Consider the following 123,193-nt stretch of genomic DNA (forward strand, 5'->3'; position numbering starts at 1 on the left):
TTGAGAACACTCTTTTCTCAAAGAGAAATACAAATTTGCAAACTTGCAAGAAAAACCTCACAAGGCAAATATGTTTGCACAATTCTAGAACAAAGAAAGAACACTCAAGAATAAATACAATTGAGCACAATAAGTGTTCTTGAAAGTAAAATGAATATTGAATGAAAAATAGGTTTGAAATGCTCAAACTTGAGGTTTGATGCTTTCTCTTTGATTCTCTCTTGATTCTAATTGCTTGGTGTTTCTTGTTGTTGATCAATGGCTTCTAAACTTGTTTAAATACTCCTTGAATCAATTCTGAACGTTGGTGATAATTAGTGAAGTTAATAGAGCCGTTATTGTGTGAAAACAATTAATTTTCTGGGTGGAAGCGTCTCATGCATCGATGCATGACCATTATGCATCGGTGCATTAGTGTAAAATTTCAAATTTTTTGACCGTTGGACTCCTAGTGCATAGGTGCACTAAGAGTGCATCGATGCATGAAGTGCATTCGATGTTTGAAAAATAGTCTGGTGCATCGATGCATGGATTGTGCATCGATGCATCAAATGCATTCGATGTTTTAATTAAATCAGAGTGCATCGATGCATGGAGAGTGCATCGGTGCATGGAATGCATTCAATGTTTCAATTTATTCATTGATGCATCGATGCATGGTATTGATGCATCGGTGCATGCCTTTGAAAAATTGATTTAATGCTTGATTTTGGTTTAAAATACTTTGAAAAATTGTTTCAAAAATAGTTTAAGTACAAATCACAATTTTACACATTTAGTAAGGATTAAAATTGATCTTCAAAGACTTGGAGTAATAATTTGATATTCGATAAATTGAATCGAATATAAATTGTAAAATCATTTGTAAAAATCTTAAAATTCATTTAACTTAATTTTTTATATCGAAATATCAAAAATGTTTTTAACAATCTCCCCCTTTTTGATATAACAAAACACTTGGGAAATTTTAAGATTTAGAAAATTATTTTTGAAATCAGCTTTTGAAAAATTACTCCCCCTTACTATGATACACATCTTCTCCCCCTTTTTGTTAAATCAAAAATACTCTATAAAACGTTTTAAACAAGAATGTTTTGAAAAACTTAAGCCAATTGATTTATTAATTATAAGCTGCTAAGATCACAATCAAAAGAGAGGTTAGCCATTAGTTTCATAAATCAATATTCATATAACATGCAATGGATAATTGGCCATATATGTCTAATGATGCAAATATAAGAAAATTTAACCAAACCAAATATATATATTAAGTTCAAGCATCCATAAATATAAAATAAGTCCAGTCAAAGTATCAAAAACAAAGAAACCAAAAATATCAAAATCAATCCAAGTTTTAATTTTAAGAAAGCATGACAAGAAATACAAATCTACTCCATCGGAGGATCGGGAGGAGAAGGATAATGAGCTCGAACTTCAAGAGTCATATCATCCATACGATCACGCATCTCCCTCTGAAACTCAGTAATCTGAGACTCCATGGAAGCAAATCGTAGATCAAATGCCTCTAAGAAAGATCGAAAATAAGGTGGTGTTTGATTTTCTTGCCGAGCGGGTTCCGGTGCATTAGCTGGATCGTCAATATCTTGAAATATCCCTTGAAGCTCGGGATCAACATTCGCAGCCGGAGGAGGAGGAGCACGAGAAGAACTAGCTCCCGGAGTTTGTTTATTTGGTCGGAAGACCCAAAAACCGATGCGTTCATCTTGAACCCAATCCGCTTGCTTTAAAGAAGTGAGATTGATTTGATTTTGGAGAGGAATGAGAGTGTCGAGAGAAACGTCTAGACCAAATTTGATAAACATGTTACTAAGTAGACATCCCTAGGCTAATGTTTCAACATGTTTAGAAGGAACAATGTTTACGATGTCTACTAGTTGACTAAAAATGACTTGTGGAAGATTTATTTTGATTTTATTTTTAATACAATATATCCACCATAAATCCCTAGCACGTAGAGTGGAGTACCTACCAGCAGAAGAATGAAACCACCAAGAAATAATAAAATGAAGGAAACGGTCGTGATGGGTTCGAAGGGTACTGACACTAGCATTAGGAGTATAGGGATAAGCCACAGATTCTTTTTCGTCAAACACACCATCATCATCTAACCCGAAATGAGAAGCAATAGTTGCGGAATCAACAACAATGTATTGTCCTAGAAGATAGGATCTAATTCCGATGGTTCCACATTGGGTTTGATTTTGAATACAGACCGCATTGGAATAGAAAATGCGGACTAATTAGTGGAAAACGATAGGTTGAAGAAAAAAAAGTTTATCAAACTTCCATTGTTTAAGAATTGGGAGGTATTCGAAATTGATGTCAACCATAGCTTGAAGCGAAGGAATACGCTCTTCACGAATTATATAAGTTTGGAAAGAATTTCTGTACCTAGAGTACAATTCGTCTCTACGACGCTCAGGCATGTTAAAACAAGAACCTAATAGACTAGTGGGTGGTGGAGGAACGGGATTTGGCGGTTGGTTTGAACGAGAACGACTAGACGAAGTTCTAGGACGTTTCGGATTAGACATGATTAAAGGAAACAGAATAAGGAATATTACCTGCAATTTGAAAACATATGTATGCACAATCAATCCCAAAACTCAATTGAGTCCTCAATATTTCGAGGTTCTCTAAATCAATTCTAATGGGCATGTTTTGAAAACTATTAAAAAATTGATAATCATAATAATATAGTTTTCATGAAAACAAAAACAATTAAATCAAAAATCTTACTATATATATATATTTTTTTTTTTGAAAAATTGTTTGTTTTGGAAGAAATTGGCAGTAAAATCTTGCTTATAATCAACAAACAATCAATGCCCGATATAATGTACATCCTAGAACTAATTAAAACTAGTTCTAAAATCATAAATTTGTAAAATAGAGGTTTTTAGAAAAATACCTTGAAAATTCGGATTGAGAGAGATGAGGAGTTGTTTTGCACGATTTAATGATTGAAGCAGGTTTGGGAGTTGAAAAGCTTGAAAATTCCGTCGAAAAATCGTTGATTTTGAGCAAGAATGGAGATTTAAGAGAGAGAGAGAGATGAACGGCTTTGAGAGAGGGGTTTTTAGGTTTTGAGAAAATGAAGAAAATGAGGCATTTTAACCCAAAACTCGACGGATGCATCGATGCATGGTCTTGTGCATCGATGCACATTCAAGGCATGCATCGGTGCATCATGCAGATGCATCGATGCACATTCAAAGGGATGCATCGATGAATTGTTAAGTGCATCGGTGCATTAAGCACAAAAATGTCAAAAATCCATTTTAAACACTTAAAATGCTAAATTATTTAGCTCTAGTGGTTTTGGCAACTCATATATTGAAAATTAACCATGTTCAATCAAACAAGTTAATCTCTTAAAAGTATTTGAACATAAAATTAATTTTCACCAAATAACATAAACTCCCCCTAACTAATAGCAATGAATGCAATCAAAAATTACTTTTATAAGCATTTTTCATTTATTCTTAAAAGTGCTAAAAATTATTTTAAACACTATGTGAAGATAGGTTGGTTAAACCTAATTCTCTCCTAATTGTCCAAAATCTTTCTTTTTCTAAAGGTTTTGTAAAGATATCTGCTAATTGGTGCAAAGTATCAACAAATTCTAGAACTACATCTTCCTTAGTGACATGGTCTCTAATGAAGTGATGTCTTATTTCAATGTGCTTAGTTCTAGAGTGTTGGATGGGATTTTTAGTGAGACAAATAGCACTAGTATTGTCACACTTGATAGGAATAGTACCAACTTCAATTCCATAATCAAAAAGTTGTTGTTTCATCCATAAAACTTGTGCACAACAACTACCAGCTGAAATGTATCCGGCTTCAGTAGTAGATAATGCAACACAATTTTGTTTCTTTGAAAACCAAGAAATCAGCATATTTCCAAGGAATTGGCAAGTACCGGAGGTGCTTTTCCTATCTAATTTGGATCCTCCATAATCCGCATCAGAAAAAGCATGCAAGCTAAAGCTAGAGTCTCTAGGATACCAAAGTCCTAAACTAGGAGTGTCTTTAAGGTATCTAAAGATTCTCTTAACAGCTAGTAAATGTGATTCCTTACGGCATGATTGAAATCTAGCACATAAGCAAACACTAAACATAATGTCTGGTCTACTTGCAGTTAGATAAAGTAGAGATCCAATCATTGACCTATATAATTTAACATCTACACATTTACCTCCTTCATCTAAGTCAAGCTTTGTTGAATAGCTCATTGGAGTGTCATGAGGTTTCCCATTTTCCAGTCCAAACTTCTTGAGCATATCTTTGACGTACTTAGCTTGATTGATGAAGATGCCATCTTTTCTTTGCTTGATTTGGAGTCCCAAGAAAAATGAGAGCTCCCCCATCATGCTCATCTCAAACTCACTTTGCATTAGCTTAGAAAATTCTTGGCAAAGAACATCATTAGTAGAACCAAATATTATATCATCAACATAAATTTGAACTGCTAATAAATCTTTACCTTTATGCTTCAAAAAACAATGTAGTGTCAACCTTCCCTTTTGAAAAACCTTTTTCAATTAAAAAATTTGACAATCTTTCATACCAAGCTCTAGGAGCTTGCTTTAAACCATAAAGAGCTTTTGTCAATTTTAAAACATGATCCGGAAAATTTGAATCTTCAAAACCTGGAGATTGTTCCACATACACTTCTTCTTTTATAAAACCATTTAAAAATGCACTTTTAACATCCATTTGATATAATTTAAATTCATTGAAACATGCAAATGCTAATAACATTCTAATTGCTTCCATCCTAGCTACGGGAGCGTATGTTTCATCATAGTCTATGCCCTCTTCTTGAGTATACCCTTGAGCAACAAGTCTAGCCTTGTTTCTCACTATATTACCACTCTCATCAAGCTTATTCCTAAATACCCATCTAGTACCTACAGTAGATTTATTACTAGGCCTTTCAACTAATGTACATACTTTACTTCTCTCAAATTGATTTAACTCTTCTTGCATAGCCATAATCCAATGTTCATCATTTAATGCTTCTTTAATATTCTTAGGCTCTATGCATGAGATAAATGCAACATAATTACAAATATTTCTAAGAGAAGATCGAGTTGTTACCCCTTTTGATGGATCACCTATAATTTCACCATCCTTGACATAGTTGTACTCTCTTGGATAAGATACTTCCCTTTCTTCAATGGTTGGATTCTCAAGAGGATCATGAGTTTCCTCATTTTTCGTTTCTTCCTTTGATGAACGTCATTTGTATTTATAACACCTACATCATCATTCACACAAGAATCCTTCCTCGGAAGGGGATTATCATCGAAAACAACATGTATAGACTCTTCTACAACTAAAGTTCTTTTATTAAATACACGATAGGCTTTAGAATTTAAGGAATAACCCAAAAAAATTCCTTCATCACTTTTAGCATCAAATTTGCCAAGGTTTTCTTTACCGTTGTTTAAAACAAAACATTTACATCCAAAAGGATGAAAATAACTAATGTTAAGATTTTTATTTTTAAAATTTTCATATGGAGTTTTCTTTAAAATTGGCCTAATCATTACTCAATTTACAACATAACAAGCAGTATTTGTGGCTTCCGCCCAAAAATATTTTGGCAAATTATTTTCACAAAGCATGGCTCTAGCCATTTCTTCTAAAGTTCGATTTTTCCTCTCAACAACTCCATTTTGTTGAGGGGTTCTAGGTGCTGAAAAATTATGGCTAATACCGTTAGAGTTACAAAATTCAGTAAATCCAAGATTTTCAAATTCAGTTCCATGATCACTCCTAACACTAGTTATAGGGTAACCTTTTTCTTTTTGGATTACTTTTGAAAACGTGATGAATTGTTCTAATGCTTCATCTTTAGTATTTAAAAATAGAACCCAAGTATATCTTGAATAGTCATCTACCAAGACAAATGCATATTGTTTTCCACCCAAGCTAGTAGTTCTAGTTGGCCCAAAAAGATCTAAATGGATCAATTGTAAAACTCTACTAGTTGATACATCATTAATGGATTTAAAAGAAACTCGCTTTTGTTTTCCTTTAGCACAAGCATCACAGATTTTATCATTATCAAATTTAAGCTTAGGCAACCCTCTTACTAGGTCTCCTTGAATTAACCGTTGCAAAACACTCATACTAGCATGTCCTAGTCTCCTATGCCATAACCAACTATCATGTTCATCCTTAGCAACTAGGCATAAATTAGTCATATCAAAAGAATCTAAATGCACCATGTATATGTTTCCTATTCTATGACCAACAAGCATAATCCGATTAGATGCAATGTCAATGACTTTACAACCATTAATTTCAAATAAGACGTTGAATCCTTTATCGCATAATTGACTAATACTCAATAGATTATGCTTTAATCCATTCACATATAAAACATTTTTAATTTGTATGGAAGAGGTATTACCTATTGTACCAATACCTTCAATGTGACCTTTTGAATTGTCTCCAAAAGTCACTTCTCCTCCATTTTTGGCGTTATACTCAATGAACCGGCTTTTGTCTCCAGTCATGTGTCTTGAGCATCCACTATCAAGGTACCATGAATTTGAATTTGTTTCCCGTGCCTTGTAGCAATGCTCCTTTCCCTACAAACATAGATTAATTTTTGATTTTTGGTACCCAAATTCTTTTGGGTCCATATTCATTAGTTTCCAAAATCCTAGTCCCCTTAGGTATCCATTTGTGTAGGATATTTTTATCTTTAGTAGTAATGAGTTCTTTAGGAACCCACATACTTCTAACGATTTTTCCATTAGAGGTTCTTTGGGGACCTCTATGATTGAAGTTTCTAAAACTTTTTCTAACAAAGTTGGATTTTGAATTTCCACCTTTTTCAAAATGTTTTGTTCCAACTTTATCAAAAGAAGTTTTAAGATCATCAATTTTCTTTTGATGATCATCATTGATCTTTGAAAGTAAATTTTGCAAATCTAAATTTTTCTTTCCAAACTCTTCTAGTTTTATTTACAAATCTTTGATTTTACTTTCAAAATCGTTGTTGGTTTTGGATATGAGTTTGTTTTCATTTTTCAATTTTGAAACATCATTTTTATATTTTAAAAATAATTTCTCATAATCCGAAGCCAACCCATTATATTCCTCTAATAACTCATCATAGGATAAATCATCAAAATCAGATGAGTTAGAGGTTACCTTAAAATCTTCCCCAAATGCCATCAAGCACAAGTTAGCTACTTCTTGTTCCTCTTCATCGGAACTTTCTTCATCGCTCCATATAACCACATGAGCCTTGTGCTTATTCTTTGATTGACCCTTTTTCTTCAATTGTGGGCAATCATATTTGACATGCCATGGCTTTTTGCATTCGTAGCAAATGATTGGGTCATTCTCTTTCGGTTCATTTTTTAGGCCTTCATTTCGTTTGAATTTTCTTCCTCGATAAGGTCTCATCATTTTTCTGAACCGTTTGGCAAACAATGCCATTTCCTCGTCATCGTCATCGTTATTCGAATCACTCTCATCTTTTGTGGATTTGAGAGCAACTCCAATGTTTTTCTTTTTCTCCTTCTCCTTTGGTGTCTCGTCAATCTTGTCGAGGTCCACCTCATCTTCGAGCATCATTTCATGAGTGAGGAGTGACCCAATTAGCTCTTCAAGAGTTAAGGACGTTAAGTCCTTAGACTCGATGATTGCTGTCTTCTTTGATTGCCACGATTTTGGGAGGGAGTAGACTAACTTCCTCACAAGCTTTTTATTTGAAATGATCTCTCCATATGATTTGAGACCATTGACAATCGTTGAAAATCTATCCGTCATAGCTTTGATATCTTCATTTGGTTTCATCCTGAAATTTTCATAGCTATGCGTTAGAATACTAATTTTAGATTTCTTTACCTCATCGGTACCTTCATGAGTGACTTGAAGTTTGTCACATATTTCTTTGGCGGTTGTACACGATGAAACTCTTCCGTATTCATCTGGTCCAAGAGCACAAAAAATGATATGGATGGCTTTGGAGTTGAGCTGAAACATTCTTGTCTCTCCTTCACTCCACAACCTTGGATGAGTGAGAGGTTTGATGTATCCTTCTTCTACAGCATTCCATGCTCTCATGTCACTTGCTTGAATGAAGTACATCATTCTATTCTTCCAATAGGCATAGTTAGCTCCATTGAAGAAATGAGGCTTGTTGACGGGCATCGAGTCGAGACCGGAGTCGAAGTTTGAAGCGAAGGCCATTGATGACTTTGATTATCGATATAACTCTTCCCGAATCGACTCAAGAGGCGATTAAACCTTCAAATGAGTTAGTCTCTGATACCAATTGTTGAGTTAATCGATTGACTGAATCGGCCAAGAGGGGGGTGAATTGGTAATAAAAATTTTGGTGGAAGCTTTTGCAGAAAATTAAAAGAAATTGAACAGCGATTTAGAGTGGTTCGACTTTATCAACCAAAGTCTACGTCCACTACCTTAGCTATCCACACTAAGGATTTTCCAAGAAATTCACTAATTTGTTCTTTTTTTGAGGCCAAAGAGATAACCTTACAACTCCCTCAAGAATATACCCCAATTCTTGAGAACACTCTTTTCTCAAAGAGAAATACAAATTTGCAAACTTATAAGAAAAACCTCACAAGGCAAATATGTTTGCACAATTCTAGAACAAAGAAAGAACACTCAAGAATAAATACAATTGAGCACAATAAGTGTTCTTGAAAGCAAAATAAATATTGAATGAAAAATAGGCTTGAAATGCTCAAACTTGAGGTTTGATGCTTTCTCTTTGATTCTCTCTTGATTCTAATTGCTTGGTGTTTCTTGTTGTTGATCAATGGCTTCTAAACTTGTTTAAATACTCCTTGAATCAATTTTGAACGTTGGTGATAATTAGTGGAGTTAATAGAGCCGTTATTGTGTGAAAACAATTAATTTTCTGGGTGGGAGCGTCTCATGCATCGATGCATGACCATTATGCATCGGTGCATTAGTGTAAAATTTCAAATTTTTTGACCGTTGGACTCCTAGTGCATCGGTGCACTAAGAGTGCATCGATGCATGAAGTGCATTCGATGTTTGAAAAATAGCCTGGTGCATCGATGCATGGATTGTGCATCGATGCATCAAATGCATTCGATGTTTTAATTAAATCAGAGTGCACCGATGCATGGAGAGTGCATCGGTGCATGGAATGCATTCGATGTTTCAATTTATTCATTGATGCATCGATGCATGGTATTGACGCATCGGTGCATGCCTTTGAAAAATTGATTTAAGGCTTGATTTTGGTTTAAAATACTTTGAAAAATTGTTTCAAAAATAGTTTAAGTACAAATCACAATTTTACACTTTTAGTAAGGACTAAAATTGATCTTCAAAGACTTGGAGTAATAATTTGATATTCGATAAATTGAATCGAATATAAATTGTAAAATCATTTGTAAAAATCTTAAAATTCATTTAACTTAATTTGTTATATCGAAATATCAAAAATGTTTTTAACAAAAACGATAATAAAAAAAATTAAGGATTTAAAATCATGTGGGTTTAAAGATTGTACAATCGCGACTTTTTTTATATAAGTGCCACTAATATACAGTGTAAATACTGTGTTTACCTTACAAACGCTACTAAAGGTACATGATTATTGCATCGTTAAACCGTAAATGTTGCTAATATTTTTATTTTAAAATATCAATATAAACAGTTTATTTTTAAAAATGATATATGTTGGGATTTACGGAAGCTCGAATCGACAATCGAAACGGTTTGCAAAGAGGTGTCGGAATGGTTTTTGTGTTTAGGGGGTAAGGAGATTAAAAGATAGATAATTGCACATCGATTTATAGTGGTTCGACTTTCTCAACCAAGTCTACATCCACTACCTTAGCTCCTCACTAAGGATTTTCCAACAAATCCACTAATTTGTTCTTTCTTTTTAAGGACAAAAAGATAATATTTATAACTCTCTAGTTTTTCAATGGCTAAACTAGAACATTTCCCTAACTTTTACACGGGCTTAGCTAGAACATTTTCCCTTTACAAAAGGATAAAAGAAGTAAACAAATAAACCTCTCTAAGGTAGGTGTTTACAAGAATTAAGCTCACAAGAACAAATATTTACAAGAGAAAGGAAAATAAGAATAAAAAGTTATTCTCTTGTGTTTGATTGCTAGAATAGTTGTTCTCTTACTTCTTCAAGTTTCCTCAACTTGTATTTATAGCTTAGAATGAGTTTGAAGTCGTATATAGCCGTTGGGGATGTTTTGGAACCGTTGGAGATTCATTTTCTGCAAAATAAAACTGCCCATAACAGGGTGTATCAGTACACTGTCAAGGTATATCGGTACCTCTTTATAAAATTTGAATTTTATGATCGTTGGGCTAAAAATACTGTAGCAGTGTATCGATACACTGTAGCAGTATCGATACACATTTTACATTCGATGTTTTTTTGGGCATCGGGTACTGTTCACTCAGTATTGGTACTATTTATACAGTATCTGTACTATTCATACATCACAGTACTATTCATAAAAACATTTTTGTGCTCAATTCCAAATTAAATGGACTTTGAATTATTTTTGTAAACTTTGAAAACTTTGAATAAATTCAATTCAAGTCCAAAAACATTTTGCCATAAATTGTTATATCAAAACATAGTTCAACAATCTCTCATTTTTTGATATAACAAAACATTTGAAAAATTATTTTTGGCAAAACTCCCACTTAATAAAATGTTTAATGAAAAATATATCAATTGTTAACAAAATGATATCAATTCTTAAAAAGATATCAATTGTTACCAATTGTTGGAAAATATATGAAAATATTAAGCTACCCCTTTTTCATTAAGAAATTGAATTTTTCAAACCAAACTTCTCCTCCTTTTTGTTATATAAAAAATAATTCAATCTTAGAAGTTCAAAATAACTTTAGAGAGTAAGTGGTAAATTTGACATTTAAAAATCATTTAAAAAAATCAAAAGCTCTCCCTCAATAAATGTATTCCAAACAAAATTTAGCTTTAAAAACTTGACACTTAAACAAAATTGAATTTCAACAAAGAATAACAAACATATTAGTAGCACATGAAATTCAATATATCCAAGTCTAAAATACTTTATGCAATACCAATAGTTGAAATTAAGTACATATGCATAAAGTTTTATAAAAATGTTATGCATTTGAAATTTTTTTTATATCAATTGTTAGAGAGTTATCATTTTCATTTAAGCCACATGCATAAACATCTAAATTTAAGTCAAAAATTTAAAATTTATAAAATCAAAGTATTTGAAAAGTTGATATCAATTGTTAGAGAGATATCATTTGCATTTAAAACCAATTTTGACCAAAATTTATTATGATGAACAAAAATTATGAAAAATCATTAAAATTTTAAAATGTTCATCATACCAATTGTTTTCAACATACATGAGATTAAAAAAAACAATACATAATTATTTAAAATCAAAACTCATGCATGCTTAAACTAAAATAGCAATCAAATAACCAAAATCGAAAGCATTAAGCTTAGAGGTTACCCATTCTTTTTTTTATGTGTGGCTAGAGTATCTTGAATATCATCACCATTGCTCTCACACACCTACAAGAGACATTTAAGTAGATTTTGGTATCCAAATTGCTTTGGATCCTTGAACATCAGTTTCAATGCCCTTTGTTCCCTTAGGAATCATACTTGTCTAATTTTAAAACGTTTTCCTTTCTTCAAAGGACAAGTATGTCCCTTGTGACAATGAAAATGACAATGTGAGCATTTTGTCATTTCTAAATATAATAAGTTGTTTTTAGAAATTAATTATTTTTCTTTTGTTGAGCTTTCAAGCTTAACTTCTAACTCAAAATTTTTCTTTTCTAAATCATTTATTTTGATTTTTAAAAGCTCTAAATCATTTTTCAAAATTTCATTTTGATTTTCAAAATCAACTCTTGCTTTCAAAATCGATTTTTTTTTCAATTTTGAGTTTTGAAATTAATTTCGTATATTTGGAATTCATGGTCTCAAATCCCAAATACAACTTATTATAAGCATCTTGTAACTCATCAAAAGTACATGAATTAAATTTATTTGAGTTAGAAGATACCTTGAATTCTTAATGAGTAGCCATGAGGCATAGGTTGACTACTTCATCTTCATCACTCCAAGCTGTCACATATGCCTTCTTCTTGGAAGATCCATTCTTTCTTAGAAGGGAACAATCATACTTGACATGCCCCCATTCTTTGACGATTAAAGCACACCGGGGGACTCTTCTTCTTGGTTGATTCATGCTTCACTACCTTGGAAGTCATGAATCTCTTTAACTCTTTTAAGAACTTGACCATCTCATCTTTTTGTTCATCATCGTCTTCATCCACCTCATCACTTAAATCTTGATAGCTTTCATTGGTGGATTTGAAGGCAATGCCTATCTTCTTATTCTTTTTCTTTTTTTTCTTGTCTTTATTTTATTCCTCTTCCTTCATCATCATCTCATGAGTGAGAAGAGAACCAATCAATTCATCGAGAGTGAGAGACTTTAGGTCTCTAGCTTCGATAATAGACGTCTTCTTCGATTGCCATGAACTTAGAACAGAGTAGATCATCTTCCTTACAAGCTTCTCATTAGGGATTACTTCTCCAAATGCCCTGAGACCGTTGACAATCACAGAAAATCTATCCGTCATAGCTTTGATGTCTTCATCGGGTTTCATCTTGAAGTTCTCGTAGCTATGGTTGAGAATACTTTTCTTTGATTCTCTCACTTCATTGGTTTCTTCATGAGTGACTTGGAGCTTATGCCAAATCTCTTTGACACTAGAACAAGATGAGATTATTCCATATTCATTTAGACCTAAAGCACACAAGAGAATATGTATAGCCTTAGAATTAAGCTGAAACTTTTTTTGCTATTCTTTGCTCCAATCGTCGTACTTGCTGGGTGGAGAGGAGTAACCGTTCATGATTGAGTTCCAAGCTCCTAGATCATAGGCTTGAATAAAGTACATCATCTTATTCTTCCAATGTGCATAATTTGCTCCATTGAAGAAGGGTGGTTTGTTGACCGGTTGTGAATCCATAATAGGAGAATCTTCAATGTAGTAAGCACCGGAGGTTGAAGCCATTTCTTTGTCGATTGCATCGGGAATCGATAGAGCTTCTTCTAGGATCGTCTCAAGGTGGTTAAACCTTCTAATGAGTTAGGCTTTGATACCAATTGTTGGGATTTATAGAAGCTTGAATCGACAACCGAAACAGTTTGTAAAGAGGTGTCGAAACGGTTTTTGTGTTTAGGGAGTAAGGAGATTGAAAGATAGAGAATTGCACGACGATTTATAGTGGTTCGACTTTCTCAACCAAGTCTACATCCACTACCTTATCTCCTCACCAAGGATTTTCCAACAAATTCACTAATTTGTTTTCTTTTTAAGGACAAAGAGATAACCTTTACAACTCCCTAGTTTTCAATGGCTAAACTAGAACATTTCCCTAGCTTTTACAAGGGCTTAGCTAGAACCTTTCCCCTTTACAAAAGGATAAAAGAAGTAAACAAATAAACCTCTCTAAGGTAAGTGTTTACATGAATTAAGCTCACAAGAACAAATATTTACAAGAGAAAGGAAAATAAGAATAAAAAGCTCTTCTCTTGTGTTTGATTGCTTGGATAGTTGTTCTCTTACTTCTTCAAGTTTCCTCGGCTTGTATTTATAGCTTGGAATGAGTTTGAAGTCGTATATAGCCGTTCGGGATGTTTTGGAACCGTTGGGGATTCATTTTCTGCAAAATAAAACTGCCCATAACATGGTGTATTGATACACTATCAAGGTGTATCGGTACACTATCAAGGTGTATCGGTACCCCTTCATAAAATTTAAATTTTATGATCGTTGGGCTAAAAATACTGTAGCGGTGTATCGATATACTGTAGCAGTATCAATACACATTTTACATTCGATTTTTTTGGTATCAAGTACTGTTCATTACTGTTCACACAGTATTGGTACTCTTTATACAGTACCTGCACTATTCATACAATGCAGTACTATTCATAAAAACATTTTTATGCTCAATTCCAAATTAAATGGACTTTGAATTATTTTTGTAAACTTTAAAAACTTTGAATAAATTCAATTCAAGTCTAAAAACATTTTATCATAAATTGTTATATCAAAACATAGTTCAACAATATATATATATATATATATCAATTCTTGACTGAAATTAGGTATTTTAACTTTTTTATGCGTGATCTATTCTAAAATTTTAATTTTATTTATGTGTAAAATATAAACTTGATTTATGAACGTTCAATTGTACATAACTTAAAATGATCGATATTTTTAATTTTTAACAATTATTTTAAAGAATTAACATTTTCTAACCATAAAAAATGTCTTCGACCGATTCTTTAACCTAAAATATCAATATCAGATTTGGAATCAAAGGTAAATTAAGATTGTTTCCTAAATTATTAATATTACTAAAAAAAAGAGGGCAAAAATCTGCTGCCATTTTGTTTCACGTAATTTGATGTGATAATTTGAGATCATTCTCAAATAAATTCCAATCAGAGAATGGCGGCGCAACCCCTCGCAACGTGCGCAACTCTGCCACATGTAAAATTATTGCACTTAAAATGCTTCGAGTATCCATACCTCTTATCCCAAAGTGTCTAAAATTCTTTGCATAAAATCTATAATTTCACCTAAAGTCACCTTCAAGGAGAAGCCATTACAGTGGGAAGCATAGGATTCTCCAAACACAACACTTTAATGTTCCAAAACTATGATTCAAATGGTATGAGTAAAGACAAAATGTGCCATATGCTAATCTTTTAGCCCTACTTTGCTATATTCTGCCCTACTTAATGCTTGTTTCTTACTAAAAAAGATGCTTCTTCTATTCCTATCTGGGTTTATTCCATCAATAATTATACAATTATTTTGTTTTTATATTCCTTTAAGATATGTATTAAAAGATATAAAAAAATTAAAAAAAAAAACAGGAACAAAGACTATTAAATTAGCAGCTCAAAGTTAAGAGTGGTTGAAATTAATGGTCAGAGCATAAGGTTGTGGACCATTGCTGCTGGCTAATATTACAGTAGATGTCGATATCAGTTGGTAGTGGTTAAGAGTATTAAAGTCTGGGGACTGTGATGTTCTACACCAAACGTGCATGGGAATCTCTACTCCTTGGGCCGCAAATTCCCATTCGAAGTTGGCAAAAAGGTATAGCATAGCATACGGGTATATATACATACAAGTTTTGAATCCAAATATAACAAGCAAAATTTTAAGACAAACCTTTCGACGTTTATGAGTTTCATTCCCATCAATATATTTTTTAAGATTCAAACTTAGATTCTATCGTGTTAGAAAACAGATTGCTACAAAACATTAGTGTTGACGAAGAAAAATAATTCAAACGAAATAGGATTAAACCATAATTATGTAGTGGAAAAATCACTGTCACAGAAATTAATTCTTTCAAATTGATATAGTCGTTGAAATGAATGTTATCCTAAGAATATAACTCTTCAATATTTGTGCAGCCGAATATCGACGTTGATACTGCTTTTCACGAGAAGATAAAAATTAAGGTTGAAAATATTTTCCTCTTATCATAATTTGGCATTCAAAAAATAATAGTCTAAAAACAAAATAAGAACTTTTGTAAGGAATAAGAAAGGTGCAATTAAGGCACCGGAAATTAGGTGTAAAATTGTTGAAAATTGGTGATGGTAAAACTATGCAATTAGTCATTGAACTTTAGGGTATTTATAATATTAGTCCTTAAGTTTTAACTATAAATACCCTAGCTCATTTAGCTTCAAAATCATCCCAAAGCATTCTAGCTTTCTTCCAATACTAGAGAGAATTTAGAGAGTTTCTTGAGAGTTGTTTTCTTCTTTTTATCAAGAGAGAATTATCATTGTTTTCTCCTTGGTAGATCGAGAGAGGTTGTAATTCATATTTTCTCATAGTGAAATTCTTCTACCGTTGCCCGTGGTTTTTATTCTATATTATTTAGGGGTTTTTCACGTAAATTTTGTCTCATCTTTATCTTCATTTTTATTTTCTCAAATTATCAGTTGCGATTTTGCTCTATCCGATAGCCGTCTTCAGCAACAATTGGTATCAGAGCTAGATTTGAGTGTGTAATATCTACTTATTGTCTTTGTGGTTACCACCAAAAGGTAGATCCTCCAATATAAGAAAGTAAGAAGGTATTACCCATTCTTTGAAGGTTCCAGAGAACTATTCACGATAGTGAAATAGTGGGAGCTATTCGCAAAAGAAGCTATGTCAACGAAATTTGATATTAAAAAATTCAATGGGAGAAATTTCTCATTGTGGAAATTGAAGATGAAGGCTATCCTGAGGAAAGACGGTTGTCTAGCAGCTATCAGTGAAAGGTCGATGGATTTCATAGATGACAACAAATGGATCGAAATGGACGGGAATGCTATGGAAAACTTTCATCTAGCATTAGCAGATGAAGTATTGTCAAGCATCGAGGAGAAGAAGACAACTAAGGAGATATGGGATCATCTCACCAAATTGTACGAGGCCACATTGTTGCACAATAAAATTTTCCTTAAGAGGAAATTGTACACTCTCCGGTTGTCGGAATCTACTTCAGTGACGGAGCACTTAAACACGCTGAACACTTTATTTTCTCAGCTTACATCTTTAAGATGTACAATAGGAGAACAATAACGTGCTGAACTTCTACTTCAAAGTTTACCTGATTCGTATGATCAACTCATCATCAACTTGACAAATAGTAATGTCACTAGTCTAGTCTTCGATGACGTTGCAGCTGTTGTTTTACAAGAAGAAAATCGGCGCAAGAACAAGGAAGACAAACAAGTAAATCTGCAACAAGCAGAAGCGTTGACAACGATGAGAGGGAGATCAACGGAACGTGGCCAAAGCAGCAGTCACAAACATGGTAGATCTAAGTCGAGAAGTAAGAAGAATTTAAAGTGTTACTACTGTGGAAAGAAGGGTCACTTGAAGAAGGATTGTTGGAGTCTAAATAAAAACTCCAATCCACAAGGCAATACCGCAAACACTTCAGATGATGGAGATACTCTATGTTGTGAAGCGTAAACCACCGTGGAAGAAAGAAAACGATTTGCAGATATATGGCTCATTGATTCGAGAGCAATATATCACATGACCTCAAGAAGAGAATGGTTCCATCATTATGAACCTGTCTCAGGAGGATCTGTGTATAGTTGCAATGATTATGCCTTAGAGATCACTGGCATGGGAACCATCAAATTGAAGATGTATGATGGAACAATTAAAGTTGTTCGAGATGTGCGGCATGTGAAAGGTCTGAAGAAAAATTTATTATCCTATGGATTGTTAGATAATAATGCAAGTAAGATTGAAACACGGAAAGGAATCATGAAGGTGTTTCGTGGAGCGCTTGTGGTGCTGAAAGGCGAAAAGATAGCAGCAAACTTGTACATGCTGAAGGGAGAGACTTTGCTAGAAGCAGAAGCTTCTGTTGCCTCATGTAGTTCAGATTCAACAATGTTATGGCATCATAAACTTGGACATATGTCAGAACAAGGAATGAAAGTCCTTGTGGAGCAGAAGTTACTTCCAGGCTTAACAAATGTATCACTTACTTTGTGTGAGCATTGCATAACAAGTAAGCAGCACCGGTTGAAATTCAACACATCAAATTCTAGAGGCAAAAGTGTTCTAGAATTGGTTTACTCTGACGTATGGCAAGCACCAGTTACATCCCTAGGCGGAGCAAAATACTTTGTCTCATTTATTAATGACTACTCTAGGAGATGTTGGGTGTACCCTATTAAAAAGAAGTCGGATGTGTTTTCAACTTTCAAAAACTTCAAAGCGCGATTGAAACTTGATTCTGGAAATAAGATCAAGTGTTTCAGAACAGATAATGGAGGAGAATACATAAGCGAAGAATTTGATGACTTTTACAGGAAAGAAGGCATCAAAAGACAGTTCATAGTGGCGAACACTCCTCAAAAAAATGGAGTGGCAGAGCGGATGAATAGAACCTTGTTAGAAAGAACAAGAGCAATGTTGAGGGATGCAGGCCTAGAAAAATCATTTTGGGCAGACGCAATCAATACCGCATGTTATTTGGTGAATCGAGCTCCATCAACTGCAATAGAACTAAAGACACCAATAGAAATGTGGACTGGTAAACCAGTTGATTATTCAAACCTCCATGTATTTGGAAGTATTGTGTACGTGATGTACAACTCCCAAGAAATCTCAAAGCTGGATCCAAAATCTAGGAAATGCAAATTCTTGGGGTATGCTGATGGAGTCAAGGGGTATCGCTTGTGGGATCCCACAGCCCACAAAGTGATCATCAGCAGGGATGTTATATTTTTATAAGATAATCTACAAAGAAAAGAATATGATGATAGTGCTGAAAAGTCAGAAACTACTCAGATACATGTGGAAAAGGAGGTTGAACAAGGAGATTCTTCTGAAGCAGAACCAGCTCATGATGAACAAGAACTAGGGAGTTCTGAAGCTCCAACAACTCGTCAATCAGATCGTGTGAGAAGACGTCCCAATTGGCACTCAGATTATGTTATAGAAGGTAATATTGCATACTGCCTCTTAACAGAGGACGGTGAGCCATCAACATACCAGGAGGCAATACACAACTCAGGTGCTTCTCTGTGGATGATGGCGATGCAAGAAGAAATCGAAGCCCTTCATAAAAATAATACATGGGACCTTGTGCCACTACCACAAGGAAGAAAGCCAATTGGTAATAAATGGGTCTTCAAAATCAAGCGAAATGGTGACGATCAAGTTGAGAGGTATCGTCCAAGACTGGTGGTCAAAGGATATGCTCAAAAAGAAGGTATTGATTTCAATGAAATATTTTCTCCTGTGGTTCGACTAACAACAGTTCGAGTAGTTTTGGCAATGTGTGCTACATTGAACTTATATCTAGAGAAGTTAGATGTTAAAACAGCTTTTCTTCATGGAAATCTTGAAGAAGAGATTTACATGCTCCAGCCTGAAGGTTTTGAAGAAAAAGAAAAGAAGAACTTGGTTTGCAGTTTGAACAAATCTGTGTATGGTCTAAAGCAGGCGCCGAGGTATTGGTATAAGAGATTTGATTCCTTCATTATGTCCCTTAGATACAACAGACTTAATGCAGACCCTTGTGTTTATTTCAAGAGGTCTAGTGATAACGATTTTGTTATATTACTGTTGTATGTGGATGACATGTTGGTTGCAGGACCCAACAAAGATCATATTAAAGGATTAAAGGCACAACTGGCTAGGGAATTTGAAATGAAGGACATGGGATCAGCAAACAAGATTCTAGGGATGCAAATTCACCGAGACAGAAGTAATAGGAAGATTTGGCTTTCACAAAAGAATTACTTAAAGAAGATCTTGTCACAATTCAGCATGCAAGATTGTAAGCCAATTTCTACCCCTCTTCCTATTAACTTCGAATTATCCTCCAGTATGAGTCCTAGCAGTGAAGAAGAGAGGATGTAGATGTCTCGAGTACCGTATGCATCGGCAGTGGGAAGTTTAATGTTCGCCATGATATGCACATGACCAGACATTGCACAAGCAGTGGGAGTGGTTAGTCGGTACATGGCGAATCCAGGCAAAGAGCATTGGAATATTGTAAAGAGAATCCTAAGATACATCAAAGGGACCTCAAATGTTGCATTATGTTACGGAGGATCAAATTTACTTATCAATGGGTATGTTGATTCTGACTATGCAGGGGATTTGGATAAAAGCAAATCTACTACAGGATATGTGTTCAAAGTTGCTGGTGGAGCTGTAAGCTGGGTTTCAAAATTACAGTCAGTTGTGGCTACGTCCACAACAGAGGCAGAATATGTAGCAGCTACACAAGCCAGTAAAGAAGCAATTTGGTTGAAGATGCTATTGGAGGAGCTTGGGCACAATCAAGAGTATGTCTCTCTGTTTTGTGACAATCAAAGCGCCTTGCATTTAGCAAGGAATCCAACATTTCATTCAAGGACAAAGCACATACGAGTTCAATACCATTTCATTCGTGAAAATGTGGAAGAAGGGACAGTAGATATGCAGAAGATCCATACCAAAGACAACATATCAGATTTCATGACTAAGGCGATCAATACCGATAAATTTACTTGGTGTCGATCCTCTTGTGGCCTGTCAGAGACGTAAGCAACATAAAGGTACAAGGTAGAAAGAATGGTGTGAAGATATGATTGTTCCAATCAAATCTTCAAGTGGGAGATTGTTGAGAAGTCAAGCCAAGCAACTTGGCCACTTTCGGTGCATTAAATGAAAGGTGCAATTAAGGCACTGGAAATTAGGTGTAAAATTGTTGAAAATTGGTGATGGTAAAACTATGCAATTAGTCATTAAACTTTAGGGTATTTACAAGATTAGTCCTTAAGTTTCAACTATAAATATCCTAGCTCATTTAGCTTCAAAATCATCCCAAAGCATTCTAGCTTTCTTCCAATACTAGAGAGAATTTAGAGAGTTTCTTGAGAGTTGTTTTCTCCTTTTTATCAAGAGAGAATTATCATTGTTTTCTCCTTGGTAGATCGAGAGAGGTTGTAATTCCTATTTTCTCATAGTGAAATTCTTCTATCGTTACCCGTGGTTTTTACCCTATATTATTTAGGGGTTTTCCACGTAAATTTTGTTTCTTCTTTATCTTCATTTTTATTTTCTCAAATTATCAGTTGCGATTTTGCTCTATCCGATAGCCGTCTTCCGCAACATAAGAATGTTTGAGTTTTCTCTCCTATATGCTTTATTGATCCTTTATGATAAATTCAGGAAAAAAAATTGGGAAGAGTTACTATGATTTCTACTTTAATATTTGAGTACATAAATATTAAAGAGTTGTGTTAATTTCAGGTGAAAACATTCATTTTAGCAATTTAACTAATAAGGATAGATTTACTTCTGAAACGATAACTCTTCTACGATACAATTATATGTTAACTTTTCTATGATACAACTATAATTTATAATTCTTTTACGATATAACTATATGTTAACTCTTCTATGATATAACTATAATTTAATCTATTGTGTATAGCTAGAAATATATGTTAAACATAGTATATAACGAATGGTACGTGACTCAAACCTTTAGAGCCGTATGTATGCCTTCCAAGTTCCATAACTCAATGGATTACCAAAAGTATTATGCTTTGTTCTTCTCGTACGTAAGGCATGAAGTCCTTTTAAGTAGTTAAGCAGTGCATGAAAATACGCACACTCAAAGCAAACGTATCAAAAACCAGCTGTTCCTCCCTCTCTTTCAGAAAGTAACACAGAATCACCCATCTATAAAAGAATACTAACCGGCAACAGCAAGTGAAACAAAAACAAAATTGAAAAACCAACAAAAATTCTTGCCTTAACCCACCCTCCCTTTATCTCCTTCTTTTCTTCTCATATAAACCATATATACAGACAAACTCTGCAATCTCCTTTCACTTGTTTTCCTCTTCTTCTTCTTCTTCTTCTTTTTTCTCTCGTCCATGTTCTAGGGAAACATATTATTACATAAATAAAACCATGGGCGCCGGTTATAATTGCTGTTTGTCGTTTAAAGCCTTGTTTGGGGCACTTGTAGTTTTGGGGTTCATCTTAGTTGGGACCCTACAAAGTGAAGGGAACGAAACAACGACAAAGACCACGACTTTGAAGATTGCCGATGAGGATGATGAGTCATGGCCGTGGAAGGGAAAGGCGATGGAAGAGCAAGTGAAGGGCTTAGGCAAAGGAAAGTTATCGAGTTTGGTGCACCCACGGATGGATCTCAACTACATGAGCAAAAGAAGAGTTCCTAAAGGACCAGATCCTATTCATAACAGGTATGCTTCTACCATATATTTAGCTATCTAGGCAACATATATTTATCAATTTATTTTTAGGATAAATTATCCATTTTTTTCGGCTTTTTTTGTTTTCATTATTGATTGATTATGAAAAAGGTACGATATGATATTTTTGTTTATCATTTGTCTTATTTTGTCCATGGATCATTAACTCCTATTAGTTTTGACTTGACATGTTAATAAAAATTATTAAATTTCATTTGATTTCTGAATTTTAAGTATGATACTAATTTTACCTTAAATTTAAAAAAAATTATCTTAACCCTTAAACTTTAGATAAAATAATATTGAGGTTAAATTAGTATTTTATCTAAAATTTAGAGGTTAAATTAATATTTTATCTAAAGTTTAAGGTCAAATTGATATTATGCTTGAATTTCAAGAGTCAAATTAAATTTTAACTATTTTTCTTAATGTGTCATATTAGCAAACTAATAGGAGTTAACGACTTAGAGATCAAATTAAGATAAAATGAAAACAAAAGTGATCAGAACATAACTTTTTCAAAACCGGTGTAGGCATGCCGAAAAACAATAAGGATCACAATTGTAGTTTAGCCTTTACTTTTACCATGCTTTGCTTCCATTAGTTTGCTATACTAGCCTTCAATACACCTCTTTTTTTTTTTTGAACGTGTGCACTTACAAAGCGAAGCAAATTGCAGCTAATTAATCTATTTTCTTTTCTCTTTGTTCCCGTTTTAAACAGGCGAGCTGGCAACTCGAAACGACCGCCGAGACAAGGTTAGGCATCAAAGTATGGACGCCGGAAACTTCGAATCAGCCGAAGTGCTAAAAGACGATGACCACGTACAAAACCAGCATATCCGCCATATATTGTGCATGTAATGTTTCGGAGGTGGGACTATATATATATTTGAAATATTTTGATTATTCCTTTAAGCTCCAGCAGAGAAAGATAGCTACCCTTTTTGTATGTTGAAAGACAAAAAAGAAAAAAAAATTATTAATTAGTTGGTAATTAAATATTAACACTTAAATTAATAAGTAAATACATAGAAAAGAAACAGGTAGGATTACGGAACAATATTTGGTGGAATTTGGTAGTGCAGACATATGTTCTTTGGTTTTGAGTTTATTAACTTTCTCTTTTTATAACTATAAGGACTAAGGAGGTTTATTAGGGAGATATTTTTTTTGATTCAATTTATTTCATTTATAATATTAATATTCAAATCTTAGATGTTAATTGACAGATTTATATAAGTTTTATTTGGTTGAATGAAAGTGGAATGGTTGTTAGGGTCGTAAATGAGATTAGATAGATCGTGAGCTAGTTGAGACCAATTCGGTGAACGTTCAATAAATACTCAACTTGAATGGACACAATTCGAGCTCGAGGCCGACTCGAGTTCTTAACGAGACGAAACGAGCTACTTAATACTTGACTAGAAAAGCTTGCGAGCTACTCGAAAAAATTATATTATTAAAATTATAATTTTTAAAAAATAAATTATTAATAATATTAATATTTATGTGTTTGTTTGTTTTTAAATGTAGTAGAAGGTTTTCATGTACGTTCAAGTTCGAGTTTGAGCTTCAACCGAGTTAAATTCAATATTTTTTTTATTTCGAGCTTTGGATGGTTTTTTCAAGCTTCAATGAGGACAAAGAAAATGAAAGAGACGGTCATTTTTTAATCTCATGTAAAAACAAACTATTTTTCTTTTATGAATTGAGGTGATTATAAATGATAGTAATTCTCAATTATTTAATAATGACCGTTAAAATACACTGTGTAATCGCTGGTGAAAAACAAATTATTCTGATTTAGAAGGAAAATATGAGAGATATAAGATAGTTTAAAATATATATTTTTCACAAGTTTGCTTTTTTTTTTTCCTCTTATTTTTTCAACTCTACCAGTCATGATTGGAAAGAAAATTGTATTTTCTTAAAAAATTTCCACCCTTTGGATTTTGTTTATTCTACTATACAAAGTCTTACTGTCTCATTCCCTTAAGGCTCTCAAGTTTTGAATTGATTTGTTTACAACACAATTTTTATAATATTATTTATATTGAATCTATTAATAGATTAATTCAAATTAAACCTTTTGATTTTTGGCTCATTGAAACTTGTGGGCTTGCATGGGATTCTTATATCCTGTGACAGTCAAATGCAAAAAGAAATGGATAAAAAGAAAATGGAATTAATAAAAATACAAATAATTATTGTATTCTCCAAAAAAGAATCAAAAGAGGGTTGTACTCCACCTATATTTAGCTCTTTATTTCATTATTCGGTCTATACTGTTCGTCGTTTAGGTTGAGAAGAGGCAAAAGCAAACAAGTGGTCTAAAGTAAGAGGAATTCAAATTTGAGTACTGGGAAAAGCAAAAGGAGTGCAAGCTTATGAACAGAGAGTTCTCATAATTGGGTTTATTTCTTTTATTTAACAACTATTAAACGGACGATTTAACTGAATAAATCAATAATCTAATCAATTCTATCATCAACAACATTGCTTATGGATGGATCGGATACCTTTGGGCTTAAAATCTCTTGTACTCTCGACAAAGGGTAGAATTATTGCTATACATGCATGCACTGGATAATGTATATTGATAATTGCACATCCATGGAAAAAAATTGCATATTTATATTCTTTTTTTTTAGATTAGAGTACTAAAATTTTGGACCCTATCTTCTAATTTATAGATCCACCATTGGGAATATGGCTTCAATTGTAGAGATAGGGGAGAATATGGATCAAAGTTTTCTCCAGTTTGACCCAGCACATCGGCAAGGTGATAAAAGCCCCTAATGCGTTGTTGTCTTTGTACATTTTTCACTAAGAGGATTTATTTACTTGACTCAATTAAAAAAATTAAAATTTTCAATTTAATTTGAAGTTAAAAACTCAATTCGACCTGATTATTAATAATTTTAGAAACTCAATTCGGAAAATTAAAATTCGAGTTATAGAACTGGATTCGAATATTTCGAAATTTGTTATAATTAATAAATTGATTTTCAAGTTCGTGTTAAGTTTTCGCTTTACATGATATATTTGTATCTCATACAAAAAATATAAAGAAATATGTATGTATATTGTATATGATTGATATAAAATCGTTTAAATTAAAATCAATTAATATCCTAATATCAACGTATAAAATAATATTTATCAATTTAATTAATTAAAAAAATTGACTCTGATGAATACTTCCTCTTATTATTAGAAAAACCATGCTATATTTTCTCCTGTAATTTTGTTCCTTTCAAGATTAAAAAGAAAGAAGAAATCAACGAAAGCAGGTTCCCCCTCCGGCGCCTTTTGTATGACTCCCCTGAACTGACAGGTAAAGATCGAAATAAAATTTACACATGTTAAACTGTTCATTTTTTAATATATATATTGATAGTTATTTAAATAGTGAACTATTATTCGAATGATTAAGTATTATAATAAAGAGATAAATGTGGTATGGGAGTGGGGTATGGAGCACGTGGTTTTGTATTCCATGGGGCAGGGGCAGTGTTGCAAAAATCAGAAACAGAGAGACCGTATAATGAAAGATTAATTGACGTATTACCGAATAGCTAAACCCCACATGCCTTGCCTGCTTTGGTCCCAATTCTCACATCCAGAAAGGAAGATCACCATCGGCCCACTTTAGTTATTATCATCACCAGAACGCTGTGTTGCCTGCATATTTCATGCAATTTTAAGGGGCTAAATGCAAAATGCACTTAACGATATATTATATGTTTGAAAAGAGAAATTAAATTTTTAAAAAAATGAATACACATTAAGAAGAATAATCATAAATTTTGAATAATGACTATAAAACGTACATGAAAAACATTATAAGAAGATAATCATAAATCCTGAATAAAGACTTCATAACGAACATAAAAATTATACTCCACTAAACAAAAATAATAACTGCTGAATCCATTCGATTATTCTATCTAGAGAAAATAACCTCAGTGACCAAAAATCTTAGATAATATACGATTTTGACCAATTTTTTTTGGATTTGCGAAAATGACCAACAAAATCGCAATGCAATCTCTAATTCGCATTGCGATCTTCACTATCGCAAATTCGCGTTGCATTTCGCGTTGCGATAGTTGAAAATCGCGTTGCGATTTTTCATTTCGCGTTGTTCATTTCGCGTTGCGATAGTTGAAAATCGCGTTGCGCTTTTCCATTTCGCGTTGCGATTTTCAATTTCGCGTTGCGATAGTCTACAGTTGTCGTTGCGATTTTCCAAATTCGTTGCGATAGTCTACAGTTGTCGTTGCGATAGTCTACAGTTGTCGTTGCGATTTTCCAAATTCGTTGTGATAGTTAAAAAAAAAAATTTGTTTCTTAAGAATTTTCTCTAAAAAGATAGTATCCGCGCGGACGTGTCGAAGACACGTATTACCACGACCACGACCCCGACCCGAGACGAGACGGACGGCGATTTTCAATTATCGCAACGCGAAATGCAACGCGAATTTACGATAGTGGAGATCGCAATGCGAATTAGAGACTGAAGTTATTTTCTCTTCTATCTAATGAGTTGGTCAACTAACACTTGGGACTTGGGAGTCAAACTTTGCCTAAAATGGACATAAGTCATCGTTACTCCATAGCATGAAATTGATATTGCAAAATTTATTTTATTGTAATTTAAAGCTTGACGACATGATGTATTCATTTTTTAATTCACTGGTTTTGTTTACATTGGCCATTGTATTGGCCTACCGTGATGACTGACGTTACGTTGACCGAAATCTTTTAAAACTTCCTTCCAACAACAAAAAAATGCAAATTTCCTTGTCTTTCTTAAAAAAACAATAAAACGTATCAAATGTTTATTCAACATATAAAACTAGTTGGAATCTAAAAGGACAAAGAAACATGACCATAAATATCAAAGGATCAACTTGGAAGCAAATATTATAAAGATGTTTAAGGAAATTAGTTTATCAAATGCACTCTATTTGCAACCTTTCGCTTCCAAATATGTTCCAAGGAAATTAGTTTAGCATTTTCCACAAAATGGAGCAGCTCGCAGGGATAACAAGGAACAATTTTCAACTGCATTTAAGCTAATGATCACTGCAGTGCAAGATGATGCTTTAAGTGATATACAGAATTATCCAACAAATTAGCATTAAAACAAGGAATCCTGGTCATGTGGAAATCATACCCATTGCAGCAAATGCCTTAAAACAGAAGATACCATACACAAATGCAGATATGTTCATTGCCTGCATTTAACTCTCACCGCAGTATGCCCCAAACAGGGTTACTCCAAATTATCATGATCTTGTTGTTTCCCGAAGATCAATGGGAATTCGTCGTAGTGTTCGACGGCACCATGTTTCTCAACCATGCTCTTCAGCGACTCGTAAACCTAGTACATAGAAGGTCTGTCCTTTGGCCTAGGAACCACACAAGTACAAGCAATTCTCAGGAACTGCATCATTTCATCATCGTGACCCTTTCCGACCAATGCTTTATCGACGGCATCCTTGCTTCGACCAGTGCTGAATAACTGATTGACCCAATCCACCAAATTCCCCTTAAACCCTACCTCTGCATTGCTAACTCCGATCGGTTTATGGCTTGTAACCAACTCCAACAACACTACCCCGAAACTATAAACATCACCTTTCAAAGAAGCAACCATGGTACTTGAATACTCGGGAGCTACATAACCAAACTCCCCTAAATCCCCATTCATAAATGAACTGTCATTCGAGTCACGAGACCCCATCAATCGTGCCAAACCGAATTCGGCTATTCGAGCATCGAAATCATCATCCAGAAGCACAACATTGGAACTAAAGTACTGATGAACATACGGCGGTTGGCATCCATGGTGAAGCCATGCTAAGCCTCTAGCAACACCAACACCAATCCTTAGCCTATTTGACCAATCCAAAAACTCAAACTTCCAATTCCCTATACCAAGAAGACTCCCTCCATGCAACTGAGAATACAATGTCCCATTGGGCATATGCTTATAAACCAAAAACCTCTATTCTTCCACAACACAATACACTAAAAGAGGAACCAAATTTGGGTGCCTAAGTTGTCCCAACCTATTCATTTCCGACCTAAACTGTTTCTCAGTAAGTTTACAAGCACTTAACCTCTTAATCGCCAACGCAGATCCGTCCGGCAGCACTGCCTTGTAGGAAACTCCTGTTCGGGTCGAAACAATCGCATTATCAGCATCGAAATTGTTCGTTGCCACCATTAAATCCGCCAATTTGATCTTGTTTATTGGCTTTTGAAATAAGGATACTTGAATAAGCTTATGGGATTTCAGCAGCTCAATCCAACTACTATCATCTTTGCCCTCAACGCCGTGACTCTTCTTTCTTTTTTGGCCCGCGCCAGCTCGGAGAAAGAACCACCACCAAATGGCGAAACCGATGATCAACGAAACTGCCGCGCCGGTGATACCGGCTATTATGATAATCCCCAGGTTTTTACCATTCAATCCACCGCATTCCGATAACGGTTTCCCACAAAGTCCATGGTTACCGTCAAAATCATCTTCCCCGAATCTGGCCAGATCAGATGGAATCGAGCCAGACAAGACGTTACCGGCAACGGAAAATCGTTTAAGCCGGTCCAACCGAGCGAGTTCGTAAGGGATCGAACCAGACAACTTGTTATCGGCTCAAACGACGTCGTTTAGGAACTTACAGTCGACGATCTGAGGAGGTATGGAACCGGAGAGAAGGTTACCGGAAAGATCCAGACGTACGAGGTAGGGAAGCCAAGAGCATATATCGTTAGGAATGGGACCGGAGAGAGAGTTGTTAGAAAGATCCAGAATCTGGAGGCTCTGGCAGTACTTCAAAGAGTCCGTCAGCTGACCCGACAGCTTCATCGAAGGCAGGTGGAGGCTGATGATTCGGCTTTCCTTCTCGTTCCAGCAGGAAACGCCGGTTAGCTGGCAAACGGAGGTCGACGAGCGGTTGCTGAAGCTCCACGTGGAGAGTGGGGAGCCGGCGTCTATGAGGGCGCTTTTAAGCCCTTCGAGACAAGCGATGTCATCTTCGATGGCGAAAGAGAAGAAGGAATTGAATATTGTCTTTCCGTTATCTCTAAAATTTTTGTTCGCCTTAATTTTAGATTTTGAATTCTATCATATATTTATTATTTTTTTGATAAAAATATAAATATTTTTAAGTTTTTTAAAAATTGTATGTAAAATTTCAGATGATGGCATCACACAATTTCAAAGTACCACGTAATCATGATTAGAAATATTCAAAATGAAATTGAAATATTTATTGAAATTTAAGTTTCAAGATTAATATGAACAAAAGTTCATGAACCAAATTTAAAAAGTATCAAATTAAAAGACAAAATGAAGTTTTATTCCATTTGAAAACTAATTAAACTCAGGGGCGTTTGGATCATGGATTTCAATATTACTAGTGGGAATATTTATTTTCCTCCTTGTGATACTCACGTTTGGATGGGCAAGATTCCCACTAGGGGAGTAATAAAATATTACCAACAGTAAATTTTTTTCAAATTTTAACGGGAATGTTAATCTCATTGTGGGCTTAGGTATTTTTTGTTTTTCTTAAACCTGGACTAAAATGTCATTGAAACAAAAGATTTATTTCAAAAATACCCTTACTTTTATTTCAAAAGCTATAGTATATTATCATAACTTTATTTCTAAAATATTCCCAACCGAGAATTTTATTTATTTATTTATTATCATAACTTTTTAAATATTAATTAAGATTAAAAGAATATATAATATATTTACTCTTTTAATCTACAAATTTATCTTTTAAATTTTGTAAAAATTTATATAAATTTTATAAATTTAAATTTAATAAAAATATATAAATTGAAAATAATACAATAATATATTTTCTATGAATTTTTATATAAATATTTTTATTTGAATATTTGGAATTCAACTTGTTAAAAAAATATCATAAGGAAAATTTAGTGAAATATGTATTCTAATAATTTTTTTATTCCTTTAACCGAACATTGTAATCATATATTTCTGTCAAACAAACCAAACACAATAATGTAACATTCACAATAATGTGTAAGGTAATGTAATATTTCGTTAATCTTATTCGTGGAGGTAATGTTACATTTCATAAACCAAACGCACCCACAAATTCAATGATATTTGCTTATTAAGTCATTATAACGCAATGATTTGATGATTGGATGGTCAAAGAGAAATGATATGAGGCTATTTTGTCATTTTTAAGGTCCATCCGGAGCTTATCCTTTTGATGTGATCAAAAGTCTCACCCCTCTCCTTATTCTTACCACAATTTTATAATATAAATTATATTATTGATTGTCTAATTATTTAATCTTTTTATTTTTATTATTATTTTTTTAATTTTATCAATCAAATCATTTAATTATTTAATTTTATCAATTAAGTCACTAATCATTAATAGTTGACAGAAATATTGACGTGGCAGTTAAAAAATTGATATAATTATACATATAATCCTTAATATTTATGTGTCTCTTAATTTATTCATAATTTAAATTTAATTTATTAAATTAATCATTCAATTATGTTCTGAAATGTATTAACACATGGTTTAGACACGTGTCAATATGTGATTGGAGAATATTTTTTATTAATTTTAAGTTATTTAATTAAATAATTTTTTATCCAATCAGTATGTGACACTTGTCACCACTCACCAAAGGTCTACAATATGTAAAACTTACAACAATTTATATTTATCCTTTAAAAGCTTGTTAGTGATAAAAGAAAGTAGATGTAAAAAGAAATTAGAAATACATTATATATATATATATATATATATATATATATATATATATAAATTGTAATTAATGGAAGATTTACAATAAAATAAATTTAATATTTTTATATATTAAAATTAAATTTAATATATTTTTATAGTTTTATATTTTAATATCACTTAGGCGATGATACATGTAAATCTTAAAATATAAAAATAGAGAAAATAACTTCAGTGGTCGAAAATGCCTTATAATATAACCAACTTTTTTTGGATTTGCGAAAATGACCAACAAATTCGCAATGCGATCTCGAATTCGCAACGCGAACTCCAATTTCGCAACTCAGTTTTGAAATTCGCAACGCGAATATGTAAATCGCAACACATAAGTCAAACTCGCAACACAGAAGTCAAATTCGCAAAGCGCATTTATTTTCGCAACGGGAATTTTATTTTCGAAATCGAAACACAATATTAATTTCGTAACACAAATGTAAACAGTATAATCACAACTCATAACCTAAAACCCTAAATCACAACTCAGTCCCATCTCCCACTCTCTACGGCGATATCCGTCCCCATCTCCGGCGACATTCGTTCCCATATCCGACGACCCCCTCTATCTCCATCTCTCAGAGCCACCCTCACAACCATTCACGACCACAAATGGAAAATCAACCACCGATGGTTAGTTTTTTTAATTATTTTTCTTTTGAAAATTTTGTATTATTATTAGATTTTTCATATTTAAATTGATGATAAATTTACTGGTAATTTCAATATATAGATTTAACCATTTCACTTAGATTGCTTAGTAAATTCATTCTGTTGTTGCCAATACTTCTAAACTGTTTAATCTTTAACCCTGTGAAGTTAGTATTTGTCTTTTGGTTGAAGTAATGCAATTCATTCAAGTTTCAATTTGCAGAAGAAGAGTAGTTTTTGAAACTTAAATTCGCAACATGAAAATGAAATTCGCAACACGAAAATCGCAACGCGATTTTAGTGTCGCGTTGCGATTTTCATTTTCGTGTTGCGAATTTAAGTTTCAAAAACTACTCTTATTCTGTAAATTGAAACTTGAATGAATTGCATTACTTCAACCAAAAAACAAAGACAAATACTAACTTCACAGTGTTGCGAATTTAAGTTTCAAGAATAAACTACTACTCTTTATGTTGTCCTTGAACCTGCACTAAACCTACATGTTGTCCTTTTAAATGTGATATAAGTGCTTACTTCTAGAATGTTATCTGATGCATTTTGTGAACTATGATAGAATAATGACTTAGGTGAATATCGTGATAGTTTGAAACATATTTGGCTATATTTTCCCTGTTTAATATCATGTCCGTTTATAGTGTATAATTTGTAGTTTTTGGTATATCTAACTTGGTATGTTTATTGTTTTTGTTAGGAATTTTTTTCAGCTTCATTGACTTTAAGGAATAAATTAAGCCTAGCCACTACAATTGTGTCGACACTTACACCTGTACAAAGAAATTTGTTTGAGAAAACTTTTTCGGGCCATGGCTGAAAGTACAACATCTAGGTGGAGATGCTATGTTGTCCCATTTGTTTCTTCAGACCATGACTAACGATCTACCCGAGAGGATACAACGTGGTGATGAAGAGATATGGTTTCATTTTCCACCGACGTATACTTGTTTTGGGCAGGAGGAGTTTTGCTTAATCACTGGTCTACGTTTCGGACGACACGATGAAGTAGGTCGGTACACTAGTCATATCGCCTGCCCATCATGGTTATTTCATGTTTTTCCTGAGCTGGAAAAGGCGAAGCCCAGTTTACACGCCGACGATTGTAAAAGATTACTTCTTAAAGATGGTTTTACTCGGATGGATGACCTTGATGTTGTCTGAGTATGCCTTTTATTACTTTTGAATGCCAACTTTTTAGGCAAAGAGGGCAGACAACCTATTTCTGAGAATTTAATATTATTGGTAGAGGACCTAGATGCATGAAACGTGTTTCTGTGGGGTTTATATCTATGGAAAGCTACCTGGAAAAAGTTATCAACTGCCTTTGAGGACCATCGTAGTTTGCGTGGCCATGGTTCCAAATACACTTTGGTAGGCTTTATTTGGGCCTTTAAGGTAAGAATTTCTATATAATGTTTCCAAAATTATAATTAATTATTTAACAATTACTAAAATTAATGTTTGTGTATTATATTGTTTGTAGATTTGGATATTTGAGGCTTTTCCCAACATGCAGATATATGCCATCAAAAAATCAAATGATATTCCTAGGGTTATTACTTGGAGGAGGATCCGGCTGTTGGATTGGGAAGATTTAATACCATATACGATGATGAATGATGTAAGTTAACACAAATACTACCATATATAAACAAGTTATTACTAGTAGACGTTTGACTTTATTTGAGATTTTATATTGTTAGGAGGCAAACTATCCATTACAGAGGCTGAGCTTGCCACTGATTGGTGGCAAGCTAGTAAGAATTTTTTTTGATGGGACGGATGATGAGCACCCCCACTTCGAGAGCCATCACCTGATCGAGCCGATTCTACAACTAGATACCCAGAGCCATCACCTGATCGAGTCGATTATACACCTCCACAACGAGAGCCATCACCTATTCCATCACATCATCGAGCCTCTTCTCCACCATCACCTCATGATAGGCGATCAGCAAAGATGCCACGACATTTATCTCCCTGTTCTCCACCTCCACGGGATGAGTTAGGGGAGTTACGTGATGAGGTCAGTGCTTTGCGTAATGAGGTCGGTGCTTTGCATGATGAGGTCGGTACTTTACGTGACGACAATGGTGCATGGCGTGATGAGGTACAATCTTTACGTGGTGAGGTAGATGTTTTACGCGATGATAATGGTGCTTTACGTGGTGAGGTATCTACTTTACGTGATGAGGTAGCCGCTCTACGTGAGATTATTTCATCGTTGCAGAATGAGGTTCATACTCTACGCAATGAGATAATTTAGTTTAATATTATACTAAAAATGCAAATAACCTTTTTTCGGCATTATTTATTTACTGATTTATGTATTAATTTATTTTTAACGACCCGATAAGGTATATGCTTTATGTCGGGTTTTTCTTACACAACGAGGTTTATGCATCAGACATCGTACACGTGCCATTACATCTCATTTTACCCCAATAGTTCCAAGACTCTGTAAGAAGAAGCCCGATTCACCTGTCATCGTTCAAGAGGCCCCTCCTATCGTTCAAGAGGCCTCTCTCATCGTTCAAGAGGTCCATTTCATCGTTCAAAAGGCCCCTCCCACCGTTCAAGAGCCCGATTCACATGGAATACTATGTCGACTTATTGATAAACCCCCTCACGTGCCTAGTATGATGGATCATAGTTGGCTTTCATATCAGTTACCGGCCAATACCATTCTTCAGCAGGAGAGGAGAACACTATCGGACACAATTATAGATAATACCCTTTGGGCTAAGACCGCAGTTGATTTTTATCTACATGAGCAGAGCCAGGGGTGCTACGCTGATATATGCAAAATCGACGATAATAAGCATTTGTTTCTTGATCGGTCTTGGTGGGGTGTTTTATTAGGGGTTGAAGAGAATGGCTATCTCGAATGGGGGGTAAGTCTTATATTCTTTTTATATTGCATTTTGATTTTTTTTTAAATTTATTAAATTCACTAATATATGTATTTTTTATAAAACCACATTTTTATGCATGGGTGTCACATCTTCTAATTATAAGGAAATTGAAGAAAATAAAAAAGACGCGATGGACTATTATGCCTTTGTCTTTTCACGTAGCTCACTTGAAGGATCATAGAGAAGCTTCATATGCGTTGCGTAATGGAAAACCTATCATTTATCCTACGTGGTGGGAGGTCGATAAGGTTAGTATTTATTTTTGAATATTTTAAAGGTGTTTATAAATTTTATTTGATGTGTGCAATTGAATTATTATTTATGATTGCAGGTGTTTATCCTTGTTATGGAACGTCGTCATTGGATTCTCGTCGAGCTTCAGCTCCCATCCATGAAGACGATAGTATATGACAGCATGTTAAATTACATACCATTGTCTGATTTGAAAGATATTATTTGTAAGGGATGGAGCGCTGATTTGGCTAAATACTTGGATGCGATTGATTATTGGACTAATTCAGGAAACAAGAAGCCAAATAAGTTAAAAGTTACAATGATAAGAGACGAGACAGTGCCACAACAAACGACGGGTGCCAGAGGGGATTGTGGTCCTCTTGTATGCATGTGCTTGGAACGTATGACGACAGGAGGTAAACAGTTTCTACCTCCCACAGATAGAGATAGAGGTGCAGTAGGGTAGTGGTTCGGTATTTTATGGCTAGAGCGATATATTCGAGACGTTAACTACATGCATCCACATGCTGAAAGTGTGCGTAAACAACCATTTATTATTGGTAAGTTTGAGCAAGTGTTGTTAACATATATACTCTTTGTTGGTTTGAAAATGTTTGGTTAAGTACTTAGAATTCAATAATTTGTTGTTTGTTGGTTTTAGATGTGTAGAAAATCTCATGGCCATAACGTTTCTGTAGGTTAATCCTGAAGTAAGCTGCGTGAACAAATTGATGTATTTGGATGTAAGCTCCCTATTGTTAGGAGCATTTGGATATACTGTCTGGGGATGTCAAGTGTAAATAAGAATTGTTTTTTTTTGTTTAATTGTTTTGTTGTTTAATTTGAATCTGCATTATGTTGAAGGCAAAAAAGACCTGTTGAAGGTACACTTTCGCAACGCGAAAGTCAAATTCTCGTTGTGATTTTCGCGTTGCGAATTTGACTTTCGCAACAATCGCAACGTGAATTTGACTTTCGCGTTGCGAATTCAAGGAAAACACCTTCAAAAAGATAACAAACAACAATCTGATAAGTGATAACAACTGAACAGATTATAGCAATGTTCAAACTCAAGTTACTAATGCATGTCTAACTGAAAATGTATTCATTCACACATAAAATACACATAATACAACGTTTGCATTTAAAAATCACCTAAGTTAATAAGTCCCAAAAGGTGAAGCCGGTTGTGATTGGGATTTTGATTTTGATTGCGATTTTGATTTCCTTTTGCTTGGCACCATATGAGCTTTGGCTTTTGATGAGGATCCATATTTTGGTAGAGGAAAAGATGATTGTGATGGCACTGGTGATCCACAGGTCAACCTTGTATTACCACTTTCCTTGCACCGACTACATGTTGATATCCTCTTCTCTTCACCCTTAGGCGATATACGATAATGATTTTTTGGTCGACCAGGTAGCCTGTTGTCCATGACTGGTGGCAAAACTGTTTGTAAGTCATCTGGTATGTCCCACTCAGAAGGATATGGAATAGGGTAGATAATCTCGGCATAAGTTTGTTGATATACTTCTGTAGTGTAGCAATCCATAGCATATGTGCTTGAATAATCTTGGTTTAGATGAAGAGCAACTTTTATAACATGGCCACACAGATAACCAGATGTTTTCCATTTCATACAACTACACGTCTTTGCATTTAGATCGACAAGCCTATTTAAGTTATTATTCAATACTTCAAACAAAGTGTTTGAACATAGTTTAACTCTCCATGACGTTGACTTCACAACACGTTTTGTTATCTTTTTTTCAGTCCATGGTGTAACACGACGTTCCAATGTTCCTGTAAATTTAAATAAATAATACTTAGTAAAATATATTAAATATGATAAGTTACGAATTTAAAGAAATAATACTTGTATGGTTTCTTTTCTTGTAGTACCACAGTTGAATAGAAACTCGAAAAAACTCCATTAACATAGTAATGGGTAATTTTCGGGAATGAAGACTTAGAGCGTTGATTGATTCTACACTATTAGACGTCATGAAACCATATCTTACTCCAAGTTGATGTACTCTTGATCATCTTTCAAACCCGACATCTTCTAGTGTTTGAGCACATTGAGGCAAAACACGTCTTAAACAATTTATATGCTTATTAAAATCCACTTCCCGATAAGCTTTTACAGCCTTCTAGTATGTCCATTTGTGATTTTTTATACCAGCATACCTTGATTTTAGATTTCTGTACAAATGAACACCACAAAGTCCATGAAAAGCATATGGGAAACACCTTCTAACAGCGTTGTCAATTGAGTTTGCCCTATCGGATATGATTTTCAGATTACTAATAGGACCTATGCAATCCCTAAGATACCCCATAAACCATGTCCATAAATCAGAGGTTTCAGATTTGCCAACCCCGTAAGCTATTGGCAGTATCCCATTGTTAGCATCCATGGCTACTGCTAATAAGTTTACTCTAAGGTATCGACCTTCCAAATGTGCTCCGTCAACTATAATAACTAGGCACATGCAAGTAATATAAACGAACGAATTTACAAAATAATATACACAAAAAATATAATAATTTAAATGTGGAATACATGTAACTAACAAAAATGAGTCAACAAAATTATATTGATTTACTAACCGCAGCACCAATGGCGATAAACATCAACTCAAAGCGTCCATCTCTATCTGTTTTGATATGAGTTACCCACCCAGGATTTTTCAGCTTTAAATTGTGACAATAAGCCGGCAGTTGGGAAAACGATGCTTCTGACGACCCCCACAACAATTCCAACGCATAACATTTGGCTCTCCAAGATTGAGAATATGAGATACTAATCTTGAACCGAGCATTCATGTCAGTCATAATTTCATGTCCCCGATATACCCTGCCATTCAAAAACATTAACTCAGCCAGAAAACCACCCAACACCTTTTTGTTTGTCTGTCTATGGTGAGGAAAAACTTGAGTTTTTGAACATGTATGTTTATCAATAAAAGTCCTAACTTGAAACATTTCGCAATCTTTTATCCTCTTTGCAATCATACGCCACATACAGTTTTTATCAATCATGCACTTTGTTTCGAAACAATCTTTGCTTGATTTGTTAACTTTTAGTTGATAGCCATCTTCCACATATTTCGTATACAAAGCAATCCTCAAGTCTTCCTTTGTATCAAAACAATCATCTTTCTTGATACGAATAACTTTTGTGTAACAATCAATTGCTATCTTTACCAACTCTTCTTCCGGTATCTAAAGTAATTCTGGCATATTACAGTTATACTCCTGTGGCATTTTCTTCTTTTTCTTTTCTTCGGGGACTTCTTCTTCTTCTTTTTATTCTTCAGGGTTATATAAATTACAGAATGGATGTTCAACATGTTCATTCACAGTCGTAACTTCCTCTTCATTATCATCAACAACATCTTCCTCGGCAGCTGCTGTTTCATCATCAAAATTCGATTATTGACCAATATCAAAATCATTACACGCGGGGTCTGTTTCTTCTTCTGAAACATCATCAAAATCCGAGTATTGACCAAGATCAAAGTTCGGGTATTGACCAAGATCAAATTTCGAATACTGACTAGTACTCACAATTTTTTTCTGTTAGCTCATCAACGTCTAACTGGTCAATACGAAAACCGAAATTTGGTGCTGAAAGTTGATTGGGATTTGGATTAGGGAAAGGTTGTGGGTTTTGAGATTGTGTTTGATATTGTTTTTGGTATTGGAAATGTGGTGAAACAAAATTTTCTTGGTGATGAAATTGTGGTGGAACCATTAAATTTTGAGGTTGATAACAACGTTGTACATTGTGAGCACCATAAACTGGGGTTGAAGAACTTAGTTGATTACTACCCGCTACTAACCCAACTTCACTACTTCTAGGTTCAACAACATACAATGTAACATCATCTTCTTGCGAAACACTAATGTAAGCAATGAATCGTTCAACATCTTCATTGTCGGTTAACAAATAAACTTTATTTTTTCTCTGATAAAATAACCTAAATCCACTTAGGGGCTCTAAATTCAATTTCTTTGCAACACGTAACATTAGAGTTTCATAAGTTAACTTTTTTAAAGACAGTTTTAGTTGAAGATTCATGGGTAAAGGCATATATTGTAAAACACCATGAACATTCTCCCATGACCCTCCAAAACACAAATCTATCCAAACATGATCAACATTAGATGATTTCATTCTACAAATTGTAAATTAATTTACTAAACAAACGAGCTATAAACTAGATATCATCAATAACTTAGAGAAAAACATACCTTTATTAAGTTGATAGTTGATAATTTGGGAGAGAAATCATTGAAAAATTATATAGAAATAAAATTATGTAAAAAAATAGAGATAGGGAAGGATGTCATTGGATATAGGAATGGATGTCGCCGGAGAGAGTGATAGATGAAGATGGAATGAGTTGCGATTTAGGTTATGAGTTGTTGCTGCTGCATAGTTTATACACCCAAAACATTTGTGTTGTGAAAATAAAAGTTGTTGCGAAATTAAAATTTGTGTTGCGAATTCGAAAATCGAGTTGCGAAAACAAAATTCGTGTTGCGATTTAGAAAATCTTGTTGCGAAAAGGAAACTTGTGTTGCGAAAAAGAAATTCGCGTTGCGAATTCAGAAATCGAGTTGCGAATTTGAAATTCCTTGTTGCGAATTTGGAAATCGCGTTGCGAATTTGGAAAATCTCGTTGTGAATTTGGAAAATCGCGTTGCGAATTTGGAAAATCTCGTTGCGAGAAAGAAATTTACGTTGCGAATTTGGAAACTGTGTTGCGAAATTAGAGTTCGCGTTGCGAATTTGTTGGTCATTTTCGCAAATCCAAAAAATGTTGGTTAAAATCTATATTATAAGGCATTTTCGGTCATTGAAGTTATTTTCTCATAAAAATATTATTGTAAATCTTATATCTAATATTTTTATGTTTATTTTTATATTTTTTTATATTTTAAAATTAAATATTTTAATATTATTAAATTAAATATTTTAATATTATTAAATTTAATATTTTTATATTTCAAAGCCAATTAGGTGATGATTCGTATAAATTTTAAATATAAATTATTATTATAAATCTTAAATTTAATATAACAAGAAATATTTCATTTATTTTTAAAATATAAAAATATTAATTTTTGGTTTAAAATATAAAAATCTTATATCGAATTTGGAATTCGCAACACAGTTGAATTCGCAACTCGAATTTGACATTTTCGCAACACGAATTTCTTTTTCGCAACACGAATTTCTTTTTCGCAACTCGATTTTTAAATTCGCAACACGAGTTTCTAATTCGCAACATGAAATTTAATTTCGCAACCCGAAATTTATGGAATTCACAACTCGTTTTCTTGGCCCCAAGTAATCCATGTTTTGGAAAACAAAAGAATTATGGAGAGAAAGGAGAACACTTGGAAATTTGTGGGTTTAAGCCATCGAAATAACATCTTCGAAGATTCCGGCTTTTTAGTGGGAAGAGACTCGATCAGCAAAGAGATGGAAGAAATACCCAGATGTTGAAGCGGCATCGTTTCCATGGTTTGCTCGATCAAAGCTGAAAAACATGGTTTTTGTATGGGAAGAAAGACTATCTTTTTTAAATTCGCAACACGATTTTCTAATTCACAACACGAAATTTAATTTCGCAACATAAAATTTGTGAAATTCGTAACTCGTTTTCTTGGCCCCAAGCAATCCATGTTCTGGAAAACAAAAGAATTCTGGAGAGAAATGAGAACACTTGGAAATTTGTGGGTTTAAGCCATCGAAAGTACATCTTCGAAGATTTCGATTTTCTGGCTTTTTAGTGGGAAGAGACATGATCAGCAAAGAGATGGAAGAAAGATCCAGTTGTTGAAGAGCCGGCGTTTCCATTGTTTTCTCGATCAAAGCTGAAAAACATGGTTTTTCGATGGGAAGAAAGACAATGTTTTTTAAATTCGCAACACGAGTTTCTAATTCGTAATGCGAAATTTAATTTCGCAACAAGAAATTTGTGGAATTCGCAAATCGTTTTCTTGGCCCCAAGCAATCCATGTTCTGGAAAACAAAAGAATTCTGGAGAGAAATGAGAACACATGGAAATTTGTGGGTTTACGTCATCGAAAGTACATCTTCGAAGATTTCAATTTTCTGGCTTTTTAGTGGGAAGAGACTCGATTAGCAAAGAGATAGAAGAAAGACCCAGATGTTAAAGCGGCGGCGTTTCCATGGTTTGCTTCGATCAAAGCTGAAAAAACGTGGTTTTTTGATGCGGCGTGTGCGGTGGCGGCGTTGTTGGTCGGGAGGAGAGTAAGGGGTCGGAAGAAATGAAAGAGAGTGTTTGGGGTTTTGAAAGAGTTGGAAGAAAGCTATGAGACCATGTTCGGGAGATTAAGTTAAGCAGTGGATGTTATGGCGGTGTTGCGAAAATGTAAAATTCGATTTGCGAATTCGATTTCTATGTTGCGAATTTCAAATTCGAGTTACGAATTCGAAAACTGTGTTGCGAAATTGGTTTCGTTTTGTGACTTCAAAATTGAGTTGTGAATTCGTTAGTTATTTTTGCAAATCGAAAAATATTTGATTAAAATCGTATATGATAAGGTATTTTAGGTCACTCAAGTTATTTTCTCATTGTATTTTCATTCCTATTGATTGAATAGATAAATTATTTATTTAAATAAATTAAAATTAATAAAAATATATTCTAAACAAATATTGACACGTGTTGTTATTTAAACCCTCGCACACCTGGTGTACCTCCTTTAGTCACGCAACACTTTAACCTATGTTTTGATCCATCAGTGCACTGTGTCAGCACCAATAAGGTGTACGCTAACTCTTTCTATCAGAAAACTTCGTTAAATGAGAGAGCTTTTGCGGTACGGTGCCTAAAAAATGACTAAAAAATGGCATGATCGGTTAAAATTTAGACCGGTTATGTTATATAATTTAACCGAAAATATTATCAAGTACAATAACATATTAGGTAGCGCTTATATAATAAAATAGGAATTTAACCGGAAATATTATCAAGTACAATAACATATTAGGTAGCACTTATATAATGTAATAGGTAGCGCTTATATTGACATATTTTCTAACTAAACCGATATATTTATACCGGTAAGATTACAAATTTACCTATTACATTATAATTATCGGTTTCGATGTTTTTCGGATCGATACAATTTTAAATGTATCGACACTTTATGCATGCACCTTGTTGGGCATTCTTTCAGGAAAAAAGTATCGACACAAACTTAAAAAGTGTCGATACATTATTTACACCTATTTTCTCATAAAGTCGGTATATTTCTATCGGGTACATTGTAAATTTACCTATCACATTGTAATTATCAATTTCGATGTTTATGGGATCGATACTTTTAATAAATGTATCGACACTTTATGCGTGCACCCCGTTTGGCATTCATTATGGACAAAAGGTATCGAGACAAATTTAAATAGTGTCGATACTTTATGCTGACATATTTTCTTATAAAACCGGTATATTTATACCAGTTACATTGTAAATTTACCTATTACATTATAATTATCAGTTTCGATGTTATTGGGATCGATACTTTTAATAAATGTATCGACACTTTATATTCTGGACAATAAGTATCGACACAAATTCAAAAAGTGTCGATACATTATGTTGACTTGTTTTATAATTAACTGGTATATTTATATCGGTTACATTGTTAATTTACCTATTACATTATAATTATTGGTTTCGATGTTTTTGGGGTCGATACTTTTAGAAAATGTATCGACACCTATTTAGCTAGTTATTGTACATACCTAAATATGTCATGCGAATTTAATGTTGTACCCACCCTTTAACTACCACTACCACTACCACATCCTATTGAAAGCACGACTGAAACATGTTCAATGAACCTTTGCTTACATCTCCATCAACTCTAGGACCATTGAAATTGCATAACAAAATTTTTGCCATGGATCATACTGATGCAGACAATGTTAAGCCAACCGAGAAATGTCATGAAGTACATAATGTTGATGAATCTGACAGATTGGTTGGTCAGCTCTTCTCTTCACGTGATAAAGCTTGGTACTTTTGCAAGGGATTCGCACGGGAACATGGGTTTAGTCCACGTAAAGGAACAACATGACTTGATGTGGAAGGTAATATGAAGACACAAGAATTTTGTTGTTCCAAAATTTACAGCAGCATTCTCAAAATGCATGGCTTCCTGGTGGACAACCGAGGAATTTGATATTCAATGGCGTTTGGTTGTTTCAGAATTCAACGTCGAAAAGCATCCATGGGTGATTGAGAAGAGAAATATACGACACTTATGGGCACAAGCATATCTAACCGGTCATTTCTTTGCCAATATTCACTCAACACAAAGGTGTGAGTCTATGAATTCTTCACTAGCGATTGCACTGAAACACAAGAAGACATATTTAGATGTTGTTCGTGCAATTGAAGATGGAATTAGTAGAATGTGTATGAACGAGTTGAAAGCGGATTACTTAAGTTCCCATACGAAGCCCTTCCAGATCACAAAACTGGTCGACCTTGAAAGCCATGCTGTTGAGATTTTTACACGGGAATCTTTTCATACGTTCCAAGATGAACTTCAACGGGAGACATTATACCGGATTCAGGAAGAGATTCAGTCCTTATCAGATGAATTTCAACATTATATGTTGACAAAGTACAAAGAATAAATAGGACATTTGAAATTAGTTTTGATTCTCGTACGAAAACCATAAATTGCTCCTGCAGAAAATTTGAGACCGTTGGACTTCCGTGTCGCCATCAACTTCACATTTGAAGCACTTGGATTACACATATTTGCCCAGGACTTTGATTCAAAATAGGTGGACTAAGGATGTGAAAGCTTCTACACCCAGTTTTGTTGACTTGAATGTGCCTCCAGAAGTGATGCAAATGGCAAGGTTCGCTGCTCTACGTTCAACGTCAAGTAGGTTTTGCTACATTGCATCAAAGACATACGTGTCTTTCAAAACCACAAGAGATTAGATGAAAAGACTAACAGAATAATTTGAAAACTCATTTGGTTTGAATGATTCAGTCAACCAGAGCAGTGTAGTAAACAACGTTCGCGACCCTCAACGAAAACAAAGCAAGCGAAAAACAAAGTCGAAAAGAAAATTAGGCGATGTGGATACTGTAACGGTGAGGGACATAACAAACTAATATGTCTTCAAGTCAAGCTCAGCTTGAATACAAGCACACATCCTACATCAACTGATTTTTTTGAAGACGAAATGGAATGGTCATTCAATCCCGCACGTGATGACAACGATCTCTATATATCGTAGATATCAACATGACTCATACTGTGTATAAGAAACATGTACAACAACTTATTGCTAAATTTTCTTATCTTATACATAATTACATATAATTATTGAAGAATTGTTGTATTCAGTTGTTGAAGAATTGTTCTTAATTTTATATAAGGATAGTTGTTATGATATACGTTCACGTTTCAGGACCAATTAGTTAGATGCATGCAGTAGCCTATATCCTCGAGGCAGAGCACAAGAAATCTGGAACTTAAAGATTTACCAAGAGTGGTAGCTTTTTCTCTGCATGAAGACAGAACCTAGAATCAACTTTGCAATGATGCACATCATGATGAAGAGAAACTGCTGAATAATAGGATTTACACACAACTCCAAGCATTTTCAACGCTAAGCCCAACTTCTCACATGGAAAATTATGCAATAGAGATGTCAGGATTTCCCATAAAATGATTGACATGTCTGTTGCATAATTTTTCATGTGAGTAGTTGGTTTTAGGGTTTAAAATACTTGCAGTTATGTGCAAATCCTATTATTCAGCAGGTTCTCTTCAGCATGATAGGCATGATTGCAAAGTTGATTCTAGGTTCGGGCTTCATGCAGAGCAAAAGCTACCGCTCTTGGTAAATCTTTAAGTGCCAGATTTCTTATGCTCTGCCTCGAGGATATAGGCTACTTCATGCATCTAACTAATTGGTCCCGAAACGTGAACGTATATAATAACAACTATCATTATATAAAATTAAGAACAATTCTTACTGGTCGCTTTCGATTTTCTTTAATATTGATACGATGGGGCTCCATTTGAAGGTCATCATCTTCACGAACAAAGATTGAACTTTCAACCGATAATAATTCAAAAACAACAAACTTTAAAACCTAACCCCTCTTTCTGAAGACTGATATTCTAAAAAATTAGGGTTTCGACAACATACCTATCGAACACGTGAAGGGAAAAAAGTGTCCAATATGGAAATCAATACCCTAGCATTCGATAAATTTACATGAATAATTGATTGTAACCGTTATGAACGTTGGTATTCATCGGAGTGGAAGAGAAGAGAAGTGTTGAAATATGTTTCGATATAACAAATTTAAAGGCAAAATGTTTTTGGACTTGAATTGAATTTATTCAAAGTTTTTAAAAAGTTTCAAAACTAATTCAAGTTCATTAAAATCATATTTGAGCAAGAAAAACCAGATTGCCCAGAGGGAACAGATTCCCCCCAGGGGGTATCGATTCCTCGGGAACAGATTCCCCCCAGGGGTATCGATTCCCCTGGTACAGATTCCCCTCTGCATGGTTTGGCTCCGAGAAATAACAGATTACTCGGAGGGAACCGATTCCCCCTTGAGGGTATCGATTCCCTTACTGTTCATCAGCCCAACGATCATAATATTTGAATATTATGAAGGGGTATCGATTCCCTATGAAGGGGTACCGATTCCCCCCATTCTGGACAGCCTATTTTTGCAGAAAAATCATTCCCAAATGGCTCCAAAACATCCCCAACGGCTAGATATGACTTCAAACACATTCCAAGCTATAAATACAAGCTAAGGACACTTGAAGAAGTAAGAGAACAACTATCCAAGCAATCAAACACAAGAGAAGAGTTTTTCATTCTTATTTCATCTTTCTCTTGTAAATATTTTGTTCTTGTGAGCTCAATCTTGTAAACACCTACCTTAGAGAGGTTTTCTTGTTTACTTATTTTATCCTTTTGTAAATGGGAAATGTTCTAGCTTATCCCGTGTAAAAGCTAGGGAAAGGTTCTAGTTTAGCCCAAAAAAACTAGGGAGTTGTAAGGTTATCTCTTTGTACTCAAAAGAAAGAACAAATTAGTGAATTTGTTGGAAAATACTTGGTGATGAGCTAAGGTAGTGGATGTAGACTTTGGTTTAGAAAGTCGAACCACTCTAAATCGCTGTGCAATTTTCTATCTTTCAATCTCTTTACTCCCTAAACACAAAACCATTTCGACCCCTCTTTGCAAACTGTTCCGGTTATCGATTCGAGCTTCCAAAAATCCTAACAATTTGTATCAGAGCCTAACTCGTTAAGAAGGTTTAACCACCTTGAGACGATCCTAAAAGAAGCTCTACCAATTCCCGACGCAACCGACAAAGAAATGACTTTTTCCTCCGGTGCTTATTATCTTGAATAATATCCTATTATGAATTCACAACCGGTCAACAAGCCACCCTTCTTCAATAGAGCAAATTATGCACATTGGAAGAATAAGATGATGTACTTCATTCAATCATACAATCTAGGACCTTGGTAATCAATCATGGACGGTTACTCCTCTCCACCCGGTAAGTACAACGATTGGAGTAGAGAAGAGCAGAAAAATTTTCAGCTTAATTCTAAGGCTATAGATATTCTATTTTGTGCTTTAGGCCCAAATGAATATGGAAGAGTCTCATCTTGTTCCAGTGCCAAAGAGATTTGGGATAAGCTCCAAGTCACTCATGAAGGAACCGACGAAGTGAGGGAATCAAAGAAAAGTCTTCTCAACCATAGCTACGAGAACTTCAAGATGAAACCCGATGAAGACATCAAAGCTATGACGGATAGATTTTCTGTGATTGTCAACGGTCTCAAGGGATATGGAGAAGTAATCCCTAATGAGAAGCTTGTGAGAAAGATGATCTACTCTATTCCAAAGGAGTGGCAATCGAAGAAGACGATCATTATAGAAGCAATAAACTTAAAGTCTCTCACTCTCGACGAGCTAATTGGTTCCCTTCTCACTCATGAGATGATGGTGAAGGAAGATGAAGAAAGGGAAGAGAAGAAAAACAAGAAGAAGAAGAAGGAGGTAGGCATTGCCTTCAAATCCATCAATGAAAGCTACAAGATTCAAGTGATGAGGTGGATGGAGACGATGATGAACAAGAAGAAGAGATGGTCAAGCTCTTGAAGGAACTCAAGATATTCATGATTTCCAAGGAAGTGAAACATGAATCAACCAAGAAGAAGAGTCCCCCGATATGTTTCAATTATCAAAGAAAGAGGCATGTCAAGTATGAATGTCCTCTTCTAAAGAAAAAGAGGAATAAGGCATTTGTTGCATCTTGGAGTGATGAAGATGATTCCAATGATGAAGATGAAGTAGTCAACCTATGCCTCATGACCACTCAAGAAGAATTCAAGGTATCTTCAAACTCAAATGAATTTAATTCATTTACTTTTGATGAGTTACAAGATGCTTATAATAGGTTGTATTTGGGATTTGAGACCATGAATTCCAAATATACGAAATTAATTTCAAAACTCAAAATTAAATATAATTTGATTTTGAAAGCAAAAGTTGATTTTGAAAATCAAAATGAAATTTTGAAAAATAATTTAGAGCTTTAAAAAATCAAAATAAATGATTTAGAAAAAGAAAATTTTGAGTTAGGAGTTAAGCTTGAAGGCTTAACAAAAGAAAATGAATTAATTTCTAAAAATAACCTATTATGTTTAGAAATGGTAAAATCCTCACATTGTCATTTTTATGGTTATTTGGAACATATTTGTCCTTTAAAGAAAGGAAAACATTTTAAAATTAGACAAGTATGGGTTCCTAAGGGAACAAGGGGCATTGAAACTAACGTCCAAGGATCCAAAGCAATTTGGATACCAAAATCGAAATGAATGTCTCTTGTAGGTGTGTGAGAGCAATGGTGATGAAGATGATGATATTCAAGATACTCTAGCCACACATGAAAAAGGAATGGGTAACCTCTAAGCTTAATGCTTTTAATTTTGGTTATTTGGTTGCTCATTTAATTTTAAGCATGCATGAGTTTTGATTTTAAATAATTATGAATTATTTTTAATCTCATGTATGTTAAAAGGAAATTATGATGAACATTTTAATGTCTTAATAATTTTTCAGAATTTTTAGTTCATCATAATGAATTTCTCTAACAATTGATATCAAAATTTTCAAAATGCATAACATTTTTGGGAACTTTATGCAAATGCACTTAATTTTAAACAATTGGTATTAATATCAAATTTCAACAATTGGTATTGCATAAAGTATTTTAGACTTGGATATATTGAATTTCATATGCTACTAACATGTTTGTTATTCTTTGTTGAAATTCAATTTTGTTTAAGTGTCAAGTTCTTAAAGCTAAATTTTATTTGGAATGAATTTATTGAGGGGGAGTTTTTGATTTTTCAAATAAATTTTTAAATGTCAAATTTACCACTTACTCTCCAATGTTATTTTAGAACTTTAAAAGATTGAATTATTTTTGATATAACAAAAAGGGGGAGAAGTTTGGTTGTTTTAAAAAATTCAATTTCTTAATGAAAAAGGGGGATATTAACATTTTCATATATTTTTCAACAATTGATATCTTTTTCATTAAACATTTTATTAAGGAGGAGTTTTTCCAAAAACAATTTTTCAAATGTTTTGTTATATCAAAAAGGGGGAGATTGTTGAAATATGTTTCGATATAAAAAATTTAAAGGCAAAATATTTTTGGACTTGAATTGAATTTATTCAAAGGTTTCAAAAATAATTCAAGTTCATTAAAATCATATTTGAGCAAGAAAAACCAGATTGCCCAGAGGGAACAGATTCCCCCCAGGGGGTATCGATTCCCCGGGAACAGATTCCCCTCAGGGGTATCGATTCCCCGGGTACAGATTCCGCCTGCATGGTTTGGCTCCGAGAAATAACAGATTACTCGGAGGGAACCGATTCCCCCTTGAGGGTATCGATTCCCTTACTGTTCATCAGCCCAACGGTCATAATATTTGAATATTATGAAGGGGTATCGATTCCCTATGAAGGGGTACCGATTCCCCCCATTCTGGGCAGCCCATTTTTACAGAAAAATCATTCCCAAACGGCTCCAAAACATCCCCAACGGCTAGATATGACTTCAAACACATTCCAAGCTATAAATACAAGCTAAGGACACTTGAAGAAGTAAGAGAACAAATATCCAAGCAATCAAACACAAGAGAAGAGTTTTTCATTCTTAGTTCATCTTTCTCTTGTAAATATTTTGTTCTTGTGAGCTCAATCTTGTAAACATCTACCTTAGAGAGGTTTTCTTGTTTACTTATTTTATCCTTTTGTAAATGGGAAAGGTTCTAGCTTATCCCGTGTAAAAGCTAGGGAAAGGTTCTAGTTTAGCCCGAAAAAACTAGGGAGTTGTAAGGTTATCTCTTTGTCCTCAAAAGAAAGAACAAATTAGTGAATTTGTTGGAAAATCCTTGGTGAGGAGCTAAGGTAGTGGATGTAGACTTTGGTTGAGAAAGTCGAACCACTCTAAATCGCAGTGCAATTTTCTATCTTTCAATCTCCTTACTCCCTAAACAAAAAACCGTTCCGACCCCTCTTTGTAAACCGTTCCGATTGTCGATTCGAGCTTCCGAAAATCCTAACAAGAAGCTTTAGGGTTTGTCGATTTAGGGATTATATAGCGTTCCATATAAATAATGAAGGAAAAGACGTGTAATTTAAAAACGTATCGACACAAATTTAAAAGTGTCGATACAATATGTTAACATATTTTCTCATAAAACCGGTATATTTATACCAGTTACATTGTAAATTTACATATTACATTATAATTTTCGATTTCGATGTTTTTTGGATCGATATTTTTTATAAATGTATCGACACTTTATGCGTGCACCCCGTTTTGCATTCATTCTGAACAAAATGTATCGACACAAATATAAAAAGTGTCGATATATTATGTTCACCTATTTTCTCATAAAATCGATATACTTACACTGGTTACATTGTAAATTTACCTATTACATTATAATTATCGGTTTCGATATTTTTGAGATCGATACTTTTAAAAAATGTATCGACACTTTATGTGTGCACCCCGTTTGGCATTCATTATGGACAAAATGTATCGACACAAATTTAAACAGTGTCGATACATTATGTATACCTATTTTCTCATAAAATCAGTATATTTATATCGGCTACATTGTATATTTACCTATTACATTATAATTTTCGGTTTCGATGTTTTTTGGATCGATACAATTTTAAATGTATCGACACTTTTATGCATGAAACTCATTGAGCTAAGGCTCGGACAAAAAGTATCGACACAAATTTAAAAGGTTTCGATACTTTATACTGACCTATTTTCTCATAAAATCGGTATATTTATACCGATCACATTGTAAATTTACCTATTACATTATAATTTTCGGTTTCGATGTTTTTTGGATCGATACTTTTTATAAATGTATCGACACTTTATGGGAAACTTTAAGTTTGGAAACTTTGTGTTGATACATGTTTGAGTTACCGATATTTCTATGTAGGAATAATCAATGATAACATGCATATTAGCTAAGTTAATAAGTTTTGAAAAAGGTAAGTTGTTACCTTATAAATGAAATTTGAAACACTCCCGATGCTTCCATTGAGTAAGTTGTTGTTTGGATGGAACAAAGGCTCGGGCTAATATTTATAGTGGAGTCGAAATTTATATTGAAATTTAAACTCAAATTGAAATTTAAATTCAAACTCCAATTACATATGAAATGAATTTGAAATGCAGTGTTAAATTGAACATGGAAATTGCATAATTGATTCATATTGTTCAAGTAACATGCGCTATGAACCATCAAGCGGGTAAAAGAAAATATTGATTGAGTTCAAAGCTGAGTTGTAAGTTGATGGGGTTGTCACGCTTGTCACATGGTGGGAATAAAGTACTCACATGGAAGAGATAAATATATTGTTTTGTTATGCACAACCCATCCCATCCGAATGAAAATATACACACAATATAATCAAACCAAAACATACATACACAAGAAATTTATATATAACAATGTTTAAATAATGTACCCACAACGAAATTAATCCGATGGAAAAGGGTTATTTCTAACGAAGTCCGGAACATTAGGCACCTTCAACAAATTTTCCAAATACTCTCGTATGTTACCTCCTTTTTCTGATGACATATATAAATAATTTTAATTATCAAACTAATGAGGTGCAATTTTACTAACAATAAACTAAATTCGTATAAGCAAGAATAAATTTGTGTCATACCTAGAGCATTGTCGCCCCAATGGGAAGCAGCGTCAAATGAATGTGGACATATGTAATTGTATTTCTATATAAACACATAAATTGTTAATTAATCAATGTATGAACACCTGTTTAACTGGAAAAACATATTGCATAAATGTAACTTACCGGATTATAAATCATTTTTTCCGGTGAATCATCGACCAACAGTGTATTTAGGTCGTTAAAATAAGGAAACACGTTCCAAACATCATTAAGATCTTTACAGTAGGTAACATTATCGTATGTTTTGCAATTTTATTGATCCTGTTCACAAACAGTCGAACATAAATATGTAGGAATCATAGACAAATAAAAGTCAGCAAACTGTAATGACATTCATCTTACCCAAGTGAATAGAAAATGGCCAGACAATAAAGGTAGTTTCTCAAGTACATAGTCGATGTTATGCCTGAGATTGTAATCAAGTTTGAATGTTAACATTTAATTGTATATTAACGATTTTGGCTTTAGTAATTCAATTGCTCAACAGTTCTAACCTCATCTTGGAAGAGCAAATAGCAACAACAAAATTGTCTACACAAAAATGCATAAATTTATATAATATTGTTATGAGGACAACATCTACAACATGAAGAAAATGAGATTAAAATTCTACGCTTATATGTTAAAATAATGGATACAAAAGAACAGAATTAAAACCTTTTGGTTGTCTTGGGAAGTAGGCAAGGACACCATTGACATAAAAAATTACAAGTTTTCTTGCAGACGGCGTTGCAGACATGATATACTTGTTTGGATCATCATAATCATCATCTTCATCACCATATTCATCTTCATTGACCTCTTGGTTGTCCACATCTATTAAAAGAAAATAAAATACATTCCAGAACGTGTAAATGTTTAGAAACATAAATAATTAATTACCTAACTCGTTTGATGTCGTTGACGTAATTCATCACGCAACATTGAGACTTCATCGCGCAATGATGAAATATTGGCTTGTATTCCACTCACAAGGGAATCAATATGCTCCCGAAAATTGACCATGTATTCCATCACCATCTTAATTGTGACATCTTCTCCAACTAGAGCTTCTGGAGCTTCTTCCATCATTGTGTCTCCAATTGGTTGGTCGTCTTTATGGCCAATAGGGTCCATTTCCTCCCTCTCTTGATCTAATCCGACATCCTTAACACGCTTCCAACTGACTTTTTCAACAAAATCATATCCCGTTTTTTAAATAAATAACATGTCAATCTTGCGGGTTAATCGAACAGGGGCGTCATGCGAAAAATCAACTTCTTTCTTATTCAACAGATGTGTGATGACACATCCATATAGTAGTGAAGTTGAAATTGTTGCTCCCTTTGTGACCATATATACAATTGTATTAAATATCAGTTTAGCAATGTTTGGAGCCGTTTTGGATTTATACTTTGCTATCCACCAAAAATCGCTGTCTCGAAGTGTTGAATGTTTTCCCCCAGTAGGCCGGATATACCAAGTTAGCATTTTATGAAACACTCTCGACTCTACATCTAGGTGAATTGGGCTATTTCTAGCAACCTATTGTATTGTAGTATCTAAATCATTTTCATCTGAATCCCCTTTATTCTCGACACCTAGACCCTCCGCAATAGTATCCGGAGATATATATATATCCTTCCCCATGACATGGGTATTAATTCCTATTATATTAGTCTTATTAGGCTCGTGCTATAAGGAAGCATTGTTATAGAATACTTTAACTAGGTTGGGGTAATATTTTGGTTCTACACTAAGGAATTCAAGCCAACGCCAAGATGTAAATGTGGATTTAAAACTAAATGCATATTTATCATCGAACAAGAAACCCAGGTCAATGACACGTTCGGGATGAATTTTCCTTACTTTAAAACTCATCTGCCATCTTTATTTCTCCGTATTGGATCTAAAGTTCAGAGTTTCGAACGACCTAATTTCCTCAGAAAAAGCGATTGTTTGAGAATGAGGTTGTGGTTGAGAAGAGCTTTGAGAAAGACCACGCTTCTGACGCTGACATTTGGAGCCATTTTGGGTGTGGATGCTGTTACATTGGAACACAAACACATTCAGGAAAAAAAACTTCAATCTATAAATCAATCAAACCCATAAAATATCGATAAATTTACCTGAATATCTTATCGTCACTGTTATGAGAACGTTGGTATTCGTCAGAGATTAAGAGTTTTCTTTTGCCTTTAGGTTTGGGGTTTTTCGATTTGGAGTTTGTATTGATTATAATCTATAAATAATGAAGGGGGAAAACACGCGAATTTTAAAATGGTATCAACACAAATTTAACAATTGTCGATACTTTATGTTGACTTATTTTCTCATAAAACCGGTATATTTATGCCTATTATATTGGAAATTTACCTATTACATTTTAATTATCGGTTTCGATATTTTTGGGATCGACACTTTTTAAAAATGTATCGATACTTAATGGGTGCACCATTTTGGCATTCCTTCTGGACAAAAAGTATCGACACAAATTCCAAAAGTGTCAATACATTTTCTAGACCTATTCTCGCATAAAACCGGTATATTTTTACCGGTTATATTGAAAAATTACCTATTACATTATAATCATCAGTTTCGAAGTTTCTGGAATCGATACTTTTTTATAAATGTATCGACACTTTATGCTTGCACCATTTTTTTTGCATTCATTCTGGACAAAATGTATCGACACAAAATTAAAAAGTGTCGATACATTATGTAGACCTATTCTCACATAAAATCGATATATTTATACCGGTTACATTACAAAATTACCTATTACATTATAATTATGGGTTTCAATGTCTCTGGGATCGTCACTTTTTAAAAATGTATCGACACTTTAGGTGTTCACCATTTTGGGAATTCATTATGGACAAAAAGTATCGACACCAATTTCAAATGTGTCGATACATTATGTAGACCTATTCTCACATAAAATCGGTATATTTATACTGGTTACATTACAAAATTACCTATTACATTATAGTAATGGGTTTCGATATCTTTGGGATCGACACTTTTAAAAAATGTATCGACACTTTATGGGTGCACCCTTTTGGGCATTCCTTCTGGACAAACAGTATCGACACAAATTCCAGAAGTGTCGATACATTATGTAGACCTATTCTCTCATAAAACCGGTATAGTTATACCAGTTACATTGTAAATTTACCTATTACATTATAATTATGGGTTTCAATGTTTTTGGGATCGATACTTTTTATAAATGTATCGACACTTTATGCGTTCACCATTTTTGGCATTCATTCTGGACAAAAAGTATCGACACCAATTTCAAAAGTGTCAATACATTATGTAGATTTTGTAAATAAAAAGAATAACAAAGATATTAATCCTAATGATTCATACATACCAATCTATTAGCATTATTCACTCTCTGTTTAGCTGCTTCAATGTAAACAAACTATCATATATATTATTGCAACACGATCTACCATATCCAACACCAACATATGCCAATGTGAATTATGGTAGTTTATTGTGATCATGATCTGCAACAAATTTCACACCCAATTTGACAAAATTCAACATTCTATATCCGAAAACATCATTTACAATTCATATGGTGTCTTACCTTCTCACAGTCGGTGAATTTCACATAGGTACCCAATATGGGACCCCAAAAGAAAGCAATATCCTCAACTCTTACTTTGTTGTTGGCATCCAACGCTTGTTACTGCAATTACGCGACAATCATTATTAATTTACCGTCTATAACACTATTTTTCAACATTTATTAATTTAACTCACCGCTAAGTGGTATGGAAGGTAGCCAATCCCCCGGAGTGACTTTTTCGAATCGTAGCACACTGTCCAGTCGAGCAAATCAATAACCTAACAAAAATTAATTACACAATCAAAACATATTCAATAGGTTTTAACTTTTGTACTTTCTACTTACCACACCGCCAACCCATTTCGTAGGCTTCAACGTTGCAACGTCGGATACACTAGCGAATTGATTTCCCATTGAGATTACAGAATATATGTATGAATCATTAGGATTAATATCTTTGTCATGAAATATTTAAATATCACTCACAAAGCAATATATTTCACTTACCTCGATTCTAACCCACTATTCCATAAATAATCACAAATTGAAGCTTCGAGGTCATCAATTCCGCTTGGAATATCCGCTTTTTCAACCTAAAATTTTGCATACAAATTTTTGTCACAACAACATGATAAAGATCAAATTAAGGTTTCTTTTATTCAACTTACCTTCTTCTTCTTCTTCTGGGGTGCAGGATATTCCGAATCCAAATCTGCATCTATAACACTCTCCGGTGTATATATCACATCGACATCCTTCCACCTCATTTCCTCCATCTTTTCTTCTTCATCCCTCTTTTCTTCTTCCTCTATCTTTTATTCTTCATATTATTCAGTTCATCGTATTTTTGCTCTACATAGCTCTTCATCTCTTTTATTTCACCCTTCAATTTTTTCCCTTCATCCAAGTATTCATCAACCACCCCCCTTCACCCCCGTAAGTTCACTCCTCAATTCCACAAGCTATTTCACCACTCCATCAATTTTTTACCCGTCACAATCTTAAGTTCACCCCTCAACACCTCAACTTCTTTCACCACTCCATCTATTTTTCCTTCCACTTCCCCCTTATGCCTCTCAAGTGTCTCTTCGACTCTCTCAAGTTTCTCTTCGACTCTTGATTGTCTTTGCATGATATCAAATCAGATTTTTTTGATATCAGCCAATTCAGACATCAAAATATCAAATTTACTCTGTTTTCCCACACCGTCATCCCCCTCACCATCATCCCCCAATACAAATATCTCTTCTTTCTTCTCCTCTGCCTCCTCTACCTCCTTGCCAATAACCTTCAAAATTAAATTGTAATATTAAGACATTGATTATATTCTTAATATTGTTTAATTACATTTATTACTCTTTCTTGCTTCATCGGTCTATCCAACTTTAACTTCGCCATCACTCTAACCACCTCTTCTTTCCTCCATGCACGGATGCGTTCCACTCCAGTTCTTTCATAAGTCGGCACTGCCTCACAGCCCGACCAAAAATCGAACAGTGCAACCTGCATTTATAATAAAATTTATAATTTTATATAATAATTATACTATCATTTTATATATAAAAATGTTCTTCAACTCATTTACCTCTAAGATTGCTATGCACCCTTTGAGGTATCTTTGGCTTCCCTTTTTAAAGGTGATTATTGATTCAATCAATCTCGAATGGATATATTCAGCCAAATTGAATTCACCTTTCAAGTCTTCATCGCAAATGAGCTTCATATAGTCCTTGTTCGTTGACGTATCACCCATTGGACAAATAAAGATCCCGATAAGGTACAATAGAACTCGGGTCTTTAGCTCACCCCCCCTAAGATCCACTTTTGATTTCCTCTTCTAGTTCAGCATATGTCATCTTCTGCTTCAAACCATATTTGGAGGCAAGTGCTTTCCAGTTCTTACTCTTAGAGACTTCTACAATACTTTTGCCTTTATTTCCTACCCCCAAGACGGTTGCAGCACATGGGATCCCCAGAGAAAATGAAAAATCATTATATTTAGCAATACATTGTTCGACATCAAATTGCTACATCAAGGATCGACACAATTCCCTCCGAATAGGTCGATCCCTTACTCATACCAATGATTCAAACCCCATTACTCCCAGCACATTCAACCGACCCTTCTCCTTAAGGTGTTTAATTAATGAATTCACCCTTTTAATGTTGCACCTTGTCGACACTTCCTACATTTTTTAATAATATATAATGTTATAGTTCTTATATATTTTGTATCAACGTATTTACAAGTTTAATGAATACCTTCTTTTCATGTGCTTTCCTCCATTCTTTGTATTCTTCACTATCCATCTTTGACTGTGCGATGTAAGGTTCCTTATCAGTATCACTCATCGAATTCCATTTCTCCAACACATTATTTCTCACCTAATATTAAGCATAAACGTTTCTTAATCAATATATTAACGCTAAATAATACTCAATATCAATTTCAATTTACATACCAAACCGATGTGTTCGCCACCTTCCTTCATCTTTTGGCATTCGGTCATACTGTCAACATTTAAAATTTGTAATCAATTTAAAGTTCTTAAATACTTTAATCCAATTACCTTTTCAACAATAATAACAAAAAGACATTGATATTTACTAGAAGTACATATATCCACCATTTGGTTGCTTTCGAATCTCGGCCTCAATTTCAACGTGATCTTCACCACCAACAATTCCAATATCCTTTGACTTTATTTTTCCTTCATATATCAGTTTACGCAAATCAAATCAAATACTGGTTACATACACTTTATTCAATATACAAAAATCGATAATTGTTCTTGTAGTAAAACGGTTTCCTTCAAAAGAATTTGAATGGCCACTACAACAAGTGTCGACACATTTATACAACCTACAATATCATTTTCTACCTATAATATTATAAACAGGTATTCATATTTATTTTCTTCCTATAATATTATATAATCGGTCCCAGATCATTCTTGGCTTCGATTTGAAATCCCCAAACTAAACCCAAAAACCCTAATCCCTATTTCCTTCAAACGAATGGGAACACTCAATACTCCAAGTATCGGCACATTTATACAACCTATAATATCATTTTCTACCTATAATATTTAATAAAAGTATCGATATTTATATTTTACCTAGAATATCACTTTCTACCTGTAATCGGTCCCAAATGCTTCTTTACTCCAAAACCCTAAACAACACATAAAAACTCTATTTTCGATTACTGTAATAATAAAAAACTAGGTTTTCGACAACATACTTTTCGATTCGACTGCAGCAACAAACAAACAAACTTCGCTTTAGAAACGCCTTCTGAAATACAGTAACAATTACGCTTCGACTTCAAAAACTCGTCCATTCTATCTATTTTTAAGAAGATATTTAACTATGCCCTTCATATTTTCACCAAATATATTATTTATATTTAATCGATACAACTACCAAAGTGTCGATACTTTTATGTCAGGTGTCGATACTTTCGATAGTATAATTACCTATTTCTTTGAAAGTATCAATAATTTATTACGCGTACTTATTAAAGTATCGACACTTTCAATATATTCGGTGCCTCTTTACCGGTTTTGTCATTTCGAGACCGGTTTTGTCATATTTTTACCTGTTATATCGTTATGGATCAATACATTTTTATAAAGTATCGACACTTTATAGGCGCTAAAACTGATTCTCTTTTAAATTCACAAAGTGTCGATACTTATATTAAAGTATCGACACTTTCAATATATTCGGTCGCTCTATACCGGTTTTGTCCTTTAGAGACCGATTTTGTCATATTTTTACATGTTATATCGTTGTGGATCAATATATTGTTATGAAGTATCGACACTTTATAGGCGCTAAAACTGATTCTCTTTTAAATTCACAAAGTGTTGATACTTATATTAAAGTATCGACACTTTCAATATATTCAGTCGCTCTATACCGGTTTTGTCCTTTAGAGACTGATTTTGTTATATTTTTACATGTTATATCATTGTGGATCGATACATTGTTATAAAGTATCGACACTTTATAGGCGCTAAAAATATTTCTCTTTTAAATTCACAAAGTGCGATACTTATATTAAAGTATCGACACTTTCAATATATCTGGTAGCACTTTATAGGTTTTGTCTTTTCAAGACCGGTTTTGTCATATTTTTACTTGTTATATTGATGTGGATCGATACATTTTTATAAAGTATCGACATAAACAGACAAGTTAAGTTTGTAGTTGCCAAATTTTTTAATATTTCTTCATGATTTAGACCTACTACATTATTATTACTCAACATTTCCGGTAGCGCTAAACCGAATTTATTAAATATCTTTTAATGTATCTGATAACGCCGTCTATTAGCCGTATATTAGCCCGCCTTTCCTGAGACAAACCTGTTAAACGAGAATGCATCCCCTTCGATTTAAATATAAATTAAAAATTACGTGGTATTTTGGAATAAATTAACGTGAATAATCGAAATCTGAATCAATTTAAATCGAGAAGAGAATGGGATAAAAAGATAAGAGAAAATAGATGCTCAAACTAAAGAGAGAAAATGGAAGAAAACAAAGTGAAAAGAAATGAAGAAATAAATAATGAATGGGAATGTGAAAAAATTATAATGAATCAAAACAACAATGTTTAGATCTAGGTTTAATTTTATTAAAGATTCAAAATAATGTCGTTTTAATGTAAGTTGACATGTCATAACGTCATTAATTATTTAATGATAAGAGTGGTAAAAATCAATTTTCAAAGATCAATAAGTAAGTTTAAATTTTTTAAAATTTAATGAGTAAAATAAGAAAGATAAGTTGATTAGTGATTTATGTAATTCACTTAAAATTAAATCAATTTAATGATCAATAAGTAAGTTTAAATTTTTTTAAAATTTAATGAGTAAAATAAGAAAGATAAATTGATTAGTGATTTATGTAATTCACCTAAAATAAAATCGCATCAAATATAAACCACTAAAAAACGAAAACAATGAAGATAGAAAGGTTAAAAAGTGTAGCCGGTGACTTGTGACCATCCATTTCTAAGAGCACCACCCACAAAATCAAAGACAAGGACATCCCACTTGCTTTAGATTACAGACCCACCATCTCCTCTAATTAATCGCCTGCACAAATACCATACAATACAACCAAATTTCACCTAATAATCTCAAAATATCTTCTTAATCTACAATTAATAATGCAATCATACATCAAATCTTCTCCCACCCTTTATACAGTTTTAGATTATTTAATTGTATGTTATAATATTTTTTAGAAAATTACGTATTTAGTCAAACATCTATTCCTACGATATCATTTTAATCATTCAGTTATTTTTTTCAAGTCATTCTTAAAGTTGCATTTTAATAGTTTACTATTAAAAATAAATAAATCGGTTGAAAGAATGTAACTTTAATAATGATTTTAAAAATAATAATAATAAAAACGGAATCACGAAAATAGGTACATAATTTATTCTATATTATTTTAGTTTTTTCAAGCGACGCTGATGATGCCGCCATTGATATCACCACTCGACATGGCCTGAAAAGTAGACGAATGAACTCCTGCCGCTGCTTCCTCTTTATCGTCGGACGGCGTTGAAAGTTTCAGCGTTAGTAAAGGGTCATCTTGGGTTTTGTGGTTTAAATTAAGATCAGCCATTTTCAGCGTTTGACTCACTGGCAGCGGCGGCAACGAAACCTTTTCTTGGCCGATTATTTCATCTTCTTCCGATACGGTCTTATTCATAAACTACAATTTCCAGCACAAAAGAAAAACAGAATGTAATTAGAGATAGTAATAATTAGATCAAAGAAAGAGAAAATGTATATTTATTCGTACTGAATGAGTTGTTATATCAAAGAGACTGGATCTACGGCGTCTCCGATTCTGGTTATTTTGCCGGAGAAAGTGCTTCTGAGCATGGCTTGCCACCTGCGTCGGCGTACGTGTCTTCACGAAGTGTCGGGAAATCCCTCTCCAATCTCCTTTACCTACTTTCTTCAACCCCACTAAGAACAATCTATGCTCCTCCTCCGTCCATGGAACACCTATATATATAATTAAATTTAACAGCGAAAGACAAAACCAGTCAAAAAGATGTGTTGTAATAAAACTATACCTCTCTTGCGTTGGCGGCTTCTTCCAGATGCGTGAACTACGTCGTCGGAAGCATAGCCGTCGGCATCGACGGCATTGGAATAATCCGGAGGCTGCTGCTCCTCATTGTCAAACTGGGAAAGATTGTTCATGCTAACACTTTTTCTGAACGACCCTTCTGTCACTCGAACACCGAATAACATGATGCTTTTACTGCCGCCGGCGACCTTTCCGCATGTTCCCGAGTTGTGGCCGTCGTTTCCATTCTCAGAACAGCTACGAGACATCCTTCTTTTCTGTTCTTTCTATGATCCCTGAATCTGATTGGACCCTTTACTTCGGTTTCAAGTGAAATGGGAGCAGGAAAATAAATATAAGCGAAACGAGTGTTAACTGTTAAATCAAGAAAGGGAGAAGTAAACGGCCTATAATCCATTAATCCCTAAAAAGAAGACAAATGTGAAATATAGAGGGTCTAACTTTGTTTTCGATCCTCCTATTATGTTGAAGCTTAAGATTTAACCATTTTAATTTGATATAATATAATTAGTGGAGGATCCAAAAATATATTTTTTGAATGAACACATGTTATGATATAAAAATTCTTAGGGTAAATTACGTATTTAGTACCTAAACTATCAATTTTGGTCTATTTTAGTACACCTAAACTTACATTTTTTCAAAATTTGTTAAATTTTGAACGAGAGTACTAAACGAAAGAAACTAAAGTTTTTAACGGTGGGTACTAAAATGAAACAAAAATTAAACTTTAGGTATGATTTTGAAAAAAATCAAAGTTTAGGTACTAAAAAGGATCAAATCTGATAGTTTAGATTAAACGTGCAATTTACCCAATTTTTTAATAGAGTGAACATAAATAAAATTTCAAGCGAAAATTATCAGTAAAATATGTAACTAATAAAAAAATCTAAATTTAAGAATAAACATGTGTCCATTCTCAAAAAGCTATGGTTTTGCCGTGAGTGAAAAATTATATAACTCTCTACGAATATCGATGAACACCATTAGCAAGGAGCATTAATAATTTAATTTATAAAAATTTAGAATTCTAAAGTGCTCGACTTATAATTATAAATTAGTTAAAAATTAAAAGTAAATTATTTAAAATAAAGGATGAATTATACCAGTGACCACCTAAATATTGCCCATTTTCATTTTGATCACCATTTTTGAAATTTTGTCAATCAGATCACTCGACTATTTAAATGCATTCTATTAAGCCATTTATCATTAACATTTAACGAAGAAGCTGATGTGGCAGTTAAAATATTTAGTATAATTACACATTTGGTCACTGTTACTTATATATTTTATCAATTCAGTCGTAATTTAAATAAATTAAAATAAACTTAACCCTTAAATCAAATGATCTCATGTGTCACCGGTGCCAAATGTAATGACATGTGTCACCATCTGATTGGATGATTAAATTTATTTTTAATTTAATATTTGGTATAATTTATTTTAATTTATGTAATAAATTAAGATAAGAATAAAATATATTTTTTAAGTTAAGATAAAGACTAAAATATATTTTTAAGTTAAAATAAGAATAAAATATATTTTTAGGTTAATACAAAAATAAAACATATTTAATAAGTTAATATCAAAATTAAATATATTTTTAATGTTAAGATGTAAAATTAATTTAATATGTGAATTTAAGTTAAGATTTATAAAATATTAAGAATTTAAGTTTACTCTAATATACATTATAAATAATATATGTAGTCAGATTTGAATCAATTAAATACTTTGGCTCAATGTTTGAGCCTTACTTTTTTAACAGAGGAATTCCATGTTCAATTCCCCTTAGTATCATTTAAGCGCCAAAAATTTTCTTTCCTTTAGTGGGTGTTGATTGGTGATAAAAATATATTTAATTAAAAGTAAATTAAAATACATTTAATCATTTAATTGGATGGTGACACTTGGCACCACTGACACATGACACCATTTGATTTGAGTGTTAAATTTATTTTAATTTATTAAATTAGGACCAAATTGATATAATATATAAGTAACAATGACCAAATGTGTAATTATACCAAATATTTTAACTATCACATCAACTTCTCCATTAAATATTAATGACAAGTGGTTTAAATGAATACATTTGAATAGTTGACTGACCTAATTGATAAATTTCCAAAAATGGTGATCAAAATGAAAGGGGCAATAGTTAAGTGGTCACTAGTATAGTTTACTCTTTATTTTAAATAATTTACCTTTAATTTTTTAACTAATTTATAATTAAGCGTTGAGTACTTTAGAATTTTATTTTTTTATAAATTAAATTTAATGGTGTTTATCGTTAGTGATTCTCATCGAGCATGGAAGACTCATTCCCAGATATAATACTCTATTTTTTTAATAATCTAAGGTGATTACTAGGTAAGGTCTTTTAGAATTTTCTTAACTAATTGACATTGCACACACACACCTTACAAAAAAAATTATTCGACCTAAAATCTCTAAAAACAACATTCTATTTTATTATTGATTCCAATTGATATGATGATATAATAATCTATTTTTAAAATTTCATCGGTACATTAAACTAGATAACATTATACTTAGTTTCATTAAAGTGACAAATATAATATTTTATGTAACATCCCAAACTACGGGTTAGTGACTAAATTATAAAATTTTAGAATTTTGGGATAAAAGTAGAATAATTGAATAGTTTAATTATTTATGTGGAGATATTTTCTTAAAGTTGTTAATAATTATCAAAGAAATTAGAGGGTAAAAGGGTCATTTGACAAGAAAATATATTTTTCCCTTGATAAGAATGAATTATATGGGGGTGGGGGAAGAGTTATCTAGAAACTCTCCACTTCTTCTTCATCTTCTTCCCTTCCCCAACGTGAAGTCCCAAGCCAAGGTGAGTTTCTTTGTTAGTTAATTATTTGTTAAATTTAAGGTTGGGTTTTGATCATTAGATGATAACTAAGCTTAAGGAAAACTTAAGTTGTCTTAAAATCAAAAGATACAGAAGTTATGAAAGATTAAAGAAAATGGGTTTCAAAGTGAATTTCTGAAAAAGAGTTAATAAATCAACTTTGAGATTGAAGTTTATTTGTCATAGGTGTGAATAAGAAGTTATAAGTCTTAGAATTAAGTTTGGATAACATGAAAAATTGGGTATGATTATTAATTCTAAGAATCATATTGAAATATGGAAGATTATAAGGTGTTGGAATGATAGGAATTTGGTTAAAGTTGTTATAGATGAATTTAGTAGCATAATAAGAATTGTATACATGAAAAATTGGGTGAAGTGTTGATGATTTTCGGATGCAATAACTCAAAATGAATAAGCCGTGCCCACGCCTTAACTAAAGACCTCTTCTGCGAAAGCTCAAAATGAATAAGCCGTGCTCACGCCTTATGAGAAAACTTCTTCTGGTCTTATCATATTAGAATGTAATTAGTGCATCGATACACCCCCTTAAAATGAAAACATCGAATGTAAATCATGTACCGATGCATGGGTAGTGCATCGATGCACATGTTAAAGGATGCATCGATACACCCCCTTAAAATGAAAACATCGAATGTAAATCATGTACCGATGCATGGGTAGTGCATCGATGCACCTGTTAAAGGATGCATCGATACATTGTGCAATGTACTGATGCACTTCAATGGGAAATAGAAGTAAAACTTTCTTTTCAGTCTGATAAGTGATAGATTAGAGTATATCAATTAGTATACTGATATGTATCAATGTATTACTATGTAGATATAGAACGTAATCTTGTTTCAGAACAATCAAAGAATTAGGATCGAATCAAAGAAAGGCTAAGGTGAGTGCAATTTAATTTGTACTTATAAAACGAACATTGGCTTGCGATGAGCTAGTGACAGAGTTACTATGGTAAGAAGTAACTCTTAAAATGTTATTGTATGTGACATGAGTTACATAATTCTATGTGTATGTAATATGTTTAACATGTTGTTCTATGTGTTGTGTGATATACATATATGTGCTTACATAAGAACATGAGAAATAAAATAAGCTATGTGATAAGGATATAGAGAATGAAATAAATGACATGAAAATGTATGTATGCTTGATTATATGAATTTGATATATGTGATGTATTTGAAGCATATGATAACATGAGATGAAAATAATTTACATGTCATATGAACACAAGAGAAGTGTTATAAGCTAAGTGACATATGATTATGAAATCATATGAAAAGTGACATGAAAGTAAACTACGTGATTATATGCACATGTGAATGTGAATCATATGGAAATGTTTTACGTGTAAGTGAATTATGTGTTTATGTGAATATATGAAATGATATAAAGAATAATGCCCATGTTATGTGTCATGAGATCTAGAGGTATAGTTGGCATGCCAAGAGTAGAGGGTCTACGCAGTCCTTTGGGATAAATTCTATGTGGTCCTTCGGGACGTATATGTATTCTTTGGAGCATGTATGAGGTCTTTTGAGACACTTACTTGATCCTTGGTATATGTATATGATTCTTAAGAAATTTATATGTGGTCCTTATGGACAATCTTATATGGCACTACGGTGCAATTCTACGTGGCACTTCGGTGCATTTCTACGCGGTCCTTCGGGATAATTTCTATGTGGCACTTCGGTGCAATTTATACGAGCTGTGGTGACAGCATTTGTGCACAACCTCAGTGTACTCACATAACTTCAGTTCTCACCAGTGTACCATGGGCTAATAAAGAGACACTAATAAATACAATATATAAGATGCATATGCTTGTGGTGATATGAAAGGTATTGCATGGATTATAGGATGCTATGTGTGTTTCTTTGTGAAATATATGTGTTCTATGATATGTATAGAAATGTTCAACACATGCTTATATGATCACAAGGAATTAGTAACAATAATATGAGTATTGAAAGGCATGTTAATGATATATGTTTTTATATGAATGATAGTATTTGCATATGTATACCTTTTGTTTATATGAAATGATATATGGTTATAGTTTATGTTTAATATGCCTCACTAAGTCAACGACTTAGCGTGTGATTGTTTCACGCGTAGGTTCCGAGAAGAGGAAGATTGGTAAAAGTTATGCGAGACAGGTCAATTTCTCCTTTCCAAAGATCAGATCAGAAAATAAATGTATAGTATGTCTTTTGTAACAATGATAGTGGTTGGCATGTAAATAAAGGTTTAAATCCGATATGTTTTAATCGGTTTTGTAAAATCATATGATTGAATTTTATAATGTTTTAAATGTATATATATATATATATGTAAATGGTAAATGTATAGAGATGGACATTTTAAATTTTATGAATTTATACGTATTTTACGAAAGTTACTGTAGCAGTACCGTAGCAGGGTATCGGTTCCCTGTAGCAGGGGAATCGGTTCCCCTCTTTGAATCTGGAAAATTTTAACATTCGGGTACTATAGCAGGTACTGTTCATACGGTACTGTTTATACGTATTTTACTGTTCATAAATACGTTTTTGATTGGAAATTTTATACGAAACACAATTTAATAGAATATTGTGGTATTTTCCTAAAATGAGTTCAAATATTTTTGATATTTTGTAAGAAAAAGGTTTTGAAAAGTCAATGAGACATCTCAGACTCGTATTCGGCTCGAATACGGGTTGGGTGTTACATTTTAAGGCTAAAGTATACAAATGATTCTTTAACTATAAGACGTTACTTTATTGAGTCATCTAATTATTAAAAATTATAAAATAATCATCTAACTATAAATCACTAATTTATTGAGTCTCCCGGCTATTAAAAGTTACAAAATGACATCAAGTTATTCATATATTTTGAACTCGTCCTTTTCTGTTAAAAAATTAACAACTCTCTATGATGAACCTTAATATGCTAACTGAGATATGTTAAAATCTTATCCGAGAATCTCAAACGAGCATGAGATCAAATTTTATCATATCCTAATTAGCTATTTAATGTCCAACTTAGACAACTATCAATTTTTTAATAGAAAATAATAATTTTAGACTATATGAATAATCAAATGACTAGTTTGTAACTATAATTTATGAGCTATTTTATAACTTTTATTAGTTAGTGACTCAAAAAAATAATATCCTCACTTAAGGATGGACACTCGACCATATTTAAATATTATACTTTACATAGTTATCACTCAATTTAGATTTAGAGAAGTTTCATCTCATTTAATTTTGATTCGATCTTTGGGATAAGAATCCTAACCTACACTCACACACACACACATATATATAATAAAAAATTATTATGATTATAATTATATAAAGAATAATTATTGAGTCGGAATAAAAAAAATCAATCTAAACCTAAATCCAACTCAACCTTATTCTTAAAAAAATCAATCCAAATTCCAGGCCCAATACAGCATGCTTGGAATGGGAGGATATGTTGGACATTTTGATTTTTAAATTGTTTTTTCATTTGGTGAATGGTTTTTGGATCTTTCAATTCAAACCCTATTTCTCTGTTAGTTTGGTCCTTCCGTGAGTAAACGAGTTTTTCTTTAATCTTACCAACCCGCGTTAAGAAACTGTTTGTTATCGAGTCTTATTACATAAAAGAAGATTCAATTGGGATAATAATTTAATTTTGATTTCACGGCCTAAGATCGAATATTTATATGCAGCACACACGAACCGGTATCAAGAAAGAAAGATAAAACGAGATGCACGAAGACTAGAGAGGACCTAAGCCAATCAGTGGTGGTGAGGAGGCAAGGATTCTGTTGACACACCATGTGTTCTTAAACCATTGTTATTACAGTTAATTTACTGATGGAATTAAAAGGAAAACCTACAACCCCGTGTGTATACGCCAAAATGCTGGCACCACGATTTCAATGATTTCATCTTCAATCTCGATTTCTCAAAGGCGCTTGTCTGCTTCTTCAAACTCGAGTTAAGCTGAATATCTGAAAAAACAAAACAGGGAAATACAAAGATCAAAAACACTTCTATTTTCATCTTGCAGACAGTCATGAAGTGTATAACAAATTCAAAGAGCAATCCCATTACCTGTTGCCACATCGAACCGGTGAAGTCCCATCGGTAGCACTAGAGTTGTCAACCCGGAACCTCTCTGCGTTTTGAATGCAATTCTTTGATGTTCTATTTGAGAACCCTGAATTCTCTCGTGTCACAGCCAACATCGGCCACCGAGTTCATAACAACTCCACTCCTACCTTGAACCTGATATCTTTGGCTAAATGATGGATTATAGGTTTCGCAGCCGGAATCCTTATCAGGTGTGTTATGTATTGCGTTTAGCGAAAGCCTGTGCCCCCGATGAAGATAACCTTGAAGTAGAAAATCGACCTTCGGTTTTCCTCCAGAACTTGGGACTCAAAAATTCTGCATCAGGCAGCTTGCAACATGTGTTATCCGGAGAATCCGTGTTTGGAATTCTACCACTTGAAATAGCCAAATCATATGATATTTCATCCAGAGCCATTTCCAGGCCATTTACTCGTGTCTCTAGAGAATTGATCCCACTTTGGGAGCTCCCAATGAATTTCTACAATCAAAAGAACAGCAATAAGAAATTATATGAAGGCATTACCCTTTGAAAGAGGAAGACTATGCAAAGTAAACTACCTGGAGGAGGTTTAATAGATTGGATTGTTGGTCTTCAATCTGAGCAAGTTGTTCACGGATCAAAGACAGATCCTCCATGTCTTTGAGATTCTCGTCAACATCTAAGTTCTCCTCATTATCATGAAAAGGAATCACCCGAGACTCCGATCTCAAACCACCAAAATTCTGTACTTTTTCATCGTTGACCTTGACAAAGGGTACACACTTTTTGGTATTGTCATCATAGGAAAGCAGAGATTTCGACTCGGAGATTTCAATTTTCAAATTAGATGATTTTGAGCAGTCCGGCTTACCAAAAATCGACGAGTTACTGTTCCCGTTGTTACTTTTCAGTGGAGTCTCTTTCTTCGCATTGGAAGCATGAGATGGAGGGGACTTGCTCGTGGGGACTACTTTCTTTGATTGGGGAGTTCTAAAACAATCATCATTGATATTTTTTGCAACTGAAGGAAAGCATCCAACGCTACCATTATCTGTTCCCACGATTAAAGCACACAATCATAAATGATAAAAGCTACTAGTTTATAGCAGTGGTAATCAAACCATAAATGTTCTACAGCAGCACGATAATAGCAACCCTTAAACTTTCCAAGTTTTAAAGTGAAACTTGTTGAAGAAATTGATCACTCAGATTGAAGTATCAAACTATTAAGGGTATAGATAATGATGGTTAATTTCCAAATATCAGGTAATTAATGACTTGTAGCTACAAAATTTATCAAAACCATGAGTAATATTCTTCTATTTTTTTCACTTAACAGGAAAGGATATATTATTAAATGACTTCGTAGTAAGGATACAAACGGATGCACCTTATCAAATCTCTTGTTCTCAAGAGTGTCGTAACTGGTTTTTGTCCGGGCACGAATTTTTTAGTTGGCGGGAAAAGTGATGTTAATAAATGGTTTTTTTTTAAATAATTTGGGAGTCGCCATCAGCCTTTTGGGTTAGGTAGGTCGAATACCTAAAAATTATCTTTTAAAAGAGTTTTAAGAAAACATCAGTTAAAAGATGAACTGATCTGCGTTTATAACCAAAAATTCGTTATTTTTAATAATAAAAAAGGGATTCGTGGTCGGTTACGTTTAGGGAAGGATTAGCACCCCTACAACGCCAAAAATTGATACTTTTTAATTATAAATTGCCTCTAATAATAGAATTTAAGAATTCAAATATTTAATTTATAATTTTGTTATCTCAAATTTATTACTATAATTTTTAAGAAAATCTAGTAATTTATATATATTTATAAGTAAAATATTTATTTATTTAGAAATATCAGAAAATGACTTCTAGGTGCCTTAAGACAGTTCTTTTCTTCGATATTAAATATTAACAATATAATAATTTAAATAAAATAAAATTATAATTTTTTATAATATTTAATTTTAAAATACCATAATAGGACATCCAGTTGTATTAAGACTCCCCTTTTCTTTGATATTGAAAAAAATAAATAAATATTAAAATATGATAAAAAAATAATTTATGTAAGATCAAATTAAGATTTAAAATAAATTATTATTTATTATATATATATATATTTATATGACTATATAAAAATAATATTTAAATATATAAACAAGTAAAATTAAAACATAAATAAACAATAATAAAAATAAAATTAGAACTATATATTTAAAAGCAGTAAAACTTTATAATAAATGAAAATATTTAAAATTAGTGACTAAATTATAATCTAATAAAATTAAACCTAATTCATGATTAATTATTTAAAATTACAGGGATTAAACATGATATTCTCCTTATTTATTAATTTGCTGACTAAAATAAAATTATATAAAATTCATATATCAAATTAAAATAAATTGAAATATGTTGTTCGGGGTTTAAAATATCAATTATTAAAATTAAAGGACTAAATATGATATTTATCCTAAATATATTATTTTAATATAAAGGACTAAAATAAATAAAATTAAAATTAAAGAACCGAATTAAAAGGATTATAAATTGATTTAGTGACCAAAATGTAAGGATTACAAATTAGGATGGCTGTGGAAAGGGTTTAACTTTTAGTTAATTACAGACAGACCCCTCCCCAAAACGACGTCGTTTGGGGAGGGCTATTTAAACCCCTAACCGGCTGGCCCGAAGGGCCAGCTCTCATTTCTCTCATTTTCTTCCTCTCTCTAAACTGAGAGAGTTTAAACTCTCTCTAGCTTCCCTCATCGGAAGGAAGCCGGCTACCGAGCGGCAGCCGTCTGCCGCCGTAATCCCCACCGCCGGCCACCGTTTCTGGTGGTCGGAAAACACCAAAATTTCCCAAACCTAAATCCAAGTACCCTAAACCCGATTTTACCCTTCTTTTATCCTAAAAAGTTATGGATTTTCCTAGATCTAAGGAAAATACCTTCGGTATTTTTGGTTCTCAGGCGTCGTTTGGGGTTTTCCGGTAAGGTAAACTATTCCTTCTCTCTTCTCGGTTTGATTGCTGGTTGTTGTGAGTTGGTCTCTATTTTTTTGTATCTTTGCTCTCTGTTTGGTTGCTCTGTGGCTGTTGGTTGCCTCCGTTTTTCTTTGCAGGTTCGGTGGTGGCTTTATAGCCATCACCGGCGCTTGTCCCGGACCGGGTAAAAGAGTAGAGTTCGGTGAGTCACCGAACTTCCAGTGGTGACTCACCGTTGAGGGCAATGTGTGCGGCTATGGCTTGGCCTTCTGGATCCTTCGGTTGGCGTCGTGGCAGCGTGGTAGCAGAGGTTGGCGAACAGCGGCCGCGTGGTCCCTAGGGTATCATTACCCTAGGGTTTGTTCTGGATGAGTGTGGGCCGTTGGATCTCTCAGATTCAATGGCTGTGATGCTGAGGCGGCTAGGGTTAGATGATATAAACCCTAAATTGGGTTTAGGGTTTTCTAATAGGTTTGGGCCAGTTTGGGTCATCAGGACCCATTTGTAATTGGGCTCCGACTTATGTAATTTGGGCATGTAATATAATAAAATTAATAATAAATAATAATAATAATAATAATAAATAATAAAAAACCAAATGTAAAAAAATTAGTGTCTTCAACTGCCCCTCTTTGCTCATTCTTGTGTTAACAAGAATAGAGCAAAGACAAAAAGACAATAAGTTTTTTTCATTTGACTTTATTTGAAAATGTTGAACAAGTTTTTCTTTGGGATTAGTTCTTCTTATTATGAACTTTTCCACTGGGGATGACAATTTATTTCCTTCTGTGATGTAATCTAGCAAAAAGTTGAACAAATTCTTCTCATTATGAACTTTTTCTTTTTCTTCAGATGAGTTCTTCTCATTATGAACTCCTTCTGGAAATGCTGGTTTTGAAAAGAGGGGTTGTTAATTTGGCTTCATATGTGATGAATTAAGGCAAGGTTGAACAAATTCTTCTCATTATGAATTTCTTCTTTCTTCTTCAGATGAGTTCTTCTCATTATGAACTCTCTTTGGAAAAGTTAATCCATCAAGTGATGAATTCAAGCAAAAGGTTAAACAAGTTCTTCTCATTATGAACTTCTTCTTCCTTCTTCAGATGAGTTCTTCTCATTATGAACACTTCTGGAAATGTTGATCCATCAAGTGATGGATTTGAGCAAAAGGTTGAACAAGCTCTTCTCATTATGAACTTCTTCTTCCTTCTTCAGATGAGTTCTTCTCATTATGAACTCTCTCTGGAAAATGCTGATTCATCGAATGATGAATTCAAGCGAAAGGTTGAATAAGTTCTTCTCATTATGAACTTCTTCTTCCTTCTTCAAATGAGTTCTTCTCATTATGAACTTTCTCTGGAAAAGTGTATGCTAATATATCTCCTTCTGTGATAAAGTCATGAAAAAGGTTGAACAAATTCTTCTCATTATGAACTTCTTCTTCCTCTTCAGATGAGTTCTTCTCATTATGAACTTTCTCTGGAAATGCTGATCCATCAAGTGATGGATTTGAGCAAAAGGTTGAACAAGCTCTTCTCATTATGAACTTCTTCTTCCTTCTTCAGATAAGCTCTTCTCATTATGAACTTTCTCTGGAAATTTTGATCCATCAAGTGATGGATTTGAGCAAAAGGTTGAACAAGCTCTTCTCATTATGAACTTCTTCTTCCTTCTTCAGATGAGTTCTTCTCATTATGAACTCGACCTGGCAATTTTGATCCATCGAATGATGAATTTGAGCAAAAAGTTGAACAAATTCTTCTCATTATGAACTTCTTCTTACTCCTTCAGATGAGTTCTTCTCATTATGAACTCTTCCAGAAATGTTGATCCATTGAATGATGGATTTGAACTTTGCTAAAATCTTGGAAATTTCTGTCAAATATTCAACATGGATAAAATGAATGAAAATGCTCCTATTTTGCAAATGTCTAAATATGATGCATGAATGTTGATGCAATCTTCATTTGAATTCAAAAAGGTGAACTCGGTTTTCCTCCACTTCATCATTTATTGCCAGGGTCACCTCTGGATATTAGTGTAGCAACTTATGCTATCAAGCTTGCATTTCTGAAGAACCATCTGATCAACTTGTATCTTTATGTCTTTTTTGCTTCATAAAAGTCTCAGAAGAAATGTTTCATTTGTGGAACTCTTGTCGTAGTCAGAACTATGACCTTGATTCCCCATTTTGTCTTGGATAAAACCAACTTTCTTTGCTTGGAGTTGTGCAGAAATCCGATAAAGCTTTCATCTTTGAAAAGAGAATCTGTCATCTTTAAAAAGGGAATCTATCATCTTTGAAGAGTGTAGATGTAGATATGCCTGACTCAGCAGGGATTAATTAGGAGAGTAGAGTTTGTTCTGATTTGACTCTTGAAACACATCACAAGGAAGATTTATTACAATTCCTTTCATGTCTCCACATCTAATCCAATCTCGAATATGGCAACTTGGACCATATAATGTCGAGATGCTTAACAACAACCTGTCGTTCAATCATAGTTGGCTCCACTAGTTTCTTGTTGTTAAAATTTCTGCTTACCTTCTGTGGAAAGAAATCTTCATTATATCTTACTTCTAATCTTGGGGTTGAAGAAGACAGATTTCCTCTTGGATCAATAAATGGAAACCATATGAACGTAATATTGGTTCAGCATCAGAATAGCAGGTTTGTAAAACATTTGACAACGCATTCATCCTTTCTTGTGGCTTCTGCTCAGATGTTCGTAAAACATTTGACAACACATTCATCCTTTCCTGTGGTTTCTGTTCAGATGTTCGTAAAACATTTAACAACACATTCATCCTTTCCTGTGGCTTCTGCCAAGATTTCTCAATCATTGAAGCTCTTTGCCTAGTGTTCAAAGCTTTTGAATGATGTCACAAGACCATTTGAAAACAAAACTCAGTGGGGATTCAAGTGTAATGTTGGTATGACCAAAAAGTTGGTCAAATTCACAAAATGTGATGGTGTCGAATTGAATAGGAGATACCAACAAATCTTGATATCATCTCTAGAAAAGGCAAATGTGATACTGATCATGCTTTCTTTCATAATGAGCATTGTAGAAAGTAGAAACACTTCAGCTATAGGATCCATGTACAGAAAGATATCCATAGAATTCTTGCTTATGGGGATGGGACGTACATGATAAAACCAAAATAGATGGAAACTCAGTTCATCTTGGCTAGCAATGATGATCCCAATAACAACGGGAATAACAGTAATATAAGTGAGAGTCGAGTCTCCCTTTCCAATGTCATCAAGTAAGCAAAAACTGATGTGAAAAAAAGCTTCATAATCTCAACATTATGGTTGAAACTAACTGCCAGGAATCTCAAAGAAATATTTCCAATCATCACCGACACACAGAATGCAAAATTCAAAGCTGAGATCTTGAGGAACTGAACCCTGGATCGAGTAGTCTACCTGGGGACCATCTTTATTCATGCAACCGTGATGTAGCTTAACAAAGAACACGATGTCATGTGAAACACGGTTAAGAAGATTGGGTATTTGAAAACATACTTGCTGAGTAGATATTTGTTCAACAACATGATCATAATGTAACTGCCTGATGAACGAAGCAATTATGTATAGTCAACTTCACTGTCATTGTTTCACCATTTTCATTCTTCGTACCTTTATGTCTCATTGAAAATATTTGTTCAAGGCAATGATCTTTAACACATAATGATGTGAGCCTTCAGCATGCCCCAACATTTGCTGATATGAATATTCAAAATGTTATTCCAATTTCTGATTAAAATGGGCTTTCAACATGCCCCAACATTTGTTGACGTGAATATTCAAAACGCGTCAATATTCCTGATTATGATTGAAATGGGTTTTCAGCATACCCCAACATTTTCTTCTTGTTGATATGAGCTTTTAAAATGCCCAAATATTCTTATTGCTTGAGCCTTCAAAATGCCCCAATATTCTATTTCTGGTTGAAATGGGCCCTCAAGATGTCCCTCTAGATCTGTATGAATTGGTCTTTCGATATGCCTCAATTTTCTATTTCTGGTTTAAATGGGTCCTCAAGATGTCCCTCTAGATATGTCTGATTCACTCTCAATGTCTGTTTGACTGAAATGTCATGATCCCCACGAGGTCCAATTTTGACAATGAACTGTTGTAGGTACTTGTAGCTTTATTCGTGCCCCAAATTTGTTTATCTTGAATACTCTCATTCTGGTGTTACTAAACAGTAGTATTGTCAAGTAAATGGAGGAAATCTCTTCATGTTGTCACAAACTTAAGAAGTACTCAATCATTCTGACAGAAACGTCTGAGATATGTGTCTTCTGAATGAGGTGACCATTTTTTGTATCTGGAGGGATTTAGTCGGACAGAGCAGTAAAAATAGCTTGGTAATCCGTTCCAGGCAGACAGAGTGGCTTATCATCTTTCAGTGAAAGCCATCTCTGACATATACTTTTATGTGGGAGAGAAACCAATTTCTGCAAACAGTAATCTGATACAATATCAAGACTACATATACAGTGGTACAGACTCATCAAAAATCCACACCCATGCAACATGTTGATTCTGATAACAACTCATCTGATTATGAAGAGATCTTTCAAGCTGATTTCACAGATATTGATAGTTCTATATGATACCGAGGAAATCCTGAATTCTGATATTGATGAGGAGAATAAACTGTTATACTTGACAAAAATAGGATATTCAGAGGCTGAGGCTTCAATAGCCATGGAGAGATGTGTTCTAGATTCATCAATTGTAGAGTTGACAGATTTTATATGTGCTGCTCAAATGGCTAAGGCTGCTGACACACTTCTTTCAGTAGAAGATAGGAAGCAATTATGCAATGACCCCAATTACAAACAAAGACGAAACTCTGGCTATGATTTTTGGAAAAGGAAGAAACAGAGGAAGCTTGAAAAGAAGCTTCTTAATGAAGACGATCACGCAATTCATCTTCCTAATCCAATGATTGGTTTTGGGGTTCTTACTAAACCAGATCAGATAACTCAAAGAACACTTCAAGAAGATGCTATTAGGCCTCCTTATTTCTACTACGAGAACGTGACACTTACTCCAGTTAATGTTTGGACCGAAATGTCACGATACTTATATGATGTAGAGCCAGAATTTATAGATTCGAAGTATTTTTGGGCTACTGCACGGCAAAAAGGCTATATTCATAATCTGCCAATCGAGAACAAATTTCCAATTATTCTGCTTACTCCACACACCATACATGATATTTTTCCATCGACAAAGAAATGGTGCCTTCCTGGGATCCAAGAACAAAGTTGAACTATTTACAAACATGTATAGGAAGTGCCAAATTGACAGAAAAGATCTGTAAGGCTCTTGAAACTTATGACGATGAGCCACCTTCGAGTGTCCAGAAGTATGTTCTTGATGAGTACTGAAAATGGAATATGGTATGGGTTGGAAGGAATAAAGTTACTCCACTTGAACCTGATGAGGTGGAAATGCTTCTAGGTTTCCCTAAAAACTATACATGAGGAGCTACTAGAGACAAGTTCCCCAGTGAAATCAATGTCCTGTCTCTTTTCTCTGGAATCAGTGATGCAGAGATTGCCTTCTATTGTCTTGGCATATCTTTGAGATATGCAAGAACTGAATGGTAATCGGTTGGAGCAATTGATGAGAAGATTTGGCAGATTTGACCTTGTTGTTGGTGGCATCCTGTGTAACAACCTTTCCGGAAGAAATAAACATCATCAAGATGAACTAGAAGATTTTTGTTGTTGCATTTTCTTGCAATGATTGCTACATCGAATATCTCTTATGCTGTTCCAAAATACGCACTACCATATCCCACTCTTCACGAACCATGGAAAGGTTTGGCTGATAGTAAAACTGGTTATCTCAACATCCTGTAACCAATGTTGCCCAATATGAAAGGCATACAAGTAGAATATGTTCCAATGTTTTATTCTGTGCCATAAGTCCTCAAATTCAAATTCAGCAATCTTCTGAAGGACATAATGGATATCATCTTGACAAAGAAAATGATCGGCATAGAAGAAGTAGCAATGATGTATCAAGACTTGAGCCAGCATCGCGGTATAACCAGAGTGCAGGTAGTGACTTGTTCATGGCTCTATGATGTAATCTTTTAGAGAACATGAATTGATGGTTGGGCAAAATAATTTATCTAGTGATGCTTATCGCCCTCAGCATGAGATAAATGATAATCTTTCCTGATGGATTGCTAATGATGTCATAGGAGAGTGTCACAAGTTCAATTCTCCAGACTTTCTGGACTCTCAGACCACTTACCTTCAAAAATGTAAAGTGCTTCATTATTCTGGCCTCGTTCATTCTTTTTCTACAACAGAGGTAGAATAAGCAATGATTACTTCAAGGACTTTCCTCATTTGAGACTATTATGTTTGAAAAATATTTTTTCTCTTCTTTTTTTTATTGAAGAATGAAAGAATTTTGTAAAGTATTGTCCTTTACAGGTTCACAATAGAATGAAAACATAAGACATGAAATTAATAAATATTAAATAAATCAACTACTTTTTTAACTCATTCAAAAATCATAGTCCTATGGCAAGTGTCAAAACTATTGACTGATTTAAGGTGTAGGTGGATTCTGGTAAAGTAGGTTCTTTTAAGTTGGTTCAGTATGTCGCTTCGGACTTCCACTAACTTGAAGAAATGGTTGTTATGCTCATCTTGTAGAGATACTTCTTGATTCCAGAATCTCAGGAACGTTTTTTGGGATGTGCGGTGCTTCATTTAAGAGCTTAAAATCATCTCTTATGTCGTTTGTTGCACCATTCAATATTCGAGCCGCCTTTTAGGTTTTCAACTCGAATCCTCCTTTGGTTTCAAGATGTTATTTAAAAATTTACATCTTAAACCCCCTTTATCATTTTTCATATCATGCATTAAAGATTTTAAAAACCAATTTTTGCAAATAAGAATCAATCTTGAGAGGCGAAATGAAATTTGAATATATTCTCTTTAGATTGGATGCCTTCAATCTTGTTTTGCTTGACTTGGATATGCTTTGCTGGGGATTTTTCTATCATCTGGATCCCTCTAGACTGCCAAATTTTGGATTCATTTCCATTTTCTCATATCTTCATCATTTCTTGCTCTTCTTGTTGAATATGAATCTTCAAATTAATTGTACTCGATCCATTTTGCAACTTGAGGCTCCATGAGTCACCCATCTTGGTTCAATTTTTTCCTTTTTTTTTCCCTTTTTTCCTTTTTTCTCATTTTTCTTTTTTTCAACTTTTTTCTTTTTTCCTTTTTTCTCATTTTTCTTTTTTCATCTTTTTTCTTTTTTCTTTCTTTGCTGGATAAGTATAAGACTTCAATTGCTTTGAACACCTCTTTTTCCTTTTTGTCCTTTTTTCTTCTTCAAGTATACTATTTCTTGACAGAATCTGAGTTTATTTGGTTTCTCAGAACTTTCCCTTCCGTTTTTGCCAAGATCGACGCTTCTCGGGAAAAGGCCTTTTTTACAACATAGGTCTTTTCTCAATTAGACCTTCATTTCCTACAGAAATCTTTATGTATAGGCAATATTAGATCACACTCTTAGAAATCTCTTGGATGTACTTTCTGTTCGTGACCTTTCATCATCCATTTCTGATACATCTGCCCATGGCAAATAGCTTTCAATTGGTTCTCATCAATAAGGTTGATCAAATCGAAATTGAATACATTCAGTCTTCTCCAATTTTTCCTCCTTTAGGATACAAAATAATGGGATCTCAACTTCAATTGATAATACTGCTTCCATCCCATAGACTAAACAATAAGGTGTTGCCCCAGTAAATGTTCGCACAGTAATTCAATATGCATATAAGGCAAAAGGTAGCTTCTCGTGCCAATCTTTGTAAGCTTCAGTGGTCTTTGTAATGATCCTCTTAAGGTTCTTATTTGCTACTGCAAATGCCCCATTCATCTTTGGGTGATATGACACTGAGTTGGCGTGCTTGATCTGTGCGCGAAGTTTAGTCATCTCATACATATAAGTCCTTGTAAAAAGAGATATCTCCAGGGGGATGAATATTCAAGATTAATTTTACTTACATGAAAAATGTAATTAATGCATGATATATTTATTTCAATTAATCACTTTTTCCTTCTTCTTTGATTATGCCCTAATCACTCGAAATCATCTTAAATAAGTTTATCCATGATGCCTTATCTCGTCTCTTCTTGTAGTAAGATTCCCGGATAATTGAAAGTTTGGTTCTTTTAAGGTTTTTTTGGTTTATGATGGTTTTGTGTTTGGAATGAAAAATGTATGACTTATGAAGTCATGTATATGGTGGAATGTAGTGTCACCAATCAATTCTACCCGAGAAGATAAACATCTAGAGTGAGTGTCTCAAAAACAGGTAGAGACATTTCTTCAGAGTCTCAGATAATTGTAATGTTAGAATTTGGTTTTAGTAAGGATCAAGTAATTGGCATTTGATGGAAGGTATAGTTTTATCACTTGCCAAAGATAATAATTCTTGAAAAATTAAAAGAATATTTAATCTACTTGATACTCAATAATCTCAAGATTAAAATTTGATTCCTTGATCATAACCATAAAAGCAACACAAGTTTATTTATTGCACAAAAAGTGGAGAAAGGAACAAAAAACAAGTTCAAACAAGATGCTAAAAGTAGAAAAGTACTACAGTGGTAGATAACAACTTCTATTTGTTTATTCAGCCTACCCTATCATTCCAGTAATGTTGGGTATGTAATTGGCCCCCATTTCTTGATCATTTCTTGTGTCAAAACCCCTTTGTCAACAAGCATCTCAATTTCTTTTAACAATGGCCTACAATTACCTGTAGAATGCCTCTTTACCCCCAAGTGGAAATTACAAACACTATCTTGATCATAACTATGAGCAGAAGGGTTTGATGTCACTTTAGTTGGTCTTGGTGTGATGTATTGACCTTTAACCAAATGAGGATACAAGTCTAAAATGGAAGTTTGGAACACTTCCAAAGTTTTTCTTGATCGCATGACTTTCTTTGGTCGATCCGAACAGTTACTCGCTCTTTTTCTTTTGCAATTGCGAGGACTCTAGATGCGACACTCATTCACATGATCAGCTTTTGCTTTTTGATCCGTCGGGATCCTGGATGTGACTTTTGAGTTTTCTTCATTGATTACATTCTCAATTAAATCTCCACTTGTCACAAAATTCTCAAATTCCTTCGTCGGGTTTGCCTGTATTAACTCGAAGAAAGGCACTGGAAGGGAATCACGAAACATATGTGATATCTCTTCTTCTAACATGGGAGGTTGAACTTGTGCTGCCACTCCTCTCCATCTTAAGGCATATTCTTGAAATCTTTCATTGGTTTTCTTCTTTACTCTTCGAAGATCCAAACGTGTTGGAGCTAAGCCTTTAACATACCGATATTGTTCAAAAAATGCATCAGCTAAATCAACCCATCTCTTAATTTGTTCTTGTGTCAACTGATTATACCAGACTACTGCTGGGCCAACAAGGCTATCATGGAAAGAGTGAATTAACAGATCATTAGAACTTAAATATCCTTCCATTTTTCTGCAAAACATTCTTAGGTGGATTAGAGGACAACTGGTGCCATCATATTTTTCAAAATTTGGCATTTTGAAATCATGGGGAATAACCAAGTGTGGAACCAAGCTGAGTTCTCTTGCTTCTAGTTCTTTGTGGGAAGTATCAATACATTTCATATTTCTGATTGCTTCATCCATCCTCTTGAATCTTTCCTCATATTGTGAATAATGAACAAGGCTATTCTTTGGGTTCAATTGGGATGCCCCAGAGGGTTTTACCATTTTTGACTCTTCAATATGACATCATGGTTGCTCTTTATCAATTATCTCTTCTTTATCAGATGCCATACACTGAATAATTTGATTTGATCCATCTGGTACTGAATCTGATGTTTCTTTCCTTATATCCTGAGGTAACCCTGTCAATTGTTCTTGCCATTGATCTTGTAGTCCCTCATAAGATTGCTCCATTGTTTTCATGATGATGGTAAAGTAATATGAATGAATGATCTTGGTTTTACTGTTACAAAACCTTTCATAGATTATTAACATGTTTTTATAATTAATGTATACAACAATACTAAAAAATGTAATATAAATGCGAAAATGAATAAATGCAAAAATAAGAATGAAAACTGTGTAATGCAAAGATGTAAAAAGTAAGAATACAAAATGGAAATGCACAGATACAAAATGTAAATGCATGTATGAAAAGGTGTTACTCAAGAGTGATCATCTTAGAACAGATTTCATTGAACACAAAAGTTTTGGTACATCAAACAAAACTTTTACATGTAAGGGATAGCTTTTACTCCTAACTTCTCTATTTCCCTTAAAAGCCAAACTAACGTCCACTCATACTCAAGTGTGGAGTTATCAATCTGCCTTAACTCTCTCGTGAAACCAGCTAAGTCCACCAGCTTATGAGCCACATTGTTTGCTTGAGCAGCGGCTTCCTTCATGATATTGTCTTTTTCCTTCATCTTTTGCATTAACTCTCGAAGTTGTAAACAATATTGTTCATTTTTTTTGTGAGAGAATCTTTATGTTCAAGAAGTTCTCGTACAAGATCTCCATAATCATCTACACATTTCTTCAATGTTTTGTTCTTGGCCATAGTGGCTTTTAATTCAGTATCGATCTCAAGTTGATGAATCTGATATGAAACTTCCATGTTGGTCATAGCACTATTCAACATTTGATTTTCGACTTGACATCTTTTCAATTCACTAACAGACGTATTGCATATTTCTTCTGCAACTCGTGAATTATGATAAAACTTCTTGGCTCGTCCTTCATGTATATTGCAATTCGTTTTCAGTTTAGTGACCCCTGTTATCCACTCTTTAGGGGTGTTTCTTATGCCAGTATTTTGAAAGGCTTGGCTGGCCTTATAGAAATCTTCATGTATGGTTTCCATTTTGGTGCTCAATTTATCGTTTTCAATCTTCAAATGACGTATTTGAGCTTCAAACCTCAACAAATCTTCTTCTCTCATGGAGCCCCTACTGATACTCTTACCTTTGAAGACTTTTGGTATTAATCTAGCAGAACCTTCGGTTACCAAACTAGGTCGATCATTTACCATAAATTGTAAGGTTCCATGATCCAAAAGACTTTGGACTCGACGTTTGAAGGCAAGACAATTCTCGATGGTATGTCCTTGAGCTCCAGCATGATATTCACAATGAACGTTGATGTCATACCAATTTGGATACGGAGGTTGGAATGGTTTTATGTAATATGGAGCTACTTCTCGTGCTTCAAGTAACTTTTCATACAACTCTTTATATGATATAAGTATAGCATCAACATGAGAACCGCCTTTTATCTTAGATTGAACCTGATTTTTAGACGTCGGGAGCAGACTAAACTTTGACGATTTCAAATTGCATGATTTCTTCTCATCTCTAGAAGCTTTTACAGTGGTCATCATTTCTTCGGTATCTCTAGAAGATTTGTGAATACGAATGATGATTGTTTGTAATTTCTCAAACTGGTTAAGATCAGAAGTCCCTTGTGTATCTGACATTGCAGAGTTAGGTTCATTGAGCTCTCTCTCTTTCTGTGCAGGGGTTTCTTTTTCTTTGTCCAAAACAGATATTCTATCCATCATCTTGGTCATCTGCTTTCTTATTTCTCGTATCTCCTCTTGCTCCTTAATGGGCATACGATCTTTGGGTGCATAGCTTGCCTATATCTTCGGGGTTTTCTTAGGATGTATTTTCTTGGCCGCATCATATTTTGTTTGATCATAAAACTTTTTGTCCATTTACGATTTCTTTCCAATATGATGAACAGTCTTTCCAGTAAACACCTTTTGGTTATGCCATGATCATGCAATGCAAACAAAAGAAATCAATATGAACAGATTAGAGCAATGTAACATGCATGAAAAAAAAAGAAAAAATAGAATAGTTAGTACCAACTAATGGAAAAAAATCTATCTATCAAGGTATAAATCTTAACCTCATGCTTTCTAGTTCCATGCTTTGTTTGGAAAAATTAACCTAACCGCATGATTTCTAGTTCGCATGCATTTATTAAGGAAAAAGAAGAGGAAATAAAATAAATTAAAAGCTAGAGCTTATTTCTCCTTTGTGTATACCTACTGACAAAATTTCGGCATGGTTTCAGATCGGGAGAGTTTCTAGGGTTTATTATATGCAAGTTTTCAGTTTTAGGAGTAAAGGTACTCGAGCTGTCCTTGTTGATGCCCCCTTGGGCTATCAAACCCTCAATCCTAATCCATTACAGACTTTAGTGGATCGAGTTCAATTTGAGGGGACACATTTCTCTATGCCTGACACGGAGAATAAATTCTCACGAAGACATAGAGTATATGAACCCTGAAAGTTACTTGCTAGGTCTGACACGGAGAATAAATTCTCACGAAGACGTCGCTTTCACTCCCACTTAAAAGGGACAAGCTTAATTAGAAAGCTTATGTTATGCAATGCAAGTGTTGTGTGTGAGGAGAAATGTTCAAACCTCTAACAGACAAATAAAATAATTAATACCTGAATAAAATAAATAAACAAATATTAATAAAATAATATAAAAATAATAAGTAATAAAAATTTTGAAAGAAAAGAATTAAAAATTAAATAAATGAATTTTTAATTTCTAATTAATAGAGACAATTTATAATTAATTTTAAAGTTTGACGGTCCCCAGCGAAGTCGCCAAGCTGTCGTAACTGGTTTTTGTCCGGACACGAATTTTTTACTTGGCGGGAAAAGTGATGTTAATAAATGGTTTTTTTTTTAAATAATTTGGGAGTCGCCATCGGCCTTTTGGGTTAGGTAGGTCGAATACCTAAAAATTATCTTTTAAAAGAGTTTTAAGAAAACATCAGTTAAAAGATGAACTGATCTGCGTTTATTACCAAAAATTCGTTCTTTTTAATAATAAAAAAGGGATTCGTGGTCGGTTACGTTTAGGGAAGGATTAGCACCCCTACAACACCCAAAATTGGTACTTTTTAATTATAAATTGCCTCTAATAATAGAATTTAAGAATTCAAATATTTAATTTATAATTCTGTTATCTCAAATTTATTACTATAATTTTTAAGAAAATCTAGTAATTTATATATATTTATAAGTAAAATATTTATTTATTTAGAAATATTAGAAAAGGACTTCTAGGTGCCTTAAGACAGTTCTTTTCTTCGATATTAAATATTAACAATATAATAATTTAAATAAAATTAAATTATAATTTTTTATAATATTTAATTTTAAAATACCAGAATAGGACATCCAGTTGTATTAAGACTGTCCTTTTCTTTGATATTGAAAAAAATAAATAAATATTAAAATATGATAAAAAATAATTTATGTAAGATCAAATTAAGATTTAAAATAAATTATTATTTATTATATATATATTTATATGACTATATAAAAATATAATTTAAATATATAAACAAGTAAAATTAAAACATAAATAAACAATAATAAAAATAAAATTAGAACTATATATTTAAAAGCAGTAAAACTTTATAATAAATGAAAATATTTAAAATTAGTGACTAAATTATAATCTAATAAAATTAAACCTAATTCGTGATTAATTATTTAAAATTGCAGGGATTAAATATGTTATTCTCCTTATTTATTAATTTGGTGACTAAAATAAAATTATATAAAATTCATATATCAAATTAAAATAAATTGAAATATGCTGTTCGGGGTTTAAAATATCAATTATTAAAATTAAAGGATTAAATATGATATTTATCCTAAATATATTATTTTAATATAAAGGACTAAAATAAATAAAATTAAAATTAAAGAATCGAATTAAAAGGATTATAAATTGATTTAGTGACCAAAATGTAAGGATTACAAATTAGGATGGTTACGGAAAGGGTTTAACTTTTAGTTAATTACAGACAGACCCCTCCCCAAAATGGCGTCGTTTGGGGAGGGCTATTTAAACCCTAACCGGCTGGCCCGAAGGGCCAGCTCTCATTTCTCTCATTTTCTTCCTCTATCTAAACTGAGAGAGTTTAAACTCTCTCTCGCTTCTCTCTAGCTTCCCTCATCGGAGAGAAGCCGGCTACCGAGCGGCAGCCATCTTCCGCCGTAATCCCCACCGCCGGCCACCATTTCCGATGGTCGGAAAACACCAAAATTTCCCAAACCCTAGATCCAAGTACCCTAAACCCGATTTCACCCTTCTTTTATCCTAAAAAGTTATGGATTTTCCTAGATCTAAGGAAAATACCTTCGGTATTTTTGGTTCTCAGGCGCCGTTTGGGGTTCTCCGGTAAGGTAAACTCTTCCTTCTCTCTTCTCCGTTTGATTGCTGGTTGTTGTGAGTTGGTCTCTATTTTTTTGTATCTTTGCTCTCTGTTTGGTTGCTCTGTGGCTGTTGGTTGCTTCCGTTTTTCTTTGCAGGTTCGGTGGTGGCTTTATAGCCATCACCGGCGCTTGTCTCGGACCGGGTAAAAGAGTAGAGTTCGGTGAGTCACCGAACTTCCAGTGGTGACTCACCGTTGAGGGCAATGTGTGCGGCTATGGCTTGGCCTTCTGGATCCTTCGGTTGGCGTCATGGCAGCGTGGTAGCAGAGGTTGGCGAACGGCGGCCGCGTGGTCCCTAGGGTATCATTACCCTAGGGTTTGTTCTGGATGAGTGTGGGCCGTTGGATCTCTCAGATCCAACGGCTGTGATGCTGAGGCGGCTAGGGTTAGATGATACAAATCCTAAATTGAGTTTAGGGTTTCCTGATGGGTTTGGGCCAGTTTGGGTCATCAGGACCCATTTGTAATTGGGCTCCGGCTTATGTAATTTGGGCCTGTAATATAATAAAATTAATAATAATAAATAATAATAATAATAATAATAATAAATAATAATAATAATAAACCAAATGTAAAAAAACTAGTGTCTTCAAAGAGCATTCACAATCGCCGCTTTAAACTCCGCTGCTAGCTCTTTCTCCGCGATAGCCACTGTCCCTAACGCCTCGGCCGCCACCTTTCTCGTTCCCCAATCTTCGTTACTCAAAGACTCAACCGCGCAAGGCACTAGTCAATCCAAGACACCTTTACTTCCGGCACCGCCAACGCTGGCAACGCTTTCAATAACTCCGAACACGGCCGCTTTCGCTTTGAAACTTTCGCTCCTCAATAACCTCCCCAACTTTGGCAAAGCCTTCTTAAGCTGCTCCGTCTCGGGATCCGGCGCCGCCGACAAACTCATCGCCGCTCCGATCTGCGAGTTAACGTCTTGCTCCACCACGAGCATTTCGATCAAAGGCTTCGACAGAACTGAAAATGGAGGCTTCGTGATGTGAGACGACATAGCGGTCGTCGCCTCGACGCAAGCGGATCGGACGGCGAAGTCGGGGTCGCGGAGGCGGCGGGCGAGGGTGGAAATCATCTTAGAAAGGTGAGGAGATAGGATGTTGCCGTGCGAGTGAGACATCAAAGTCAAAAGTATCACGCATTGCCTCCGAACCGGAGACTTGGCCGAAGAGTCGGTGTTGTGAAGGCAGTTAAGGAACGGAGAGATGGAATCGGTGGTGAGGTTTCGAGCGATGGACTCGAGCTCGGCCGAAGCGAGTGCGAGAGTGTCGCGGTCGGCGAGCTTGTTGAGGCAAGTGAAAACGCGTTGTTTGAGATCGCGCTGTTGCGGTTGAGGACTCGGCGGTGACCGGTTCTTGAAAGACATTGTTGCTTATGGCTAAGTATTGATTTTTGCGAAGCCCTTGTATACTGCATTCGAGAAATTGAGAAAGTGGGTGTGTGAAATTGGCGGTAAAAAATGGTGGTTTTAGGAATTTGCGGCATGAGAGGAAGGGTTTCACTTGTATATAATTGTGCTGATGCCAATATTAAACGTACCTACATATTGAACCTATAAGACCGGACCAGACCGATCAAACTGCTTCTTTAACCATTATATAAACTATTTCCTTTGAATTGGAAAGTGGCTTTAAATTAATGAGTCGAGAATAGTTTTATAATATATGAGAAGTTATACAGGATACCCTTAATATATTATTAAAAAAATTATGTTATCGATTTTATTATTATTTAATAGTTAAATCGGTAAAAAATTACTTAAAATATTATTATTTCTACCTAAAAATCAATATTTTTTAATATTTTCGACAAAATATCTAAAAATAACAAAATCAGTAAAAAAAAATAATAAAACCGATTGTGTCTAATACTAATAAAATCAATAAAAATAATAATATTTTCAATAATATTTTTTTAACTATTTATTAAGATTACCGCACGTGATATTTTTCATAATATATATATATGAATTGTGATATATCTCTTAAAATAAGTGATAGAATGTTAGACGAGTGGGTACTTTTGTCAGTCCATCAGTCACCATATTATATTCTCGTAATATTAAAAAAAATGTAAATTAGGCTTGATTCTAAATGACATAAATGGCTTTTACGAGTGGAAGAGGATTGAAGTCTACGTTTGAATCATAGACTAATTTTCTAGTTTCTTCGCAATCTGGTTGCACTAGGAAATATTCAGAACCGTAGGTTCATATCACTTGAATACCAACATAAAATCTTCTCAACTTAAAGAGGCGTGACGATGCTGAAAGCTTTTCGAAATCCAACCATCGTCGTAGAGCGAAACGCATCTCTCATATAAACTATTAATTAATTTATTATTAGAGTGTTTTTAAGTAAAAAAGGAAAAAGTCTCATGAAAAATAAATATAATTGTAACTAATTATTTTTTTATTAAACTAAGGTGATTACAAGTGGTAGTATCTATTTTAAAGATTTAAAATTATTTCATAATAAAATGTTTAATTATTTTACAGTTGTTGGTACTCGAACATGTGACATCTGAAAATAACAATCACCATTTAATCACTAAGATTACTTGTTTCATGTCATGGTAAATAGTTGTTAAAATAAGAGGAAGGTAAAATTAGTTTAGTATTAGATGTAAATTTGAATGCGAGGCGGTGGCCGCCTCCACCATCTTCTTCTTTGATGTTTTCACGCTCTCCTTTTGATCGCTCCTCATCTGATTTCTTAAGCCAACTTAGTGTTGTCGATTCCTCCTTTGTTCTTTTCAAGTTTTAATCGGCACTGCTCTGGTGTTTTGGGGATTAGGTTTCGTTTTGGCTTTTGTCGCCAAATTTGCTACTCGTTTAGCTGGGAGTTCTCTTCTAGTTTGGTGAGGTTGTTCCTTTCTCTTCCAGCTAAGTCTTCTCCTGTATATTATTGTTTGATGTTTCGTGCTTGAGATCTGGCTTGCTTCTGACATTAGTTTTCATAGTTTTTGAATTTCTGAGTAGGCTACAAATCTATTTTCGGGAGTCTGGTCGTGATGGATATATTTGTTTGCAAGTTGTTTGTGTTAATGCCATAGTGTATGAGTGAGAGTGCTTAGGCCTTTTTCGGTTCCTGCTTCGGTGTTAGTGGCTTTCTCCTTTATTAGGTAAGGTTCTTGGCAGTTTGAGGGTCATTATGGTGAGTTTCTGTGTGTGTTTTCTATAGAAGTGTAGGCGAGTAGCATCTAGGGTTGGATTCTCATATTCTTTAGTTTGCTTATCCAGATTTATTTGAGGTTGGTACGTGTTTATCAGGGGTTAAGGAGGTTTAAGGCTTAGGTATTGAGGATGTTTTGTGGTGTTTAGTGGAGCTGGAGCAGTTTAGTTCCAAGTGTTTTTCCATAGGTTTAATAGGTTTATTTTTGTGTTAGTCTGGTTTTTGTGGCTGAAGTGTTATCGGTTGCCAAGCAATTTTCTGGTGGAGCTCTTCATCTCACCGTGTTCTGGTTGGTTGGTGGTGGTGTCTAGTGGCCTGTACCTGAGTGGATGGTTCAGCCTTGTGCTTTGGTGTTGTTTCAGCGAATCAGCATTGTAGGTTAGTTTGATCCGAGTGTTTTGCTGGCTCAGTTCTTCGAATGTAAGCTCACCGATCTCTAGTCGGATGAGTCTTGTTTCAAGGTTTTTTAGAGTGGTTTGTTAGGTTGAACTTCGGTGGAGAGATTGATGTCTGGTTTTTCATTGATATTTCATTGTTAGTGTGGTACGTTCGATTCTTCATCGTTTTCAGGTTCTTGTGGGGTTCTGCTTTTTAAAGCCTTGAAGTTACAAGTTTGATTCCGTTTTGTTGTCGCCAGATTGCCTCTGGTAGTGCAGCGGGCTTCGGTGGTCCCTGCCATTTGCTCGGTTATCATTTAGTATGGCTCTTGGGCTGGGACGGTGATGGTTGCTTTCTTTGCTGCAGGAGGATTCTCTTGCTTTTGCTGTCTTCGAGGTAGCTTTTCTGAAGTTTGTTTCAGGGAAGCACTGAGTTGAGGTGTGATGCTTGGTTCTCTAACATTTTGCAGGTATTTAGGTAGTGTGGTGATAGTTTATTAGTGTGCCCATATTGTTTTAGTTTGGGCCACTATTCAGTGGGTGGATGTTAGCATCAATTTAGTTGGTTTATTTTGTAGTGTCCATATTGTTCTTCGAGGAAGTGTGGAAGGATTTTCAGCAAGTGTGTGTCTCTTTCCTAGTGACGTGCCTTCAGTCAAGTTCAGGGTGTTGTTGTTGGTCTGTTCCAGTGTTTGGTTCATTCCTCTGGTTTTGCTGTATGCATATTTCGTAGTGTGACCTATTTTCTTATTGTTGGTTGTCTGTGTTAGCTTTTTTATGTGTTGGTTTGGTGATTGTGGTAAAGTGTGGGTATGTTCTGAATGATGTTACTATTCTATGTATTTGTTCTCTACCACCTAATGTACACTATTTTTTCTCCATATAGGATTAGAGAGGTTTTTTTAATGAGGGCATTGAGGTGGTGTACTTTGTTACTTTCTTTAATACAAAGTACTCTATTTAAAAAAAAAGATGTAAATTTGAATTGATTTGATTCAAAATATAAACAAGAAATAGATCCTTAATTTTTGAAGTCAAAGATCACAGGGGCATAATAGAGATGTAAAGAGTAGCTGCCACTGCCAGCTTTATATACGTATTAAACGACGCATATCATTATCGATCTCAATTATTCGTAGACTTAGCCTAATAAAATCAACTACACTTGGACCGTTAGTATCATCAATCAGATGAGAAATAAATTTCAACAGCTTTAGCTCTAGCTTTTGTAGTTAAAAAAAAGGAATAATCTCACAATAATATTAATGCTACTATTATTTCAATAACAATATGGCATTTTATGAATCACAATACACTTTCGCTTTTTTTAATGTAATTCGATAATTAATAGATTAATAGTAAAAATAGAAGAGAATAAATAAGGATGAGTTTGATTCGAGGTAACATGAATATTCCAACTATAATCATTTTGACTTATTAATCATTCCAAATTATTTAAACCCATACAGTACTAATTTTTCCTTTGATTAAATTAAAACCCCATTGTTTATGATAATTATTGTATATAAATAATTACTTAAGTTATCCAAATTGAAATTCCAATAGAGAACACCCACGTGACTAAATGTATATAGACATGAGCATGTGTTAGGATCTAGGGTTAACAATTAAAAGTAAATCTAGGCTTAGGGCTTAGGAGGATACAAACTATAGCTTAGCCGAGAATATAATGTAGAGCATGTGAGGGGGCAAAGAATGATGGGGACAATAAGGTGCGTTTAGTTCGCTGGAATGTTTTTGAGGGAATTGAAATTTGTGAAAGAATTGGAATCTGTAGGAATTGAAATCTGAATCTGAAACTGTTTGGTTGGCAGGAAATTGAATTAGAATCAATTTCATATTCTGTTTGGTTCGCAGACATGTTAGATGAATTTGATTTCAATAATGTAAAATGATAGAATTGTCCTTCTTATTTTTTTTTGCTTAATTTTAGTTTGTTTTATAACTTGCATGTAGTAATATATTATAAAAATATTAAAAATATTAAATTTTCATTTTATTGATTGATTATTCATTTCAATAAATTATAAAAATCATACTAATAAACATCATAAGTTAAAATCATCACAATTAGAGATGATCATGGGTCGGGTCGGGTCGGGTTTTTGGTCCACCCGACCCTACCCAAGAACAAGGGAACCTCCACCTGAGACCCGACCCGACCCGAATATATGAATTAGAAACCCGACCCGACCTGAAATAATAAAAAATTATTTTTATTCAATAAAAATAGTGACTTAATTGAAAAAAATATATATAGAGGGGTATTATTGTAATTATTTCTAAATATATAAGGTAAAATATATATAGAGGGGTATTATTGTAATTATTTCTAAAATTATATATTTTTTCGGGTCGGGTATTTTTCACCCTAAACCCGAACCCGACCTGAATATCACACTTAAAAAAACCCGACCCGACCCGAATATCAAACTTAAAAAAACCAGACCCGACCCGAATATCAAACTTAAAAAAACCAAACCCGACCCGACCCAATTTGTTTTAAAAAAAATCAGACCCGATCTCGATTTTTTTTAAAAAAAATACGACCCGAATACCAAAAGATTAATGAGAGTAGTATGGTCAAATTTCACATTTACTCCTCCAAAGGATTTCAATTTCATCATGTTATGGATGAAATTTACTTTCTCTCCCTTGATGGAATTGGATTCCAATTTCCCCTTTAAAAATTTGAACCAAACATGGGAAAGTGGTGGAATTGAATTCCAATTCTACCTAATTCCAAGGGATTCCAGGGAACCAAACGCAACCTAAGGGTGTGTTTGGTTGGGGGAATGTGAGATTCCCATGGGAATGGAATGTGAGATTCCCATGGGAATAGAATCCACATTCCCCGTTTGGTTGGCTGGGAATGTCATTCCCGGTAATCTTACATTACCAATAGTAGATTTTTGGGGTATATTACCGGGAATGTCATTACCTCCCTTTCCTTAGGTATTGTTGGATTACCGGCTTTTTGGACTAAAATACCCTTAATTTTTTTTTCTTTCAAAAATATCATTCTTCTGTCATTGAATAATAAAAATTCTACGAAGGTTAAATTACAAATTTATCCTTAAATTATTTTAGATTTACAAAAAAAAATCTATAATTAAAATTTTATATGAAGTTCATAGATTAAAATAAAATCTTACCCTTTCATTAAACCTTTTTATATTTTCAATTTTGTAAAGAAGTTATATAAATTTTATGAATTTAAATTTTTTAAAGAAAATTTATAAATATTTTTCAACTTGTTAAAAAAACAAATATATAATAAGGACAATTTGGTCAAATATACATTCCAATAATTTTTTATTCCTTTAACCAAAAACGGTAATCTTACATTCCTGCTAAGCCAACCAAACACAAAATACAACATTCCCAGTAATCATATTCTCTGGTAATCTTACATTCCCACTGGTAATCTTACATTCCGTGAACCAAACACACCCTAAGAGTTTAAAGTTCTGAATTCAACAGTAATCACGTGTCTCTTACTCTCTTAGTACTGTGTGGATGGGCAGAATCACAATTCACAAATATATTTAACCTACTTTACATAAATAATAATATGATACAATTTTAGGGATTAAAATATTATGGGTAAAGTTTATAAATGGTCTATTGACTATATGATATTGTTTTATTAAGTCTCATGATTATTAAAAATTACAAAATGGACCGTTGATTATACGAAATTGCTTTGTTGAGTCCATTGACTATTAAAAGTTACAAGAGGATCACCTAACTAATCAATATATTTAAAACTCGTCCTTTTTCGTTAAAATATTAACGACAATCTAATATTATGTTAACTTGCTGACTGAGATATAATAAAATATGATCATATGAGTCTCAAATAACTATCATATCTCAGTAAAGGGATTGTAATTTCACTCGCATCTGACGAGTTACGACCTGATCGGGTCTAATTTTTTAAAAAAGAATTTTGGATTTTTTTAATTAAATACTTAATTCATACATGATCGGGTCTATCATATTTATACACTAAAAAATTGGGTCGGTCAGAGTCGGGTGGAAGATATATATTTTTCGAGTCAGGCCGGATGTAGGATATAAAATTTTCAAGTCGGGTTCAGGTGGAGGATGCATATTTTCAGGCCGGGTTTATAAAAAACTTGACCCAGTACCATTCCTATCTCACTCAGCTTGTTAACATCTAACTCAGATGATCGTTAATTTTTTAACGAAAAATGATGAATTTGAAACATAATGAATAGTCGAGTGACCATTTAGTAACTTTTAATAGTCGAGTGACTCAATAAAGTAAATCCCTATAGTCGATGGATCATTTTGCAACTTTTAATAGTCAAATGACTCAATAAATCAGTATCCTATAGTTGGAGGATCATTTGTACACTTTACCCAAATAAAAATGGCTGTCCATTTTTCCTATATGTATGGGGTAAGGGGGAGGTAAGATAGTAGGCTACCCCTAACACCAGGTTGAGAGCAGCTTCCGTAAGAGACCTCCGAATTATGAAATGCTCTCCGTGGGACTCGATCCCACGACCTCAAGGTTAAGAACCTTGTGCTCTACTCAATAAATCAGTATCCTATAGTTGGAGGATCATTTGTACACTTTACCCAAATATTACCCAAATATTATTTAATCCTTAATTGTTCGTTAAAAACGGGTGAGAAACAGAGACACGTGTATGTAATGGGGTAAGAGGGAGGTAAGGTAGTAGGCTGCCACCAACGTCAGGTTGAGAGCAACTTCCGTGGAAGACTTCCGACAATCAGAACTATGAATTGCTCACCGTGGGACTCGATCCCACGATCACAATGTTAAGAGCCTTGCGCTCTACCAACTGAGCTGGACTGGCAATTGAGGTGGTGGTGAGATAGATAATCATAATGTTTATGGTAAGTTTTAAACACCCCCCACTAATTTTGGGATTTGAAACAAAGCTCAAAAGAACCCCGCTAAGTTTGGTTGTCGTCGACGCCCTATCAAAGTCGAGGGCTTGCTTCGTCTTTCAAATTCAGCTTTGCCGATTACATTTAACTTGTAAAATATTCGAAATTCATTTTACATTTTAAGAATCATGCAGAGTATTGATGTAATTTTAAATTAATCTAAATATTAATGTTATTAAATATCACATATCAAAATTCGATTGCTTGTTAAAATTGGGATGAAACTTTTTGCTCCTCTCAAAAACTTTTGAATTTAATAATTTTAAGTTTTATAATTTCTTTAATTTTGTGAATTCAATTATTTTTGGATCCTTTTAATTTTTAAAAGTAGGTGAATTAAATTATAGCCCTACTTTTTTATACAATTGTTTTTTTACGTGAATTAAACGTTAACCTACTGTTTTTTTTTTCTTCAATTTAAATACTTCTTAGACATTAAAAATTGAATAAATTAAATCTTAACTTTTTCTTTTGCAATTTTAAATTGATGGATTCACAGTTATATTCCTACCGTCATTTTATTCCTATTCCTATTTGCCCCTTGAATTTTTATCATGATATCGTCTCTAGTTAGGGGTAATGAATAAGATTTTATTTATATTTGTTTTTTATTTTTTAAAATATTTGTCTAATTTGTGTTCATTTAATATTTTAATAGTGTGTTTTTTGTTTATTTTTAGGAGTGTTTGTGTACGATTCATTTAGTATTAATGAATATATTTAGTTAACGTTCGCGAACATATTAATTTATATATTCATAAATGTTTCCTAAACAAACAAACAAACAATTATATGAACATGCTTGTTCAGCAATCAATAACATGTTCATTTTGTATGTTAAAAAATTACGCAACTATTCTTTAAGTTCTTTATACTTCACAATTTAAATTCTAAAATGTGTAATGTGTTTAATTAAATATCTACTTTCATGAATATTCGAAATGTAAAAAAAGAAAAGAAGAAAGGAGAATCGAATAAACGAGCATATAAATGAGTGGATAAACGAGTTTTTTTGTTGATATAAATTAATCGAACACACATCTATTCGTATTCATTTGTTATTAAACGAACATGATCATTTTTGTCCATGCTCATTTGTTTATTTTAATAAATAAACATAAACAAACTTTATATAAATGATTTACACACGGTTAATTGAACACTATGTTTATTTATACCCTTATTTCTAGTTAAAATGTCACATTAGCATGGACGGAGCCAGGATCAAATATCAAGAGTGTAAGATAGTTTTATATCAAAAGAATAATAATCTATTAAGTATTGAAATCAAAAAATTAGGAGGGACGTACCTTGTTTAACTAATATTTAAACTAAAAAGAACCTAAAAGGTTATTATACCAAAAACTTTGGAAGGGCAACAACCCCTCCCAATCACCATGTAGATCTGTCCCTGGATATTAGTATCATATACTTGTTTGAAAATTCTTTTCAGATTCAAGTATCAATATGATCCAAAATAAAGTTTAGATATTATTTTGGAAAAAGAGGAAAAAACTAAGTACTGATTTGTATGAAAAATCATATATTTTATACCCAGAGTTGAAGTGAAGAGAATAGAAAAGTGGTGGTAAGAGGTGGTGATCCACACCAATGTACGATAAATGTGATTATATGTTTGTTTAAGCATTGGATGAGAAAGCAGACAACTTGGAGAATAAGCATTAATAAATTATATCAATCGCTTAGCCCCTAATTTTAAGGGAAATGTTAAGAATAATGTCGACTTAGATCCATTCCATGTGACTTTTTCTTTTAATTTAATTATAATTTTGAGCATGTACTAATTTAGTTTAGTGATTAAAACAATTGTTGTTATTCTTAGAGGTAATGGGTTTGAGCACTAGTGACTACAACAGAGTGATTGAGCGTTCATTAATAAATGATTGAGAATATTTAAAACATATACTAATTCTAATCACCTTAACTTAAAAAAATAATTATAGTTTTTATAAAAAAAAATCAGTTTGGCACTTCTTGGCCCTATGCTGTCACTAGAATTATTAATTTACAAGCTTCATAATTTTGAATGACAGAAAAATAGTTAAATACTATAAAAATAAATTTAATATATAGATATATTAAAATCATTTAATATAAATTAATGTTTAACATATTAATTAATAAAAATATTTATTTAATCAAATTAATTTTTATATATTAATAATAAAATAATTTGATTAAATCTCTAAATAATGAAAAAATATGTGAAATAAATTAAATAATTAAGTTGAATTATTTTAATTTTATTATTTAATTTTATATTTAAATTAAATAATTATATATATACACATGTACAACAACAACAATAACAAAACCCTATTCCCATATGCAATGGGGTAAGGGGGAGATAGGGTAGTAGGCTGCCCCCAACGCCAGGTTGAGAGCAACTTCCGTGGAAGACCTCCGGCAGTCAAAAAATTAAAAATAAAGATAAAATACAATGCATGTAAAAATAAATAAATAAATACATAGTTGAAACAGTCTTCATATGCAGTCTACATATGCGTGTTTGTAATGAGAAGTAATCCCTGCAAATAAATCCCTGCGTAAAAAGGCTATGCATATAGACAGAAATATAAGACCCGACTAAAATTAAAAAGAGGAAACCTGAAGGGAAGGATACACAGAAGTCAACGATAGCAAGCAACAAGAAGGAATAAAGTCAAATGGGTTTAAAACCTAAACTAAGGCAACAATTCTCCGCTACCCTAGTTCTAAGCCTTCAAAAATTCCAATGACTGAAACATATAAAAAGTAGAAGTCATGAAAATTTCTACAAAGGCATTAAAAGAAGACAAAGATGATACACCCTATGGATGTGACCCGCACTACTCAGCTACCCTGGTCTTAAGTCTCCATACTTTCCTATCAGAGGTCATGCCCTTAGTAAGGGCTAAATCATTCAAATCAGATCTCAAGCAGTCTTCCCACTTCCGCCTTGGTCGTCCTCTCCTTCTGGTACCGTCGACTGTAATCGACTCTACCCTCATGAACGCATCCGACGGTTGTCGCCTAAGGACATGCCCAAACCATTGTAATCTTCCCTCCCTCATTTTTTCGGATACATGCACCACCCCCAAGGACATCCTAATAGCAGAGTTTGGTGTCATGTCCCACAGAGTCCTACCATATGCCCATCGAAGCATTCTCATTTCTGCGGCCTCCATCCTCCTTACGTGATCCTTCTTGATTGCCCAACATTTTGATCCATACAGCAGCGCTGGTCTTATTGACATTCTATAAAATTTTCCCTTAAGTTTTAGAGGCACTTTCTTGTCACACAAAACTCCGGTAGTAGCCCTCCACTTTAGCCATCCCGCCTTTATACGGTGTGTAACTTCATCATCCATACCCCCATCTTTATGTATCATAGACCCTAGGTACTTGAAACAATCCTTTGAGGGGAGAACGTGTTCTTCTATGCATAACTCTACATCTTCATCATTTTGGTTCTCACTGAAGTTTGAACATATATACTCTGTCTTTGCAATATTGATCCTTAGACCTTTTTCTTCCAAAGCAGTCTTCCAAGTAGTCAGTCTACTATTTAGCTCAGTTCTTGTTTCAGCAACTAGGACAATGTCGTCAGTGAAAAGCATACACCATGGAACACCGTATGGTGTCGCACAATAGATGTCGTCCATAATCAAGACAAAGATGTAAGGGCTAAGAGTTGACCCCTGGTGGAGTCTGATTTCCACCGGGAATGCCTTGGTGTCTCCAACTTTAGTTCTGACGTATGTAGTAGATCTATAGGACATATCATGAATCACCCGGATATAAGCAGTTGAGATCCGTCTCGTTTCCAAGGTCTTCCAGATTGTATCGCGGGGAACGCTATCATACGCCTTCTCAAGGTCAATAAACGCCATGTGAAGATCTTTATTTTTCCCCTATATTTCTCCATAAGCCGTCGAAGTAGATGAATCGCCTCCGTAGTTGACATGCCTGACATAAAGCCAAATTGGTTATCCAAAACCCTAGTAACATGTCTCAACCTAGCCTCTATCACCTTTTCCCATAGCTTCATGGTATGGCTGAGTAGTTTAATACCTCTATAGTTGCCACAACATTGGGGATCTCCTTTATTCTTATAGATTGGTATCACCATAGACTCTCTCCACTCTTCTGGCATCTTGACAGTCTCTAAAATAATATTGAAGATGTTAGTCAACCACTTAACTCCCTCTTCTCCTAGGGCCAACCACACAGTGATATGAATTTGATCTGGATCGACTGAATAAATTGTGGAAACTAAATAAATTAACTTATTTGAATAAACCAACAAATGCCATAAGTTTATGGGTAAAGTATTATACTTAAAATTTAGCATCGTTGTTATTGAAAACGTTTAGGAATTAAATTTTGAATTTCAGCATGTAATCAAGGATGAATATGAGATTAAGTTTAATGTGTTTAGATTTGATTTAATTTTACAAAATTAAATAATAAGTAAAAATGCATAATATTGGAATTGAATTCCAGTCTATTCCCTACGTGCAACATGTAAGTTGTTGCAGTGGCGAATTTCTGCAAAATCAGAAGAGTTTAGATGAGTAGTAGAATTATTTTTACGATATCTTAGGCTTTTTTACCAAAATATCATATTATAAATAAAATATTAAAATATTACATGTCAGTTATCGTTTCTCAAATTTTGTATGATCTAATACATGAAAGAAGGAGGCACTTTTGGTGAAACGCGCTTTAGGAGGATTGGAGGGTAAAACAAGATTGAAGGAAGTGCCTTAGCTGAAAACCACATGACAGATGATACCTCTAGTAGGCGCATTTCCAGGGGTGCGCCTTATCGGGGTTTTCTGACAACCTTGGGCGCGCCTTCCCCTTCTTGTCCCAAACTCCCGCTAAATTCTCCCGTCTATTTCCCCCAACCGGCTGCCTATATAAACCACATTCCCCAACTTAAATAAATCACACCTAAATATATCTTTTTCCTATCTATTTTCAATGTAGTAAGGTATAATTGTTTTTATAATTTATCTTTTATTCATTAAATTTTTATTATTTAAGTAATTAATTATTTTATTAATTATTTTATTATTTAATTGTAAACTTATTTAGTTAGTTAATATTTATTAATTACAGTTAAAAAATGAAAGGCAAGCGATTGAATGCTGATTATATTTCGAGTCATTTTTTCGATATGGTAAGAATACAAAACTATATTCTTTTTAAATTTATGAATATTATGAAATCAATTATATATTATTTAAATTATTAGAATTTATTTAAATAATTTTGAGATAGTAGTTCAAACTTTAATTGTTAGAATTTATTTGTTAGGAAAAATATCGTATATTAAAAGTTTTTATTTGCAACAAGAAGATAGAAACACCGATGCATATCTGGTCATATTTGTCTATGGCTGGATTCGGCTACTTAGCAAAAATTGAAGGAGGATGTGAACTTGAACCCGTCCTGATTTCTACACTAATTGAGAGATGGAGGCTAGAGACACACACGTTCCATCTACCATGTGGGGAGTATACCATTACGCTAGAGGATGTTTCAATGCAATTGGGGCTCCCGGTCGATGGAACTGCCATTTATGGTGTGGCAGATGATGATCGAGGGGTTTATGTAGGGAGTATCTTGGAAGTTGTCCGCTCAATTTCAACGGTGGCCGATAACATTAGGGTGGTTGAAATTGAATTTAAAGAGTTACGCGAAAATTGTTTGGAAGAAGAGGTAAAAGCATTTGCCCGTGCATATATACTACAACTAATTGGATGTATATTGATGCTTGACAAATCCTGGAACCATGTAGATTATATGTGGTTGAGGCACCTAATCGATTTTAAAGTATCTGACATATTGAGTTGGGGTTTGCAGTGTTAACATTTTTGTTTAGAGAAATGTGTCGGGATACAAATTATGAGAAGACTGCTATTGGTGGTTGTCTCATGCTTCTCCAATCGTGGGCATGGTATCGCATGCCTTTTTTGTGATCGTCTTTAAATGAGCCATATGTCTTTTCATTACTTACAAGGTATCAATAGTAAATTTATTTTTAAATAATTTTTTCGATTATTATAGAATGATATATATATATATATATATATTAAATAAATGGTCAATTAATAGGAAAATCATTGTGATATCCCACAAGCATTACAAGATATAGATTACTTATTGACCAGAAAACTGGTGTAGTAATATGTTTTTTAATTTTAATTTTTTGTTTAATTATATTTATATAATTTGAATCTCATTTTAATTTTGATAAGAAATCTATATTTTTGTTTTAGTTCAAATGGTTGTCATATTTGGACGACAAATTAAGGGTTGGCATCCCACCTAACTTGAGTGGGATATTGGATGTATGGGTGGCGATTATGCCACTTATTTATTGAGTGGCATTCGACTGATCGCATGCTTCGTCAGTTTGGGTTTACACAATTTATTCTACAAGCACAAAGGAATCTCAACAATATGCATAACATCGATAGACGAGACAAGAAATAGGTGAATTGGTTAGTGAAGCATAGAGAGTGGTTGACAATGTGGGAGAACCGTCATCAACATTTACCCAATCGACATTATATAACAAAAATTGGTTCGATGGTTTTAGATGACTATATTGAGTGATTCATTGCAAACGAGAAACCATTATTTCAGCAGAAGCACGAGAGGTGGTAATTCATCATCACCGATAAAAACGTCTGACGTCACAACATCATCGTCCCCCACTTCTAGATGAAAAGCATGTGCTATCAGGTCATCCTTAACTATACCACTGGAACCATCACACCAACAACTAGCGACACCGGTTTACATCCCTAGCCCTCTAATTCACATGAGGACATCACTTAACTTTCAGACACCACTACAGTCTGTTCAAATGTCACATCCTCAAATCATATGTCATATTTGTTGGTTCAGATGCCACTACTATTTGGTTACGCACAGAGCCTTCAGGGTTTTATGACACCCACTGGTGGATTTTTTTAACTATGCTTACAGATCCAATATTTAGTTCATACACAAATTATGTTGCAGGTGGTCATCCACCACAAACACCTCAACTGTAAGATGAGTATCGATGTCCATTTTTTCACAATTTTTGTAATTATCAGCAAGTGGTGGGACCGTCAGTCATACACCTCCATGGTCATTATTCTACAGAGGTCATATATCGGCATTCAACCCTTATCAAGATAATATTATTGAGAGTGATGATGACGATGAGAACAACGAGAAGGAGGAAGGGGGTGAGGATGATGAGGAGGAGGAGGATGACGATGATGATGATGAGGATGACGAGGAGCATCATATAAGAAGAAACCCTCTTAAAAGTAGACGACCACCACCCTGTGGAACACATTCTAGGAGACATCGATGAATCTGACAACCATATCAACCTTTTTATTTATTGTGTGTTTATTATGTATTTGCCTCTTATTTTGTTTTTTATTATGTATTTATATGAAGTAAGATTTTTTCTCTTAATTGGTTTTTGCCTCTTATTTTGTTTCATTATTCTGTATTTATATAAAGTAAGTTTTTGTATGATGTTTAATATCTTTTTATGAACAAGGACAACAAGACACAATAAATTGGGTAGACTCATTTTATAGGACCGCTTTTTAAGGCCTATATATATGTGTGCGAGGTGAAAGCTAATTTTAATCTATTTAGGCAAAAGCTTTAGTTGTTTAGCTATGATGACTACTATTCAGACAAATATTTTTTTATTGCAAATATTAAAGCATGTCTTTCAATAAAAAAATCCACTTGAGGATTTGAAGCTAAAAATAGAAAGAAATGTTAAACTCGGGAGGAAAAGAAAAATCTCTTTGCTATATTGTAGATTACCAGTATCATTTAAGAGGCTTTTTTCTAAGCAATGATGTCAACATGTGTGGTATGATTGAGACATACTACTCTCATTTTGTATCTCATGTGGATTTGTTTATAGAGTTTGAGAATGTTGATGATGATACCTCAAGTTTGATTACCCAACAAATTAAGCAGAATGAGTTTAGGAACTCAGAGATAGATGATGAACACCTAGAAGCATGATTCAAACGTAATTGGGCATTTTAACATCATTAAGAAAAATATGTTTTAGGTGTATGTGTATGCGTATGCTTTTATTTATTGTTTTAGGTGTATGTTTATGCTTTTATTTACTGTTTTAGATGTATATGTATGTTTTTATTTACTATTTAAGGCATGTAAAATATGTGTGGTATTTCTGGTTTGTTGGTTTGGTATGCTTCATGTCATGTTTAATAGTTTATTGTTTAATGTAATGTTTATGGTTTGTTGTTTTTATAGTTCACATATATAACAAATCTCATAATGAATTTAGTTAGTCCTACCAAGAACAAAATCCATTACAATATTGCTTTCACGATTCCAGAAATAATAAAAGCAACCTCTAAATATGTCATCACATGAGCAATATGTTTGTGGAATCTTTTCGATGTACGAAACTGAGAAAATTTTGGCAATAGTTGAGATAATCATGCTTTTGCAATGGAAAAGATCTTTTTTCTTCATCTTTATATGCATTGGGTTTAGGCTAGACAACACTTGATATCCTTATTGCAGCCTCTCTTTTATGTGAAACAATCGTATGCCTAAAACGTAAGTTGCTTCGATGACACCCATGGTAGAGGCTTACTTCAAGATATGACAACCAATTTCATCATTGTCACAATATTTAGAAAAACACCAATTATACCTTCCCTAAACAATGCATCTAGATTTCTAAAAACATAAGCCTTTCATACGAGCAGTCATTCAGAATGATATAAAAGGTTTCAAGGCATACCAATGAAGTCAAATATTTGTAAATATGAATCTGTAATTTGATGCCAAGCAAAAGTCCTAGCAAGTTAAATGAAGGTGGACAAATTCCTCAATAGAATTAGAAGCAGAGCAACGTAAAATCTCAACTAATATATTATTTGGGAGATAAGATAATGAATATTTAGCTGCCATTAAAAATGATGGAAAAGTCTATGAAAATGATATATAACATAATCAAAAAGATATACGGAAGACAAAGTATTGAGGACCACTTGCTTCATCTCTCATATATATAGTGTCTAACGTTAGATAAGATAAAATATGAAGAAAAAGAAATGCACACTTCAATGGAAGCACTTTCCCTATTTTCAGAGAATCTCTTCCATGTCATAGTGTTTTCCTTTATTATTCAAAGAATCTCTATCATGTCATAGTGTTCCATCCATCCGAAATGAAAGGCGCATTCTAGGGGAAGTATTTTATATTATTATTCAGAAAATCTTTATCATGTCATAGTGTTCCATCCGATCTGAAATGAAAGGCACGTTCTAGGGGAAGTGTTTTTCATTATTATTCAGAAAATCTATGTCATGTCATAGTGTTCAATCCTATCTGAAATGAAAGGCGCGTTTTAGGGAAAGCGTTTTCCATTATTATTCAGAGAATCTCTACCATGTCATAGTGTTCCATCCTATCTGAAATAAAATACACGTTCCGGGGAAAGAATTTTCCATTATTATACAGAGAATCTCTGCCATATCATTGTGTTCAATCCCATCTGAAATGAAAGACGCGTTTTAGGTGAATCGTTTTCCATTATTATTCAGAGAATCTATGACATGTCATAGTGTTCAATTCCATCCAAAATGAAAGGTGTGTTCCAAGGGAAGCGTTTTCCATTATTATTTAGAGAATCTATGTCATGTTATAGTGTTTCATATTTCAGGGGAAGCATTTTCCATTATTATTTAGAGAATTTCTACCATTTCACATAATTGACATGAATTGTTCCCCAACCCTTAATATCTTAAACTCTTCAATTATAAAACTTTGTATATTTGAAATCTCAAACTTTCAAAAGCTTAAACTTTCAAACTTTAAAACTCTTAAACTCTCAAACTAAGAAAATGACTTCTATTTCAGCTGTTATTTACTATGATAAAAAAACTGGGAAAAATGAATATGAGGTTGTTTTATGACCAGATCATTATATCTTTCTATCCTTCAAGAGAAACACCACTCTTCATGATTTAATCACAAAAATCTCAAGGAAGGCTCGTGTTGGAAATAGTAGAAGACTGACTACACTTCAATACATATGTTCGACTAAATTTTTTTCGTTAACATATACATCGTTCACTCTCAAATGACGGCGATGTTACTATGATGTTTAATACTTCCATTCAAAATTCGAACTCTATTACATAAATGTATGTCATTTTTGTTGATATGCATCTAGTTCGGGGTATGTCCTCATCCTCCCACTATAGGTTTCCTGTACCAGTTGATCAAATTGACAGTCCAACTCAAACAATCTGCAATGATTTCACCTCATTAATGGCTAACCCACATCCTGTTAGCATACCATAAAGTTCCAAGGGAAGACATTCATCTGCCATTTTTTCCAACCTCAATATGGAGATGACTTCCAGTTCCAGGGGGACATTCATCTGCCACCACCTTCAACCTCCATATGGCAATGCCTTCCACACAACACTCAATTTATAACCCATATGGTGACATATCTTTAAGTTCCAGAGAAAGACATTCATCTACGAACTTGTTCAAACTAAACATCAGAGTCACAAAAGAACGGTCATATCCTCCTGAAGAACCTCTTTGTGATCCAAGAGTAAATGGTGCTGAAATTGGATTATTCCTTAAACCCAAGTCACGGAAATTCAAAATAGACTCTAATAATGATGCGAATGAAATTCCTACAAATATTGTACAAAATGAACCTCTAGCACACATGTATAAAGCTGACTATGATGCGATGTACGGGCCAAAATTTCTTGATATGCCTTATCTTAAAGACTATGGGAGGTATTAATCATTTAATGATGGTGATTTATATCGTGGAATGAAGTTCACATCTAAAGAATAAATAATGATGGCAATTAAGAATTACAATATTCATAATTCAGTTCAGTCAATAGTCGACTTATCTACCACCGAAAAGTATGTTTGTTATTGTGTCCAACGTGATAACGGCTGCAACTGGATGTATGTGTTTCAAAGAGGAAGAAGACTGACATATGGAAACTAACAAAATACAGCAGTCCTCATACATGTTATGCATATGGGATCAACCAGGACCATCCAAACTTGGACTTTAATATGATTTGCCAAGCCATCATGCCTTTGTTCATAACAAGCTCCCACATACCTATTGCAGTGTTGATTTCTAGAATACAATATCAATATGGGTACATTATCTCCTACAAAAAGCATAGAAGGAAAAATATAATGTCATTATAAAACTACACGGCGAATGAGATTCATCTTACAACAAAATACCCAATTGGTTTAACCTAATTCAACGATTGAAGCCTGGGACAATAGTTGAGTTCAAAACTCGCCATGCCTACCATAATGATCGAGTTTTTCGATATCAATGCCAATTCCATCATTTTTTTTGGACTCACTCATAATGCATTAATGCAATGAAATATTGTAAACCCGTTGTCCAAATTGATGGTCCATTATTGAATGGAAAATACAATCAAGTTTTATTATTAGCACTTGTCGAAGATAGTAATCACAACATTCTTCATGTTTTCTTTCATTTGTTGAAGGAGAAGATATAGAGTTTTGGGCTTTTTTTCCTGAGAAATCTACGGTTACATGTTATCATGAGGGAATGTATTTGTATCATTTGTAACCGAGGAGTGATAACTCCGTAAAAGGTCATATTTTGGGAACTTTTCACTTAAGTTATTGAGTGTCTAATAGCTCATTTAGGACCATGTAGATGTATTTAGAAGCATTTAGTTGCATGTGGTGGAATTCAGTTTGCCGCGGTATTTTATTTTTAAAGCGGTGCTGCCTTATGGGAAAGGTGCTTGTTTGATGATGTGCAGGAATTGAAAACAAGGAGAAAAGGAAAGAAAATGCCGTGACATAAGGATATTGTTGAGCAAAATGAAATTGCCAAGTTCGACTGGCATTTCGATAGTGCTTAAAGTACGAGAAGATATTTTTGAAGTCAGATGTCTCCAACTTCCCGAGTGCTCTGCCTGAGGAATCCACCTCGAAGATCCGCCTAGAGGGACCGGCACTACAACCGCCAGTTCTACTGATGACGCCGCCTGACCCTGCATATCCTGTCCATCCTTGGGTGCCTGCAACAGGATTATGTCGGTCACTCAGCCAGATACCCAGGTTGTATCATAGCCTGTGCTGCCCAACTCTTAAGTAACTTAACCATGGTTTTGGGGTTTTTTAGGAAGGTCAACACCAAGTCCTACGATTAGTTTTCCCCTATAAATAAAGGATGAAGCCACATTGTTGAAGACTTTGGTTCCACCCAAATTTGAGCTTAAAAATTTAGAGAGAGAAGGTCTCATCTTTCTCCGTCAATCCTACTTTCCGTGGCATTTCTCCTATCACTCATTCCTATAGCTGTTTGTCGTGTGAAAAAACTAAAGTCCTACATTTTAAATCTAGTATTTACATTTTATTTTTCCATGACATTTCCATTTGTTTGTACATATCACAATTGAATTTGCCACGACATTTTATCCAACTTGCCACAACATATTCAATTGCGACCACACTACCACCATTCCATTTTCACATCAGTCATTCCATTTTGCCACAACATTCTCATTTGTACATACCATCACTAACTTTACTTAGGTGACAAAGTAAACAGCCTTGACAAACCTATTTGATTTCCCCAATTCCCTGTGGAGATGATACTCAACTTATCACTATATTACTTGTTTGATTGTGTATACTTGCACATATATCCGCACTCATTTATAGTACTCATACCGAACGGACAAATTTTTGGCGTCGTTACCGGGGAATTGGAAACTGGAAGTTAAATTGTTTTGTCATAGTATTTTTATTTTACTTGTTTATATTTCTTTTATATAGTTTTACCCTTTATTTTTCTTATTTTCTTCAGGATTTCGTGGTGTATGACCAGAAGTAACCCTGACGAGCCATTAGAACCAGTTGAACCTGAAATCGAGAGGCTCTTTAGGAGAAAAAGACGTTCTCAACGCGTAAATATGTACCAAATTAGAAATCCAGGCATTGGTCATGAGGAGGATCAGAATGTCGAGGCAATCTATTTGCTGGGAATGCACCCAGACCTCGTGCCATTCATGATCACTTAAACCCGATTTTAGACAATTTAAATCCTGGAATTGTGGCACCAGAAATTCAGGCAGCCCACTTCGAGCTCAAACCGGTCATGTTCAATATGTTGAACTTCATAGGGTAGTTTGGGGGCATGCCAAATGAAGATGCCCGGCAGCATATTCGTAAATTCTTGGAGGTGTATGATTCTTTTCGCCATCAATGAGTACACGAAGATGTTCTCAAATTAAAGCTATTTCCATATTCTCTGCGTGACCGAGCAAGGGATTGGATAAGTGGCATTCCCATGGGTTCAATGGAGTCGTGAGCTGATCTGTGCAAAAAAATTGATGCAGTATAATCTTCTAAACATGAACACCCAACTGAGGAACGACATTGCTTCATTTCGTCAAGCTGATGATGAGTCGATGTATGAGTGCTGGGATCGATACAAGGCATTACTTCGCAAGTCCTAAAATCATGGTTTTCAAGATTGGACACAAGTGGTGATGTTCTACAATGGAGTAAACGCGTCCACGAGGATGATGCTAGATGTCTCGGCAAATGAGACGCTGCTTGACTAATCACCAGCAGAGGTATTTGACATTCTAGAAAAGATTGCCACAAATGATTATCAGTTTCCATCCATAAGGCTTGGGGTTGGGTGCAAATCTCTTGGAGCTTTCGATCTAGATTCTAAAGATTCGATGTCCGCCCAACTTGCTGCTATTACCAACATGTTGAAGAATTTGCAAAGGCCAAGTGAGATGAGAGAAGTGAAGGCAACCCATTCAGCATGTTTATTATGCCACAACAATCACAATGAGAGTGATTACCTGACCAATCAAGAATCCATCAACTTTGTAGACAACTTCAATCGAGGCAACAACAACCCTTACTCCAACACATATAATCCTGGATGGCGTTAACATCCAAACTTTTCGTGGGGAAATCAATGAAACAACAATGCTCATTAACCATCTCGGTAGCAAAATTTCAATGACTCTCAGGGATTTCAATCGAATATGCCATGGCATAATTCTAACAAGGGAGGGCCATCTTCATCAAATACCAGTTCGTTGGAAGCCACAATGCAAGAGTTCATTGCAACAACAAAGACAATGCTGCAAGATCATACGACCTCCTTAAAAAATCAAAGAGCTCTGCTTTAAAGCCATAGTTCGTCATTAAGGGCACTGGAGAGTCAGGTTGGTCAAATTGTCGCGACATTATAAGAACACAGACCAGGACATTCGTCGAGTGACACTGAAGTCACCAAACCTCATCGCAAAGAGAACTGCAGTGTGCTAACTCTCTGAAGTGGTACATAAATTAATGTTGAAGATAAATTTTAGGGAAGATCGAATGATGATTCAGCCCCTGTAACCATGAAAATTGATCAAGAAGTGCAAGAAGAAGCACCAATAGAAGAGGACAAGGCTGAGGGTTCATCAAGTAAAGAAACTAAGGGGGTAAATAAAAATGCCAAGGCAACTTATGTTCGCACCCTGTCAGTACAGGAAGCCAGACCCCCTCATCCTTTTCCGCAAAGACTAAACAAACATAACGAGGATATTCAATTCAGAAAATTTATTGACATTCTGAGTCAACTTCAAATCAATGTTCCTTTTTTGGAGGATATGGAACAAATGCCGACATATGCTAAATTCCTCAAAGAAATTGTTACCAAGAAGAGAAAAGTGGAGCAGTACGAGACAATTACCACGACAAAAGAATTTTGCTCATTCTTAAGCAAGCTGCCACTAAAGAGACATGATCCGAGCAGTTTTATCATCCCATGTTCGATAGGAGACAAATTTGTTGGGAAGGCACTATGTGACCTTGGCTCAAGCGTAAACTTGATGCCTAAGTCAATTTTTGTGAAGCTTGAGATAGGGAATGCGAGACCCACATCTGTCATCTTACAGTTAGCAGATTGTTTGTATGTTCGTCCTGAAGGGCGAATTGAAGATGTCATCGTGTGGTATGACAAATTCATTTTTCCTGTTGATTTTCTGATTCTGGATTATGAGGTTGACGCCACAGCACCCATAATCTTGGGGAGACTCTTTCTAGCTACCGGTCGTATTCTCATCGACTGTGAGAGGGGCGTGCTGACCATGCGAGTGGGAGAGCTGACCATGCGAGTGGCCGATCAACAAGTCACTATGAATGTCTTCCGATCTCTAAAAAACATGGATGATTCTGAAGAATGTCAGAGCATTTTTGAAGTAGATACAACAATTGTAAAGGAAGCACATCAATTTTGCCAAGACAATTTCATTCAGCCGGACCCTGATGAGAGATTACTTGAAGACTTAAAGGCTAAAGAGGCTAGTGATTATTTTGAATTTTGTCTTTAAGTCCCAGGTACTTGAAATTTCAATTGTTTTGAAATTTGCCAAGACTTAAAGGTTTGAAATTCCTTAAGTCCCAGGTACGCATTTCAAACCTTTGAATTTTGAAGAGTTTGTTCCTCCTAAGCCCTCATCACAGCATGCTCCTACCCTAGAACTTAAGGATTTGCCACAGCATCTTAAATATGTTTATCTGGGTAGTAACGAAACTTTGCATGTGATTATTTCCTCTGCCCTTACTCATAACCAAAAATCGAGTTTGTTAAGTGTTTTGTCACAGCATAAGAAAGCATTGGGATGGACAATGGCAGATATGAAGGGAATAAGTCCAACTATCTGCATGCACATGATCCTGCTGGAAGAATGCCACGACAAATCCATAGAGCCACAACGAAGATTGAACCCAATCATGAAGCAAGTTATGATGAAAAAGATTCTCAAATGGCTTGACACTGGAGTAATATACCCCATTTCAGATATTTTGTAGGTGGGTCCCGTCCAATGTGTGCCGAAGAACGGAGGCACGACCGTGGTGACGAGTGAAGACAACAAGTTGTTACCTACACGCACAGTCACCGGGTGGCAAATCTGCATGGACTACCGTAAGCTTAACAAGGCCACCAAGAAGGATCATTTCCATTTGCCGTTCATCGATCAAATGCTGGATCGACTTGCTGGCAAGGCATTTTATTGTTTCTTGGACGGATACTCGGGGTATAATCAAATTGCCATTGCACCAGAGGACCAAGAGGAGACAGTATTCACATGTCCCTATGAAACATATGCGTTTCGAATAATGCCTTTTGGACTCTGTAATGCCCGACAACTTTTCAACGCTGCACGCAAGCCATATTCTCAGACATGGTTGAGGATTTTTTGGAAATTTTTATGGATGATTTTTCTGTTTTTGGAGATGACTTTAAAAAATGTCTCGGCAATTTAGCAAATGTATTGAAGCAATGTACGGAGGCTGATCTTGTGATGAACTGGGAAAATGCCACTTCATGGTGACTGAGGTCATTGTTCTAGACCATAAAATTTCTGCAAAGGGCATTGAGGTATACAAGGCCAAGATCAAGGTGATTGAGAAGTACCCCCACCAACTTCTATCAAGGGCATTCGGAGTTTCCTTGGACATGCTAGATTTTATAGACAATTCATCAAGGACTTCTCCACAATATCCAAGCCATTGTGCACCCTACTGCAAGAGAACCAACTGTTCCTATTCGATCAAAAATGCCATGGCACATTCGATGAGCTGAAGAAGAGACTTATCTCTGCACTGATCGTAGTTCCCCCAAATTGGACGGCACCGTTTGAATTAATGTGTGATGCAAGTGATTTTGTCGTGGGAGCTGTGCTTGGGCAGCGTAGAGGTAAAATCTTTCATGTTATATATTATGCTAGTCGTACCTTGAATGAGGCACAAATGAATTACACTACCACTGAGAAAGAATTACTTTCCGTGGTATTTGCATTTGACAAGTTTAGGCCATACTTGATAGGCACCAAAGTCATAGTTCACACTGACCATTCTACTATAAAATACTTAGTGAACAAGAAAGATGTCAATCCTAGACTTATTAGGTGGATATTACTGCTGCAAGAATTCGACTTAGAGGTCATTGATAGGAAAGGTACTGAGAACCAAGTTGAAGGCCATTTATCTAGGCTAGAGAACATTTCAGAATGCCATGACATTTTTGATATTAAAGAAGAATTCCTGACAAGAAAATTTTATATGCCACGGTAATTCCATGGTACGCTAACCTTGTTAATTTTCTTGTTAGTGGTGTTTTTCCTTATGAACTGACCAGCCAGGGCAAAAAGAAGTTTCTGCATGATGCCAAGTTCTATTTTTGGGACAAGTCATGCTTGTTCAAGCAATGTGTCGATCAAATGATTCGACGGTGTGTCCCCGAAGAAGAACTACATGATATCTTACACCATTGCCACACAACACCCTGTGGAGGGCATTTTGGCAGTACGAGGACTGCTGCAAAGGTCCTCTAATTAGGCTTCTATTGGTCATCACTATTTAAGGATGCCCATGCATTTTGCAAAGCGTGCGACAGATGCCAGTGCATTGGAAACATTTCCAGATGACACGAAATGCCACTGTAAAATATTTTGGAGATAGAGTTATTCGATGTTTGGGGCATTGATTTCATGAGACCATTCTCATATTCCTTTGGAGATTTATACATCTTGCTTGCGGTGGACTATGTGTCTAAGTGGGTAGAAGCGATTGCCACACCGATGAATGACTCAAAGACGATGCTCAAGTTTTTTCACAATAACATCTTCACTCAATTTGGAGTACCACGGGCCACTATTAGCGACGAAGGCACCCACTTTGATAACAAGCTAATTGTCAAGGCATTGCAGAAATACGGAGTGCGACATAAGATTGCCACAGCATATCACCAACAAACAAATGGGCAAACTGAAATGTCCAACAGTGAAATCAAGCAAATCTTGGAGAAGGTGGTGAACCCTCGTAGGAAATACTGGTCCCCAAGACTCGATGAAGCACTTTGGGCATACCGGACGGAATTCAAAACACCTTTGGGAAAGCCTGCCACCAACCAGTTGAGCTAGAACACAAGGCATGTTGGGCGATAAAGAAGCTAAACTTTGATACGTAACTTGCTGGGGAAAAGCGACTGCTCGATCTAAATGAAATAGAGGAGTTTCGAGCGCAAGCATATGAAAATGCCAATCTCTATAAAGAGAATACCAAAAAGTGGCACAACAAAATTCTTTTTCCTCGGCATTTTCATTAGGGACAGAAAGTACTACTGTTTAACTCTAGGCTCAAACTCTTCCCAAGAAAATTAAAGTCACGGTGGTTGGGACCATTTGAAGTCCACCATGTTTACCCGTACGACGTTGTTGATATTAAGATTATGGATGATGGTTCCATATTTAAAGTCAATGGCCAGTGCTTAAAGGCTTACCAAGGAGTCCCATCATTCCTGACAAGACGGCGCTTCTCTTGCATAACGTCGATATTAGTACAACATCTTAAGGATGCCATGACATTTTAAATTTACTCTTGTACATAAATAATTTTTACTTTGCCATTATTTTAGTCTTTCTTATTTATAATTAATTGCTTTTATTTTATTTTTATTGCAAGGGGTATTCCACATGGCTAGCACGTGAGGCGTATGGTGGAAGTTTGTGAAAATTTGGGCGGCAAACTTGAATAGTAAAAGGAGGGAAACTTTTTCAGTTTTCTATCTTACTTAGGATTAAAATTTTTACTCTTTCTTTTTGTTTTCTTCCCGCCTAAACCCTACCATTTGACTTTTTTATCCCCCACAAAATCTCTATTTTGTTCTTATCTTCTTATTTTGCTTCACTTTAACTTTTTCTTCTTTCTCTTTCATCTTATTCTTCCCTCTTTTACTGAAACCACCATAACCGCCAAAAAGCTCCAAGTTTTTTCAACTTTTCTTTGTTTTCTCTTTGAACAATGGTCCGATCATAACCCTCTTCTTCTGCACCACCAAGTTTTGTGGACGATGCCGCCAATGACCGGTTCCAAACTATTAAAAATCGGCGAGTCTTTTTCGAGTTGGGATTATCTTCTCCGAGGAGGAGGATGCCACCTTCGGAAGTAAAGTGCTCGACGTGGTTAACAAGCACATGTGGCATAAATTTGTCAAGAATCCGGCCACTGTCAACGTATCAATTGTGAAGGAGTTTTACTCAAACATCTCTGAGCCAAACCAACATGACATTGTAGTTCGCAGTATTTCTATTTGATTCACTCATACTTCTATTAATCACTACTTCAAATTGAAGGTTCTGGAAGACCGTCATACCACTTTCGTGCAAGATGCAGACAACGAAACATACCAAGGCATTCTGGAAGACCTCTGTCTTCCCGACACCTAATGGAACGGCCAGCAACTGAGTCGCAGGACCGTGGACCGGGAGAAATTGCTCCAGCAAGTGAAGTTGTGGAACCATTTTATGAAGTACAAACTTTTGCCCACTTCCCACAACACCACCGTGTCTTGCTAGCGGTTGCTTTTACTGCACTCCATCATATTTGGGCGCCCCATTGATGTGGGGAAAATCATTGTAGAGCAAGCCCATTTATGCCTGAAGCGATCTGCAAGCGCCCTGGTATTTCCTAATCTCATCACTGCTTTATGCCGTAAAAAGAAAGTTCCTGAGGAGCAGTTCGACAAGATTTTTCTGGGTATTGCTAGAATTACCATGGCAAAAATCCCTATGTTGTTGGGGTTGAAGGACGCAAAAGGAAAAGAAAAAGAGGCGACCACATCTCGTGTTTCACCATCTCCACATGCCAGGACAAACTCAGATGCCATGGAGCAGGCTATCCAGCGCACTCAAGAGCACGTCGGGCGGCTGTCCGACAAACTGATGACATATTTTGCCTATGCTAAACGCCGAGATGAATTTTTCACCAACGTCTTCTTAGAGTTTCTCCCGCATACAAACTTCACTGTCCCAGACTTCCCTGCAACACTAGTGCCAGCAAATGAGGATGCCGAGGCATCTGCAGAAGTACATCACCCTGCCACTTCCAACGCTCATCAATTGCACAGTACAAAAAGTCCCTAGCCCGTTGAAGCAGACGAGCCCACTGAAGCTGAAGAGCCCGCTGACCCTAATCCCGTCCATGTTGTGTCACCCGATGCAGATCGAGAAGCCAACCTCCATCGTCCAGAATCCCCATAATTTGTTGAACCCCTGATGGTAGAACATCATGATATGCCGCAACCTGCTGCACCAATAGAAGAAGAGAACCCCAAAGTACCGCAGCCTACTGAGTCAACCGACGAGTCCCAATCCGAGATGCCAGGGTAAGCTCCTTTGCGTAGGAGCCGATGTCGCCTGAAGAAGGCATCTAAGTGGGAGGAGCCCCAGCTCTCCTTTTTCCCAGAAAGTCCAAGTACTCCTCCGGCCGCGCACCCACTTTTGACTCCGAACATTCCAACCCCGCCAAACTGAGAAAGCGCCCTCGGCGCGCGACCACTGCACTACCACCCGTTTAAGTCAAGGTACCTTGCATTGCTTTGCATTCATAGCATGTAGTTTATTTTCCTTAGTTTTAGTAAGCACTGAGGATAATGTTTCTCTCAAGTTTGGGGGAAGTAAGGTTCTCACATCATTACATAATAATATTAGCAAAATAAATATACCATGACATTTGTACGTGTTTGAATAGTTTTATGGAATTAGTTAAGGATGCCCAATGATGATGAATCTTGATGGCTAAGATAGAATGTACATGACTGGCTGAGGATGATAGAACCAACTCTAGGACTTGCTTCTTTGAAATCCTTAAATACACGATTGTGTGTTTTCCATGCTTGAGAAACTTAGGAAATTTTTATAAGAGAATTCTTAAATGTCATGGCATATAACTTTGAATAATGAAAATTCCTGGCCTTCTTTTCTAAAAAATTAAAAAATGATGGTAAAGTTGTGAATAAATGCCTTGGCATATCTGTAGAGGGACACTCCGCTATGCCAGGGCATATGAGTGAATGAAAGTAGTCACGGGATGACTCTACCTGACTAGCTCGGAGGTGGAAGGTATGCTCCTTTTCATATAGAGTGTGGAAGGGTAGAGTGATAGGTTGACTCCTCTCGTAGCAGAAGTAAAGAAAAGAAAGAAAGTTGGGAGTAAAGAATTTGTAAATGTCATGGCAAATTAAGAAAGCTTGCTTAGAAAATTTTTAAGTTTATTAAATATGGACTGGATACAAGCACGCACACACCCACACAAAGAATCTTGCCCTAGGGGATAGTACTAGATTTCTTGACCTAGTCTAGCATGTTGAAGCCATATGTGCTGAGGGCTGAAATTTTATCCCATAAGATTATTCTGCTTCTGAACTTGTCATGGTATTTTTGTTTTTCTTATTACTATCCATTGCTTGAGGATAAGCAATAGCTTAAGTTTGAGGGGTGTGATAACTCCGTAAAAGGTCACATTTTGGGACCTTTTCACTTAAGTTATTGAGCGTCTAATAGCTCATTTAGGACCATGTAGATGCATTTAGAAGCATTTAGCTGCATGTGGTGGAATTTAGTTTGCCGCGATATTTTATTTTTAAAGCGGTGCTGTCTTATGGGAAATGTGCTTGTTTGATGATGTGAAGGAATTGAAAGCAATGAGAAAAGAAAAGAAAATACCGTGACATAAGGAGATTGCTGAGCGAAATGAAGTTGCCAAGTTCAACTGACATTTCGATAGCGCTTAAAGTGCGAGAAGATATTTTTGAAGCTAGCTGTCTCCGACTTCCTGAGAGCTCTGCCTGAGGAATCCACCTCGAAGATCCGCCTGGAGGGACTGGTACTGCAACCGCCGGTTCTGCTGATGATACCGCCTGACCCTGCAGATTCTGTCTGTCCTTGGTCCCCCTGTACTGCCCGAATCCTAAGCAACTTAACTATGGTTTTGGGATTTCCTAGGAAGGTCAACACCAAGTCCTAGGATTAGTTTTCCCCTATAAATAAAGGATGAAGCCACATTGTTGAAGACTTTGGTTCCACCCAAATTTGAGCTTAAAAAGTTAGAGAGAGAAGGTCTCATATTTCTCCGTCAATACTACTTGCCGTGGCATTTCTCCTATCACTCATTCCCATAGCTGCTTGTCGTGTGAGAAAACTAAAGTCCTACATTTTATTTTGCCTTGACATTTCAATTTGTTTGTACTTATCACAATTGAATTTGCCACAACATTTCATCTAACTTTCCACGACATATTCAATTGCGACCACACTACCACCATTCCATTTTCACATCAGTCATTCCATTTTGCCACAACATTCTCATTTGTACATACCATCACTAACTTTACTTAGGTGACAAAGTAAAGAGCCTTGACAAACCTATTTGATTTCCCCAATTCCCTGTGGAGATGATATTCAACTTATCACTGTATTACTTGTTCGATTATGTATACTTGCACATATATCTGCACTCATTTATAGTACTCATACCGAGCGGACAAGGAGTTGGGATCAAAGCAACAATATACTCTTTGAGTCCAATATGAAAACCCCAAACATCCAACATCATCTCAGTATCCGACATATTGCTGCAAACTATCATGACAAATATAGGAAGAATGATGAATGAAAATTAATTATACACATGGGTATGTTACATTTTTCCCAATTTCATTTCTCACTCATTTTTTATTTTTTATACTAACTACTTCATTTCGCTTATGTTATGAACTTTCACCTCAAACATTTGAGGTTATGCTTCAAGAATTGCAAGGAAAAAATAAACATGGATACAATTACATCAGTGAAATCAACAAAGAAAGGTGGACAAACGCATATAATGGTGGATATCGATATGGACATATGACAACCAACTTGTCTGAGATAATCAATTCAACCCTAAAGGGGGCCTGCCATTTATCAGTAATTGTTTAGGCTAAAATGATGTATTTTTTTTTTGGGTCAACTTTTTGCCAAGCTCGAGGGACAAATCTTACTTGGATACAAAATGGTCATGTTTATCACCCACGATTAGTAGTAGACCTGCAGCAAAATGTTACAGTATCAAATAACATGTCGGTAATAAGCTTTTCTCGTACCCAAGAATCATTTCGGGTCACAGAAATGTCACAACCTCTATAAGGGATTGAATTTAACTCTTTCAGAGTTAATCTACGAGATATATGCTGTGATTGTGGGTTTTTTCAAGCTTTGAATTATCCATGCTCTCATGTCATAGCAGCTTGCTCATTTTTCTCGTCAAGACTATAAACGTTATGTGGATCACTTATACTAACTTTCACAAGTATTCAAGGTATATGAATATGAGTTTCCCCTCATAAGTAATGACTAAGATCCAAATGAGGTTCAGACTTGGCTTCCAATTATACTAGATCCGGACTTATTAAAGGAGTCAAGTCGTCCAAAATCCACTTGAATTCATTGTGATATGGATATTCGAGAGACGTCAAGATAAAATTTAAGATGTGGCCATTGCATAAACCCCGACCACAATAGGAGAAATTATCCATCTCTTTCATCATCACGTAACCGTTGACCACCACTAATGTAATCATATTTTCTAATGTTTCAACTTATGTTATTTCATTTTCTTTTAGTTTCAATTAATGTGATTTCAGCTTGTTTATATTACAAGATGACTATTTTGTATATCTATATATTTGTTCCAATTAAATGTTTAACGTTTATTTCTTAAAATTTAACATATAATCAACTTTAACCCTAAACCCTACTTTAAAAATACAAACATTCTAACATATAATCAATTTTAACCCTAAACTTCTTTAAAACCCTAAACCATACAAATATACCATCATAAACCACTAAAAAACCTAAAACCAATTACAAAACCATAAAATTGCTTTAACATAAAACCCTAAACCTAAAACCATCGGGCATAAGAGGCGCGTTCCCTACGACACATCATTCAATGCATGTGCTTTCCATATGACGCGCTATTCATAAAACCTATGGAAGGCGCGTTTCATGCGACGCGTCTTCTCTCCCCCTCGACTAAGGCGTGTCTCTTGCAATACGGCTCCTTTTCTCTCTTGAAAAATGTGTTAGATCGAAAAATAATTAGGAAAAAGTGTTTGATAGGTTGTATTTTTTTAACAGGGTAATTTTTTGGTTAAAAAATCAATATCTTAGAACCAAAGAGTCTGGGAAAAAGATCATAGAGAATCTTGTTGACAATTTATATGCCTTTGTTTTGATTGGTGAGGGACAATTAATATTTGGGATTTTTAAATTTATTGATTTAACCAGCATAAGACAGAGAGATAATAACTTTTACTAATAATTAGCACCGAAAAATAAAAATATTTTCCAAAAAAATTATGGAAAATGTAAGAGAAATTGTCTTTATTTCTTGTATTTTGAAAATCTTTGATTTTGATATGGTGGTTGTACGATATCTATGTTCAACCAATTTCAAAAAAGAAAAAGAAAATGTCGTTTCTTATTTGCCTTGCTTTTAGATCTACAAGATATATAGATTTTATTTTTAATGAGTAAAATAAAAAAAATAAAGCTGATTTTTTAAATAACTTGAGACGATCATAAAGTAATATTTAATTAATTTTTAGATAAATTATATATTTAGTAATTAAACTATTAATTTTATTTTGTTTTATTATTTAAACTTTTAATTTTTTAAAATCATACATAATATTTAGTTTTTGTTTTATTTTAATACTTTATTGTTAAAAAATTAACGCGTTTAGCACTTAAACTATCAGTTTTGGTTCATTTTAGTACCTAAATTTTCAAAACTTAACTTCAAATTTTGAACAATGGTACTAAAATGAAATAAAAACTACACTTTATGTATGTTTTTAAAAAAATTAAAAATTTATGTACTAAATTAGACTGAAACTTATAATTTAAGTGCTAAACACATAATTTACTCTATTTTTCCCCAGTTATTAACAATTATCCTACCGACTAAACTATATGAATCGAGTCTTTCAAAAAAAAATATTCTTTTAACTATTGAGATCACTTATTGATTCAAAAATACAATACTTTTTTATTTGATACGATTAAATTGTTTGAGCTGAATTTCAGACCATATAACTAATAATTTGGATCATTAAGCTTAGATAATAATTTTATCTAATTATAAAAAGATTTTGAGAACATAAATTCGATATGAGTCAGACGTGAGTAGGGATGGCAATGGGTCGGGTCGGGTCGGGTTTTTGGGCCACCCGACCCGACCCGAGAAGAAAGGGTTTTTCACCCGTGACCCGACCCGACCCGACGAAATTAAGGTTTTACCCGACCCGACCCGACCCGAATATATGACTTAGAAACCCGATCCGACCCGACCCGACCCGAAATAATAATAAAAAAAATTTTATTCAATGAAAACAGTGACTTAATTGAAAAAAATTATATATGGAGGGACATTATTGTAATTATCCCTAAATATATAGGATAAAATTATATATATTTTTCGGGTCGGGTCGGGTCGGATTTTTTTCACCCTAAACCTGACCCGACCCGACCCGAACAGTACATTTAAAAAAAAAACCCGACCCGACCCAAACCCGAAATTTTTTTAAAAAAAATCCGACCCGATCGGGTCGGATCGAACCCGTCGGATTCGGGTTGAGTTGCCATCCCTAGACGTGAGTGAAGGATTTTTCAAAAATATGTATGGGCAATGCATGGGGCCGAGTAGGCAAATGGTCCCATCCTTGTGACCAAGTACTGTTGTTTGACCACAACGCAAAACTCATCCATTTACCCTTTCGGTAATTTTAATATACGATTAAAAAAAATTATTAAAAATATTATAATTTTTTTACATTTTTGATAAAATACTATTTAAAATATCATTTTTTATTTAAATATTATTTTTTACTGAAAATGTTAATATTAGGCGTTACTTAAAATATTATTTTTCTTATCTATTTTTAAATAATGAAATTAATATTTTTTATAAAAAATAATTTTTTAGATAGTATTTTATCAAAAATATTAAAAAATTATAACATTTTTTATAATTTTTTTTTTTATAATTTTTTCTTTAACTGTATATTAACGTATTGTACGGGAAAACTACCCCTCACATGGAGAGTCCAAAATTATGACCAAAACCATTCCAAGTTTTTCTTCATTGCTCAGTTATTGCTGGTCTTCCACGTGTATTCTCCTTATGTAGGAGATAATTTCACATGTACCTCCTCTCACGTCTTGGGGTAATAAAAAATATTACTTTCATATTTGAAAAAAAATTGAAGTTTAAAAGTAATAGCATTGTACATTCTGTTAGACATGTTTATTTATAAAATGAACGCTTCAATAAATTATTATGGTAGTTTATGATAAAGGAACCACGAGATTAAATAATTACACCGAAACTACAAGCTTGGTCTTTTAAATTATTAGTTTGAAACTTGAAAGCCAATAAATACATCCATCATATATATTTAGTACAATGATAATGTGTATTATATTCCAATTAGAATTTAAACAGTAACGACAAGATTACCAGCTAAAAAGCTAACATAAACCGTGAGTGCGAAACATGTTCTAGAGCTCGAGGGGTCCGTGAGCATTAAGGTACCGCAAAAATAAACATAAAATTTTATGTTAGAGTGTACATTTAAGAAATTATGTTAAGAATTTATAGAATACGAAATTAAATATTTTATATAAAATATAAAAAATTACTTAAAAATATAAAAATAAAATAAAATTCCTAGAGATATAAAAGCATTTCTAACCCTACAGCACCCCCTCCATCTATCCCTAAGCTACAAGCGGCTCAATCACGATGTACGACGGTGCAGTTCAGCCTTGTTTCATTACAACAAGTAGTTGACTTTATACCTAACGTGAAATCCTAAAATAATTCCCCGCATGGGAATCTGCAAAACCAATCATAAACTGGTTTTTTTGGCTTCATCTCTATAGCGAGCGGGAAGATTATGTAATTCAAAGACAAATAAGAAAATATTTAAGAATATAGCTTTATGTCTCTGTCATTTATTTATTTATTTATTTATTCAAACAACTAATATATACAAATATATACTTCAGTTCACTAGCAATGATATTATAAGCTACTGGAGGTTAAGAAGTGCTTATATTTAATAATACGATCAAATTTAAATTTTAATTAGTATCGGGTCAAGGGTTCGAATATTGATAATTTATTTTTAGTGTTTTTTTAGAAAAAAATAAAATAAAGGGTAATATTGTTTTATTTATTTTATATTTAAAGAGGTGATTTAATTATGTAGGGAAAGGGAACTCCCCAACTAATGAAGATTTGATGATTGAGAACCTTGATCACTCTAATTCAGGGTTTTGATTATTTGGGGAGGGCCGACACTCGAATGCCCTACCGAATTTCAATAATTTTCTATAATAATAACAAGGTGAGAAATAATATCGGGCGAGGTGGTCGCAGTCCTACAGTGGAAGCAAGAATTATACCAATAGACCAAATAGTTAAATGACAGTGATTTGTAATACCTTAAACAAATTCCTTGCCTACAACTCAATGCTTCACCTTTTGGTCTACAAGAGAGAGAGTGGAATATTGGTAATGAAAGCATACGAAGTCAATTTTAATATGTATATTTGACGTGGACAAAATATATCTAACCTGAATTGTTTAAACAATATTATTATTATTATGAAAGGAAATATGAGAATTATATAATATTAGTTTAAATAAAATTATATAAATACATAATATCTAAGACTTAACTAAAAAATACGAATTTATTTTTTTAAGTTTTGAGTTCGAGTATGATGTTTATAAGAGTGTGTAAACGTTTATTGTCAAATAGTTGAGAGTGTTTCGAACATATATTACCTTGTATTCACCTTATACTAATAAAAACATTAGAACAATATTTTATTATTAAAATATATTAATGAATATAATATTGTTTATCTATGCAATAGGGATATCGAGTTGATTTGATATTTTATGTGTATAATAAATTTAATTAAATTAATAAATTCATTAATTAAATGATTAAAATAATATTTATAATTCCTACGTGTAAAATTGTTTTAATTTTATAATAATGTAAGTTCATATCTTATGTATAAAAAGAATTTGTTTTAGCGAGTTCAAGTAATCTCTTCCTCATACTTTAACAAATAATAAAAATAATAGTATTTAAAATTATCTAATTTATAAAAAATATTGTCTAATTTTTTACATTAGTACCTACATATTATTTTGTCCACATTGATACTTAAATTAATCTTTTTTTTCTTCACATCGGTACCTTTTGTAACTGTTTTAGTAGTTATATAATTTTATATTTAAAAAAATAAAAATAAATCATTATATATATTTTTTTATTTATAATTTTTAAATTTAATTTTTGATGACTTTTCGGGTGATGATACATGTATTTTCATGGTGTAACATCGTATGTTTTTTAACATCTTTACAACAAAAGAAATTTACCAATGTGAAAAGAATTGTAAAAAAAGAAAAAAGAAAACACTAGCGCCACTTGTTTTATTTTTTTTATATTTGATCACATAATATTAATTTTGATATTAGTGGTCACCGTAAATATTAATTGTTTTTTTTTTATTTTCTTATATCATCAATTTTTTTTAATAACTTTATTTTTATGATAATTTTTTAATCTTTTGACAAGTTTTCAGTTTTCTTTATCAATCGTTTGATCGTTCTTTTTGTTTTATTTTTCTCAGGGTTAGATATGATGTTGTTGTGGCTGATCAAGATGATGTTTATTTGTTATCATGTTGATCTTTCATATTTTAGACCTTCAGAGTGGATTTGGATATGCAATTTACGTTTGTAAACGATGCCTAATTTTAATTTGCGTTAATCGGGAGTCTTTTAATAGTTTGATCCCCTGTTGTAGTTCGTTTGTTGATATAATCAGATATGTTTGTATCTATATTTTGTTTTAGTTTTTTTTTTTTTTTTTGAATTTTCACCTTTTCCTTGTATGATCCTTGTTAGGGGTGTAAACGAGCCGACTCTAGCTCGAGTATTGATGAGTTCGACTCAAACTCAAAAATCTTAAAATTAAACTCGACTCAAGTTCCAAAAAACTCGAATTCATGCTCGATTGAATCTCGAACTCGAACTCAATTCAGAGCTCGAATTTAAACCTATTATGAAAATTTATTTTCAGAGAAACACAAAATTAAAAGTCCCCAGTTTTGGAATTCACCACTCAGAGATGAAACGTGAGATAATAAAGCACACAAAGCACATTTACAGTATTTTCGAATAGTCATAAAATCCTCACAATGATATGTTACACCAATGGAACAGAGTATTCTTCATTCTCAAAGGAAAACATGAATCATAAGAAAGAAGAAATGAAACATGACAAACAGGAAAGGCGTAACAAAAATAAAGTAATATGATCTATCGTCGACCGACGACTAACTGTAGAGACCGATGAGTGATGATGGTGATGAACAGTGTCTCATACTCTGACTTATCACTGAAAAATTTTCAGTTTAAAATTTAGAGAAATAAAATTCGAAGGAGATGAGTACTGAACTGATATTCGTACTTTTGCAAGCTAAAACAAATTTGGGTAGAAAAGTTGAAAAGAAAACTTACTAAACACATATTTTATGGATCACGTGTTGATCAAATGGGTTATGGGCTTTATCATCTAATAAAAATGGTTGTCATTTTTTCCCATATGTATGGAATAAAAGGGAGGTAAGATAGTAGAGTATCTCAACACCAAGTTGAGAGCAGCTTCCGTAAGT

At 34.1% G+C, this 123,193-nt stretch overlaps 3 protein-coding genes, 1 long non-coding RNA gene and 1 pseudogene across 4 annotated transcripts; 1 reads left to right on the top strand and 4 right to left on the bottom strand.

Annotated features, from left to right (window-relative positions):
• Positions 1 to 21,298: 21,298 nt before the first annotated feature.
• On the top strand, positions 21,299 to 22,784 carry LOC120148993. The gene is made up of 2 exons (XM_039161932.1): positions 21,299 to 21,890; positions 22,623 to 22,784. Exons 1-2 carry the CDS (start codon positions 21,592 to 21,594, stop codon positions 22,660 to 22,662), a joined length of 339 nt encoding a protein of 112 aa, XP_039017863.1. The 5' UTR covers positions 21,299 to 21,591; the 3' UTR covers positions 22,663 to 22,784.
• Positions 22,785 to 27,041: 4,257 nt separating this feature from the next.
• On the bottom strand, positions 27,042 to 52,018 carry LOC120149068 (annotated as a pseudogene).
• A 3,716-nt stretch (positions 52,019 to 55,734) lies between these two features.
• Positions 55,735 to 56,069, bottom strand: LOC120148947. Its single transcript, XR_005518412.1, has 3 exons — positions 56,050 to 56,069; positions 55,821 to 55,967; positions 55,735 to 55,752 (listed from the first exon to the last, which is right to left on the bottom strand). It is a non-coding gene; the product is annotated as an uncharacterized LOC120148947 (long non-coding RNA).
• A 3,874-nt stretch (positions 56,070 to 59,943) lies between these two features.
• On the bottom strand, positions 59,944 to 60,870 carry LOC120148946 (transcription factor KUA1-like). Its single transcript, XM_039161907.1, has 3 exons — positions 60,573 to 60,870; positions 60,293 to 60,501; positions 59,944 to 60,202 (listed from the first exon to the last, which is right to left on the bottom strand). The coding sequence occupies exons 1-3, from the start codon at positions 60,835 to 60,837 to the stop codon at positions 59,945 to 59,947; spliced, it is 732 nt and encodes a 243-aa protein (XP_039017838.1). The 5' UTR covers positions 60,838 to 60,870; the 3' UTR covers position 59,944.
• Positions 60,871 to 67,670: 6,800 nt separating this feature from the next.
• On the bottom strand, positions 67,671 to 86,306 carry LOC120149069 (TORTIFOLIA1-like protein 5). Its single transcript, XM_039161977.1, has 3 exons — positions 85,679 to 86,306; positions 68,183 to 68,655; positions 67,671 to 68,102 (listed from the first exon to the last, which is right to left on the bottom strand). The coding sequence occupies exons 1-3, from the start codon at positions 86,304 to 86,306 to the stop codon at positions 67,839 to 67,841; spliced, it is 1,365 nt and encodes a 454-aa protein (XP_039017908.1). The 3' UTR covers positions 67,671 to 67,838.
• Between the last annotated feature and the right edge of the window lie 36,887 nt (positions 86,307 to 123,193).

This window comes from Hibiscus syriacus, unplaced genomic scaffold (assembly GCF_006381635.1).
Source record: "Hibiscus syriacus cultivar Baekdansim isolate YM2019G1 unplaced genomic scaffold, ASM638163v2 tig00110988_pilon, whole genome shotgun sequence".
In the NCBI taxonomy this organism is placed as follows: domain Eukaryota; kingdom Viridiplantae; phylum Streptophyta; class Magnoliopsida; order Malvales; family Malvaceae; genus Hibiscus; species Hibiscus syriacus.

Excerpts from the sequence above, each read along its gene's own strand:
- LOC120148993 (XM_039161932.1), top strand. The coding sequence starts at position 21,592 with ATGGGCGCCGGTTATAATTGCTGTTTGTCGTTTAAAGCCTTGTTTGGG. Across the intron at positions 21,891-22,622 it reads CCAGATCCTATTCATAACAG|GCGAGCTGGCAACTCGAAAC; the intron begins GTATGCTTCTAC and ends CGTTTTAAACAG.
- LOC120148946 (XM_039161907.1), bottom strand. The coding sequence starts at position 60,837 with ATGTCTCGTAGCTGTTCTGAGAATGGAAACGACGGCCACAACTCGGGA. Across the intron at positions 60,502-60,572 it reads AAGCCGCCAACGCAAGAGAG|GTGTTCCATGGACGGAGGAG; the intron begins GTATAGTTTTAT and ends TTATATATATAG. Across the intron at positions 60,203-60,292 it reads TTGATATAACAACTCATTCA|TTTATGAATAAGACCGTATC; the intron begins GTACGAATAAAT and ends TGGAAATTGTAG.
- LOC120149069 (XM_039161977.1), bottom strand. The coding sequence starts at position 86,306 with ATGTCTTTCAAGAACCGGTCACCGCCGAGTCCTCAACCGCAACAGCGC. Across the intron at positions 68,656-85,678 it reads TGGCGGTGCCGGAAGTAAAG|ATAATGGTAGCGTTGGATGC; the intron begins GTGTCTTGGATT and ends TCGTGGGAACAG. Across the intron at positions 68,103-68,182 it reads ATCTATTAAACCTCCTCCAG|AAATTCATTGGGAGCTCCCA; the intron begins GTAGTTTACTTT and ends TTTTGATTGTAG.